The 122,028-nt window shown below is 43.9% G+C and overlaps 1 protein-coding gene across 1 annotated transcript; it reads left to right on the top strand.

The window, feature by feature from the left end:
* The first annotated feature begins 7,672 nt into the window (after positions 1-7,672).
* Positions 7,673-83,587, top strand: SIM1 (SIM bHLH transcription factor 1). The gene is made up of 11 exons (XM_053283514.1): positions 7,673-7,847; positions 32,753-32,835; positions 34,158-34,247; positions 35,921-36,029; positions 36,132-36,217; positions 39,189-39,388; positions 39,491-39,597; positions 43,480-43,627; positions 70,990-71,155; positions 78,285-78,690; positions 82,854-83,587. Exons 1-11 carry the CDS (start codon positions 7,673-7,675, stop codon positions 83,585-83,587), a joined length of 2,304 nt encoding a protein of 767 aa, XP_053139489.1.
* The last annotated feature ends 38,441 nt before the right edge of the window (positions 83,588-122,028 follow it).

The raw sequence follows: 122,028 nt of genomic DNA, 5'->3' as shown, positions 1-122,028 counted from the left end.
GCGGATGGGTTCGAAGAACTGCCCCCCACCCCCGCCAGCTCCTGATGGCCCTTCTGCTCCACCCCTCTCTGTTTTCTTCATTCTCTCTCTCTCACGCCAGGGGGAGAGGCGAATTCGGCCCCCTCTCCCCTAGTTATGCCCCTGGCACTGGGTGGAGTGGGGAAAGAAACATGTGGGATGGGAATATGTTAAATTGCCTGTTGCAAAGTTTCTGCTAATGCATATTTGCAGAAATATACCTGTTTTGTATTCTGACATTCTTGTGATTCAGTTGCTGTTGGTCTCCTCAAGAAGCCACCTGTTAAAAATACTGCGTGTGTCACTGTTTGTTGTGTGGAGTGATGCTTAACTGGGAGCGGGGGCTCCAAAGGCCTTTAGGTCGGGGCTCCAAAATTACCTAGGTGCACCTCTGGCTACAGCAGCCTAGTCCTAGGCTTAAGGAGGAGGGAGGGAGGTATCAGTCTGCTTTATAAGCTGTTCTTCGGTGTCACTTTTGGTTTCAGTCCTTGATGAGGTTGTGATCCAGTTCAAAGGATACGAATTAATCTTGCCTAGGATCGCCGTGCCGTGTGGAGAAAGCCCCTTTCTTAAAACCGGAGGCAGTTCCCGCATTCCTTGTGGATTTCTGGGAGGAAGGCGTGGTCGAGGTGCGTGCCTGATTATGCGGGCGACTGGGGCTCGCGGCGGCACAATGTCTTAGCGCTAGGAAGCCAGGCCAGCGCTAACGCCTTGCTTGTGCGTCACCTTTCCAGGCGCCCGCAAGAAAAGGCTACTGCCAATGGGGAAGCCAGCAAGCAGCCGCCTTTCTTTCTTACCACGTGATCCTGCTTCGCAAACCCAGATCCAAGAGCTGATCCGGAAGCAACTCGCCGGCTGGTTTGGAGCAAGTGGCTCGAAAGCTAGGAAGCACCGACAGCCCGAGCCCCTGCAGACTTTCTCCCAGTGTGTTCACCTGTTCCCAGATAAGTGCAGCCCTTGTTAATTGATATAGATAGGTATGGATTCCCATCACATTTCTGGACAGAAAGATATAAGGACCTAACCAGTCTCTGGCCATTGCTTGGTATCTGGCGGTGCGTTGGGTGGGAGTCCATTTAGAGGCTTTCCAATGCGCTGGTCCTTCTCATTTTCTCCAAACCGTGGCTAACTATTCCTTAACGGATCTCAAGTCGCTCTTTAAAACATTTTGGCTTCCCTCCTTTCCTTGATCTACACGATTACACCGGGTATATGCGTGCGCCACTCCTTAACATTCCAGTTCCGATTCACCTTGGAAACTATTCGGAGTGAAGCCTATGCCAAGGTGCGATCGACCCCCACAGGAGCACGCAGCTGCCCACCGCAAAGAATGGCGTTCCCTTTGTCTGGCGCCCCGCTATACATAACCAGCTGAAGGCAGCAATCCTGTGCACACGCGCGCATGCTTGGAAGTAAGGCACCATTGAATTCAGTGGGACTTACTGCTGACTGGGTGGACTAGGCCTGCCTTGCCGCTCCCAGCAGGCTTGTTCTGGATCAGGCTGCCGGAAGAGGTCCTGAAGGCTGCGTCTCTCGCAAGCGATGGCCGGCTGGTGGTTGGGCTTTCCTTCCTCGGCGGACGAAGCTTCCTTGCTGGCAGCGCCGGGTTCGGGAGTGGGAAAGGGGGACTCCAGCTGCCTCCCCCGTACCGGGTGACCTTAATCCCAAAGACCCCAAGCAGGCCGTTCAGAAGGCAGGAAATGAATGTGGTCCTTCCCTGCCCTTGACGGGAATCATTTCAGGCCTGTCACCGGACCGATTCGCCTGCGTTCTCTGCCCGATCCATATTCTGGATAAGCTCCCCGGTGTGCCCCAGGGTCAGCTTCTCCCTTCAGTGTTGGATTACAGCAGTTTCGCCCCAAGTATTTGGTTTCACGAGGCCGGCATTGCGTGGATCGGCCTACAGTTTGAGAAAGCTGCCTTGTGCCTTTATAGTTTCTTCTCCAGCAACCTCGCCTCTCCTGACACCCATCTCCCCACCCCCACAATCGGACTCCGATTTAAAGCTGTTTCGCTTTAATTAAACCTGTTGCCGCTTAAACTAGGAGCCTAAAGAGGGCCACTGGTTTCTTCCAGCTCGATCCTGTTCGGTTGACTTGAAAGGAAACCATTGTTCAATGGGCCTTACTCACAGGTCAATATGCATATAGGACTGTAGCCTTCCTAATGCAACTTTTCCATCGGGCCAAAGGATATTATATTTATTTTCCATTTAAACTAATCCCAAAGAAGGCAATAAATTAGAGTTTCCCCTCTCTGAATGTTTTTAAGAAGGACCTTAAAACCTACCTGTTTAGTCAGGCTTTTAGTTTATAGTTTTATACCTTCAATTTAAGTGTTTTTATTGTATTTTAAATTGTTTTAATTATGTTAATATGATGGATTTAGATTGTGAACCGCCTAGGGACTTTTTTTTTTATGGGGCGGTATATAAATGTACTAAATAAATAAATGATATATACTTCTCTTCCAGATTGACGGTAAACTGGCATCGTGAAGGGCGATCTTGAGCACGTTTACTTAGAAGTAAAGCCCCACTAAGTTCAATGGGACTTCAAACTGCCCAATAATAAGCATGCCTAGGAGTTCAGCCTAATGGCACACATACAGACCGCGAATAAACGATCCAAGCGCCTCTCTCTTTTCCAGGCCAAATATGAGCGGCCCAACCGAACGTGGGAACAGCTCATCGCCATTCCTGGGGCTTCTGCGAAAGTTGTAGGTGTGATCAAGGCTTGTTACACCCACTTATCGCTGTAAGGAAGGGCTAGCACTAAAGTCTGGTGTATTGGAAAGCTTAACAACGGCACGATTATTGAGTTGTTATGACGGATTTGTTTGGCTTTCAGCCTTCTGTGTCCCTCAAGGCTCAGGGCGGCTGTCCTTTAGAAACAGGAAATCCAAACGTGAAAGGTATTATTTCATAGCAGCCCCTGAAAGAAGGGCTTGCTCGTCTCCAGCTAGTTTGTCGGAGTAAGAACCTCTGGGGGAAATCTGGATGCCTCTCCAGTTCCAAAGGGGGGCGAGCAATGCCGTTGCTTCGGAGGGTCACCGCGAGCGCCTCCATCGAAGGCCATTTTCCAACACGCAGCCCCGCTGGATGACGTCTGGCGGCACTGCAATCTAGTCGGTCGCTATCAAAAACAACACAATCGGTTGTCCAGATTTAAAGCAACAGCACACGAGGCTGAATGAAACAAGTGCTTCCGTGGACAGACCCAGAGCGATGGCCCAGCTCTCGAAACCAGCCTCCTTGTTTTCTGCCCCGGGGCCTCTTAAAAGAACCAGGGCACGTGCGGAGGCCAGGCAGCCAGGTCGCTCAACCAAAAGAAAAAAGAAAAGAGGGGAGAGAAAAGCGTCGCCTCCTCTGCGCCCCCCCCCCCCCCGCGATTTCTAGACCCCTGTGGTAACTTGAAGGAAAGACACATATATCAGCAGTTCCCTTTGCGCCCTTTATGTTTAGGATGGGAATGTTATGAATTACGCTGTAGTTTTTCTTTCAGAAAGCTAAACTGTGGGACAAAGTTCGCAGACTCCCTCCTCCAAAATTCATGTTGCTTCTTCTGTGTCTCCCCACCCACTCACGCAACACACACACACAAACCCCAAAACCACTATCCTTTTTTTCGCCTGATGCCTCCACTCCCCTCAAAAAGCGTGGCGTCTGATCCTTTTAATCCACATCAGTTAACTATGCTTGCAAACACGAAGGTTACACTAGAAGATATTTAATGAAACTAGAGGAAATAACATGATTTAATCTACCCCGGGTAAATTCATACAATCACACCGAGGTGAAGACAACGAAACATTTTCTTCTCTTTAATGTTTTCTTTTCACTTATTTACACACGTTGAGAGAAGTTTGGGCGCATTTGAGAAAAAAGTAATCCCCCTGCACTCGAAAACATACATGTGTGGCCAACATTGGCGACAGGAGATCTTGTTAATCGCCCCCTTCTTTCGAAAAGGAAACTCTGCAGTCCTAACACTGCTGCAATCCTAGGATGCAATCCTAACACTGATTAGCGAGTAAATCCCATTAAACTCAATGGAACTTCTGAGGAAATTGCGTTGTAATGTGCATAGACGTGTTTGGCTGAGCCACCCATTTCTGTTTCAAAACGAAATACAGATTTCCTTTCCTTCCTGGTCTGATCTGGCCTATAGTATTTGCAGTTCTCAGGAGTTTTATGCGTTTCTGTTGAATTAACCCCTCTCTCTCCTCACCGGAAAACCAACAGATAATGTAGAGCTGGTATCCGTTTTTCCTGAATCGTCGGGAATGGCGTATTTCAACTTTGAGCCTCTGTCACTGAAAGCGACAAGAGAGGCTCTCCAGTATGTGGGTTTAGTAAAATCGGATTGTAGAGATCATCTACTGCTTCACTTAGACACTTCGTTCCCAGAGGAAGCCAGCGCCTTCGCCCTAAACTAGCTTTCTGGAAATAAATTCTATAGAAATTCATGGAAATTTATTTCCGAATAATGTGACTCACCCCCAAGTATTTATAATCGGGTTGTACATTATTCGGACGCTCGTACTGGATAGTTTGTACTTCGATCCTGAATGTATTTACTTAGGAAAAAATCCCTTTGAAAACTCTGGAGGATATAATTTCCGGATTCATGTCCAAGTTTTGGACTAGTTTTCTTTTATGTATGTAGTTTGGCACACTGATCCTCCACGATACTTTGGGCATAGATCCGATTATTAAAAGGGAACATACTTTTATCTAATACTTTTAGGGTCTGGCTATTAAACGTTTTCACTTTTCTCCTTTCCACGATGAAAAATTCTGCAAAGTGTTTGATTGAGTCGCGGAAGGAAAGCCGTGGGGTCTGTCGGCGGGTTTTCTTCTTTGTTCTCTCGGTCTCCTCTAAATTCATGCACAAGGAATTCTACACATTTGCTGGGAAAGCTGGAAACTTTACCGCAGCCCTCTCCCCTTCCGTCCCCTCGGATAACTCCTGAGCGCGCTGCAATAGCACAGGAATAGCAGCTCGTCCGTTCCGTTCCTTTCCGTTCCCTTCCTAGGACGACCGAGGTGATCGCCGGCCACGACGAACCCACAGATGCTCTCGTCGAGGTCTCCCCGGCGCCTTGCATGCGGTGAGATCCAGGTGTTTCTCCCCGAGCCCAGGCGAGGAGCCAGGAGGTCAGCAGCCGGACGCGGCGCGCACGGGCACCGGCAGGCGCAAGGGTAAAGGGGGCGTGTCCGGAATGTGGTGACGTCACCGCGGCGCCCAGCCAGTGAGAGGCCGACCTTTCGGAGCCCTGTTCCAATAGGAAGCGAGCTGTCTCTGTGAGTGGCATTAAGGCCGGGCTAGAGTGAAGCAGGGCTGAGAAATGAAGTTGTGCTAAAAAGCCCTTTTGGCTATCAAGAAGTTTCTTAGGCATTTCTCAGCCTGAAATTAAGGATTCTTCATTAACAGCCGCTTCATTCCGATTAGAGCCCAGGACCGGCCTGACACGCACCAGCAGGGGGATGGGAAGGAAACAAGCCCCCTCCCCAGCGGCCAGGAAAGGAAACTTTCCCACCTTTGGCGATTCGTCCTGATTTTCTCTGGAATCCAAGAGTGTCACCTTGGCCGCGCAGGAAGAAGGACCCAGGGTAGGTGGCAGAAGGGCAGGCTGCGGGGCTGATGAGGGTGCGCGGGCGGCTCAGGGTCTTTGGGGGGTGGGCGCTCTTGGGTCTGGCCAGATGCCATCCTGCCTTAGTTTGGGGCCGCTTTCCTGCTGGGTTCTAGATCAGGTGCGCCTTCTCTGATGCGCTCTTGTGCCTTTAAGATCTGCTTCTAGATCGGGCAAATGGAAGGGGGGAAGGCAAAGCCCCTTTCTGAAAGGCTACAGGAGGACTCTGGTGAGCGCTGCGGAAGGGTGGTTTTAGAAATCCCCCTTCGCAAGGGCGACTTGGTCGTCCACAAGGGAGAAAGTGCAGAGCGGAATGTGATCAGGTTGCATATGCATATAGTTCTCCAAGGGCACAGGGACAGAAGTCCTGTTATCGATATCCACATAGAGGGGGGGAAGGACCAGCGCCATGATCCATAGAGGTCGCCATCCTCAATGCATTAAAGCCTGCAGGGGGGAGGGGAAAGGCGACAACTGTCCCGGGACCCCACAAGCTGAGGGTCCCCCAACCTTTTGGTTCCTATTGACAGCGTGCCGCGTTTAATACCTTGAGCATTTCAGCTAAGGTCAAACACCTCTGAAAATGCGTGAAGCAAAGTACTCCGGCCTAACTAGTTTGTGGAAAGCATCGACGAAAAGGTGGCTGGGTTAGTGCTTTTCTACCTTTTCCCCTCCCGCCCCTAAAAGAAGGGGGTGTTAGCAGGATATAAGGGAATTTATACCCCCATCATTCAAATAAAATTAATTGTGTTATTAATTGTGTAATGAGGATTATTCTCTGGGAAATTCTCCTGAGCAAGCACCTTTAAAATGAATGGGAGCAGCTCAAGAGCATCTCCCTCCCTGGCATCTCCAAGATACGGCTGAGAGAGATTCCTGCCTGCAACCTTGGAGAAGCCGCTGCCAGTCTGCTTCGACAATACTGAGCTAGATCGACCTATAGTCTGACTCATCATATGGCAGCTTCCTATGTAACCCTCAGAGCATTTCTTTCAGTGGGTCATGGGCAGGAAACGTCCGGGTGGACTGCGCCCCCACATCCTCATTATTGTTAGTTTAGTTGTTGGAACTCTGAAGTGTGTTGCAGGTTTTAATGAGGTTACACAGAGCTGGGCAAGGAACATACACAGCCCTCCACAGTTCCAATTTTCTAGAGGGATGGGCACCTCTTCAAGGGATGTCCCTTAAAAGCAAGACCATCTGGCATTCTTTCCAGCAGCCTTTTTCCTTTTGTCCAGTCTCGTCTTCCTTTCCAGATGTTGGAAAGGAAGACACCTTTTTCTCTTGCTGCGGGCCAGTTCTATTACCTGTTGACTTGGAAGAATGTCCCACTGTGTCCAATGGGCCTTGCACCCAAGTCAAAACAAAACACAACACAGGGCTGCCCCCGTAGCTCCTACCAGGGAAGGCTCTCCAATGCCCAAGGGGATATTTTCTGGACTTGCCTTGAGAATTAACCTTTCGATCCCTCTCTCTCCTCACCCCACCGCTGTTGTCTTCGCAGCTGCGTGAAGGAAGCGGCCTGCATCGGCTGACTCCCCAAGGCCAGCAGCGGAAAGGTCGCTCGCGTCCTGGCCAAAGGCCGGAGATCCTCCAAAGAAGAAGGATGAGAGGGAAAGGGCTGCCACGACTGCTGCTGCTGCTGCCTTTTTTACAAGGACTTACATGTGCCGCCTCCAGAGAAAGACAACCTCAAGGGTCCCCGGACTGGCCTGCCGAGATCTGAATTTTGGGATCCCGCTTTGAGATTCTTTCTCCGAGTTGGATTCGCGGCAGCAACCCTCACTCGTCCCCAGCTCGTCGAAAGCGAGCAAACACCTCGATGGTTTTCTCCCTGTCCCCCGCTCTGACCTGCTCCTTCCTCTGCGTCCTCGAAGCCATGCCGGAGGCTTCCCAGAGGTGACTTGGAGAGGGAGAGGCCTCCTCCAGAACATGGCTTGTTCCAACTGAGCGGGGCTCCCCTCTTCTTGGATGCATCTGTGGAGCTCGGCTGGCCAGAGAGAAGGGGGAAGAAACCACCATGAAAGAGAAGTCCAAAAATGCTGCCCGGACGAGACGGGAGAAAGAAAACAGCGAATTCTATGAACTGGCCAAGCTGCTGCCTTTGCCCTCGGCCATCACCTCGCAGCTGGACAAGGCCTCCATCATCCGGCTCACCACCAGCTATCTCAAAATGCGCGTGGTTTTCCCAGAAGGTAGGTGGGTTGAGAGGGGTCCGCGCCTTTCCAGCCCGCCTTGCAGGCCAGATGGGCGCCGATCATTCATCTGCATCCTGGAGGCCCAGAGCTGGCCTCGCTGGCCTTCCTCTCGCCTCATCTGGCCCACTCGTTAAGCCGCCGGAAGCCCCTTGTCCCGAGCTGCTCCTCTGCCCCCGCCCGCATACACTTTCCTTTCGCCACAGAGGACTTGTTTGGTTGGGGAGCCGGCGGCGCCTCTGTCAACAACGCGTCAAAGCCCAGAGCTCAGCTGCGCCTTCCGCTAAAACAAACAGCGCGTCTCCCCCGCCCCGCACAATGCCACGTGTATTGCCCAAAAGGGCAATTGGCCCATATTTTTATAATAAATCGGGGAGGGGGGAGGCAGAGGAATTAATACCAGGCTAAATATTTACATAGATGGGGCCGTGGCCCTGGTCTCTCTGTATTGGGCACAGGAGTCGGGGCAGATGCGATGCGTCTCGCGGAAAAATGAGGGTGAGGGGAGAGAAGAAAGCAAATAAAATGCCTATCCTGAATATGTATGAACCTGGCACATCTGGAACTGACGTCCAAGAGCCCGATTTTGATAAGGAATACATTGAAGCCAGTGTGTGAGAGAGAGAGGCGGAAGGGGGTGGGGAGATCATGCTAGACTCAGAGTTTTTTTTTTTTACTTGGAAGTAACTCCCGTTTACTATGAGGGGAGAGATTTCCTCGATCAGGGTGGGGAAACTAGTTGTGCGATTCCTGACCGGAAAAAAAAAGAAATTAAAAAAGGGGTGGGGGACAAAGGGCGATCCTTTAACAATCTGTGGCAAACCACACGCGGAGGAAAGTGAGAGACAGATCCAGGCGCATACGCCTCGACTTTCAGCGCTGACAAGGCGATTAAGGCCGAGCCTTATTGTTTACCTTGTGCGGTTTTAGGAAGAGGGTGAAACATTTTGAAGTTTGGTCTACTGACACAAGACTTTTCCTCCCGAGAGTCCTACGCGGGCTACTCTCCTTTGCACACTTTCTTGGCAGTACATCCTATTGAACTGGTTGGGATTTACTTGCGAGTAACTTAACATCCTTCCACTTGGAATAAAGGCCCCCAAGTATGTCCGCTGAAACCAAACAGGACTTTCTTCCATCCATATAAGTGTACATAGGAATCGGACTGTTAAGATATTTCCAATCGCTCTCCAACAAATAAGAAAGTAAACGAATTGTTTTGTATATTAGAACCCCTGGCTATTATTCCTAGCGGGTGGGGGGGGTGGGAGAAGTACCCGAAGATAATCTGAGTATTTCAAGAATTGCCATACATAGGGAAAGGGCGGAGCGGAAGCCTTTTTGGAGAGGGATGTTTCCCCGGTAGAGTTAACGAGAACTAAATATGAGACCATCTCTAGCTTTCGGGACAGGTACAGTGTTAGAAGCATTAAACCTGGCGGTGGGATTCACGGGACGAGTCAGAGGAGAAAATAGCCGGCGACACATTTCTGCGTATACCTTTTGTGAGTGGAAATGATACTGTAGCAAATGCAGCACTGAGTACGTGACATTTTGGGGGAATCCAACTCCCACCATATTTACTCGGAAGAACATTTAATCAATTTAAGTCGAGCTTACTTCCAAGTAGAACTGCAATAATGAGTAGGCTTATTTAGAAGTAAATGAAGTAAGTTCAGCTGAAATCAGTGGAGCTTCCAAAGCAAATGAGTTTAGGTCAGTATGCTTAGAGTTTGGGTATATATCGTTACGTGATTTTGTAATAAATAAATAAGCCATCTTATTTATTAATTATTTCTCTGTGTAAACAGCCCTGAGCCATTTTTGGAAGGGCGGTTTGAAATCGAATTAATAACAACAACAACAACAATAATAATATGTATCAACAATTGATAATATATACCTTGTACTGGTTAAGTACATAGTTTTGAAGGGGCGGGATCGTTCAACAGAGGCTTACTTCTCTCTTATGGAAAGTAATGGGGCTGGATCGTGTACCCATGCTTCCTAATATGTAATTTAGTTTTATGTTAGTTATATAGAGGCTGGCTATGGATATAGGCAGTTTGGAATAAGTTTAATTCTTGCTTTTCCTCCCACGTTTTCTATCTATCCGCAAACTCTTACTTACAGAGCAAACCTATGCATGTTTACTCGGAAGTAAGTCCCATTGTGTGTGTGGTGTTGTTAAGTCCCACTGTGTTCAATAGGACTCAAGTGCCAGTTCAGTGTGCCTAGGATTGCAGCCTTATTATACTGAAATCCGTGAAATTCACAAGCAACCCATTTACTTTCAAAGAAGTTCCCTTAATTTCAATTGAATTTGCTTCCAAGTAAGTACGGGCAGGATCTAGCCAAAATGAAGCGCTTGCCCGTTATTTTCAGCAAAAAACAGCATGTGCCTTCGTCCTCTGTTTCAGTCAATAGGGGCTGAAAAGTGCTTATCTTTGAATCATACTCTGTGCTTTGGAAAGCAATCAAAGAACGGTGTATACAGGGTTTGAGGTGTTACTCCCAAATATATTGGCTGAGAGTGTTAATAACAGCCAAAAAGTAAAGGTCAGTTTTAGATGAAAGGTGTAAAGGTTCGGAAGTTACTTTGTCGCCCAAATCTTGGATGGTTTTCTGGGCGGCTGCTTGGTCCACGCAGTGGAGCGGGGTAGGTTTTTGTGTTTTTGTTTGGTTCAAGGCGGTTCCCTTCGACTGTCCACGCGGAACTGATCGAAGTGGGCCAGCGAGGCCCGTGGGATTCCTCCAAAGATGATTAGCCATGATTTGCCCGCTTCCGCGGTCTCCGTGGGCTACAGTTGGTGCGTGCTTTGCAGCAGGTCTGGTCAATTACCATCGCCTCCGTCGCGGGCTTGTTCGATCAAAAGAAGCATATGGTGTTACTTGTAGGCTGCGAGCAATCAGGGGCGGCCAAGAAGAGCTGATCCTCCGTCCCAGCAGCCCCGGGCTTGTAACGCAGCTGAATGGCTGGAGCGAGGCTGAGGGGGAAGGAGAGAGAGAGAGAATATGAACCAGGGGGATTGTGTGTGGCCAAGTGCAAAGCGAGCCAGAGCTGCCTCTGGTGTTGGCCGCCGCTTTTACCACTCTGGGAGCCTAATGAGAGGCAGCCGGCGACGTTTTGCGACCCACGGGGCGGCTGGCGTGGGCGAAGGATGGATAAGGTTGGCCTAGGTTGACTGTACTTCAGTCAAAGATTTCTTCGTTTGATACGACGTCCCACCCCAAATATTAATATCGATCGCCAATCACCGGGCAGAATCCAAAACAGAGCTGTGGGCGCTAAAACCCAGTGAAATCCATAAGCTGAACTCTTAGGCACACGAACGGGGCAGTACGTTCCACTGAGCCCACCTTCTCTTCCGACGTGTATAGGATAGGGCTATAAAGTGTGCTGAGTGAGTGTGGCCACTGACCTGAGAGGAAATTGATTTGCAGGTAGTGTGGTTACTTCCAAGTGAGTGGGGAGGATCTTAGCCTTGCAGCCCGCTCCTTAAGCATGTTTATCCAGAAGTATTGATTTCCGTGAGGCTTACGTACCTTCAGGTAGGATCTTAGCCACAGGCGCCTTTCCGATGCATCTAATCCGTCGCTATTTACATGTATGTCAGCAGTTCCGAAATTGTCTGTCTGGGTGGTCTGAGGTCGGCAAATTCTGGATTGCCATCTGCATGTATTTATTTAAAATATTTGTATGTAGCCGCCCTTTCAGTTTACCCGTATATATGTATAAATATCTTGCACGATGGAGAGAATGAGGAAGTGGAAGAGAGAGGATGGGGGTGTGAATGGGGGATGTAAGCCCATAAGGAAGTGATCCACAAATCAGTTAGGCATGTCTAAACATTAATAGAAGATCATCTTTCCCCCCAGCAGCACATTAGTTTAGATCTGAGACAATGAGCTTAACTGTTTGAGGAATCAAAATCGAAGGCCATAAAACTTTATTTCATTTCCTCTTCGTGCACCTTTGGGCTGTGCTGGGCCCCAATCCTAAACCACCTGTAAAACTAGCCTTATGACTGCATTAGGGCTATGGCACAGAGCTGGAGGAGAGGAGACCATGTTTGCCCCTCTCCCCAGTGGCCCCTCTGAGCGAGTGAGATGAGGAAGAAAATAGGGAGGGGTGGAGCTGGGGGGGGCATCAGGAATTGGGGGGGGGGGCAGTGGGTTTTTGAACCCATTTGCTCGATTATAGCTACATAGACTTCCCCTGAGTTTAATGGGGCTTTCCTTACCAAGTGGGCTCTGGGTGGAACTCTTAAACACATTGATTGCCAACATGTTTTATTGTAAGTGAAGGGCCTCTCGTTTCTGGGTTTGAATTGGAGTTGCTTCTTTAGTTCCTGATGGCTGGCAAATATATTGATCTCTTCCCTAATTGGCAGATGGGCCTCAAGCTGCGATCTTATGTTGGTGAACATGCTCAGTTGAAATGGAATGCCTTTGCAAAGAACTGAGGCCTGGGTTTTCATGAGAATGGGTACCCAGTTAGAGACTGTGGTTAAATGTAGCAGTCTGGAGACAGGTGGACCCTGTGTCTCTTTTCTGTGGAGAAGATGAACTTTTCCGGTTTTTCCTTTCCTAATTCACTAGTGCCTCACAAAGGGCCATGCAAGGAAAGGAATATAATGCCAGACCTCTTTAATAATCCACATCTCTTCCAATCTGCATGGATCTTAAACTGAATTTGAATCCATACCAATTTGCAATCAAGGGAGCTCAGTTTCAGGATTAAATTTCTCTGTTTTTTCAATAGATGAGATAGGAACCAGTGTCAGGAAAACTAAAGCTCAGAACAAGCGGAGGCTGGTAAGGGATGCTAAAAACAACCCCCAAAGTGGGGCTTTTCTGGTATGTAGGCCCACTGTTCTGTAAGGAGGGTGAAATGTTAATGGATAATAAAGGGAAAGCAGAACTGTTCAATTCCATTTCCCCTCCATCTTCTCGCAGAAAGCTGAACTGCAGGCAACTACACAAAACTGGAGTGAATTATGAAGGTGAGGATTACAGTTCAAGAACAATGGATTTGGGTTTTTTTTTTAATAAAAAACCCCCAAATCCACTAATTCTTTTAAATGAGTTCAGGGCCAGATGAATTCTATCCAAGAAGTGCTTGCTGACATACTATCAGAACCACTGTCATATTTGAGGAATTCTGGAGAATGGGTGAGGTGCTGCAGCAAGACTGGAGATGGGCTAATGTTGCCCCAGTCTTCAAGGGGGGGCGGGCGGGAAGAAGGATCTGGAAAACTACAGACTGGTTGGTTTGACCTCAGCTACTAGGCAAGATACTAGAACAACTTATAAAGCAGTCAATATGTACAGATCTCGATAACAACATACTGATTAGTAGAAGCCAGTATGGATTTATCAAGAAAAAAGTCCTGTCAGACTAACATTTCTTTTTTTAATTACTACCTTAAATGATCATGGGAATGTTGCAGGTGTAATTTATCTTGATTTCAGCAATTAGTTTTGCATGCTTTTTTGTGTTAGCAAAACTGATAAAATGCAGGCTAGATGATTTACAGTTATTTGGAAAACCATTCTCATCAATGTCTCTTCATCAGGGAGCTTTTGAACAGAGTGCTGCTGAGCAATGTCCTTGATCTAGTACTCTTCAAAATATTTGTCCATGACTAAGATTGAGGGGTAGAAGGAATCCTCATCAAATGTGTAAATGACATAAAACTGAAAGATACAGTTAACGTTTCAGAAGACAGGGATAAAATGACCTTGACAGAGTGGAAAACTGAACTGAAACTAACAATACGAAACTCAACAGAACCAAATAAAGTTCTGCACTGAGATTTTAAAAAATAATATGCACAGGTATGGGAACTGGGGGTACCTGGTTTGGCAGTAGTATATGTAAAAGGATCTTACAATTGCAATGAACCACAAGCTGATCAGGAGCATACAATGGGACACAGCTGGGAAAAGGTGAGTGTAACTTTGGATTGCATAAATAAAACCATAGTTTCCAAGTCCCGAGAAGGAATAGTTCCACATTATTCATCACTAGCCAGACCTCATCAGTATCCAGTTTTGGGTGCCTTGCTTTAAGAAAAACGTGGACAAATCTGAATGGGTTCAGAAGAGGTCAATAAAGATGATCAGTGAGCTGGGAAACAAGCCCTATGAGGAAAACTGAAGAAACTAGGAGGTCATTCACACAATCAAAATCTGTATTCTACCCAGGTTTGAGAGTTGTATGTGCTCTCAATTTTTGATTGTCTACAACCAAGATTGGGGGGAAACTTGGGTAGAAGTGATTGTGTGGAAGCAAAGTAGGAGGAGAAGTTACCTAGGTTTTCCTCCCACCTTGCTTCCACACAATCACAGTTTTTAATTGTGTGAATGACCTCACAGTGTGTCTAGGATGGAGAAGAGAAGGTCGAGAGGGGTCATAATAGCTCTCTCCAAATTCCTGAAGGGTTTTTACTTAGATGCAAATGTCTTGCTTTCTGCTGCCTCAGAGGGCAAGACTAAGTTCAATAGGCTGAAAGTATATAGGAGGATAGATTCTGGTTCAACTTTAGGATAAACTTCATAATAGTAAGAACAGTTTGTTTCCATTAATCACCTTGGGAATGATGAGCTCTCCTTTGCTGGAGGGTTTCAAGCAGAGGCTGGACAGTCTGCTGAGAATGCTGTAGCTCATTCAGCAGGAGGTTGATGGCCTCTCAGACCCCTTCCCCCTCTAATTCTATGGAATCGCAATCTTCCTCTGCCCACCCTCACAAGGCAGGAAGCCTTGAAGAAGATGTTACATGCACTTAAAGGTGAGAAGCTTTGACTTATTCCTGCCCTCCCCCACCAGCACTGACAGATAGTGTGGGTGAAGGTGACAGGCATGATGATGCAGTGGCAGCCTAGCTTGATCTCCTGCGTCAGCACTCTTAGGCGCGCCTGCCTGCCTGCCTTACTGGGGACACGCTAGGAAGCGAAGGGCTCTGGAGCAAGCCAGAGGAGGATCTGAGGAAGGAAAAGGACAGTTTTAAATCAACTCCTGTGTAAGTAATTGACGTAAGGGCGTGTTCAGAATGAAGTTGACCAAAAGGTAATCAAGTTCCAGTTAATGTTTGCTATTTTGAATAGCATTAACAAACCATAAATAAGCATATAGACTTTGTGAATTCAGATAGGGGGTGCCTAACCGTATGGGAGCAAAAACGGGTCCATCCAACAACAATAAGGTGGTAATTTGTTGCTACATACTCAGATGACTCCCTGGATACAGGGAAGCATATATGTCTGTAAATCTTTATTGCTTGCTAGCTAGCTAACTAGTTAGTTAGTTTCTTATATGATGTTATCCAACCCATCCAAAAAAGAGTCTAGTGAACTGCCAGGATCTTTTGAGGATTAGGACCAATAAATAACCAGAATGAATCTCATTATCTGTAGAAGGCAGACTGTTGTAGTTGCTCTTACCTCTTGTTTAGAGGGTGGGAAGGGGACATGCTGGTGTGTCCAGACCTAAAATCCTAGATTTCTCCATTGTTTTCTATGTGCCGATCCCACCCATGCAAGGGAGTCAGGAAAGGGTCGGACTTCCAGGCCTGCGTGTGTTCACTCAGCGGACGCACCTAATGAAGTCAAACAGGGCTTCCTTGCTCCTAAGTAAGTGTGCACAGGATTGCATCATAGTGCCAGCCGGCAACTGAGACAGAATGCTGAAGAGGTCAATTGAAGGGGAGGGGGGATAAAATAAAGAAACGTTATTTTATTTACCTTAAATAAGAACTAAAAAACGACCCTTAACAAATTATGGGGAAGGAAAACAGAGGGCAGGGGCTAGATGGAATTGGCTTGCTCAGGCCACTTACAGTAAGTATCCTGGGATGGGGCTAGATTGGGGCAGTGCAAGTAGTGAGGTTAACCCCCCCCTTCCCTACATGATACGCAAGGAGGTTTCAGGAAGAAGAAGAAAAGAAAAAGGCACACACCCCCATCACTCTTCAGAGTTCCCCTCCCCTACACGCAATAACATGCAGCTTGGAGGATGCCCCAGACCTGAGCGGACTCTCTTGCACTATGTAGCACAGTTTGTGAAGGCCTTAAAGGAGTGGGGAGAGGGGGGGAAGATCTTCCCCCCTTCTCCTCCTGGAATCCCCCCCCCCAAAAAAACACCCATAACTGTCCCGAATACCACGATGAAGCTCCTGTTCCATGTTGCCCCTGGACCCTGAGCAGGAGCATTTCTCTTACAGACTGGAGCAACATTTACCAGCATATCCCACTTGCAGTAGTAGTACTACTAGTAGTAGTACTAGTTCTAGTAGTAGTAGTAGTAGTAATCAATAATAATAATAAAAAATAGAACAATCCAGGGATACAAGCGCTCCCATCAAAAAGAAGCCACATTAGTTCCTCCCAGCCTGGTGACTTAGTTCTATGTCGGGACACACACGCAGAGATTGGGGAGACTGTAGATATATGCCCAAGATGTCTAGCCAAAGCAATGTTCACATCCACGCAACGATTTTCTCGGGACCAGAGATTCCTGTGAACGTGTAGAGGCGCGCACACACACGTTAGCTTCCACCTGTATGTCACCAGACAGAGGCGGCGGGACAGTCTCTTGGTAGCTAAGCGCGGGCACGCCGGAGAGCTTATGAGATGCTAGCAATTTGGTAGTCCAAGGGAGTGAATTCCTTTTTGAGAGGTGCAGCGCGACCCCAAGAGGGTCTTGAGTGAGCTCGATCCACCGTCGAGTTGCCTCCCAAGAAAGTTCCTCTAGGATTGCATCCTTCCCTCCCTTCACTTCAGTCGAGACGGCAAGCCAAGAGTTCACTGGGTGGTTCATAGTTTGTGGGCCGCATTCACCGAGTATAGCATTGCAGAGATTATCAAGGGACCGTTTTGACAGACGAGTCCGAGGAACAGGTAGGTGGAGGGGGCGGGAGGGCGGAAGGACCAGGCTGGCAATGCCCAGCTTTCAGGGAATTGGATCTAACCAATGAAGCCGATGTGGTCATATTGCTAACAGGAGATGCTGGTTTGCAGGTCTGTTTAACGTGGTGATTTTCTTTTTAAATTATTATTTGGACTGTGTGCCGGCCTGTGTGTGTGATTTTGCTTCCTCCCTACATAATAACTTCATATTCTACAGTGCAGTAAAAGACTCACTAAAAAAGAAAAAAAGAAAAATCTATCCGGGTCTGATTCCCCGCATGGTTTGGGGGGAAATCGTTGCATCGTTTTTGCTGCCTCTGTGTTTAAGAGGCACCCAGGCGAGAAGCCAAAATAAAAGGCGAACGGGGCCTTTCTTCTGTCCGTGGTGCTGGCGTGCGAGCCCTCCAGGCCAAACTGGGCGCGGTGGGGGTGGGCACAGCTTTCTAAAGAAACGATCTCCCAATTGGAGGGGAGAGCCTGCGAGGTTTGGCTGAGGAAGCCTGTTGGAAACAAAAACAACGGCCATCAAGCCAAGGACTCTTGCTCTCACGAAGTCTTTCTTCTCCTTTGCTACGGTTGCCGGTTACGAGAAGAAAAACTGGGCAGATGATCTGCCAGACGGACCTTAGGGCGCTTGTTTGTTGCTCTGTTGTCTTCCTTCCGGCGAGCTATTTCAAAAACAAATGTCCGTTTAAAGACAACAGCTCGCACGGACGGGTTTTCGGTGTAATCTGCATCCTGTGACACGAATAACCAAACCCCGACTGATTTCAACGGATCAGATTTGTTGTTGACGTTCTGTGACCGGAGAGAGAAAATATTTCCTGCTTAAATCAACACACATTCACTGAAAAACATTTAAATTGGCGGTTGTCATTATTTTTAGTTTAAATAAAGAAAAGAGAGAACTTGGGGTGGGGGGAGGAGGAGAAATGTGTATTTAAAGGCTGATCCCGGTCATTAAAAGGAGGCTTTTATTGGTCTACATAGGTTGAGTTAAAATCGTTTAGCAGTTCGGTATCAGCAGCTCTTATTTTATTTTCCGAGGGAGAAAAGTAAAAGATGAGATGGAAACCAGCCCTTGTTTCCCACGTGGATCGGTGATTTAATGCTGTTTTTCTTGCTGCTGAGGGAAATGATTGAGCTTTGAGTTTCAATGTTTATTTTCTTACAGACGTTTTTCTCATTTAAAAGCCTTTAAACTGCCTCCCTTTGTTTAATTCCAGTTTTGATGTGGACTTGAAATGTGAAGTGCAGAACGAAAGCTCTCGCATAACTGTTGCAGAAGCAGATTTATGGATGATAAAAACAGAGATCAGACTGATTGGGAAAAACTATAATTTCTTGGGGAAACGCCGTCTCTATAGCTATATAAAATTATCATCATCATCATCATCATCATCATCATCATCATCATCATCATCAATTTAGAAAAACTAAAACAATTGTCGATGTTCTTATCGGTAGTGTAATTAGATGTGGTGGAATAATTCATTTGCTCCGCCTCCTTTTTGATGGATCTGGGTGAAATGTGAAAATTCCTTCTGTTTTGTTGGTAATATGAAAAACCAGGGAGCCATAACATTTTATAGCCCGATTAAATCGGCTTGCGTGTTTTCTTGGTAAAATACGATGCTGTTCTCTAATGATGAATCCATATCTGTTCCCCAGTGATTCTCCTAATGGCAGTGTTTATTTGGATAAAACTGATTTTACAGAAACATAAACACTATTTTAAAAAAATGTCACGGCACATTAACCATAGTGTTTGACTGGTTTCTACACAGGAAAAACTGAACAGCATTGTGTGTTTGTGTTTAAATGTTAGTTTAAATGTAAAACTCAATTTACATTTATATCCTTTTTTACAAAACCCTCCTGATTTTTTTTATTCTAGTCACAATGCTATGTTCTGTAAAATGTGGCACTGTCAGATCTACGGTAACGATCCGACACGTGCTGATCTCCATAGCGTTCTCCCTGGAGAACAGGAGCAGCTCAGTGGAGCTGGATACTTTGAATACTAGAAACTGCCAGAACATCTCCTTGATTAGTGTGGTTTTGTTTTTGTTTTTGTTCCCCATGCGCGTGTCTCCGCACTAGCCCGGGTACCAATGGTCCTGGTGGGTCGGGCCTTAAAGAACCCGTATTTGCATCCAGATCCTAAAACCACGGACAGGCGGAGGTCTCAGGTCGCCTGAAATCTGCGTGCTACACTTTAGAAGACAAGAAGCACAGTTAATGAGCTCCTTGGTGAAAAGGTGAGGGCATAGCAGGAGTGTTCCGCATTGCCGGTGGCAGGGCGCAGGATCGGGTCGGCCGGTTGTGGATGAGACTACCTCGCGCATGCCCGCCTTTGACAAGCTCCCTCGATCCCCAAGCTGAAGACAAAACACCAATACTTAGCTGTGACTTCAGGTCAGCTTAGACTGAAGTGCTTTGCCTTTCCTCGTTGGGGTGCGGCTTTTGGTGCGTCCAATTAGATCTGCGCCTGAGGCACGCAACAGAAAGCGATCAAGGGCCTACAGAGAGACTTAAGCGGTGCTCTTTTGTGAGCTGAAATGGCGGCGGCTGCCACTCTACGGAAAGCCCGATGACCGACTCCGTCGGGCAGCTGGCAGAAGGGAAGGGGCATGGCCACGTGGTGGGAGGGGGCTGGTTCGGGAGTCTCTCAAGTCCGGCGCGGGGCTACTCTCCGTTCTGTACCTTCTTGCGCTGGCGCCTGTCCAAGTCCTCAGCAGCCGCCCTCTTCTAATTTGAGAATTCAGCCTGAGAGACACAGAGCGGGATAACTGTATGCCAGAAGGTGATCATAACCATGCAAAACAGCAAACTTTTGAGTTTTACAGAACACTGCTTGAGCAAAACAGGAGCGCTCCCTGCAACTAACTCTTCAGAGCCTGACGCTTTAGGGTGGCAGCCTTGTTTACGCCATTTAAAATAAATAAATCTGAGTCTCTCTCTCGCCATCTTTCTTTTGAACCCTGTCAGGTTGGTGTAATCTCTTTTATTATCACACCAACTTTTGGATAGGCCAGAGAAGCTAAGTCAGTCTGTCTTCCTCTTCGACCCAAAATCGCCCAAAATGCACTGGTGGACTGTTATCTCCAGACCTCTGAGGCAAAGGAAACGCTTCAGCAAGATGGAGCAAATTCAACCATTCGACTTAGGATGAAAAGGTCTTCGGAGCTTTTCAAAATCTAGTTAGGGAGCTGAGACTGAAAGGGATACAGGGCCTCTGGATGTCTTAGTCAGATCTACGCATATTTACTCAGAAGTAAGTTCTGAGTCTCCTGGGGCTTGTTCCCAAACACACACTCCTTGCTCTGCGATCGGCTGGTTTCAAAGCAGTATTTACAGTGAAATCCAGACCAGAAGTTCACTGTTCAGCCAGCTGCCGCTGCTCGGCCTACAAGGAGTTAGGGAGACTCCTCGGAAAGCGTGAAGCGCATTTCGAACCCTGCACCAAGGCGGATGGCAACAATGTAAGAAGTTCCCTTTCTTCCTTAGCAACAATGGCAGATCTCGGTTTCGGCTGCTGGCTGCAGACGGCGGCCTGAGAATCCTCCCTGCTTTTTGGCCCTCGGAGCCTGGCGAATCACAAAGAGGAGCAACCAAGAGAAAGGAGCAGCTTTGGGCCCTCGGCGAGAAGAAGCATTTGGCCTGGCGTTTGCTGCAGCCAAGGACTGCATTAATTTGCTTGTGGCTGAGGAGCTTCTGATGACACGGTTACAACCAAGGAGAGTCCGAGGCCCCGATCCGCAGCCCACTTAAGCCGAAAACGATCCCGATGAGGCGGTCTTTCCACAGTCAGCGCCATACAAAAAGGGTTAACTGTAGATTCTTCAGTAACTGGGAGAAGAAACCGATCATAATCTCCTTATTCCGATTGTGATCGAACTGCTGTTTCCCCCCTCTTAGCCTCACCCCTGTTTAGTCAGCTTGACTGCTCGAATTTATAACCAGGTTAAATCGAAAGACAAGGGCCTAGTTCTCACTGAGGAGGAGAAACAGTGTCTGGACTATCCCGCTTCAGACTGCCGGTGGGGCTCACATAGGGGCTGCTCCAGTAACGCTCCCTGCATAGAGAAGTGGACATGTAAGGGAGAAGGCTAAGCTGGTCTCTTTCCCTGGCTTTCTACATGCAGGGCATTTATTTATTTTTTTAATGTGGAGGAGCATCCATTGAGGTGAGGCCCCACCTGCAGTCATATAGACAAGGGATTCTCAAAGTTGGGTCCCCCAGATGTTATTAGACTTCAACTCCCATAATCCCCAGCCCCAGTGGCCTTTGGTTGGGGATTATGGGAGTTGAAGGCAAATAACATCTGGGACCCAACGTTGAGAATCCCTGATATAGACCATATAGACCACACACACATACACAACCCACCGCATGATATTCAGATTTAAGGATTAATCAGCCCCAAGAACTTCAGTGCTAGCAAGTTGCAGCCACCCCGCTGAAGCCCAGGAAATTTAGATCTGGTCAGTGCCTGGGTGGGGGACTGCCTCGGGACCCCTTGAGTTCTCTGAAAGAAGAATGCTGGGATATCAATAAAACAAATACAAATTAAATAACTAAGCAAGGGCTCAAGTTTAACTGGTGAGCTGCATTTTTCAAAGAATATGTTTGGAGCTTTGCATTAGAGCTGCCTGTACGGGTGGGGTGAAGGGCCCTAAAGTCTGGCTCTGCCGCTTCCCCTATTGGCCGAATTCACAACACATAAACCTCGATTTCACGATTCTGTGGCCGTCTCAAAAAGAGCCCTCCTCTCCCCATACGGCACCGCTGTCTACTTTTGAATGTAAGATCCTTGGGGGCTGGGCCTGTCAGTTTATGGAGGTCTGGAGTACAGGCATGGCGCTGTATACCCAATTAATCAAATACCTATAATTCCAGAGGGCGGCCAGATCACCGAGAGAATGAGGGTGCAGATCCCCAGCGGTGATTTCTTGCCTCTTCTAGAGTATCCGGCACTAAAGAAGCTCAAAGCACTGCCTGTGGTTTTGATGTTCACCTCTGCACAAATACACAAATGGTGGAACAGATTCTGGCGACATGTAGTGCAGAAGACAAACCACCTTTAGTGAAATGTGTGCTTTTAAAGATGTTTAGACCGTCTTTCTGCTATCAAGGTGGAGAGCAGCAGTGAAGTAAGAGAGAAAATCAAAATAAATCATCACCATCCAATTTCCAAGTAAAACAACTTCAAATAAAAATTATGCTTGGCACTCAAAATGACTTCGTGTGTTTTAACGCCTGGAAAAGATGGTGGCTTGCTTTCCAGTCCCAGTTGTGTATCCCTAGGCGTGTTTGTTCGGAAATGAATCTCACTGGATTCAGTGGGAGTTACTCGCAAGTAAGTCTGTGAGGGTTCGCTGCCTTATTATCCTCCAGTCCCATTAGCAAAGTCCCTTCGGGAAAATCTAGTGATAAGTAAGGACGGAGCTCTCCATCCCGAATTCTCACAGCTGGTGTTGGCCTGACCTTGTTTAGCCTCCTCCTTTCTGCACGCACTGTCTGGTCAGCTAAAGGACAGTGAAAGGGAGACTTTCCCCCGAGGCAGTTCCTCAAATGAGGATCTTTCAGAAGGAGTCCCACCTCCCTCCCTAAGTACACCACGTGGGTGTTCTGCTGAGATCAAGGGCTGGTTCTTGTCATTCCAACCAATGTGCCCAGAATACGAACTTAGACAAGCCCTATTCACACATGTTCAATACATCTTCAATTTGTGTTCAGTGTAGGCATGTACTGATCGGTATGCAGGGACAGCTATTCACCCCTACATTGTGCATTGCCTGTCTGTAGCCTGCATTTGAGGGGCTCTGTGCCCAGGTTCACTTTTAAAATGACTGAAGATACAACCATTCACACAAATACAAGAACATGTGTACAGATATCTATCGACCGCTCCTCATAATGTCTGAGTAGGGCTATAATTTTGAAAATAGGTACTTAGAATATAAGAATGTAAGAACAGCCTTGCTGGATCAGGCCCAAGGCCCATCTAGTCCAGCATCCTGTTTCGCACAGTGGCCCACCAAATGCTGCTGGAAGCCACAGGCAGGAGGTGAGGGCATCCTCTCTCTCCTGCCATTACTCCCCTGCAACTGGTACTCAGAGGCATCCTGCCTCTGAGGCTGGAGGTGGCCTTGAGGCCTCCAACTAGTAGCCGTTGATAGACCTCTCCTCCATGAAGTTATCCAGACCCCTCATAAAGCCATCCAGGTTGTTGGCTGTCACCACATCTTGTGGCAGAGAATTCCGCAAGTGGATTATGCCGTTGTGTGAAAAAGTACTTCCGCTTGCTGGTCCTAGATTTCCTGGCAATCAATTTCATGGATGTCCCCTGGTTCTAGTGTTATTGGAGAGGGAGAAGAATTTCTCTCTATCCACTTTCTCCACACCATGCACAATTTTATAGACCTCTATCATGTCTCCCTGCAGTCCTCTTTTTTCTAAACTAAAAAGCCCCAGGTGTTGTAGCCTTGCCTCATAAGTAAGGTGCTCTTGGCCCTTGATCATCTTGGTTGCCCTCTTCTGCACCTTTCCCAGTTCTACAATGTCCTTTTTTAGATGTGGTGACCAGAATTGTACGCAGTACTCCAGGTGTGGCTTCACCATAGTTTTGTATAAGGGCATTATACAAAAACTTGTGCTGGATTGAGCTGTACCGCTGAAATCCTATGCCTATTTTCTGGGAAGTAAGCCCCATTAAACCCTGCAGGGCTCACTCCTGTGCTAAGAGTGGGTAGATTGCCCTGTGTGAAACGTGCATCAGTGTTAGATCAGGGGACTGCAGGTCTAGGGATCTTCGGCTTTGGCTTAATTACCCCAATACAGAAATAAATGTAGTAGTTAAAGTGTCACTTTATTTATTTTATCAAATTTATATACTGTCCAAACTTTCTTTATGGCCAGCTGTATCAACCCTCTACTTTTCTGAATCTGAGATAGGAAGGCTTGTGTTTCTCTGGCATCTGGCATCACTAGCCAATAAAGTAAGCTAAATAAACTAATAAATAAATAAATAAAGAGGGAGGAAGGGATAGAGGGAGGGTAAGTCTAGGCAAGGTCCAAAACTGTCACCTGGCTGTTCTTCAAGGCAAAGCAGGAGAGATCAAGTGGTTAAGGTAGGAAGTGTGTGGAACTGACATTTGTGGATCAAAACATTATGTAAGGCTATCATTTCGGACAGATAAATGATCAGCCTGCAGCTCTTTAAAAAAAAAAAAATCCTATCTGGTGTGACAATTCATTTATGAGCCAGGAGTAGAACGTTCTTTTGCTCCTGCTGTTGTTATTGTCACTGTAGGGCAGTTAGCATTCGTGGTGGTGGTAGTAGTAGTTTTGGTAGTAATGGTGGTAGTATAAACCATTTCCTATATTCTAATATTAACTTCTCCTACCTTTACAGTTACTACTACTAGGAAACATTGTACTGGACCTTACAATACAGAACATGTGTCTAGTAGATTACTACTAAAGAGTAATTAATTTAGTAGTAAATTAAGTAATAGAGCAGTATAATAGTAGTGTGCACCTGTTCCCATAAGCACTCCCCCAGATCATAATTCTACTAATACGATCTACTGATTATTTTCCCCCAGACATTCACCTGCTGCTTGGTTGTATTTGCATTAAGTCACAAAACAGGAGGGGGAAAATCCCTGTAGTGTGATATTTACTATAACTTGAAATTATTTTATTGTAGTAACAGTAAACGGCACACTACAGGGAAATATTTTATCTTCTGTTTGTGCCTCGTGGACATTGCGAATGCAACCAAACAGCAGGCGAAGGTCAAGGGGGGAACCTCCAAAAAATAGTAATGTCCGGTATTATATATCTGTTTTACAACACCTTTCTGTTAAAGTAGGCCGTGTGTTTATTTGAGGCCGGATGATGGACCGCCGTAGGGAGAGAAGATGAGAGAGAAGAAGCCCAACCCCTGGCCCTCCACGCTTTCTGTAATTCGACTGCAACGGACTTCTTTGGATCCGCCGCAGTCCAACAGCCTGAAGGATTGCAGGTTTTCCTGTGCAGCCTCTGTCCGAGGAGATGCGAACCAATATTTGCCAGGGAGAGAAGGAGTCGGTCTAGGGAAGACCCATTCCTTGGTGGGCCCTTTCAGCTCTAGGATCCTGCCTGATCTGTCCACTAGCCTGTTAAGCTGGCTTCGGCAAAGACATTCTCTTTCTCGCGCGCTCTCGCTCTCTCTCGCTTTCTGTTCCACTGGAGCTTATTCCCAAATGTAGGTTTACTGGCTTCGGTCTAACTGCTCGGGACTAAGTTGTAGGAGGACCGGAACGCGCGTAGTGACTGCCCCAGTTCAGAGTCTTAAAAATGACTGCTGGTCAAGCCAAGCCAAGTTCATTTACTGAGTGTGGCAAGAGGCAAAAGAAGGCAGGAGCTGGCCTCGCCTGCGACCCACAAACCGGTATTTAAACTGGGGGCTGCCCACTGACTTCAGGGCTGCAAGCCTACGCACCCTTTCCCGCACAGTGGGGCAAAGGCTTCTTGGACTGCAAATGTAAACGGGTCATTCAAGATCCTCCCAGTCTAGTCCAAGCATCCTTCCTGGGAAGTCAGTCTCCGCTGGTTTCAACGGGACAAGCTTCCTAGAGAGCGAGGCTATAGCAGTGTGGCCTTTGAAGTGTTACCGGAGAGAGAAATCCACCGGCTCCGTTGTAGGCTAGGGCCGAAGGAGATCGGGTTTAGAAGAACCCCCCCCACCCGGGAAAGCGGCGGAGCCAGCAGCGCACTCTCCTTTGCCCGGAATCGGCGTGAGCAAATGCGCGCTGGGGGCTCCCGGGCAGGAGCGGACAGCAGCAGCTGCATAGCCGCCGCGGGGCTGCTTGTCATCCCGCCGGCCTGGTAGTAAACGGTGCCTGTGGGATTAGGTAGATTGGAGTGGATCTCCTCCGCCTCATTTGGTTACTAATTGGTTTCTTGTTTTAGAAATCGAAATCTCATTTTCAGGAAATTACAAAGACTCGCCAGGCAGGCCGTGAAGGTAATAGGCGGGTGGTGGTGGTGTGGGGTCTGGGGAGCCAGTCTTTCAATGGAAATGGTGTGTGTGTGTGTGTGTGTGCGTGTTGCGGGGAGCCACCGTGGAACTGCGCCCGGCTTTTTCAAGGGAAATGTGAGCTGGCGCCTTAGATCCATAATAGACACATCCCCTCTAAGGCTACTTATGTAAATATGATAAACCAGGCTCAGCTCGGAGGAAGAGGAGGCGAGGCGCGGAAAGGTTAGTTTTGATCTAGGAAGGTTAATGTAGCGTAGCTTGGAAATCTTCCAAAATAGATTATGTTTTCCTTTTTGTCTTCGAGCGCTTTAGCCGGGAAAATCCCCCTTCAGCCTACCGGCGCTTGAGTTCCTCCTCCTCCTCCTCCTCCGGCTTTCCATTCTGCCGCAGCCGCTGCTCCTTCTCTCAGCCTCTCCAGATTACAAGAGAAGGTTTCGCGTCCCCCGGCTGGCCTAATCCCAAAGCAAAAGGGAGATCTGCTTTTCTCGCTTGGGAGGGGGGGAAAGGCAATTAGAGGATTTGCAAGAATTTGGCTGCGGTAGGTCAAGTGCAAAAGGGGGAAAAATGAGTCACTTTGCCTCATTGGTTAAATCACATGTTTAAAAACGAAGAAACAGACGCAGAGATTTAAAAAAGAAAGAAAGAAATGCAGCCACATAATTACATACTGCGCGGGGGGGGGGGGAATCCAGTGGAACGCCGCGCAATTTCATTTATTTATACACGTATGAACCGCCTTTCTATTAAAAAAAGAAAAGAATGAAAGGCGATTCACAAGCTATGTTGCCTTTGTGATGTAGTTGTTGCTCGGAACTTGCTTCCAAGGAAATCTGCATAAGGTCGGACAACCGTACAGGAAACAGAATTCAGCCGATCTCACTCTCAGTTAAGGTGGTGGTAGGCACTGCTTTCAGGGTTTAGGATCGGGTTTACAAACCCCATTCATTGCAGCTGGACTTAAAGGGCATAATGTTCGAACATCCACCCCCCGAAATACCTTGAATGCTTACTTAAGTAAGCGTTAGCTCCGTTTTGACATAGAAAGCCTTATTTCTGATCAACGTGCATAGGCTCGACTGTAAGGGCCATAATCGAAGTACGTCTATTGCGGAGTCAGTACTTCTTGAATTTCGAGCCGTTTCCTTTGGATACCGCTTAGTGTAGGGCTATGAGTGGTTTGCGGAGCAGGTAGATAGATACTGCACTAGCGGAAGAACAGTCAGTGTAGGACTGATTTGAATTTGGTCTCCTATGCATGTTTACTCGGAAGTACGTACCAGTTAGACTTACTCCCCCTGGTAAATGCACATAAGACTCCAGCCTGAGTGTTAGCTGGAATGAATATGCCCTGCCTTCATTGTATGTTGGATTCCACGGAAAGCCCTGTGGTTGGCAAGGTTTTCTTCTTTTCGCTTCAAAGCAAGATGTGAAGGACTTCCTGAGAGCGAAGGAGGCTGGTCAGATGGTTGTCAGTGACTCAGAAGGGTTTGCCGTAGGAAAAGCGGGGGGGGGGACATCTGGCATGTGCGGCTCCCCGCCCCTTCATCTCACATGACAGAACTGCCTTTTAGGAAGGCGAGCAAAACATTCGTTTAGGAAATATTAACTAGGCCCAAGCGGCTGGTTCCCTGAGCAGAAAAGAATTTTTTTTTAAAAAGCCTTTTGGCAAAAAATTAACCTGTGATGCCGACGAGCTGTTCATTAACCCTCAAGGGCGAGGGCTGGCTGTCCCCTTTTAGCATTCTAGGAATTGGGAACTTCCCTTCTAAATTCGGCCTAATCAGTAACTTTCCAGCCCCTATGGGGACAACGCAGAGCTAGGCATGCATCTCTGGCTGCCCAGCGGGAAAAAGACGGCTTGAGTGGATTTCTGGATCGAATGAGAAACCGATGCCCGGCGACTTTGCCTCTTGGGGCCGTCCTTTCTTAGCTCCCTTCTGCCGTGCCTGCTCCAGTAATCATCTCAGCGTCTCCATTTTCCTAATAAACCCATCCAAACGCTCGTGTCGTCTTTAGAGGCAAATGTGGCAGCACTGTAAAGCGATCTGACAAAGGCAGCTGCCACCAGGGGAAGCGAAGACAAGCCCACCCTATCAAATAGTCGTGGGGCACATTGTTTCAAACTCTGTCTGCCACCTAACCGCGTGTTAGTCAAAGATCCACAAGCCCTTGAAGCCGCCATCTGAGCTGACTTGTTACTGCTCAATCAACAATTAAGCAGAATATAGTGGGACACCACGCCCATCGCCCTCCCTCTTAATTGAGTTGGGGCAATTGCTACTACTACCTCCAGTCAATTAATGACTGGCGTTGCAAAGCTCTGCGTGCTTATTTGGACAGTTGAGCCAAGTGGGACCTACTTCTGAGTAAGAGATTGGGTTGAGGGGCTCTTGTCCTCTGCACATCGCTTCCTTGGGAGTAAGCCCAAATTACTCAGCAGGACTCAGGGACTAGGCTGTGCAATCCTATGCACACTTACTGGAAGAAAGTCCCATTGATCAACATGGAGATGCTTTTCGACTAAGAACCGCCCTGTGACGTTAATATACCTATCTCGCCCAGTGCCCTTCACTCGGCAGCGATGTTTGTTGATACCCCTGAGGTTGATTTTGAAGCAAGGGCGTGAGTTGTAAACGTGGCAGGAAAACCCATCGAAAGCGGTAGAGCTTCCTGCCAAAGTAAAACCGAATCCCTTCACGAGATGAGATCATCAAAGAACCGGCGCTGCTGCAGAAGCGGGAGAAGCGATCTACCTGGATGTGTCGTCGGGGGACTTCACAAGGACGGAAGTCACGGAGGAACTGGCCAGAACCAGAGCGATTTCTGCGTGGAGAGTCATGGCACTCTTGAGCTTGTAGCTAAACAGTCCTCCTGCACCGAAGAATGGAAGCTGAGCGTTCTTCTTCTTTTCAGCTCGGCCGAACTTTTCTGAGCCGGAGGAGGCTGGGCCGGGCTGGGGCTGGTAACCCTTATTCAGTTGGACGGAAAGGGGGGTTTATTCTGTGTGGCTGGCACAGAATAACCTCTTTGGTGCTTGTGTTGGGACTCCAGATACTGAATCCGGGGATTTGGACCCGGCAGGGGGAAAGGCAAGTGTGCTAGAGACCACCAAGGCCAAACACACGACCTCACTTCAGGGTCTTAGCTGGTTCCCACCCTGACTCGGAACATCTGAAATGGCGATGTAAGCCTTCCGCAGGCAAACCACGGCTGCACTCAGCTCGGGCGTAAAACCTTTACTTGGGAATAAGCTTTACTGAACATAATGAGGCTTACTTTCCAAGTAAAAATCGTAGGTAGCCGCTGGTCCATTTTCCCTACTAAATCCAAACGCCGCTATAGGATAGTTATCTTTAATTATGAGAACCGGAGTAGCGAGTAGGTTTTCCAATTCTCCAGAACTGTTCCTCAGGCTGCAAGTTCAGCAAAACAAAAAGAGCAGGCAGAGAAAGTAGGGCGGGCTGAAAAAGCCCCAAAGTTTGCGGTTCCTTTCTAACAGTCTTACAATGGAGGGCCGGAAGTGGCGGATTTTGGCAGTGATGATGATCCTACTACAATTGCCGCTACTACTAATATTTCTATACTACATTTAAACAAAAGTTTCCAAGGGGTTTGCATTTACAAATACATGAATAAGGAGGGGAAAAGATGGATCCCTGTCTGCAAAGGGCTCACAACCTTAAAAAAAGAAAAGAAAAGAAACATAAGGTAAACACCAGTAACAGCCAGCTGAGAACTGCTGCTCTGGGTTCGATAGGGCCAATTGCACCCTCGCTATATCCACTTACTAGGCCCATGGAATACCCTGCCACTTGCTTCTGAGTACACATAAATAGGATTGTTGTTCTCATTAGAGCCAAGGAAGGGTCTCAAACCTGAGCTGGGTCTCAAGATCCATTAGATCAGGGGTTCTCAAACTTTGGTTCCCAGATATTGTTGGAATACAACTCCCACTATCCCTGGCCATAATGGCCAAAGGCCATTGCGGATAGGAATGATGCCCACAAGATGACCAACAAGGTGTCTAGTTGTTGTTGGACTACAGCTCCCATCACTCCCAGTCCCAATGGCCCGTAGTTGGGAATGATGGAATTTGTAGGCCAACTTCTGCAGGAAGGCCACAGTTTGAGGCCCCTGGAGTAGTCTGGCAAGTGCACAAGAGAGTGCAGATTGCACCAAGAGCGACCAAGATCAAGAGACGCCACTGTGTCTTCTACTTTCATACAGGCAATCTTAATACTGAAACAATTAGTCCATCTAAGTCTGCCCTACTTAGCCGTGGCTCTTCAGGTTTTGAGATGGAGATGCCAAGAAGCGACCCCGGAATCTTCTTGCATGCAGATCGTGTGCTCTACCACTGAGTTAGTTACAGCCCCATCCTTAAGTAAGTTTGCGTAGGATCGGGCTGAAAATCACTTTATATCCAAGGGCTCTCTGCTTATCCGCTCTTATCCTTCGCTTATCCGAACCAGCTGTTCCTTGGCTGAGGGACAACTCACACCCCAGATGGAATGTGTAGGGAAAAGAGGGTGGAGGAGAAACAAAGGTTCCGCTGGCAATCTGAGGTATCTAGGCACGGTGACTTTCACCCTGCCGTGTTTTATGTACACTTTAGTAATAGGTATCTCCCCTTCCGATGGCCTGCTCTCACGTGCATTGGAGAGAGACGGAGACCGCGCCAGGAGTGGGGGTGGGGGCTGGTAGGGATGCTGCGGAGGAGGAGGAGGAGGAGGAAGAGGAGGAGGAGGAAGAAGAAGAAGGGGAAGGGGAAGGACTTACTCGATTTCCCTGTGTTTGTGTACTGCGGGCATAATCGTTAGCTGGATTTAGCTGCATCAGTAGTGGAGGAAGCTCTTGTGGCTCTTGTTTTCTCTTCTAAACCCACTTACCTGGATGTAATGGGATGAAAGAACATCAAAGGGACTCTGCTTTCAAGGGGGTGGGTGGGGAGAGTGTTTTAAATCCAGACCTAAGAGAGCTGCGGGGGGACATAAAGAGATGCGCGTGGCTGCGTGACAAGCATTTGTCACTTCCTTTGTCCGGCCACTTGGCAGCCCGATCCACAGCCCAGTTAAGCCCACGGCCTTGGCTTCCCACCCGTCTTTGACATTCCGATCCGTGGGAGGAAATCGCGCCTATTTCCAGCGTGCGGTTTGTAGGTGTTAGCTCCATCGTAGTCGTAGATTCGGACCAAGCCCCTGGTCCCCAAGTATGCAGTTTTACTTTGGAAACTGTTCTGAGGATTTTAGTGGAAGTTTCTTCCGGGTCAATTGAACTTAGGATCGCAGGAGCTGTTCGCTTTAATCGAATTGTTCATTTTTCAGTGGCGGGGGGAAAAGCCTGCACGATTTTTACGGATTTTTACTGGGGGGTTGGAAATGTCAGTTAAAAAGGCACATAATCAAATCTCCAAGCAACAGATTCCCATCCCACCCTTTGCGGAGGAGAAAAAACCCTAGGCGAGATTTCGAAGGGCCGTTGATGCGCTGTGCCTGGCCGGGGGCCGTTGTTGGCGGCTCGGGCTTCTCCCGCTTGGTGAAAACGCCCCCTTGAGAGAGACCCATGCCTTTCATGGAGACGCGAGAAGCGGGAGACTGTTGGGGCAGAGGCCGGCCGAAGTGCCTGCGGGGTCTCCTTGCTGCTATGAAACCGTTTCTGTGAAAGACAGACATGGCCTGCGGGGCCACTTTCTCCTCGGAGCCGGGGAGCGCTTTCCTTTCTAGGAAAAAGAGGGGAGGCGGTTGTCTGCGGGCGCTTTTAGGGTCCCAGTCCTGCAGGGTAGCTAGGCTCTCTCAGCCCATTTGGGGGAAAGTGTCCGCACTGAATCCTAAGAGAGCGCTCATTAGGGCTTAGAAGTGCGGGAGATCGTCGAATAAGTGACGCTGGATGCCGGCAGTCAGTCACCAGCCCTGGGTGCTCTCTGCGGCCAGCCAAGGGCGCCGCCAGCCTCTCTGGATCGTATATCCGTCCCCAGGGAGCTGTGACGCGCCGCCGCTCCAGACCTCAGTCCCGCCTGTTCTTCGGGATTTGCAAGCCGACTCGGAGAGGAGTTCCTTCGCGTTCAAAGGGACGTACTCCCAAGGAAGGGAGCGTGCGACTGTAGCCCCCCTGCCAAAGTTTGCCGTTATAGGGAGGGCGACATAATACACCCCGCAAGCACAACACATTCCTTGAAGATACAGTTCGGGGGCGGCAACAACAACAACAACAACCCCGATCTAACAATGCACTAGAATCACTTGCCCATTTTGTTTCCGATGATTCGATTCGATTCTGAGACCTGAATGGCCATCCTGCAACGCGTGTAGGAGCCCATGCAGCTCAGCCGGCCTCGGGATTGGTGGTACTTCTTCCTAGCGTAGGGTTCTCAAACTTGGGTCCCCAGATACTGCTGGACTACCGCTCCCATTATCCGCAGCCGCAATGGCTGCCCTAGCTGCTGGGAATGGGGCAGCTGTTTGGAGAAGCAAGTTTGAGGACCCCTGGCCTAGGGTTTTCCAGACAGTGGTTTTATTTGGTGATTAATTTTAAATGGATATTTTCCGGTTCATTAGTGGCAGAGGAACTAAGTTCCCGGAAAACAGGATTTGACTTGGAGTGTTTGTGAGGCGGTGGGAGGTAAATGTTTAATAATCGAGTTGGTAGCATTTCGACTATTTTAAATTTTTAAAAATCCCGTTCTAAATATTGAATGCAAACCGTGATTTTTACTTATGATGCCTGCCGCTCCCAAACACTTCAGAGCATTTCCCTGCATGTACACCCAGACAAATACATTCGTACACGGAAATGACAGGCAATCGTGCTCCACCCCTCAGCATTCTTCACCGCGAAATGCTCCCTGCCCAGCCTTCAAGGCTTCCCTTGTCTTGCCAAATGCAGCCCTCCCCCTTCAGGAAACCCCATCGGACTCTCACGCCGGGTGTGTCGCTTTAACTCGTTGTGTCTCCTCCTCCACAGGACTTGGAGAAGCCTGGGGCCATTCCAGTCGCACCAGCCCTTTGGACAACGTTGGGCGGGAGCTGGGATCCCATCTCTTGCAGGTATTACTTTGAAAAGCAGCTCTGTCCGATGGGATTGTACTTGGCGAACGGGATCGACAATGCGGTTGAGACAAAAGGAGAGTGGGGTTCTCGGTCCAAGCGCCTGCACGGGCGTAAACATCTTATTTATTTATTTATTTATTTATTTATTTATTTATTTATTTATTTATATCCCGCTCTTCCTCCAAGGAGCCCAGAGCGGTGTACTACATACTTGAGTTTCTCCTCATAACAACCCTGTGAAGTAGGTTAGGCTGAGAGAGAAGTTACTGGCCCAGAGTCACCCAGCTAGTATCATGGCTGAATGGCGATTTGAACTCGGGTCTCCCCCTCCTAGTCCAGCACTCTAACCACTACACCAAACTGCGCGTCTGCTGGAACTCGCCCATTTTCTCTCCTATGTCCATCAAAATAAAGGGAAATGCTGCCATGGGCTTTCTGGGTAGGGCCGTTGCAGAATTTGTGGAGGATTCTGTATCATTATTCCCAAGAACTGTGGAACCCTGGTATTGACTGATTGATTGATTGATTGATCAAACACGTATGGTAGTCATGATTTATTTACGGAGCTCAGGGCGGGTTTCATGGTTCTCTCTCCGCCTGGGTTATCCTCACAGCAACCTTCTGAGGTAGGTTATTGGTGACTGACCCACCAAGGCCACTGATCCGAAGAAGAAATCCACACGGCTGAGTGGGGATTTGAATCCGGGTGGCTTCCTTAAAGGTTGCAGTTCAAACAGTAACATCAGTTCACAAGCATTGTGATTAGGCTGCGACTCAAAAGGCAGGCGATCGGTGTATGGAGCCATGCACCATGTTGTAGCCAAACACTGATCATTGATTTCTTCCAGTTAAAATCAAACTGATGATTCCACACACCCCAGATGTTGGACCCGAATAAGACTGTAGGCGGTATATTTTATATGCTATTTGTTGCTGTTTTCTCCAAAGGGTCCTGTGAATTGCTCAGGTTGCTGCTATGGTCGGAATGGTTAGAGATTCCTAGCTCCTGCTCTAGGATCTACAGTTCCCAGCGCTCCCTGGGACAGGAAATGATCCTTAAAAACTAGTGCACATCTGAAGTACAGGGATGGGGATTTAATTTGTGGTGGCAGCTGGATGCTGTTTAAACGGGAAAGTGTCACTGTCTCTCTTTACCATTTTCAGTCTCAGTCCGCGGTCTCCTCTCTTTCCCCGCCATGTCTCAGTTGCCTCTCCGCCGCCAACATTTGTCTGAGAGTAACCTGGGAATGGGGTTGAGGAGGGGTCGCAGAGGGGCATCGACTGGGAGGCTTTACACTCTCTGTATCCTTTCCTTGCAGACCTTGGACGGTTTCATCTTTGTGGTGGCTCCAGATGGCAAGATAATGTACATCTCCGAGACCGCCTCCGTTCATTTGGGCTTGTCGCAGGTATCTGATAGGTGATGGGCCGCTGCACCGCCCCGACTAACCCCGGGCAAAACTCTCCTACCTTCGTGCCCTCCGCTTTGGGGCTTCCTTTTCTGCAGTGCCTTGGACGCCTTCGGCCTTGTGGGCCTCCGGGAGCAGTTTGCCCCCGCCCCCCCATGCAGGCAGGGCCAAGGCGAAGGGTCAGTTAGATGCGCTATGAAAGCCTCCGCCGAACGCCCCATCCTGGACATTCTGGGGAGCAAGGCGGGCGAAGTTAAGGGTATCTCTTAGCGGAAACCCCACTCCCATTTATAGGTTAGTAAATCCCACTCATTTGAATGGTTTCCGGGTAAAAAGGACTCTTACTGCCTGCCCATGTCTGAGAATATCTCCCGTAGAACTCGGTAAGATTTACTTTTGCGTGAAAGTGCGTGGGATTGTGCTGCTGAAAACAGGGGACGACGCCAATGGATTGTAACAGGTAGATCCTAAACAGAGGTGCGCTTAGAAATTTTGGAGCCTGGACTTATAGGGTCTTTGGAACCCCCTCCTTCTGGAGGCTCCCACAAGTTAAGCATCATGCCCCTACACATCAGACAAACACAGTATCTTTAAACAGGTAGGTTCTTGAGGGCACAAACAGCAAATGAATTCACAAGAATGTAAGAATACAAAACAGGTATATTTATGCAAAGAAACATCTCAACCCATAACTTAACACATTTCCACCTCACAGATTTCTTTCCCCACTGCCCCCTCTGTCTCTAAAGCACCCGACACAGGTTATAATTGCGATAGGGCCGCCTGGTGTAGAGTGGGCCAGCTGCACCACACCACCCAGGACAGACTAAATAGGATTAGGGGCCCCCAGATGGTCACATGACTGAATACTCCTCCATACATAAACAAAAGACTCTCCGCCCCCACACATAGAAAACTAGATGCGAAAGAGAAGAGTTGTAGCCTAGCCGTCTTCCCGAAATGCTAGTTTTCTACGTGCAGGATGGAGTGTATGCACCATAGAGGAGCTTTTAGCCATGTGAGCCCCCACCTGCACTCTAAAGAGGAACAGTTCAGGCACAAGATTGCCACCTCAGTGAGAACTTTATTCTTCTGAATTAATCTGCCTAGGATCGGACTGCAGGCCAGTTAATACAGAAATCAGGTTCGAGGAAATCCTTGGGCCTTACAGCCAAGGACGGATAAAGTGATTGTCCTCTCACTCTCGCCTGCACCACCTTATGCTGTGTGGCTGGGCTCCTTGACAATTGTCTTGGGGCAAAAGTTGAAGACATTTAACTTTTCCCATCATGTGAAGAACCCCACGTATTCGCGTTCACCCCACGTTCTATTTGGCACTCGCTGATAAAATCATAGGAACAAGCTTTCTTTCTGTCTGCACCGCAGCCTCTTCCTGCATTTCTTTCAAGTGGTGTCAGGACAGGGCCCTCAGCCTTGCGGGGCACTGGAGCAGTTTGCCCCCTTTGCATGCATCAGGCTGGAACTGAACTGGAGGTGCGCAGGAAAGTGTCCCTGGCGAGTCTGAAGTGTCCTGTTTGCCTGCGTGTGTGTGATAATGGTGTGAGTCGTCGAAGTCCTCTATTGGGTCGCGGGTGGCTGAGGTCATTTGGGCACGCTGCCTGATGAAAAATAAAGACGCAGAGGTTTTACCTGCCCGGATTCCTCTCTTGCAGGTAGAGCTGACCGGCAACAGTATCTACGAGTACATCCACCCAGCCGACCACGACGAGATGACGGCTGTCCTCACCGCCCACCAGCCCTACCATTCCCACTTCGTTCAGGGTAAAGTTAACCGGGTAAAGCAGCGGGTGGGAAGAAAGGAAGCGGCCAGCGGCAAAGAGAAGCCTCTTCCCTGACATGCGCATTGTGCCCCTTGTCTCCTAGAGTACGAGATTGAGCGCTCCTTTTTCCTAAGGATGAAATGCGTCTTGGCCAAGAGGAACGCGGGCCTCACCTGCGGAGGATACAAGGTGGGTGGGCTCAAGAGAGCCAACCAGCGGCGAATCGAGGGAACTGCTGGAACCGCTAGCGCTTTAGACAAGGTTGAATCTTCCTTGTAACTGATCAGTGGGACTAGTGATCATTCATTCGATTTCTTTACCGCCCTTCCAAAAATGGCTCAGGGCGGTTGACACAGAGAAATAACAAACAAATAATGCATGAGCTTTACCACGTTTGCGCCTCGATTTGAAGGGCATTCACTTGAAGGAAGCCCATTCTTTTCAATGGGACGATTCCAAGTAAGACTGAGGTTTTGTGCACGGTTATTTGGGATAAAACTCCACGCATAGTGAAGCTGAAGTCAGGGCTGTAAGGCATTTGGGCGTAAGTCCCACTGAAATCTGTTGAAGTCCTGGTGCAAATGGATTCCATTCCTTTTGAATGGAATCGGAATTGCCACATTCCAAATGGAACTGGAAGTTTTAGAATGGAATCTGAAAGTGTTGTCCAGTACATCGGAACAGGTTGTACTGGACAATACCAGTCTAGCCGATCCAATGTAATAATATGTGTGTGTGTGTGTGAGAGAGAGAGAGAGAGAGAGAAAGAGAGATAGATAGATAGATAGATATGATTTTCTTAACTCAGCTCTGTGCTTCCCTTTTGCATTCCGTATTTTGGAGTAAGTCATCTTGATCTCCGTGGGAGTTTCGAACATGTTTAGGACTGCGCTGCCCTTCTGTCTATCGGGGGCTTTCCTTGGAGTTAGAAACCCTCTTTCTGGTCAGCCCTTCCGGCCGTCCTTGTCCTGGCTGTATTGGGCACAGGCAGAGACGGTCGTCCTGCCGTTTGTTGTCTCGTGTGAACGCCTGCCAAAACCACTAGATGGGCTAATTCTTACAAGACTAGTATCCATCCAGGCAGGAGTCCCACTCCCAGTTCAAAGGCGTTCGTGTCCGAAAACTTGGAAGGCATGCATCGTCGTCGTCATTTACATATCTTTTTAACACAGAAGTCCTCAGTGGGTCCCCCCCCCCACATAGCAAAGGATCCTAAGATTTAACCCCACCCACTTCCATAGACTCCGAACGGACTAATTGCCTTTAAAACACAAATCATTTGTGTTATCACTCCCCCCCCCCACACACACCTAGGATAAATAAGGTCCATTGAAGTCAATGGTCCTTTCGCCCAATTAATATGTTTTCTTGGGTGTGAAACTAGCAGTTAGATTTTAATGGAGATTGTGATCCTAAATATGTTTCCTTAGAGTAGAAGTACCACTGAGTTCGAAGGCACTTCCTGCTGTCTTAAGCAAGTATGCAGCGGTGTCGTTTTCCATCCTACACTAGATGCTGTGCTGCTGATCTTTTCTCCCCAGGACCTAATAGCAACTTGCGGGAGAGGAGGCGGTTAAATTAAACGCCTTTCCCAGCGCAAAACTTCCCAGCTCTTCCAAACAGTCCCGTGGGGCTGCAAATTAGTGAAACAAAAGCCACAGGCGACCTAATGACAGCTCTCCCGGCCGCGGCCCTCTCGCCACGTTGCTGGGGGAGAAGAAGCTTCACTCACATCAGTGGAGCACATCAGAGTAAACAAATAGGTCTGTCAGATCCCCTAGGGAAAATCTCTGTTGGGACTTCCAACCCGAGATACTTTCTCGGCCGGTAAAGTCTTTATTCTTGAGATGTTCCAGTGATTTCAGTGGCTCTTCACTTCAAGGAACTTACGAGCTGTAGAATCCAGAGGAAAGAGCGGTGGTATGCAAGGACAGGGCAGTGGAGTTGAATCAGGAATATTGGCGGTTTAATGAGGCAGAAATAATGTATATAGAGTCAAGTGCCTTCAGTGCTCTTCCTGCAGGCTGTTCGTTAGCCCCGCCCCCGCCTCTACGCCTGGACGGGAATAAAAGTAACTAAAGCACCATTCAAAAGCTGGCCTGGATCAAGGAATGGGTTAAAACCCGCCCGCCCCCCCTCAATCTTTTTACCACTGTTCGTTTGGGAGCTTTGTAATGTTGAACTGTAGAATGAACCACTTCCCTTTCACCAAAGGGCCGGTTTGCACACACATTCTCATTACGCATATACTGCAGAAGTGATGACTTAAATATTTGACCGAGTCATCATCACAGATCAGTCACCTGAGGCAGCATTTCCATCTCTTCCCGGTCCCGGATCATTTTCAGCCCAGTACTTTGCACTGCAGGCTGAGAGTCATTAGGTATCGATTAATCTCGGCTCAGACATGCATGTACATTCCTTGATTTCTGTATGCCATTACTGCGCAGTGGATGGCTGGCAGCTGGGTCATTTGCATTTCCAAGGTCCCTTCCAACTCTAATATTCTGTGATCTGATCGTACTGAAAACGTTGGTGTATGTGAATGTGTGACCGGAGGCGAAAGGTCTCTGTGGTGTCATATGTGGCGATGATGATGATGACGACTTATATACCGCTTTTCAACAAAACAAGTTCCCCAGCGGTTTACAAAGCATAAGGAATGGTTTGCTGCCCCAAAGTGGCAGACAATCTTTTCTTTCTTTTTTTTTTAAGACAAAAAGGGAGATCCCCAGCAACAGCCATTGGGAAAATGCTGTGCTGGGATGAATGGGAACAGCTCCTCTTCTCCTGCTCCATGTGAGAGCCAGCACTTTGTGTCTCTTTGCCCCATTAGCATCGATGGCCTGTTCACAAATGCAAGTCATCACGTGAAGAGCATTGCTTTACTTAGCATTAAATGGATACATTCATTTAAAAACGTGTTGCGAATCATTATATGTTGTTAGAGACCTTCAGAGTCTTTTTATTGAGAGGCGGGATATGAGTATACGAGCCCGCCTCCGGCTCTCAGTAACAAACTAGCACAGGAAAATGTGAACCAGAAATCCAGATGATTTCTAATGTCGTGGTGTGTTTGCTACATTTGTATGCACGTGTGAATCTGCCCAGAGCCAGGCGACGTTCCCATGGACAGGACTGGATCTCTGTCTCCTGACAGGTCATTCATTGTAGTGGTTACCTCAAGATCCGTCAGTACAGCCTCGACATGTCGCCCTTCGATGGCTGCTACCAGAACGTCGGCTTGGTGGCCGTGGGCCACTCGCTGCCCCCCAGCGCCGTGACGGAGATCAAGCTGCACAGCAATATGTTCATGTTCCGCGCCAGCCTGGACATGAAGCTCATCTTCCTCGATTCCAGGTAGGCTGCCACCGCGGCTGGCTTCTGCCTCCAGCAGCACCAGCATGCCAAGCCCCAAGCAGCTGAGCTGACAGCCTCTTCTGCTCTCTCTCACCCTGGCAGGGTAGCTGAGCTGACCGGCTACGAGCCTCAGGACCTGATCGAGAAGACCCTCTACCACCACGTCCACGGCTGCGACACCTTCCACTTGCGCTGCGCTCATCATCTGCGTAAGGAGCCTTTTCCCGTTGCGCGCTTGCCGCCCGAGCCTAGGCGCGTTTACTCGGAAGTAAGTCACATTGATTTCAGTGGGACTTTCTCCCAAGTCCAGGGGGTTTGCTGAAGTGGGCTTGGAGGCTTTCCAGGTAGCTGTGAGCTCCTAGCCACGCGTGCTCGGAAGAAAGTCCCACTGAGTTCAATAGGACTAGGAGGTGTGTGCATAGGTTTGCGGCAGCTTTCGTGCCGAGAGCGAGAGAGTGCAGACAGAATCAAATATTCAGATTCAGGCTTTAAAAGGACGGTAAGGGCTGCAATAAGTGAGCCGAGGGGGAAAGAGAGGGAAGCAGTCTCTAAAACAAGGGGAGCTGCTTACCACGGATCCGGGCCCTCTTAGCACCCCTCAGCCAGCCACCCGTTCCTACTGCCGGTCCTCTCCTCTTCGCACTCTTCGGGTGGGTGATATAACTGGCGCCACAGATTATAAAGCGTCCAAGGCGAGATCTAGTATATGCAGGCAGTAACAATCCTCCTGAGTTTACCACTAGAATAAACCAATCTTCAGGACTGCTTACTACTAGTTCTAAACGTGGTGGAGAGGGTCGGGTTTGTTTGTTTTTTAAGTATTGTTTTATCTGCTACTGAAGCTGCTGTGATTGCCATCAGCACTCACTACTCACTAGTTCCAGTACTCACTACTACTGCTACCAACAGATTTTCTACTGCAGAGTACTATTACTATGAGTAGGACGATTTCGCCCGCACTTCCATTTGGTTTTGGTATTCAAAGTCCAAGCAAGTGCTAACTAGTTTATTATTCCTTCGCTCAAGGAACTCTGGGAATTGTAGAAACCAGCTTGCCTGGATTCCAGCTCCCCTCCTCTGGTCTGGGAGCCTTTCCTTAATCCCAGATGGAGAGGAGGAGACACATCCATTTAGTGGCTGAGGCGCTCTCTGGCCGAAGTCCAAGGCCTTCACAGCCCCGGCTCCCCATCCTCCTTAGTCTGTCTCGGGTGGTCTGTTCCCCCAGCCCAGCATGATGATGCTTAATTTTGCAAGGGAGGGAAGGGCTCCAAAGGGTTTTAGGTCCAGACTCCAAAATTCCCTGGGTGCACTTCTGTTTCGTGGTAGGGCACTTGCTTTGCATAGGTCTTCGGTAAACCTATGGCATTTCCGAACCCACCCACCCCCAGATCTTGAATAACAAGGCCAAAGGCTCCTCTGAGATCCGTCAGCCAGAGTGGACAACGTTGGCTTAGCTGGACCAGTGGTTTGACTCGGGAAAGGCAGTCTCTCTTGTGTGTAGCTGACCCTAGGGCTGATGGGACTTCCAGACTCCGCATGTCCACGAAGGAACAAGGCCCACGGATTTAAAAGGGAACTTATTCCCAAGTCTTACCCCGAAGCACAGTGCTTAGGATAGGGACGGGAGGGGGGCGCACTCAGAGATATCCTTTGTGGATAATCGGCATGATTTTTGTCCCTGAGGAAAGCGGTCTGGTCGTGTTTGTTTCCAATTTTTTCCCGTACACCCCCCACGCCTACTTAACATATTTTCCAAAAGAAGCTCAAACCTATTACGGTATAAAAGATCGGGGGAAACGGCGAACTCCGCCCCCAAAAGGATTTATTTTTAGAAAACTCCGAGTGGCGTGCGGTCCCCCACCGATGTTTTTACGATGTGTTAATGGAATAGATTTGGCCTGAATCCACAACATTGTTTGGAAATGGGCTGATACCAGGCTTGAGAGACGATTCCCTATCGGTGGGAATGGGAAAGGTCCCAATCATTGCAGTCTAGAGTTATTAAAATCAATAGGGACGTTGCATGTGACTTTGGTGGGCTATGTATGACTCCCCTCTTCTCGGAAAAACCTTGATTCTGACATTGTTGCTCTTCATTCTAATTAAGAGCATAGGAAGCTGCCTTGTACTGAGTCAGACCATTGGTCCATGTTGCTCAGTACTGTCTACTCTGACCGGCAGCAGCAGTCAAGAGTTTCAGTCAAGGAGTCTTTCTCCCATTCCTTCCTGGAGATGTCAGGAATTGAACCTGAGACCTTCTACAAGCAAAGCAGATACGCTACCACTGAGCTAGCGCGCCATACCCAGTTTTCTCAGGTTCTGTCTTTAATACCTTGCTTCCCGATCCTAATTATATCCACACGGGTGTAAATTCTATGGATGTCAGGTAAATTTCCCAGTAAATGTATGTAGGGTGGGGTCACGTTTCCTATATATTCTAAGTAGCGTGAAAAACATTTTCCCGGGGCAAGTTAACTTTTTATACGGCTTCTTGCCACATTGCGCCCCTTAGCTCTGTGCCTTAAGTTGCCTGGCAGGTAAAATGTGCAGTCGGGGAAGCTTTTTTGCGCCACTACATTTCCACGCTGGGAAAACCTGCACGGAAGCTCGGTCAGGGAAAGAAGAAGGCAGTCGTAGCTGCTGTGGTCGACTTCAAAACAAGCAAAAGTTATCCCATAATTGATTATAAGCTCAAGACAGCACACGGAGTTAACAAGGAGTGCTTGGCTTTGAAACCACTTTTTAAAGTCTTAAATCCATTTAATCCAGGATGTCTGGTTTGCGGTCCACAGGCTTTTCAGACCCAACCCATTAAATCAAAGTACATCGATTTAGAGCTGTATTGTGTTTTTAATTGTTGCAATCTTGCACACGCTGCCTTGAAAGTAAGCTCCACCGAAATCGATGATACTTCTAAGTAAACAAAGGTTAGGATTGGGTTGTAAAAGATTTGGTTTTAATCTGAACCCCTTTGGGTCCCATGCAACAAGATCAGTTTAAATCCTAGTGCTTCAATTTAACTAGCTTTGGGACCAGGTTCTGTGGCTCATATCTGTATCACAGATGCAAGGCAATTTCAGATTAGGCTAATCTATTTATACGTTCACCCAAGGAACCCTGGGAACTGTAGTTTGAGATAGTAAAGCTGGTTGGTAATTTCATGTTGGCTATCTTTAGCCTGAAGTGTTTACAGAACGACTATGTAAATACTGGATGCGGGGGAGGAAGTCGTGGCCATTGAGCTTCTTGGTAGTGCAGCCGCGATGAAGCTTAGCCCCTTAATTGTCGCTATGAAAGGGTGTTTTCACATGTGTGACCTGAAGAGGTGACTTTCAGTTCTTACTGCTGCCACTTGGTGCACTCCAGGTAAAGAATATATCCATTTTCAGAGACTCATTGTCAGCGACTCATTTTCAGCTTGATTGACAGCCTGGCTGGATATACTACATTTACATGTAGTGCTCAGGTATGTCTTTCTGAAGAGTATTTCTCTTCCCACCATCTGCCATTGCTTTGGTAAGAGTCACAATAGTTGACTGAATGTCTGCCATTGATTGGTGTCTTATTGACTTAGGAACACAATGTTCTTCATATGTTAATGCAAGGGTGGACTAATAAAACTCTCTCCCTCTCTCACTCACTCACTTACACATCCACCCACACCCACACCCCGGAAATCAACATTCCAATTACTGAGAACACTGGAAGTGTTGCCTTGAGAAGCTTCCTGCCCCTTGATCCACTGGGGCCAGTGAATAGTCTAGGACAGGACTGCAGAACCTTGGCCCTCCTGCAGATATTGGACTGTAATTCCCACCATCCCTCATTATCTCCGGTTGGGGATGATGGGAGCTGTAGTTCAGCAATTGCTGGAGGGCCAAAAGTGTGCAGCCCTGGTCTAGGAGCAACAACCAATCCTAGAGTTTTGTCGAAGAGCTGTTTAACGTTTGTATGTCCTCAGCTTCTAAATTGACTTGCTGAAATAAAGCGGAGTCATAGCAGTGATTTACTGGTATTCCTTCTTGACGTTACGAGGCTACTGGGATCAACCAGCCCCTGGCATTAATTCTGTGGTTTGCTTTCTCTTGCAGTGCTAGTGAAGGGGCAAGTCACCACTAAATACTACCGCTTCCTGGCCAAGCAAGGTGGCTGGGTCTGGGTGCAGAGTTACGCCACCATCGTTCACAATAGCCGATCTTCGAGGCCTCACTGCATCGTTAGCGTCAACTATGTGCTCACGTAAGTGCAAATCCTGGAGGGCTGCATCCAAACTGAGTGTGCAGGTTAGCATATGTACTGGGGCACATCATGCACCAAAGATCTGCTAATACATTGGCATCCACAGGGGGAAAAAAATGCTTGATGGATTGCATCAAAGGTGCTCTCCTCCTCCTCCTCCTCCTCCTCCTCCTCCTCCTCCTCCTCCTCCTCCTCCTCCTCCTCTTCTTTTAGGGGCCTGTCATGAAAGTGCTTTAAGTGGGGTCATTAAAAAAAAAAAAGACCACTATTTCAGACCTAAAAGAAAAGAAAACCTCATAGGGCCAGGGCTTCAGTTGACAAGGCCCATCCCTCTCTGAGAGTTTGGTAGGAATCAGATGGAGCTCTTTCATCTGCCTGAAAGCTTTTCCCTCCTGTCTTCTTCTGTTTCCCCAGAGGGAAAAGAACAAGATTTAGGGCTTTGTCACCCCTCAAGTTTGCTCCCTCTCCACCTTTTTACAGTTGAAGGGGCACCCTGCATTAAATAAAGTTTAATGCAGCGTAAAAGAAAGGTTTCAACGTACGGAGTTATTTATACTTACACAGGACATCTGTTTTTCTTTTTCGCTCAAAAAGCGGGGGTGGGGGGACCTGGGAGTTTGAAGTTCTTAATTTTATCCAGAGTCTCTATCAAAGCCCCATGGTTTTTTCTTTTCTTGTTCAAAGGGATGGAGCCATAGGGAGGGAGAGCAAAGAGAAGGCTGGAGTGACCAAAAGGTGGTTCAGTTAGCAAAAGAATAAAATATAGAAAATGGGGGGAAAGGGTAATGGAAATGTTGACTTTTGCTCCTCATTCCTCATACCTTCACCATTAAAAGTTAGGCACTGCCAAAAGCTGTGGTCTGTAAAAGCTATAATAAGGCTGTTCACATGAGCAGCCCTACGAGGCTTGGGCAGCCCTGCTTGTGTGAAGCATCAGGATCAAAGCTGATGCTGTACTGCCTCCCTGGGTAGACATAATTTTTTACTTGGGCTTTTACCCAGGTCCAGGTCCTGTGTCTGCCTGGGCCGCAGGCAGCCCAAGCAGACATAGAGCCAGCTGCCTAGAGTGCCCAGTTTCAGGGGAAATCTCTCAATGTACCATGCTCCTTATGTGATGCATTAAGGGATATCTGGAGGCTGGGCTTCATTTTTCCGGCCTCTAGAGATCTATGCTGCCCAGAGCAGTGGGGATTCTGTGGCAGAATCTCTGCGATTGTCCGGGGTGGGTGGAAAGTAGTGTCCTGCCTTTCCCCTCCTGCCAGAAATGGTATTGTGAATGACCTCAATGTTAGGCTACATGCTCAAGGGAATTTAATGTGGATTAACTGGCGTTACGCACAGTTATCTGCTCTTCTAAGATCAGGAACAGGGTTGCTAATGGTAGATACCATTAATTGCTTACTTAACTAAATCAATGCAATTAATTGCTTAAATGCATGTTTATTGGCAGCCTCTGATTTGAAAGCATGTTGGTGATCGTAAGACTGTAAAATATTACGGAAGTTCAGTTTACATGTGAGCTTTGTGAGATGGCTGTTGCCAAAAACACTCTTCCCCATGGCTGACTCTCAGCTGCATTGGTAATGTATTAATGCAGCTATCATATAGGCCATCTGGATCATGAGTACTGCCCACCACTTCAGCTTCAGCAGCCCCAGTGGATCTTTGGCATTGGTGTAGAGAGTATCTGTATGACGCAAGTACTCCATGTGATGAATACAAATATTACAAAATAATTCTATACCACTTTTCAACATAAGTACCCAAAGCGGTTTACATAGATATAAATAAATAAAATGGCTCCTTGTCCCCAAAGGGCTGACAGCCACACCCCATATATACTGTGTATGGCCCTATTGATCCCCAGCACAACAGCAACAGCCATTGGAGGGGTGCTGTGCTGGGGATGGATAGGGCCAGTTGCTCTCCCCCTGCTAAATAAAGAGAATCAGCACTTTAAAAAGTGCCTCTTTGCTCCGCTAGCCGGGGAAATAGAGATGCTGACAAAGGAGAAGTGGATTTGTGGTGAGAACCATGCTGCATTCATCAAGGGTTTTGTGTTTTGCTGTGTCATCCCTGCACCACATATACAAGATCACACCATTTTAGTCTGGTTTATGGGTGTATCTTCACGATTGATCCCTCCATACAGATGTCCTCTTGACTTTCTTTTTAGTATTCTGTTGAACTCACCAGGGGGGCATAGCGATATCTGAACAAAGGGTGGCACTTGTACCCTTTAGGGCAGGGCTGCACAACTCAAATGCCCTGGCGGGCCGGAACCATCCACAGCTTGGCGTGCAGGGGCCGAGGGCAATTTTTAGCACATTATTATGTAAAAATTAAAAACATTGTTAGTTCCTTGTGGATGTTTTCCCCCTATCAATGGACTCATAGTTTTAACCAAGGATAGTGGCCAGAAAATAGGCCCTGTCCCTGCTCAGTCAGTGGGGCCGCGGGAGTGCACACCAGCCCCAAACAAATGCCAAGTCCTCTCCTCTCCCTAAATTGTTGTTGCTTTCAGGCTGCAATCCTAGGCATGCTTACATGGGAGTAAGCCTCACTGGTACACCATGGAACATATTTCTGAGAAAACATGCACAGGATGGTGCTATAAGGCAGTTTCCAGCTCCTGTGTTGCTGCAGGATACCTGGGGGCCAGTAAAATAGTCTCTGTGGGCTGGATCCGGCCCCCGGGCCTTATGTTGTGCAGGCCTGCTTTAGGGAGAGGGGTCCAGCCAGCTTAGCCAAAGCTTGCTCTTTGCTTCCCCTCCCACCTCTCCAAAGAAGGAGGCGGGGAGGGGGACAGGCAGGGGCTCATCTTGACTTTTTGTCCCAGGGCCCCCTCCAACCTTGTTAAGCCCCTGCTACTCAGAACTGGTAAATGCTGGGGCAGAGATTTCTCAGCTTTTCAATGTGTGCTTCTGGGTAAAGTAGGTATTCTAATCTACTTCTGTGTAGTGGTGGTCATTGTTTTCTGTACTAATTGACAAGGTTATAGCTTTGCATATGTGGTGCATTGCACATTCCAGCCATAAATCATTCTCATGTTCTGGTTCATGCTCACAATAACAAACTCTGACTAGAATCTGTCCTGCAACCATGAATAGGCATGAAAAGTTGGGGGGAAATCCCATCTTATTTCTCTCTAACTGCACTGAATGTGAATAACTAGAAAGCGTGTTAAGAGATAACCGAGTCATGAGTGTATGCTTTGAAAGATGTGTAAGTTGCTTCAAGCTGTGCCCGTCAGATAAGAACACTCATATGTATTTAAAAAGAGGCAAAAGATCTGGATTAACAAGTAGACCAGGAAATGTGGACATACATGTGGAAAGTGTATAGAATGATGGGTTTTGGAAAGAGGTTCTTGAGATCATTACAGTAACTTGGGACTGCAATCCACTTTGATTCAATAGTAGTCTTAGTGTGCTTTCTGAAGAAACTTGGCATTTAGCTTTGAGATGACATTTTATTTTACTTACATTTCAATAGTCAGAATTTTGAATACAAACTTTTGAAGATGATGCCTACATTTCCTTGTAACATGAACATGCCCTACTCTGTGTAACAAGGTGTGTGTGTGTGTAGGGGGGGCATTGTTGTCATGCCTTTCTAGGGACCCAAGGTGTGGTTATGAAGCAGGCAGTTTCCCAAAAGAATTGACATACATAAACTTAAAATCCAAGTAAAAATATATTTTATTGAATATAGAGGGAGTTTTGAACATGATAAACTATGTGGATCATTCCCACATGTCACAGGACACAAAAGATGGGCCCAGGCACTAATATGTAACCTTGGCTATGTGGATTCTTTGATCTGTATGCTACCCTATCTAGTTATAAGTTTGCCATACTATCTAGTTACTATGTGAAGAGTAAGAAAAGGGAAGCAGGTGAAGGTTAAAAGGGGATGGGGAGAGAAAGAATATGGACAAACTAGATGCAGAACATAACCGGGCTGGGGGCATGTTGGTGAGAGATCCATCCAGGGAGCGGGAAGCAGGCAGAGATAGATTTGAACAGCTTTGGAGAAAAGACACAGATATGGGTTGGTTGACAAAATGTGAGGCAGGAAATGCCAGAAATGTGAGGCAGGAAGACAGGAACAGACACAACTGGATATAATCAGAGAGAAGGGACAAGTGGAGAACTGGAGAAGAGGGAGAGGAAGGGAATGAGTAAGGTCTGTCTGACTGAGATTGGGGAGAAGAAGTAGATTGATCCCACCCAGATCTCCAGAGAAGCCAGCAGGACCAATCTGAAAAGGAGCTTGGACAGATTTGGGCAAATGACCTAGGAAAGGGCAGTAAGAACCAACTTCATCCTAAGGGGAAGGCCACAGCATGGCTTCCCCATTAGTGAATAATTCTTAATAGATTGTTCTGTACCCGAAATGTTTAGCACATCCCTAGTCAGTACTTCCATCTTATTTGGATTCAACCTCAGTTTGTTATCCTTCATCCAGCCCATTACCACCCCCAGGCAGGCATTTAGGGAAGTTATGCCATTTCCTGGTGAAGTTGGTATGGAGAAATAGATCTGGGTGCCATCAGCATATTGATGATGATCTCTCCCTGATGATCTTTCCCAGAAGTTTCATATAGATGTTAAAGAGCATTGTAGACAGTATGGAGACTTGTGGAACTCCACACTTTAGTTCTCGCTTTGCAGAGTGACAGTCTTCAAGCTACACCATCTAGAATCTGCAAGAGAGGTAGGAACGGAACCACTGCAAAACAGTTCCACCCAATCTCATTTCCCTCAAGAGACCCAGAAGGATACCATGGTTGATGGTACTGAAAGCCACTGAGAGATCCAAAAGGATCAGCAGAGTCACGCTACCCCTGTCGATAGCCAACTGGAGATCATCCATCAGGCCGACCAAAGCAGTCTCAACCCCACTGATTAAGTGCCGTCAAGTCGGTGTCGACTCTTAGTGACCACATAGATAGATTCTCTCCAAGTTTTCAGCTGGGCCTTTAAGGTCTCTCAGTGGTGCTTTCATTGCTGTCACAATTGAGTCCATCCACCTTGCTGCTGGTCATCTTCTTCTTCTCTTTCCTTCTACTTTCCCCAGCATTATGGACTTCTCAAGGGAGCTGGGTATTCACATAATGTGTCCAAAGTATGATAGTTTGATCCTGGTCATTTATGCCTCAAATGAAAATTCCGGATTGATTTGTTCTATGATCCATTTGTTTGTTTTCCTAGCTGTCCATAGTATCGTGGTGTCCATGGTATACCCCATAGCCCACCCCAAAGCCAGTTTGAAATGAATCTAGATAATCTGCATCATCCAAAACTGTCCGGAGCTGAGAGGCCATCACCTTGCCCAACCATGGAAGATTAGAAACTGGTCTGTATGGCCAACTCCAAGGGATCCAATGAAGGTTTCTTCAAATAAGGTCTAATAAAGCCTCCTTGCCCTCCCTCAGATAAGCATTTATGATACTTACCAGACATTCTCTGATAATACAACTACCAGATGCAACAAGTGAAGTTGGATAAGGATCAAGAGAACTGGTAGTAGGATGCACAATCTGAAGCTCATAGCGGAAATATCATAGCTCCGTGGAAGCAGAACATCTGCTTTGCATGCAGAAGGTCCCACATTCAATCCCCATATCTCCAGGTAGGACTGGGAAATACTGGTGTGAAATCCTAGATAATTGCTACCATTTGATGCAGACAGACAATACTGAGCTAGAAGGACCAATTGTTTGATTGTGTATGGCAGCTTTCTGTGTAGCGATGTAATTGTATCCAGGGGTGCACTGGGACACTCTTTCTGTCATGTGGCACTGGCTACACGCCCAGGATAAGGGAGAAGAGGTTTTTTAAAAAAATATTGGAGGTTCTTGAAGGTCAGTTCACATGTGTGTACATTATACTAGCAGCTGAATGTTTGAGCTGCCTCCATGGAAGAAGAGCATTGCCCGCCTGAGTATCAGTGGAAGGGTAATAATAGGCAGGCATGGCAGAAGCACAGAGTTGCAGCTTTGTCCTCCCTCAGTCCCTTCCTGGCTTCTGTCATTTTGGCATCTTTCGTCACAGAGCTGGAAATCAAAGAACTGGCTTTTATGTACTAATGAGAATGGATTGGGAGGAGGGTGTGTGGAGGAAAGTTCATTGGCCTGTATAGTGCATTGGCCTTAGAAGAAGCATTGCATCCTCTATTAGAATGCCTGTTGGTGGAGGCTGGATCATGCTACAGGGTGACAGAGTTCAAGAGATGGTGTGTGTGTTCGTTCATGCGCACACATGTGTGCGCGCGCACACACAAACACTCTTAGCTAAATGCCCATTTGCACTGATGAGTGAGGTTAGGGTAGAGGGCAGGCCTGTATATTTTACTGGGTGGGTAGTGGGAGGGATGTCTGTCTCCAGTGGCAAAGCTGTTATTTTTCCCTGTGTGACTGAAGGGCTGTCACTCACTTCTAAGTGAAAAATAAAGAATGCACTTGCACCAGGTGGCAAATTCAGTATTTGCCCTCTTTCAGTTCTGTCTCAGATTGCAGCATATTGACTGTGCTCTATAGAACCCAATAAGAGCTGGTGAGTACTCAGTTAACCCCTATCTGCATAGCTCCACCCCCAGTTCTGTTTTTTGGTCTGATATGTTAGCGTGTGATGTTAGAGTACAACGGAATCTTGGAAATCTCCTCGTCCTCCTCCTTGTCCTCCTCCTCTTCTGCCGCTGCCATACTAATGGCATGACATGCAATATAAAATGAGGTTTATTTGGCTCAAGTAGCAGCATAAAGCAAGCACTTTTCTCTGGAGGACACCTGCAGAGATTTCACTGCATACATTTATTTATTTTCTCTTTTACTTACTCACAGTATCTTCACTAACGCCTACCATTAAATGGGATGACGTTCTTAGTTATGTGCTTACAATATATAAAAGTCCTAATTGTTCTCCTCAAATTATGTCATGGAACTTGCTGAGAAGAGTCATAATCTGAGATACTTAATTTGTGTAACAGGCACTTAATGGTCGACGCCTTTGTTTTGCAAAGGAAAAACAATGGTTGTACTGCTCATCATAGTTCACTAGATGGTCACTGGGGTGTGGATGGAGAAGAAGCAGGACAAAAAAAGATCTGAAAACCCATCTGTTTAGAGAGGCTTTTAAAAGTCTTTTAACTAGAGTCCGATGGGTTTTTAATTGGGTTTTAATTTTTAATTGGGTTTGTTTTAATCAATTTTATTCTATGCTCTGTTTTATTTGTTTTATTGTTCAAATTTGTAATATTACTTTTACTGTTGTGAGCCACTCTGAGCAGTTTTGTACTGGAGGGGTGGGATGTGAATATTTTAAACAAACAAACAAACAAACAAACAAACAAAGCCACGCCATTGGTCCATCTCACTCAGCATTGTCTACAGAATGGTAGCAGTTCTCCAAGTTTTCAGGCGGGAGTCTTTCCCCAGCCCTCCTTGGAGATGCCAGGGATTGAACCTGGGACCTTCTGCATGCAAAGCAGATGCTCCGCCACTGAACTATGGCTCTATTCCCCCAAATAACATTGGTTATTGTATGTTGATGAGGGACATATGTATTGTCTTACAACTTGAAGCTTAAAAGGATTCTGTTTTGAAATCCTTACCTTTAAACTCTTGGACCCTCATTTCTAAATCTCTTAACAGAAGCACACCAATAGCTATCTGTAAACTTATTTCTACCTCCCCTCGTCCCTCCGCACTGTTAGGTACATAATAACAATAGCATGACATGTATTTATATTCAAAGAGTGAATCTCAAATTTTGTTTTACCATTTTAAATAAGGGTGTTGAATGTATATTTAGTCAAGCACTACCGCATCAAGGGTTTAAGCAGATTAGAAATGAATGAATCCAATTAAAGGCCACATCTGTGAAATTTCATAGGTCATCAGCATGAATGAACTGTTTGCACAGTAGCAGTAAAGAACCCATAAATGATTAGCAAGCTACACAAAGTTTAACTAAGAGTTAAATATAAAAGATGGAATAAAAATATTTAGCTTAAATGGAGATTTTTCAAATACATATATCAATAAATATATTTGTTAATGACTGCTGTTTTTCTGAGACTGGTCAAAATGCTCTTAGTTATCATATACTAGACTAAAACGAACCTCTGAGGTTCTCTGTCCAAAATCCTTAACTAAATTGGACCTGATGGATGTTTATCCAATCTTGTCTTAAAACCTCCCAGGAGGGAGGTCTTTTAACCGCTGCTATCATTCAGAGGTTTTTCTTTTCCTAGAACGTAAACCAAACATATTTCTTGAACCATTGCTGCCTGTCTTTGCTATCAGTACAAAGGAAGCACAATTGTTCTCTCTTTTTATTAAGGACGACTTCTCAATGTGTTCCCTGTGCTCTGCCTTTCTTTCTTTCTTTCTTTCTTTCTTTCTTTCTTTCTTTCTTTCTTTCTTTCTTTCTTTCTTCCTTCTTCTTCTTCTATTCATTCATTCATTCATTCATTCAGTCAGTCAGTCATTCAATTTCTATACCGCCCTTCCAAAAATGGCTCAGGGCAGTTTACACAGATAAATAATAAATAAATAAGATGGATCCCTGTCCCCAAAGGGCTCACAATCTACTGTAAAAGAAACATAAGATAGACACCAGCAACAGTCACTGGAGGTACTGTGCTGGGGGTGGATAGGGCCAGTTACTCTCCCCCTGCTAAATAAATAGAATCACCACGGTAAAAGGTGCCTTATCTATCTGGATAAGGGCTGAAGTTCTAATACTTATTTGGAACTAACCCAAGTTGTTCTTCCTTCCAAGTGATAAGCACTTGGGATCAGATTAGAAGCACACCAGTTCCTTTCATATTTTTGTGTTTTAAACCACAAGGAGCACTCCTGCTCCCTTATCATTGGAACTGCCTCCACCACAAGGCAGAGTGAAGCTGCTGCCTCCTTCAGGATTTGAGCACCACTGTAAGCTATTTAATTTCATTATCAGGTTTTTTTTTACTTAGGGTGTGTGTGGGGGGGATTGTTTTAGATTTCTGTCACATAGGTGGTCTGAAATGTGTTCTTTTCCTATATAAACTTGAATGGTTGCCCAGCCCTTGCTTCTCAGGTTTTGGGGGTGGGTGGTGGGTGGGGAAGATCCTTTTACTTTGGAAACTCATGCTTCCTGCTTCTGGGATGCTTCTTCTTCAGTCAGCAATGGCATGCGTTGCTGTCTTGAATGGAGAAGCTGCAGCAGAATCTTAGGCCCAGGGGTGGGGGATGAAACTTCAAACCAGGTTGAGGTGGTATGGAAGGAAGAGGGTATGGAAGGAAGAGGGTATGGAAGGAAGAGGATTGATCTGGGGCAGTATTCCAAGCTATTATAATTATTTTCCAGATGTGTCTTGGACTAGTTTAGTGCATCTAGTTCCAGAGATGCAGCTAGGTAATTTTGGACTCTCGACCTAATGAGCTTATGCCCCTGCCCCACTGCAAAATAAACATGCTCTCTCTGTATATATATTTCACCACAAACCCACTGATCTGGGCCAGAATGCATTTGGGGTTGGGGGAAAATGACACAAGCCCCAAAGAATCCATACATCTTCTTGGTCATTCACCACAAATCCACAAATCTGGGCCAGAGTGCATTTGCTGCCCCCCACCCAAATGAAAAAAGGCCAACAAAGTCCCAATGGATTCACACAGCTTCTTGACCATTCACAAACTAATTGGGACACAACATATGCCCCTTGATACACAATTCAAACACAAAACCAACTTGGACAGACAGTCCATTCATAAGGAAAATAAATTAAAACCACAACACATGCCCCTTGCTTCACAGTTTTCATGCATAACTTTTAGATCACAAACCACCGAGCATAGTGCATTTGTTTTAAAAAGTTGTTTGTTTATTCAGATGTAACAGTTAGTTCTACTTTCACTAGTTGTGAAGTACTCTATGGATAGAGAGAACTCATTCTGGTAGCTTTATTGCAGTAGGGAAAAATTCATTTAAATCACAGGGTTGACTGATTCCCTTGATATAAAAATAAACAGACTCTTGGGCTGCATGTGTGTCCATTTTCAGAACTCGAAGCTCAGCTATTCTGGAAATATAAAGGGTTGGACAAAAATGAGGGTCATGCTACACATTTTTATGAAGGAAAAGGGCAGAATCATTCACATGGGGATAGAATTATGGTTCAAGGTGGTGGTGGTGGTAGCCCTTCATTTCCAGTTGTCTTTTTAATTTTCTACCATGAAACAAGCCACTTATAGGACTTTTTGGGGAAGTTTTTTAAATTAAAAAAAAAAAAACATTAAAAATCAGCTCATTGCCCAATCTGCTTCAAAATCAACACACAGAGTCCTGATAACCTGACCTACATATGTGCCAAATTTCAGAACTCTAGGTGAAGACTTTCTTGAAATATAAAAGGGGCCCTCTTTTCCCTTGGGGAACATCATGGGCCCTCTAGGAGAGTTGGCACATGGACCTAGGCCCCCAGGTACCTGCCTAATGGTGCCCCTGTCTGGTCCTCACAAGACAGCTGGAGCTGATCTTGCACTGATCCTCCATCAGTCCAAACAGCAGATAATGTAGTGACAGTCAAACTATTCCTGATCCATATGATATAAGATTAACAAAAATCATCGAGAAGTTCTAAAAATGATTACTAACAGTTTGGGTATGCACAGGGCCGGATTAAGCTAGTGTGGGGCCTGTAGCATATGTTATGAGGGGGCCCCAAATTAAAAAAAAAATGCCCATAAATATTGAAACATAAATTATTTACTTGCATAGTAAAGTAAATTTTTTCATTTGCCTAGTGTCCCCCCACCAACCATCCCATGCCTCCACTCAGCTGAGCCAGCCAGTCAACAAACTTTGCAGAACACCGCCCCCCCCCTTTTGTGACTCCTGACCATGGGTTCTCCTTTGGAGTTATTTTCACAAAGAGAAAGGGGGTGGGGAACAAAACTCTGAATGTTTAAATTAAAAGGTTCTCAGGAATTCTGTACTTTGAGAAATCTGAACCTATTAGCAATTTTGGCACACAACAGTGGATGTTTGATTCCAATGTGTGCAGAACATATTGGATCCCAGCAGCCATCACATTAAAAGGGCCATTTGACAATATTAAGAATATATGTTTAACCTCTTGTGCAAGCCTGACAGGAAAGCAGATGTATATTTAAAATAGTTGATGCATTGCAAATGAATGTGATTATGATGAGGTGCATTAGCAACTTCCATGAAAACAGAAGTATCCAAAAGACAATCTTTTGGCAGGAGGCACAGCCTCTTTCAATCTAAATTACACTAACATGCTTAATATTAAAAGGAGGAAATGCACAAATCATTCAGTGCAACCCTAAGCATGTTTACTCAGAAGTAAGCCCCACTAAACTCAATGAGCCTTACTCTCTAGTAAGTGTGTTTAGGTTTGCAGCCTCCGTTTATCTTTGGACAATTTCAACGGGCATCCCAATGTAAAGCTAATGAAGTTGGCAACGCAGCAGTAGTTGTTTCAGTTCTAGAGGAGAGGAAAGGAGCTCACCTTAAATTTGGCAGTTCCTTGAAAAGCAATGATCACAAATTCCCTCCCAACAGCACTAGATACTAAAGGAAGATATAAGTGACCTTACCCAACAAGACCATAACATAATCTCCCTCCAAGCTCCCCTCAATGGATCCAGTAAACTTTGAGACTCCTCTTGCCGTGCATCTTACTTCCGGCTTTCTTTTTCCTCTTAAAGGTACACGTTCTCATTGTTTACCTTTACCCTCTACCAGACAGTCCGCTGGCAACATTCAACTAGCATCTTCTTTAGCTTCCTTTCTTCCGCCCAGCATTAATAGTTAGTTGTTTTTTAATCTAAACTGCTTTTATTTCTTTTACTCTCTTTGTGTATGTTTTTAAAAACTTTTACAGTTTAAACAAATAAGGACCAACTCCCTGGTGATTAAGTTATCTTTGAGACCCCTTTGCAAGCTATCTGTTCCTATTGTTGTTCTTACTACTCCCTCCCGCGCTGCTTAACATAATAGATGACCCAATCAACACCATGGTGCCAGGAAGACCTTGCTTAAATGCCCTCGAGCGAGGCGAGCGGTGCGGGAGATGAGAATGGACAGCAGCAGGCAATGAGGAGAGTCAGCAGAGAGCACCAAATAGAGTGCAAAAGAAGGGGCAGACGTTCAAGCCAGGCATGCGGGGCCCTAGAAAATGCAAGCCTGTAGCAAATGCTACATTTGCTACTATGTTAATCCGGCCCTGGGTATGCATTCATTTGAAACGAATGGAAGAACAAGTGGAATCAGGCCGTTATTATTATTGTTGTTATTATTATTATTATTATTTTGATTTCTATACTGCCCTTCCAAAATGGCTCAGGGCGGTTTACACAGAGAAATAACAAACAAATTACAATTCATTTTAAAAAATTTGTTCTGAAACAAATGCCTATAGTTACATATGGATGTCTAAATGGCACAACCGGTAAATTTCATTCATGCTGTTTATAACTGCATTTATTTTTCTTTAGCAGGGACTTGCTTTGTAATGCATCTGACTTCTATTTCTGTTTTCTTTCTACACTTTACATGTTCCACTGTAGCTCAGTTTTCAATGGCTGCCCTTTTAAAAACGTATACCCCAGCTTTCTTTGAAATGAAACTCAAGGTGTCTTTAAAAAGAAAAAGAAAGCAACATGACAAAAAAAAAGTGTGGCTGTCCCTTGCACCAACCTTGGGCTTTCTCCCAAAGGCCCTTGCATCATTAACCCAACCAAGTGAGTCCTCTAATGGGTGTGAGCCCTCAGCTTCTGCCTTGCCTGGCCAACCCCTGATGCCACACCTGCTTAAGAGGATTGTGCACAAGACTGTCAAATTCAGCCCTCCTTCTAGAGATCAGTGATGGTCATATTTGTTGCTCCTTATCAGCACCAGGTAATCCGAGAGAGAACCCGCTTCTCAATATGGAATCTCTGTTCTTAACTCTTATGGTTGTTACAAGTATTCAGGAATTTGTTTTGTTTTGTTACTCAACTCCTTATTAATTTTGTTATTATCTCATTCATTTTCATTAGAGGGGAATCTTTCTTTACAACAGAATATCAGTGGTGGACTTAATTTTTTCTTTAAAAATTTTAGACATACCACCATTGCAAGGCATTGTGACAAGGAAAAAATGGCAGCCATCAATGGGGAATGCCATTTTTTCATGGCTGCCATTTGTTTTCACCACAAAGCCCCAGAACAACACATCTATGCTTCTGTCCCACCCCTCCATTTCCCTCACCTACTATTAGGTGAGGATGCAGGACTTTTGAGAGAAAACCCATTGGCTAGTGTGAAGAGCAGGTTGGTGGTGGTTGGCTTCTGCCTTTGTTAAGAGACTTGGCAACTGTGGCAGCTCCCTTTCTCTCTGTCTTCCATCCCTGCTGGTAAATGGGGGGCAGGACATAGCGGCAGCTCTATTACAGGTATATGGGAGAGCAGCAGTTCTCCCACCTTCAAAAGATGGGGAGGATTCGTTGTCAGTGGGGAGGGTGGGAAGATTCCCTTCTCTGTGCATAAGCAGGGGAACTGGGGCACCATATGACAGCTTCTTTTGCAGTGGAGGGCTTTCCCTCAAGGCCCCCAGAACTTGGAGCTGTCAATGTGCTTAAGTATTTGGATCAAAGCTAATGGAGTTCTGGTCAGGAGCGACTTATCCTAACGAGTTGGTGGAGCGGATGCTGAACAAGATGCAACTGCCTCCAGTTCCCAGAAGCTTTGTTGCTTCTTTCTCATCCCACCCCACCCTAGTGTTAACATGAGCTGAGCTGATTGCAGACTGGCCATTCTACAGGTAGATCTGTATGGGATTTACCTCATGAATGGCCAGCCTGCAAAGTGGGGTGCAATGAGAGATAGAGGAGCAATGGAACTGGAACCGGAGACAGCTTTATCTTGTTCACTGCCCCCTGCCAGCTTGTTAGGACAGGCTGCTTCTGGTCCTGGTGAAGCCAATGAGGTTGTGTTACCTTAAACCTAAACATTCTGAGTCAACTTGAGCTGTGGAACAAGAGTCCTGTGAAACAGGAGTCCACACAATTCAGATTTAATCTGGTTAAATGCAGATTTAATCTGGTTAAATGCAATGGAATCGAACCATCTTAAACCTTAGGAACATAGGAAGCTGCTATATACTGATTCAGATCATTGGCCCATCTAGGTCAGAATTGTCTTCACAGACTGGCAGCGGCTTGTCCAAGGTTGCAGGCAGGAATCTTTCTCAGCCCTATCTTGGAGATGCCAGGGAGGGAACTTGGAACCTTCTGCTCTTCCCAGAGCAGCTCCATCCCCTGAGGGGAATATCTTACAGTGCTCACATGAAGTCTCCCAGTCATATGCAACCAGAGTGGACCCTGCTTAGCAAAGGGGACAAGCCATGCTTGCTACCACAAGACCAGCTCTCCTCCTATTTCATCTTAACTTTAAAAGTTATGCTTTTAATAGTGTTAATTAGACTTCTGTCCTGCTTCTTAGCTGAAGCTTCCAAAGCAGCTCACCATTTAAAAAGCAAAGTAGCAACTCAGCCTTCATCAAGGCCCATGTTAGCCATTCCTCTTGGTAGGTTTAACCATCAGCTGTGATAGGAACTAAGTTAGCTCCATGTCAAGTACATCTGGAAATCTCATGCAAAATGGCTAGGCCAAGATCATCTAAGAATCTTATTCTGGTAGAATGAGAAATTGAACTCGGATCTTTTGATGCTCAGTCAAGCGTCATTGGTATTAATGGTTTTATTCTCCTCACCCAACATGTTTTTAAAAAAGAGACTGCATTGAAGATTGAGGTGAACATTTCTAGTCTGGGAATCAATAGGGGGTCTCTATTAACTTTGCATATAATGGGGGATGCTTTCTTACTGGTGTGTGAGGATTTACATGTCTGTGCCATTAATATAAATAAGAGAGACTGTTTATGCATAAATCTTCAGATATTAAAGTAGAAATGTAGCACAAAGATTGGCTTCCAGGAAATGCATTTCTAAAGTGGGGAGGGGGGGGGAGAAACAGGCTTCGCTCACCTCTTCAGCACATTCTGCATGCTGCTAAAAAGCATCTATGAATGTTAAGTAGTAGGAAACACTGCTATCAAAACTAAACCATCACACTAATATGCCCAGTGTTGATATTGCAGGATTGTGTCATGGGGGTCAGAATTGTTAAAGATGCATTATTTCAAAGGAAACATTGAATCATTTGAAATACCTCTTTATATCTTTGGTGCCTATCCAGTGTGATGTGGAGAGTTCTGGTACTTTTCAGGAAACTTTTCTCTCCGCCAACCTGCTTGTTATTAAATGAATTCTAACATTTAGATGCCTTTGCTGGATATGGTCTATATCTGTTTACACACTTGCTATATTTATAGCAGGCATGGATTTGGCCCACTGTCTTGGAAGTTTGTACTACATAATGGCATACATGCTAGTACGAAATTAGAGCTGATTTTTCATTACAGTTTAGGCTTGCTCACACGACTGATTCACAGCTCCTGAATTTCAGATATTAAAGTAGAAGTAAAGCTTTACTTTAAAGTAAAGCTCCTGAATTGAGAGCTCTGAGCATGCTCCCCTTTGCCGGTCACCTGCGACTTAAAACCAAGGTGGGAAGGGGAGAAAGTGATCATGTGGGAAGCAGCAGCTGGGTAGGAGAAATTTGTCCTACCCAGCAGATCTACCCAATAGCTGGTTGAGGTAAGATGAACCAAAATTGCCTAAGGTTTTAAGTTGCCGATGACTGGCAAACGAGAGCATGTCAGCTCCTGATTTAATCCTCCTAATCCTGGTTGTGTGAACAAACAATTTATTTTTGGCATCCAGTCCAACTTGCCACTCAATAACTTTGAAAGGACTGGAAACTAGTTGGTTGGCACCCAGTTTCCATGCAGCTGGTGCCATGATTATTAACTGGGATGGGAGATATGAGGCAACTGCCAAAAATGGTTGCTCTTCCATCACATGTAACAATACTTGACCTGTGTTGTGATGGAATAATGTGCATGTGCTTGCCTCTGCTCCACATCATTGAATGCTGCTGGTGGGGGCAGGGAAATGCATAACGTCATGAAATTGGATAAAGAGAATACAGTGGCTGACATCCTGATTAATGGAGCAGCAATGCAGTAGGCAAAGCACCAGTGTAGCACCAGTGCTTCTGAAGAGTTCCAGACTAATATTGCACAAGTGCTGGTATGTGTGTGAGGGAGATTTTCGTGATCTCCCCTTCCCTTAGAAGCCCTCTGTTTTACCCCAAAATATGCCCCTGAAGGCTGAATGACCCTCAAGGACATATTTTTGGTGGCAAGAGTGCTTCCTGGGGAAGGGGAGGTGAAGAAATTTGCCCCTACCACTGACCCAGCAATGGAGCTGACTTAGCTGAACTTTTCAGAAGCAGCTGTGCTTCTCGTGTGGCACTGGTGCTTTGTTAGGATGTTGACCAATGTACAGATGACGTTTTCAGAAGCAGCCCTGTGCCCTTTATAATGTAGATCTATCATCAGGTGGCACATCACTGGCATAATGTCAATATTATCTCATTTGTTTCTGACATTGTGTTAGTCTGACTGTTCAGAATGCTCTTGTGTGCTAACCCTAAACACTTTAACCCTAATCTGTTAAGGGCATTGTGCACATAGAAGCAGGTTCCCGTATATACACTCCCTGTTGCATTCAAAACCAAATGTGCCCTGAGCACACTGTATGCCAACTAGACTAATGTTGTGGTTGTCATACTTACATAATGTAGAATAACATTTTCCTAGTGCAACAGGATTTCAGTTTTCAAAGTGTTGGAAGACGATGAGGTTATTCACATGTGTGTGCAAAACTGGGCTAAGGGAGCCCAGCCCGGTTTTGCACATGTGTGTGAACTGCCAGGATCGGCCTGATCCTGGCAGCACCATGGCAGCAAAATCACCTTAGCCACCCATTAAAACTAGGTTGAGGGAGCGAGTGCCCCTTAACCCCGTTTTTCTGATTATTTGGCAGCCGCGGCTGCTTGGAGCCACAGCTGCCAGACTGCGGGGAGCCCGAGGAGGAGAGGGGAGATCCCCATGATGCACTGCACACTTGTGTGATGCACCATGGTATTTCTTGGGCCGGGATGACACATCCTGGCCCTGACCCTGACCCTCCCCGCTACCTGGGTGTGCGGGGAATCATCTAGGCAGGTGTGGAACACGACCAGCAACACTGGATTGATTGTCTGCGGGAAGGTGGGCCTTCCCGCTCTGGAGCCCTTCTCACTGCTCATGAGAAGAGGTTCTATGAGGGACATATTTTTGGGAGGCACAGGTGGCTGTAGAGTGAAGATAGGATTGGAAAAAAAAATCCCATCCATCATTGATATTGGAAACACTGGCTGACATACAGCACAGTGGAATGCGGAAGCGCCCATCTACCCTGTGGGATTGCAATGAAGCACTGGTGGACTTGCACTTTTCTGTACGAGCCCAAATACTTTGAGTAGCACGCCCACACTCTGGAAGCTCTAATTAGATCAGAAACATGGTGTTGATGGTTAAGCATCACGTTTCCAGTCTAATTGGCACTTCAGGAGTGCGGGCATACTACTCGAAGTATTTGCACAAAAGCATAAGACCACAGGTGCTTCACTGCAAGTGTGAAGAATCACAGCTGGATTGGCACCACCTGCACCACCTTATGCTGTGCTGGATGTTGGGTCACCTGTTACATTTTCCTAGCAGGGCAACGATCCTCCAGTAATTATGGGTTTTTTTGAAGAGAGGAGCAGAAATGCCTTTTGGCAACATTGACAGGCCGGGTCAAGTAATAGCCTGCCGCTTCTAGACAAGGTCCAAACTAGACATGACAGCCTACCCATTTCTTCAAACCAAGTTCTGCTCAAATAATGTCCAAACCAGGGATGCACCCCTACATTTTAGAATAAAAGGTGTGTACAGGTGTGTTTGTGTGGGTGCTAAGCTTTCCCTGTCCATGGTTTATCACCTCACAGTGTGTTTCCCATCCCAGGAGCTTTTCTCTTCAGCCAAGCTCTGACAGGTAGCAGAAGTTAACTGCAGGGAGGTAAGAGGTAGGCACAGGGGGCATTCAACTCCCCTACTGGCATGTTAATGTTGCTCTGAAAATTGGACCCCCACCCCTTTCTTATGTATGATGAACCTAGACTGGATTTAAACAAATGGGTCTGCCACTGTTCTGTCTAATTCACCCTTACATAGAAATGGCTGGTAGGTTTTTCAGAAGGATGAAGTGGTATTATAGAGGCATTGGTGCTTGTATGTTTATGAACATACATATTATGCTTTAGATGTTTTAATGGCTTTTCAGAAACTAGCAAAGGAAATGAAGGGCAGCATGCAGACGAGCTGTGACAGGAAAGAGGAGGCAAACTCCCAATTCATATGTATTTAAATTTAATATGAACATGTATCTCTCTTGGTCCAAAACATTTCGTCAAGTTGCTTTCTTTTGGGGCACAAAAACAGTTTCTTCCAAAAGAAGACAACTCACTAAAATATATTGGGCCTATAGAGATACACTTTCATCTTAAATTCTCTCTCTCTCTCTCTACTTTTGCGTCTTCGTAATGTTCCCCACCTCTTTCCCTTTTTTGCTTCAAAATCCAGCAAAACCTATTTATTTTATTATTTATTTTTATTTATCATATTTTTATACCGCCTGATATGTACATCTCTAGGTTGTGTGAAGATTGAAAATATTTAAAAGTCAACATAGATTAAAATACACAACACAATAAAAATAGCATATAACAGTTATTAAAACAAATTCTTAAAGTTATTAAAATAATTTTGACAGGTGCAACACTGAGACAAAATAAATGTTCGTGTGCCAAAGGAAATAATTGACTAACATGACATACAGTTTGAATGGAGATGGTACGGTTTGCAGCACTGCTGCTGCAGACGCTGAAGCAGTGGCACTGCCATAGAAAAACCTTGGTAGCACTCCAGCATTACCATATTTATTCCCATTATGATAAATGACAAAAACTTTAGAAATGCTGGTAGAGAACCACCAGTTCTCTACAGCAATGCTGCTGCTTCAGGGATTGCAGCAGCACACTACAAGTCATTCCAATCAATCAATCAATCAATCAATCATTTTTATTACGGTCAAAGACCAGCAGAGGATATAGTACAGCTACAATGAAATAAAAAAAAATAATTAAAATTATTATAAACCAGATAGATACACCTAAAATGCTGCAAACCCATAGCTATAAATAACCTTAATAATAATAATAATAATAATAATGAATAATGACTTATGTCTGGATAAAACAAACCAGCCAATAACACCTGTCTGACTGTGCAAACAAGAAATAATAATTAATAATATGATTATGATTAGTGAAATACAACTCTAAATACAACTGTGGGGTGATTAATAAAATAAGATACAGCAGGATAATTCTAGAAGCTTTAGGGAGATTAATAGAATAGAGATGAAACAAGGGTAAGTATAAAACTATCTTTAAAAGTAGGGCATCTAAAAATTTAAAATTGTTAAGATAACATATAAAAGCTAACAAGTGACGTAGAGGAGCAAATTAAAATTATACAATTAAGCAAATTAAAATTATACAATAAAATTATACAACCAGGTAAAATGATCAGTAGTTAAAAATCTGCTGCTAGGGGTATTGACTGGCGATCAGGACCCGGCGGATCTTGCATGCTGCCCCGCAGAACCTGGCAGCATTGTACGTGAAAGTCCGGTTGTCATCTGAGAGCAGCATCTTAGTGTAGGCTTGACTGGAGTGCCCAGGGTATTTGAGAAGCAGGGGAGATATGAGCTTGTCACAGCTGTCTTTATAAAAGAGACATGAGAGGAGCACATGCTCTATGGTTTCCACCTCCCCAGAGTCACAAGGACAAAGCCTTTCCATGAGTGGGATCTTCCTGTATTTGCCTTCCAGAATGGCGGAGGGAAAGGCATAACACCGGGCAAGGGTGAACGCCCTTCTATGGCTTGATATTTCCAATTGCGCCAGATATGGAGAGGGGGAGTCTGTAAATCTACAATTATCTGGGGTCATAAAGCTTGGCACCTTACTTAAATCAGCCTGGCATTCTGTGTCCAGAATCCTCTGTTTGATGGCCATTTTTGCCTTGTCCCAGCCCATAGCCAGCAGAAGGGACGGGGAGAAGCACAGATGCACCACTTTGTTGTAGACTGCCCATTTCCAAGAGGATTGAAAGTTGCCCTACAGGGTTAGCAGGGCCAGGCCCCGTGGACAAAGGGCTAGTTTGAGTTAGTGGTTGAGAACTGTCATCCAAACGTTGGCCTCCACTTTTATCATGCCAGTTTCCAGCCGTAGGGTGGCATTGGAGACACAGCAAGGCACTTGTAAGGTCCCTCTCAAGAATTTAGATTGAACACATTCCAGTATAGCAAGATTGGATGGCGATCCTGGGTGGGCACCATATAATAATTGTGCCAGAAGCTTGGTTTTGTATAGTTTGAGCGCTGCAGGTACGTAATGGCTGCCTCTAGAATGAAGGAACTTCAAGATGACAGTGGAGCTCCTCTGTGCCACTAGGGCAACATGATCAAATTGGGCCGTTCTTGAGCCAGAGGCATGGATGACCACCCCCAGGTAAGTAAAGCAGGCGACCTGCTCAATTCTGTGTCCATCAATATTCCAATGGTAGGTCTTCAGTCTTCTAGCGAAGGCCATGATCTTGGTTTAACAAGTCATACCAATTCCATTGGAACTATGTATCAAGTTGGCCAATGATTCCATCATGCCACCATCTTAAAACAATAGTCTTTTTCCAGCCTTGTTTAAAACATCTAGATCTACATCCCAAGTGAGCTAAATTGTTTGGATTTAAACTGATTAGTTCCCAGTTAAGTCAATGTGGCTTTTAGTTAACAGTCTTCTTTAAGTTTATTGGCCTAACTGGATTGTGTGTTATGTTCTAAATGCCTTATAATGAGTGTTCCATATTTGATCCAAAACCGCAGAGGCCTAAAAGGGATGTGACATTATGCTTGTTGTTAGGGCGGATGGGCTTGTCTTTAAAGGATCACAGTGTGGTGCAGAGTGGCTTTAAATCCTCACCTCAGATTGTTCCAGCCTGGATTGGTCCATCTATGTGCTATTTAGTGAAGGGAAAAAGTTCTCATTGGTGCCAATGGGTGCTTATACTTGTTAAACAGCAGTGGCAGGTCCCTGAGAAGGACTGTAGTGGAGGGAATGTTAACATCCTTAAATTGGCAAAAGGGCCTGAGCAGAGCCATTTTGACTCAGGATTTAAAAAAAAACACAAAAAAACCACAGCCCTGTTTTTGCTGAGAACAGCAAGACAGCAGAAACACCTGTCATTATGCACTCTGCGCATGGCCTTCATCCCTAGTCAAAACAAGGCTGAACTTGGAGCATGAGAATGAGATCACTGGCTTCTGGCTTGTTTTGAATTGGGAGTGGGGAAAGCGCTCATGCAATTGTTTATCAGAGGCCTGGATGGTGCAGAAGGGAAAAAGATGAGTGGTTACTAATGTGGATTAGAAATGCTTAGGATGGAGAAGTCAACTTTGAAAGCTGTTTTAGCAGGCCCCAGGGACGGGGGGAGCATTTTATTCTGAGGCTTTTACATTTGGTCTTTTTGCTTTACTTTGTACTTGCTGCTGTCTTTTTGCAATTGAAGACTTCAGTAAAAGTGTGTGCCTTGACTGTATTCTGCTTCTGTTATTCTTTGTTATGAGCAATAAAAGAGATATTAGAATCCTTCATCTTCTTTATCTTTACTTGTCGGAACAATGCTTGGCCTAGCAACAGCCTAGGACTATAAGGTTCCCTTGGTTGGGGGAAAGGCCCAGCTGGGATAAAGTACACATTCTCAACCGGCATACTCCTCTCCCCCCTCCAGTGATTATACACATGCCAAGTTGGCAATCATGAAGGGACCCCCTTCACTCTTTTTATTGCTTATTAAACACATGATAGAGGTCCCATCTGACAGCTGTTTATTCAGTTAAAAACAAGATTGACAGGCCTAATAATGTGCTTAACATGATGTGTAGTTTGGTCCTCAGTATAGTCTCATTTTTCAGGGGAAATAAAGATAAAACAAGGTTTCAGTTTAACTATGCATTGGTTTGTGAGTTAACGAACTATCTCTTAGCATATATTGGATTTGCCTCTTTCACGTGCACATTGCCAAAGTTCTTAGGAGAAACTGGATGAAAGTCATTATCTCCTAATGGCCACTCAGGGTGAACAAGAAGAGTGAGAAAAAATTGTTAAGTAGTAATAAAGGATAGGACTGAGATGATCAGAGTGCTTCATGTATGTAATTTCCCTCTCTCTTGGTTGCTGATAATTGGTACGTGTGACTTTGTAGAAATTCCATTTTGTAGTGAATGATAGGGGGTAGAGGTTTAGGATATTATTCTGTACTGGGAATTGTTGGTGGTTCCAAGAGGTACTTTCAAAATATGAGAAGGGTCAACTATCCAGGTGCCATTAAAAATAGGTGGAAGTCTGCCTTTTGGTGTACCTTCCTTCTAATGTGTGGACTGTCATTTGGCCTCCTGAAAAAGCCAAGACTGAGCTTGCAACATGTCACCTACTTGCCTCTCTCTTTAGGAGAAAATGTCATTTTGTGAGTCTGGTTTTTGCATGGTTTGTGTCTTTTTCCACACGTAGGTAACTTTCTAATTGGCCTTTATGAAGTTGACTTTTCAATTTGTCACTCTTGGCTTTCATTACCATTTCTTCCTGCCAGAATTTCTCATAGCTAACTACTCTGCTCTCCAGTAAAATAGTCTTTTTCTTTTGACTATTGCTTTGGTGTAAATCTAGCCTCCAGTCTGCCCATAATAGTATTTCTGGAAGTACAATAAAATGCACAAAATGACAGAAACAAATCTGTAAACTGTACCTGGGTGCCTAGTGTCATAACTCAGCTACCCAGTCCTGTCTCTCCTGAGATCAGCCTTTGCCTTAACTTTGGCAATGTGTTCCCCTCAATGATTCCATATCTCTAATTTCATAATCTCAGGAAGACAGTGGGCTAGGGAGACATGACGCTAAGCATCTGGTTGTGATGGAGAAGAATTATTCCTGGACTGGGTGAACAAGGTTTCTAGAATGTTGCACCAAATAGGTTGTGAAAGACAAAAGAACTATCCTTTCACCCTAATGAAAATGGTGGAAAATACTAAACATTGCATTGTCAGATGAATATTACATTTAAAACTGTCTTATATGAAGCCAATTGCAACACACATTCTCTCCCACTTTGGTTCATAACATATGAATAACATGGTGCTTCTAAAAGACTTTGACACCTAACCAGGAGATTTCTGAATGTCACCTGGCATAATTAACCAAATCTTATGACTCTTTAAAACTGCAACTTTTCATAGTCAACCAAATTGAACTTAATGGGGTTTAGTTGGGAGCAAACATGCCTAGGATTGAGCCCAGAGTGGAGGTATAGCAATGTGTCCTTCCTGGTAACATTTAGCATTATGCATGATGTAACATCACCACATTCTGCATTTTCTTGCTCTTGACATTCTAGAACTACAATGAAGCTAACTTTGTCAAGCTAACATCATACCTTAGTTGATGATCTTAGCTTCATTGCAGTTTTCTGTAGCATCAAATCAGAGATTCTCAGTAACTTCCAGGTTCTTACGTCATGCTCCTCAGCAGCATGCATGCCTTGGGAATGTCAGATTCCCATTAAACTAACATTGTGCAGATCAAGAGAACCCACCCACTGTATCATCCTAGACACCAGGAAGAGGGGTGTGAGACAAACAGCAGTGAAAGCTCCAATGCTTTTTTTCATCCTCTGATTGGCTTAGTGAATCTTTGTGAGTGGGCGGAGGTGTAGGTAACTGTAAAATACCTAATCTATGCATGAAGCAGAATAAGGTGGAAACCAGGCAAACTGAGTTCAGACTGGATCACTTGCTTGCAAAATACAACCTTACAAGCAAAAGCCTAGCACCGCAGAAGGAAGATTCTAGTCAAAACTCTCCATGTTTTTCTGGTTATAGGGTATTTTTCACATTGGGGGACATTCAGAATTGTTGTCGTTCACCTGAAGTCTGAAAGAGCACAGCCTGTTGTGTCACCTTGGAACGCAACCCATCATTCTGCTGAATGTGTAGTGCAGGCCTTCCTGGTGGTTACAGATATAAATCAGGCCATTTTATGAAACGTTCACTGTGCCCTGTCACCTACTGCAGTGAAACAAACACCAGTGGCCATAAGGGACAAACCTGACAAATGATCCTAAATTTTTATATATTCAGATTAATTGTAACTCGTCGATGAACAACTATACAAACAAACTTCTTGAACAGGCACATTAATTTATAGCATTTCATGAATTTCCAGTTATAAACATTTTGCTACATTGATACCGTACTGAAAGGTTGGCTTTGAACAATCCTCTATAATGAGCCACTGTTTCTGGCTCATTATAGTTTTCCTGTTATAATGTCTCTGTTTTATAGTGGCCAAAGATTTTCCTGCTAGGCTTGATTAAAGTTTTGTAATGAATAACTCCTTTGTTAAGCTTTCATTAATCTTATGCATTTAATATACAAATGCCTCAGATACAGTATATTCAAGTAAATCTAAGTTTAATTTACTGAGTAAATTTTAATCTAATTTACTCAAGTAAATTTGGGTCCAAAATTTGGATCAAAGTGCAACATTTCTAGTAATTTCTGAAATGTTTGTTTTCAGGGCTTGTGTCTAAATTATAATCATGTAACCATCTTGTTTGTTCTTGTCAGAAGCCTCAGGGCTCTGAACACATTCTTGGGGATCAAGTACTTTTATTCACGTTATTCTACCCATTGGATGGTTCAGCAAAGCCTAACTTGTGCCTCTTCATTGTCCTAATTCTTTTCAATGGCTGCTTTTATTGACTTAGGGCAGGATCCCAAGCTCTTGATTAATATTTGGAGCTCTGGACATGAAGAGCTCACCCTAATCATCACTGCTTTGAAGTATGCCCTGATTGTTCAAGAGAAACAGAATCATTTGGTGATGGTGATGATATCTTATGACTATATAAACATATTTGGAATTTTTTTTTTAAATGCCGTGTGTGAATGGGCATTCTCTGTTGCATACATGGAGAGTTCCCTTCCTCATAGAAGACAATAGCACAGATGGTCTGCACTTTGATGTGAAGACCCGATGTGCTCTCTAGATCAGTGTTCTTCATTGCAAGGCCCGGGAGGCAGTGGTCGCTCCCACTGACTGTAAGTGCAGCTCCTTGACGAATTGTTTATCAGGCCTGTGCTGTGCGAATCTTAAGCCGAATACTCCGCACAGCCCACAGCATCATGTGGAGGTGTCCATTCCCAGTGCTGCACCTTGTCCAGAGCTGGTGGGGCTCCTTTAAGGGAAATAGAGCTCTTTGAAGCTTGGTGCTGTTTTGGAAGGCACTCACAGAGTGTTGGAAAGTGTAGACTTTTGTGCTGGTCTGGGACTGAAATAAAGATTGATTGATTGAAGTGTAGACTTTCCCAGTGCTTTCCCCATAGAGCTCTGTACACTTCCTTGTGTTCAATGCATACTTTCCAAGATGGCACTAGGGCTCAACAGGGCTCCATTTGGCTTAAAGGCCCTGCAAGTGCTGGGGAAAGTGCAGAGCTGTGTGGGGTCAGCATGGTGGGGAATGGCTCTCACACTGAAGGTTTTTGGCCATAGCTCCTGCTTGAAAAATAGTGAAGATAACTGCTCTACAACATCAGTGGAATCATGGTGCAATATAAGAATAATCTACCTTGAGAATTTTTGAATGTGATACATGATTTATTTATTAAATATTAGATTTTTAATTAAATATTTATTAAATACACATGCTTTTATTTGTGCAGTGCTGGATAGATACATCATGCCCTCTGGAAGCTAGTCTTCACAAAATGGAGGATGTTACCATAAGGACCGAAGTCTGAACCAGACCATGGTATACGTGGTTACTGTACCAGTACTCATGGTACAGGGGGGAAGGCAGGGTTCAATCTACCTTCTCCCAGACAATCGATGTTAGTTGCTTTGGTGTGCAAGCTGCATGTCCACATTGCTAGGAGCTGTGTGGATCACTATGCACATTGCTGCTGGCAGTGAGGATCAACAGAGCAGGGACTTGTTTCCCTGGCCTCTGGATATCCCACAAGGCACTGCATGATGAGTGTGGTGCCTTGGGGGAGTCTGTCTTTATGTCTCTTCGGGCTCTGTGGAGCCTGAGGAGACACACAGTCCCAGCATCTGGGTTAAAGGAGCTCATGCTCCCTTGACCTCAGGGAAGAGTTGGACTTGGAAGTGGGGTTAGGCTGGGCAGGAGTGCCTGGATCTGTGCGGATCCCAGTGCTCCACATGAGCAGCCTAGTCCAGACTAGGCTGCCCCAGCCTGGGCTAGGCTGCTTGTGAGAACAGCCTCATAGTTTGTTAGAAACTCCTGTTGCATACAATTGCCAGTGTTTGTTTCTTCATGTGTGTAAAGCTTACAGATGATGAACTCCTGCCAACAAACCCAAATCTCAAAAGACATGCAGCTATAATTTTAAGAACCGCCTTTATGTTGGAAGCAGATATGTACTTAATTTAAAAAAAATCCTACATATTTTACTAGGTGGTTTGTGATTTTGAAAAATTCATCTACAGATGTTGAAAAATATCTTTAGAGAGCTTTCATGTGGCTGAAATAGGTTATGTGCCATCTCATCATTCAAGCTCCAGCTTGCCATGTTTTCTGAATGTACATGGGTTAAATTTTGTCCTACATAGGTACTATATTTGATCAAATGTGGGTATGTAACCCAAGATCAACACACATTGTAATGGTATAAAATTATCGTATGCTGGTGGATCTCAGCTCATCAGGTAACATTTACATTTGGTTGCAGAATGGAAAGGAATGAATGGAACAGAAGATGAAACTTCAAAGTTGTATTTGAAACAGTTTCAGGTTTCAAACAGGTGTACTTGAAAAGGTGTACTTGAAACAGGCCCAATGTGTTTCAAGTTGGACGACTCTTCTTCAGAGGCAACCAAACCAGAAGATTCCACCCTTGATGTGTTGGACCTCAATAAACTGAGGCCCAAACTTCCTTGAGGTCTGAGGTTCCTTCCTCTCTTCATTCCTGTGCTCCCACTTGCTTCTTTCCTCTTTCAGTTTGGAAAGAGACACACATTTATTACAGGTTTATATGTTTTATAAGAAGTTTATTTTAAAAGATTTTAAGAGGTTGCATAAAATGAAAGCTTGGTGAGTTAAACATGAGTTGTCTGAGATGGTATAACAATAAATATATATTATTTATGCCTTCCACTTATGCCTTTTATCCAGGGATACAGAATACAAAGGCCTACAGCTCTCATTGGATCAAGTTTCAGCAACAAAGCCTTCATTCCCATATGCCAGCTCCACTCCAACTATAACTGACAATAGAAAAGGAAGCAAATCACGTCTCTCAAGTACTAAGTCAAAGCCTAGGACATCACCATACCCACAGGTATGAGTAATACAATCCCCACCCTCTTGTATTTAATTTCTTTATAAAATTGTACAATCCCCACCCTCTTGTATTTAATTTCTTTATAAAATTGTATTTAATTTCTTTATAAAATATTCAAAATGGCTGTATGTTTCTATGAGCGCTAGATGTTTCTCTTAATTAGAGCAAAATAATACATTACTCAAAGGGTGGCACTGTCAGGTCATTTAGGGGAGCCTAAGATGCATTGATTGAGAATATGCAAGTGACGCATGCACTCTATGTTTGCATTTTCTGTGTCATGTCTAAAGGAGGCTTTTGCACATATTTCCCTTTGGTAAGATACACAAGTTCGAGATGCTTATGAAGTTCATCTAGGTCCCAGAGAGAGAGAGAGGCATGAGTTCCAATAAGCAGCCACTTGAAAAGGCATTGTGTTGGGATACATAGGGAAAACTGCTCCCCACTTGCTAAATATAAGAGAACCATTGCCTGGGGTGCCTCCATGCCCAGTTAATAGGAGTAATTTTATATGTTCATGTAATAAATGAATTCCCTAATTCTGGGACTACAGCTAAGAATGTTCTTCCTTGCACCTTCGTCCACAAATAAAGGGGACAGTAATTACGTCATCCTCATAAATTTTGAAAAGATGGAGAGCTCTTAAAGAGAGTGATGCTTCTTGAGATATGACCATAAAGCAAGGCTGCACAACTTCAGTCCTCCAGCTATTGTTGGACTACAACTTCGATCATCCCAGAAACCGTAGCTAATAGTCAGGTATGACAGGATTTGTAGCCCAACATCTGTAGGAAGGCTGAAATTGGGCAGCCCTCCCATAAAGGATTCTAATGATCAAAATCAACACTTTGAATTGGGGCCAGAAACTAACTGGGAGCTAGTGCAAAAGCCATTGTTTTGACTGAATAGATTGCCACTTACTCTGTACCTTTGGGTTGTCATGTCAGGCATCTGCTGCAGCTTTGCAACCATCTTTAAGGGCAGCTCCATGTACGGCTCATGACAGTAGTCCATCTGTGAGGTTATAAAAGTATGGACTGACCTCCAGAAAAGCACTGCAAAACAAAAATGGCTGATTCTGATGAAGCTGGGGAAAAATATCTCTAGCTATAGCTGCTATCTGGATATCCAACGGCAGGCCTTGATGACTTCTAGCAAGTGCAAGTGTTCACCCCATCTCTCAGCATTAAATCTCCTACCTTCAGAAGACATGCACTTCAGCCATGATTTATATATTAAATTTTTTAAATGATCTAGAACGATGTTCAAGAAAACTGAAACAGAAATGCAACAATAGTATCATAGAAGTCAAAACAGCAAATAGTAGTGATAAAACCAGTAACCCGCCTCCACTGAAATGCCTGCTGAAACAATGAATTATATTTAGACTATAGCTCTATTTCCACATTGTATTCAACACTTGTCCAAGTGTAGAGTGTACACAAGTACCAATCTGTACACAGGTACAGTTATTAACCCTTTATGTTGAACACAGGTATCTCAATATACTTCCTCTGTAGGAATATACTTCCTATCATGCATTTTAGGAACCCGTACCTTTACTTTTTAAATGAACACAGGTACATTCGTTCACACAAACACAGGTACAAGTGTACAGAACTCTGCACACTGTACATCATAATGTCTGAATAGCACTTAGGCCTGAGTTGAAATAGAGGGTACTTTTCACTAACACTTTAACCCCCCTGTGAAAAATGCCCCCACTTTCAGTAAATGAGCAGGGGTGTTGAAAGGCACGAAACTGTTAATGAATCCGGTTAGATAAATTTGATAAAAGAAACATTGCCCTCACTCTGAAGTGGCATTTTTGCCCTCAGTGATGTCATCATGTATTTCATTCTAGTTGGCTAAGCGGCATAGTGATAGCATCGTGCTCAGTGTGTGATCCCTATTTAGCTCAGAGTGAGGACAATGTGATCTAGAAAGCTTTGCGCTTACTCTGAATTGGCTCTTTTTGCCCTCAGTGACATCATCACATAGCCAAATCTGGCTACATGATGACATCACTGGTCCCAGGAAGAAGACCAAGTTAAGGAAAAAATGGTGCTGAAGCAGCAGCTGATCAGGATACAAACAGGCTGTGAACAGAGCATGAACAAGGTCAGCAAAGGGGTGTGTGTGTTTCAGGGAATAAAAGCAAAATGTGAGCACCCTGAAATTATTGACAGATGAACATTTGGGGCAGCCCTAATTCATGCACGTTAGAGTTCCACTGCCTTAGGGCTACCAAGCAGAGAACCTGCGTTGCCTATATCAGCTATATCCTCAATTTCAGGGAAATGTTCCTAAGTTAAAAATCTTTCTGCTTTTGGTCCCATAAATTGTTTATTGCAGATGCTTATTGCTGTGTTGCAAGTTTCAGTACTGATGCTCATGTTTAATGTTAAACTTCTACATAGTCCTTGAAGCAAAGCTACAATTGCCATCAAACATAACAAAGTATCCATGCTGGCTGCTAGTCTATCATCAAAGATGCATACTGTACAGCAGAATGTTTCTTCACAGCCAACCTTTTTGTTTTTACTACCTCCTTATTTGTCACAACTGAACATTCTGCTAAAATAATACAATACAGAACCTGTAAATGACTTCTAGTGGGTGGATTTATTTTGCATTTAGCATCAATTTGCATGTCATGTGACTTGCCATTTCATTCTGGAAAACTGGTTATACACAGTACAGGTTGTCAACGGATGCTAGCAGTTCTACCTGCAATGTGGAGTGCATTTTAAACCTCACCTTTAAAATTGGCACAAAGTGGTGTGCATTATGGATTTGAAATGGAAGTAAAGGGATAAAAATGGAGATATGAACTCTTAAGGGGTGACTTGAACCATGTTGGCAAAAAAAGTCAACCCAATCCAGGACAAGTTAAACAGGAGATAAAGCAGAGTTCAGTGCCATTGAATTCAATGGGTAATATTGGCTTGAATCCAAGGGGTCTGATTTATCTAGGCTGTGTATTGTCTTTCGCACTTCCTTGGTCTTTACATTGTAATTAAATTGTAATTTAATGAATACTTAGATCCTGCTTCTTTTGCTTTTAAAAGGAAAGCATCTATAGTAATTCTATTGCCAGTTCCCTTAAAGCAGGCAGATCTCCCATTGATGAAAAGGGCTGTATAAATAGATTTCATATACCAGATTTCACATAGGTATAGAGCCCTTATCAAGCTTTAGTAACATTCAGACCAAAGCAACAATATCCTTTTTATTGAAAAAAGTGAATCCCAAACTGGTGGAGACACACTAGCAGCAGAGGTTGTTTTAATGGTCATGCTGTCTTTAATCTAAGCCTTTCACCATCTGTTCTGCCTACAACAGTGAATGCAAAAAGAACATATTTTACATTTCAGGGTTACATTAGTAAAAAGCAAGATAAAAGTGATTTAAAAGCATGCATATGTTCTCAGTACAATGCAGACTGCATTTGTGATTTCCCCCTCATGTTTAAGACACAAATCACGGGGAGAGTTGCTAATGCCCAGTGCAGCAGACGTTTTTGATGGCAAGAGGGACTTTACGGAGAAAAAGGCCTCTTCCCTTTGCATGCTCTGACATGTTGACAGGAACATATTGCCAGGCCACATATACTGGTTTTTAAATATCTGGCAACAAATGTGAAGCCAGTCCCTGAAGTCCACAGTAGGATGGGTGTTAAGATCAACAAGATAAGGAGGGACACAGAAGGTTTGTGTGCTATTGCTGAAAGTTATCTGGAAGAATGTGGTGGTGTTTAGCAGCTTAATAAAGCTACAGCTCCGTTTATACAGGCTTAAGTGCCATTGAAATCTACTGCATGCTGGATTGTGGCTAAGCTTTCTCAGCCTCCTTTCTGAACATAAGTGTTATATAGCTTTGTAACTGGTAAGTTGATATGTTTCTACTGAATCGATTCTTGTTGTTAAGAGACTGAGAGTGTAAGCCTTGGAGCTCTTTCAGCCCCCACTCTCAAAGAGCTATACTCATAAAATGTATCAATTTTCCTTCTTTCCCCCACCCCCGCCCGTCTTGATATGTATATAAAGCTTAGGTAAAGAGAGATCATGAAAGGCTGCCCCATTTTGGCTGCAGTCCAGAGACTACTTAGGGGAGAGTCACATGACCTGTTCATTTTAAGAGGACTTTTGTAGTTGCCTTGCCAGGGTGATCTACAAAGAATCTCTCTCTGTGCGTGTGTGCGCGCGCTTTAATGAGCTAAAGTGCAGAGTTTTATCTGAGACAGCGCTCAGCCCCAGAACCTGTTTATAATGCTGGTGGGGCTCAGCCTTGAATTCTTTTAGTGAGACACGCAGGGGCAACTCAATGCTAAATATCAGTGAGTGGAGGCAAAACTTTCAAGCCAGAGGGATGTGACTTCCACACAGATATGAATCCTGACATCTCTCCTTTTAGAAATGACTGTTAGGAGCTCTGACACTTGAGCCAGGAACATCATGGTTGGAGGCCTAGAAAATGTATGGTCTGAGGCTTAGCTTGTTGAGCTACTGTGGAGCGTGACTGCTTGGGCATCAGAGCCCCCTAGAGTCACAGAATAGACCAGACAGTCTGCAACATTGGAACCTGAACATAGGAACATAAGAAGCTGCCGTATACTGAGTCAGACCATTGGTCCATCTAGCTCAGTATTGTCTTCACAGACTGGCAGCACCTTCTCCAAGGTTGCAGGCAGGAATCTCTCTCAGCTCTATCTTGGAGCAGCCAGGGAGGGAACTTGGAACCTAGATGCTCTTCCCAGAGCGGCTCCATCCCCTGAGGGGAATATCTTACAGTGCTCATATGTGGTCTCCCATTCAAATGCAACCAGGGCAGACCCTGCTTAGCTAGGGGGACAAGACTCATGCTTGCTACCACAAGACCAGCTCTCATTGAAACCAGGCAGTATGAAGTCTCTGAATTGACCAGGTCTGGTACTACTATTGCTATGAATTTTTACATACTGCTTTTCAACCCAAGTTCACAAAATGGTTTACACAGCAAAATAATAAATAAATAAAATTAAATAAAGATGGCTTCCTGTTCCAGAATTGCTCACAGTCTAAAAAGAAAATCAGGTAGACACCAGCAACAACCACTGAAGGGATTCTGTGCTAGGGTTGGTGAGGGACAGTTCTCTCCCTGCTAAATACAAGACAATCACGACTTTAAAAGGAACTTCTTTGCTCAGGATATTCATATGAAGAGGCCACACTCTTGCTCTTGCCATGTTAACTGACCAGCACCTTCCGCCTTTTGCACTAAAATGTGTTGCCAGATTTGGCTTATTTTAAGCCAAATCCTGGGTTATGGTCCATTTGACCCACGAGCATACCCCTTAGGTTCTACACACACACACACACACACACACACACACACACACACACACACACACACACACACACACCCACCACCACCACCACCACCACCAGCTGCAGCAACTGTCTTCAGGGATCCTTGACTGAATAACAAAGCCTTCAGGTCTAGATTTAGGTACAGTGGCCCCAACCTGGTCCTGATATGAGTCATTATATTTAGTAATGCTGGTAATCTCATCATATGGGGTTTCTTTTTTATTTTTCTGTAAAAAAAAAATCAGAATTGCTGAGTGATTAACTTAGCAATGAAGTAAGTTGCATAGAAGTTTGGGTTTTGCATCACCTCTAGTACATGTAAACAATTGTGTGAATCTATGTTTATCTTGGAGTGGTCTCATTAAAAGCCCTCCTGTGGTTTATGAAATGAATTGGACTGAATATGTGCTTGGCTGGCTGGGGTTTGTGGCTAGTGAATTGCACCTTCCGTATACTGAATTAGTTTTATTGACTCCAGCAGCACCACTCTTGAATAAATTCAGTCTTGAATGGTTGAACTTTTGCATTTGTATGCATGACCAACAGGGAAAAGCACAGTCTAAGCTGTTTCTTCATCCTACCCCTAAAATAAACTTCTCTTGAAGTTTTTCTTGGGATAAAAGGAACACCAGTGACTCTAGTGATGCCTTCCTTAGCCAATGCTAACTCCCATATCACTTATCGTTTTGCTGGCACATGGAATTAGCACACTGGATGTCAGCCCTTGCTTCAGGAAGTGCCAGTCCATCTTTGTCAGGATTTAGCAGTCCAACAGGAAGCACTTGAATGATGAGAAATAGTCAGAAATAGCTCATGCGAATGCCCTAGTGCTTCTTTGGTGCCAGTAGTCCTTTTAGTTGGGAAGGTGATGATTGATTTCAGGCACAGCTCCAGGCCAAAGCAGCTCTTAGTTTTTGTCCCAGTTGTTATCTTGTAATTTGACTGGGCAAGCAACATAAAAGCTCTAGGAGAGTTGATATGTGGAAAATGAGCAGAGCAGAAACAACTTCCAAATATGGCTGGAATAGCTTCCCCATCTCCTCCCATTCCTAACTGCCAAAAGGCAACTTAAGCTCAGTTTGGCAGTTTATGTGTGGTTATTCCTTGACCAGATGAGTATATTTCTTCTTCAAGAGAACAATCTGATTCCTCCCTTCCAAAATATTTCCACCTTCTTCTTGGAGGAAAAGGCATATTTATCTTAAGACTGGCTAAATATCACAAAACCACATGTCATGCCATGTTATCGCATCCATTCATTTTAGCCAGCCTGCTGAAGGAGAGGATCATCTTCTGCAGATTCAGTTATTTTAAAACAGGTTACAAGAAGCCAAGATTTTTGCATTTGGATATCATGGTGATCCTGGCTTATTTTAAACCACCATGCATTAAAGGGAGTAGCGAGTGCATGGGCCCAAAGCTCAGGGCATCATACAAAACCATGGTGTAATTATCATTCTCCATGACATCTGAGCTGGGCCAGGACCTCAATGCAGAAAGCTCCATAGCATTGTGTGTGCAATGAGTTACCAGTTAGAAAGTAGATATCTTCATTCACCAACCACTTATACAAGAATATGTGGCAGTAGCTTGACTGTCCTTTTGAGTTAAGGCACTGATTTGTGTACAGAACTGGAATATGTGGCACTAGCTTGCCTTAGTCCGTTTGAGTTTGTGCATTAGTTTGTGTACTGAAATCAAACACTCAGTAAATCAAACTGCTGATGAGACTTTCCCTTATGCCTGATTTCTTCTGTTTTCTTTTTGTGCTACAGTATTCTGGATTTCATACAGAAAGATCTGAATCTGACCATGAAAGCCAATGGGGTGGAAGTCCACTGACTGACACTGCTTCTCCACAATTAATGGATCCTGCTGAAAGGCCAAACTCCCAGCATCATGATGTCTCCTGTGCCTATAGACAATACTCAGACCGTGGTTCTCTCTGCTATGGCTTTGCACTTGACCACTCTAGGGTGGCTGATGAGAGACACTTCCATACGCAGGCCTGTGAAGGTGGCAGGTGTGAGGCTGGCCGATACTTCCTTGGCACACCACAGTCTGGAAGGGAAACATGGTGGGGTTCTCGATCTGGCCTTCCCCTGACCAAATCTTCTCCTGAGAGCAGAGAAACCTATGAGAACAGCATGCCTCATATAACTTCCATTCACCGGATTCATGGTAAGTGGATTAAAAAAAAAGCATATATAAAAATACTTACTGGGAGACCGGTTGTGTTAGCAACACTGAATTTCATTTTTAAAGGCATGTCTAGGGTGATTGCAGCTTGCTTATTTGTGAATCCTACAGCCAAGTCAGGGGGCATGTTTCCTGATTAGTCCCTTGTAGGTCCCATGTTGGAATGAATCCAGTGCCGGGCCAATGGAACTGGATCGAACACCTGCCCCAAGTATGATGCTAAAAGAGTGTCAGATGGCCCTCCTCTTAGTCACAATATCTTTTATGCCACTATTTTCATAGCCACACTATGTGCTGCAGAATATACCCATCTTCCCTGTTGCCACCAAGATGGCTGACTAGTGATTGCTCTGAGTCCTCCCACCCACCACCATATGAGTGGCAGCACATTTCCTATATCCCCTCCATGCACTGCCACGATGTGACTTGTGGGTTAGGAGAAATTGGCTGGCTAGACACTCCAAGCCCAGATGTCTTGTGAATGTGGTTCCTCAAAAATTACTCTTGTGTGCCTATGTTGGGCAGAATGAGGCCAAGCATGGCAGTTTGCAGCTCAAAGAGTCTGCAGGTGAGAGGAGTTTCTTGTTGAGAGGATGGAGACTGCAGTTTAGACAAGGGTCAGAAGGGCTCTGCCATTTCTTTACAATGTCTCCCCTGAAAAAGGCTAATTGTTGGCAAATCACAGTTTGTAAGGCAGCAACTTAGGCTTCTGGGGTTCTGTTCTCTCCTTGGGATGCTTTGGCTGCAATTCTGCTACCACCATGAATATTATTATGTGAGATCAGTAGATTAGATGTTGATATTCTACAGAGTTATGTGTGAATTCACATTTTAGCCATGAAGCAAATTGGGTGGGCACTGGCAGAGTAAAAAAAAGTTATTCCATATATCTTGCAGTGCTACTCATCCCTTTCTGTAGATGTGCCTTTGTACATGTTGTCCATTGGAGTTCATTGGGATGCTGAGCTTACATTCTGAGCACTGGAATATATGTGGCAACAAAACAAGATAAATTTTCTTGTAATCTTTAATTTTGTCACAACTCAATTTAACTTCTCTCTTCCTTTTAAAGGAATAACGTAAGGTTCTGTTATTTAGCTCTGTCACATGGGTGACAGTTACTTGTATGGCAGTGACAGACCTGGGGCAGCATCCAGACTAGTATGAGTGGAATTCTTTTGCTCTTAAGAGAGGGACAGGGACAGTCTTTGCTGGTTCTCCCTTTGCATTGCAGCCGCCCTATGCATAACCTTGCTGGTTAAATAACACATAACACATTTTGTGTTATAACAAATAACACATTTTGCAGTGTAGGGGACTGCAATGGGAAGCAGTGTATAGGTGAAAATCACCTCTTTCCATTTGTGTGAGTGGAAGAGATTTGCTTATGCAAGTACTAGTCTTGAGGCTTTCCATACAGTTTGGGTATAATGCAGTTGTTTAAGGTTAGGTTGCTCTTCCTTTTAATTTTTATTTATACATGTACATTCCACCTTTTTTCAATCCTAGAAATCAGGACAGCATCACCTAGCATCAGGCAGTTATACATCCAAGCACTGACGAGTCTAATATAGGACCGGGGAGACCTGAGTTCAAATCCCCATTCAGCCATGATACTTGGCTGGGTGACTCTGGGACAGTCACTCCTCTCTCAGCCTAACCTACTTCACAGGGTTGTTGTAAGGAGAAATTTAATTATGTTGTACACCACTCTGGGCTCCTTGAAGGAAGAGTGGAATATAAATGTAAAATAAAAAAATAAAATAAAATATGTATCACATACCCTCAAATCATACCCTAGAATGCAAGAGATCTCTTATTCTGTTTTTTGCCTAGAATACTACTACTACTACTGATATTTATATACCACTCTTCAACAAAATTCTCAAAGTGGTTTACAAAATACAAAAAATAAGATGGATCCCTGTCCCTAAAGGGTTCACAATCTAAAAAGAAACATAAGGCAGACAAAAGAAACATAAGGCAGACGGGAGGGATGCTGTGCTGGGACTGGATAGGGCCAGTTGCTCTCCCCTGGCTAAATTTTAGAGAATCGCCACTTTAAAAGGTGCCTCTTTGCTCAATTAGCAGAATAATTAATGGGGTCTATTTCATTTGCTTAAGAATAACCCCTTCTTTATCATGGCAATCTGATTTTGCCCATCGATTGCATGGAAAGAGAATATTTAGGTTTGGGGTGCGGCTTTTTATTGATTTCAGAAAGGCACCTGTAATGTGAACCATTCCAACTGCCTAGTCCTATAATGTTTGTTTGGAAACTAGTTCTGCTGGGTTCAATGGGAAGTTTGCAGCAGGAAGAGCAATGCTGTAATGTCACTAGCACTGGTACCCAGAACTGCCAACTTTGCTACAAATAGTCCATGGATTTAGATGGGTAGCACTGCATCCTAATGTCCATTGAGTTTTGCTGTCAAAATTTTTGAATATCAAGTGAAAGAGAAGAGGTCCAAATTCAAAATGGACTTGACTAGTGCCAAGGCTTATTGGAAAAGCGAAATGCTCATATTTTTTCAACTATCATTGACTGTGGAACTATTTCAACTTGAATGTTAATGCAAATATCAATAAATACTGGGGGTAAACAGGTCAACTGATCATTCTGTGTTGCAATATAATGTAACAGCTGAATGACACAGAAATCCTTGCAGATGGAACATGATTGGAGTGTTGTTGGAGATGGAGCATGGGAGGTTCAGCAACCCAAATATTCTCCAGCCATCATGATATTGTGGTACAAACCAATAGAAAATAAAAAATCCAGAAATCTGGCTATACAGAATATATAGATTATGTTGATCTCTGCCAGCTGCATGGATCAACTGAGAATCAGCATTGGTTGCATCACCATGCCTCTTTATTGATACATTGTAGTTGATCTTCTAAATTAGAGCACCCTAATATAAATATAAGATTGACAAATATCTATCTATCTATCTATCATCTACGTGATATATATATCTCTAGGTGGTGTACACGATTTAAAATACAACTAATATAAAACAGAGTAAAAGTAGTTAAAACAATTTCACAGAATAAAAACAGTTGAAATAATTTCATGGAATAAAAACAATATAACAATTACATTATTTGGCATTGTGATTTATGGTGGTAAAACCCTGTCACTGATTGCCTGAGCTGGGGTGGTGACATGCAGTGTTCAGTTTCTCAAGGAAGTAAACAGTTTGCAAACCAATTTATTTGAGGGAAGGGAAAGTTGTAAAATTGACTGACTATGACTAAGAAGAGATCCTAGGGCACTGGCACAGGGAATCTAAGGGACAAGGGAGCCTGTTGGCAAGGATGCTAAAGGAAGGGTGCAGAGCAGGCAATGGACTGAAGAACAGAAATCAATTGAAATGAGTCTTGAGGACAGGGTCCAAAGAAATTAAGGCAAAAAGTGACTAATTGGTGAGGGGGTTCTGAAGCAACTCCACATTTAGAATCAGGAGCGGCGTGCCCAATGGGAGAAGGAGAAAGGAGTGCTAGGAAGATTTGTCATGTGACAGGATAGCTAAGGAAAATAGGAGGAAAGTGGGGAGTGGCCTGAAAAGCAGGAACCCGAGGAGGTAATGGCAATGGAGACATGGAGTTGAAGAAAGGAAAGACCAAGGAGAAAAAAGGACTTGAGCAAGACTATAAATAGGCCCTAGAGCAGGACTGCACAACTTCAGCCACCTTGCCAATGTTGGACTACAACTCTCATGCCTGACTATTGCCACTGTAACTGGGATGATGGGAGTTGTAATCTGACAACAGCTGAAAGACCAAACTTGTGGAGCCTTGCCCTAGAGATAGGAAGGGGCGGCATGCAGGAAGAAAGGGGATAGGAAAGGGAGGAACCAAAGGGCCATGTTGTTGCTAGGTCTATAGTCCTTGCTAGGATTTCTCTCAGTTGTGCCTTCTGCTGACACTGCAGCATTATGACCTGGCAATCCCAAATGGACTGCAAGTGCCAAGAAGCACTGGGTGGGCAGGGCTTGATTTTACAGTTCTTTGGCCGCAGGCTTCTCATTCTGGGAAGCATTATGTTCCAACTAGAAATGCATAAAGTTCTGAATGTTCTGCTCTCCTCTGCGTATGGCCCAATGCTGAATGCTGATCTCCTTTCTCTATCCACTTTCCAGGAAGAGGGCATTGGGATGAAGACAGTGTTGTTAGCTCCCCAGACCCTGGTTCTGCTAGTGAATCAGGTGACCGATACCACTCTGAGCAGTATCAGGGCAGCCCACATGAGCCTAGCAAAATCGAAACTTTAATAAGAGCGACTCAGCAAATGATTAAAGAAGAAGAAAACAGGCTACAATTACGGAAATCGACCCCCAATCAGCTGGTTTCAATTAACGGAGCAGGAAAAAAACACTCTGTTTGTTTTGCAAACTACCACCAGCAGCAGCAGCTGAGAGGAGACGTCTGCCGGGTCCCTAGCATTACCAACACGTCTCCCTGTGAACACACGCAGCAACGAGATGGGAAGATGATGAGCCCTCATGAAAATGACTATGACAACAGCCCCACAACGCTGTCTAGAATAAGCAGCCCTAATTCTGACCGGATTTCCAAATCAAGTTTGATACTAGCTAAAGACTACCTGCACCCAGACATGTCCCCTCATCAAACTCCAGGGGATAACCCAGCAGGTTCCCCAAACTATTTTAGTTCTCATAGGCAGTACTTTGATAAGCATGCATACACATTAACGGGATATGCCCTGGAGCACCTTTATGATAGTGAAACTATTAGAAACTATTCTTTGGGTTGCAATGGATCACATTTTGATGTGACTTCTCACCTACGGATGCAGCAAGATCCAGCCCAGGGACACAAGGGGACATCCGTTATAATAACAAATGGAAGCTGATGGGTGTTCTTTTCCCCCTTTTCTTTTTTAAACAATGTGTGTTAGGAATGTCTCTTTGCAGTAATAACAGCTGACTGGCAGAATGTTTCCATACCCTTGTTGTTACCAGCGTTTGGCAAACTACAATGCACTAGAGAGAATACTTGTAAGGTCCTGAGGCGCTGTTGGTTTACCCTCTTTTAAAAATGCACTGGTATCAAGGTTACAGTAAACAGAGCTAAGTTTAAATCATGATGGATGCACCACATTGTGGAGGAGATCTAGCTGGGAGCATTTGTGATATGTTGAGTGATCCATTGTGTCCATTATGTAGGAAATGTGTGATGAAGTGGTTGAGGGCAGAATTTGTAAGCTGCTTGTGCCCCTCAGGCCCTATCGAAACAAAACCACTATGCACCCTGTACATACAAAAAAGAGAGAGAGTGTGTGAAATGTATACTTTAAAATGCAAAGCAACATGTGTTTATTCAATGTTTGTACTCTTTCTATTCCCCATTGGCTTTACAGAACCCATGCTTGGCCAGAAATGAGAACTTCAGTACAGTGGGTGGAATACTGGCAAATCTAGATATCTAGGCGCCTTACTTGGGCATAAATGCTACACAGCAAATATAGTCAGATGGAGAACTGTTTGCTCAGGCAAGCAGGAGGAACTGAAAGGCAGGGGCACGTTCTTAGCCTGGTCTGAGTAATGGAAGATGTGTAAATGATCGGGCACTGTGAATTGTGATCATGTTTGTAAAAGAATGCTACATTTTGGCAGTCTTGGGTAACATTGTTTTTACTGCCATAATCCCTGGCCACAATGGACAAAGGCCAAGGATGATGGGAGCTGTAGTCCAAAAATAAGAAGTTATCCATGACTGTATTTTGGGGAAGAAAAGAGTGAAAGGGAAGTACCCAAGCATAATTTGGTCCATAGCTCGGCATGCAAGGAACCCCTGTCCTCTTTCTAACTGTGAGTATGTTTTGGGAAAGAAGACCTTCCTGTTTGCTAAATAAATAATTGGGCAAGTCCAACCAAGAATGAGTTTGACAGAAAAGAAAGCCAGACTTCAAGATAGAAAATCTATTATTTGCGAAGAAAGTCATGGAACATTGAGACTGTTCTCATGGCATGAGTTGCCTGGGTTATTCTAGGCAGCTCATGTCATCTTGAGCCAGAGGCGTAACTATAGGGGGGGCAGGGGGGCACGTGCCCCGGGCACCATCTTTTCTGGTCACATGGGGGGCGCCGCCATGACCAAAATTTTTTTTAATTTTTTTAAAAAAATTTGTTAATATGTTTCCTGCTCAGTGCAGCAGCGCTGCAGCAGTCAAGGGAGCGTGTCAGCGCCCCCTCCCCCACGAGCGGTCCCTTCCGCACCGCCCGCGCCCCCCCATTGCTTTGCTGGCGCCTGGCGGCCAGTCAGTGGCCTGGCTTGGCAGCGGCGGCAGGCGCTTGTGTGGAAAAACCTAAGTATAATGTAGTATGTTGGGGAGGCACGGGGGGCGCCATTTCAGTGCTTGCCCCGGGCGCCATTTTCCCTAGTTACGCCTCTGTCTTGAGCACTGGGAGCCGTGGGCTTCCAGCTGCTTCAGAAGATGGGAGCCTGACTTTTTAACTGGCATTTTACTGAGGTAAAATGGACCTGTGGTTCGTTTTACCTCTGTAGGTGATCGCGTGAATCTTTTCTCGTAAAAAGGCTTCTGTCTGGCCCGCCGCCATTTCTAGCAGTGAGCTGGGGGTGGGGAAGAGTGGCTGGGCTTGTGGGAGGGGGAAGTCCTTTTGCCTTTGCTGCGCCGCTGCTCAGTTGGATGCGTGGAATGGCGAAGGCAAAGACGCCACCGCTTGTCCGCCAGTGAAAGCAGGCAAGCTCCTGCCTTCCCCGTAGACCACCCCATCGGTGGTGTGAGGTCATGAGAACAACCTCATTGTGTGAGGAATTAAAGGAGGAAAAAAGTACAGAAAAAAATCCAATAAAATGACACCATATGGTTGGTTTGCTCAGTTTAAAAATAATCTGAACATGGACCAAAGAGGTTATAAAGAATCAATCCTACTGCCTCCAGAGTCAGTGGAGGCAGTAGGATTGATTTTGATGAAAGCCGAAGGCTTGACTCATAGGCCCCGTTCCTAGCCATGTTTCTTGGAAGTCAACCTCCTTTCATTTCAATGATGTGTTTAGGATCAGGGTTTTCATCTGTGGACATTTCAGAAGGGCCTATTCAGTTCATTTTTGCTTCTGTAGTCTCCAGGAGTTGACACCGACTTGACAGCACACTTTACCTTTTAGTTCATAGGAGAAAATAGAATAATGTCGCTTCTACACTAGTATTGCTGAGGTACTGCTTTGAGCTGGAACTGGAGCAGATATTCCACACAGCACTTTAATATATCATTGTATTACCCAGCAATGCCCTACCCCATGGTCTCCTCTATGGCCTTCTTTACAGTCTACTCACAGATACATTTGATTCACCAGAGGTCCCTACCTCAGTTTATTGCTTGCAGTTGATTTGCTTCTTGTTATGCCTGGCTAAAATATTGGTGATGAATTGTCCCTTGAGCAGCAATTCAGAGAAACCATTCAAAGGATAATGTATCACTAATTTCCCAGGGGTCAACAGGGAGCAGTAAAACGAGCTGAAAATGAAAATGGGAGTGTTTAAATTAAAGACACAGGAGTCCCAAGAAGCCTAAACACACTTGGCCTGTCCACACTGAAAAGACAGGCGCTAAATCTGCAATTTATTACAAATAATCACCACAGATCAGATCTGAAAAAGCATGCAATAATTCAATAATATCAGTAAAAGGAGACTTCATGAAAAGTGAACGAGCAAAGAAAGTTAATTCTCGAATAAAGGACTAATGTGAAAGTAACCTAAGGATAGCCTATAAGAAAGAGAAATCATAAATTAATATGAAATCTATTGGAATCATCCAGTCTTCTGAAGGCCTTGCAGATGAAAGTTCAGCAAATGCACTGTTGCCACTTATTTGTTTCAGAGGATCCAGCCCTTAGCATAGTGCTTCTGCTTCATGGATATCATGTGTTCCCATCATTCAAATGGCATTGTTTTGTTTTTGGAGATTCACACGCAGATCCACCCCCTCCCTTTCGCTAGCACACTAATAAAGACAATAGTAAGTGTGGCATAGAATCTGGTTGTTTGTGTGTCAAAGGAGGAAGGGCTATCCTCTCCCCAGTTTGTGGAGATGGGATATTGCACTACTAGCATTGAATTTTGGCTAGTTTTAAATATAGCTTCAAAGGTGGGAGGGCAGTCTTTAAAAATGTGTTTTGTTTTAATCTGAAAAGGCCCTAAAACAAAGCCAGGTTTGCTCAGAGATTTGGAGAGAGATACCAAAGAAAGCCAAAGAACTCTCAACTGTTCTAAATGTGGTTAATGGAGAGCTATAGTGGGCAATTAATATAACACCTACCAGAGGAAATGGGGGGAGATCATTGTGATGATTAGTAGCCCCATTCTGTTTCACCCAAACTTGATGAAAGTTCTCCTGTTGAAGTCTTTTGTGTGAACTACCCAAACCCCTCTGTTCTGTTTACACAAACTTCAGTTGCCTTTGTGTGTTACAATGAAAATTACAATGAGGTGGCTTCACACGTTGTGAAAAGCAAATGCACAAGTATATCTTGTGAAACCACTCTTGGAAAGCTAGCACTATAGCTGTAGTCCTAAGTCATTAACTTGGAAGCATGTCTCATTGAGATTTGCTTCAAGGAAATGTGTTTACAATGTAGTTATTAGTCAATTACTAAAATGAAATAAGCACTATGATCTGACAAACATGTACAATTTAATATAGAAGAGCATAAAACTAAACTACTAGAAAAGGTATCATTTACCTTCAAGTAAATATGTGGAAGCAATTTAATGCATAAATCAATAATAAATGCCATCCAGTCAAAGGATATGCACATTTAAGTCCTATGTGCTTAAATACAATCAGCAGGGCTTTAAAATATTTGCTTTTGGCTTGATCATGCCCAAGGAATAATAATTTAAAAAAAGATTCATATACAATACAAAGACAAGTGACCACTTAGATAAAGACAAGCAACATTTTAGGGTGTTTCACTGTTATGGATTTGAAATCTCTACAATATTATTTTTTTGATTCTGAATTTTAACAAAATGTCCCCCCCCCACTACTCCTTGTGTCAGTGGTTTCAAAGGTATACACCTTTCTTACCTCTCTAAGATTGCAATTCTAAGCATACTTTCTTAGGAGTCAGTCCCATTAGACAGAGTGGCTGACATCCAGACTAATGCAGTGCTGGTGCTAGTGTGGAGAGGTGATATTCATCTCCTTCTCCCTTGCTTTGAAGCCTGCTGAAAATATGTCCCTGAATATGCAGTCCTCAAATGTCTTCAACAGGTACAGTAGTAGTCTGCAAAATGAAGGGGAAACTAATTAAAATTGCTGCTCCCTCAGAGTACCAGTACAGTGTTAGCAGCACAAGCACAGTGTTAGTCTAGATGTCAGCCAGTGAGATTTACTTTTGAGTAATGTGCACACGATCAACAATTTTTTATCCGGAGTTGGTGGCTCACATTCTGTGCAGTGTTAAAAGTGTGGAACAAGAGCTCTATCCCTGGAAAGGACTTCATTGGAGCTCATCCCAGAGCATTACCAAGCAGCCAAACATGCACAGAGGAGAGGGGGATGGGGTAGTGATTTGCACCACTCTCTTGTCCCTACAAAAGTACTTTTGGACTTTAGGGCCATTCAGCCTTCAGGGACATATTTCTGAAGCAAATAGGTACTTTTGGAGGGAGCAGAGAGCTGTGAAAATAGCTGCTCTTCCCCTTTCCATCTGTTTGGCTGCTTGGCAATGCTCTGGGTCGAGCTCTGATGCAGCCTCTTCTGCAGATGCGGCTCCTGTCCAACACTTCTAACACTGCACAGAACGTGAGGCAGTGAAAAAACATGCAATACCTCATAATTTAATATTGAATGGATAACTATTGGTTCTACTATATTCCAAGATTAAGTCCATTCTCTCAAATTCAGGATTCCAAACTACAGATACAATTTGTGCATTAACAGAGGGAGGGCAGATTGATTGATAAAACATTGATTCCATGTTTTAGGAATTAAGATAATTATTGACCCAATTCAGATATAGTAGCAAGCTAAAGTTTGTACCTAAGAGTACAAGCTGATATGATACCCCCTCCCTTTATATATGAGGGAAAGAGATATAAAGTTTCCATTTGTACAGTTGCCTGTTTCATTCAAGTACAAAAAACTCTGTTTTGCTTAAACTACAGTTAGATCAGATTCTGGTCTGATACCTAGCTTGTTAACTAACAGTGGATTCAACAAAAAACACAGTTTCCTGTATTTGGAATATGTGGTAAACTGCAATTTGTTATCCACCTCAAATAGAAGCTTTAAATTTTCTCCCTTTTGTGCATGAATCTTGTGCTCATGGTAGGAACAGTAAATTATTGTTTGTTATGTATGAACTGCAATAATCTTTAAACATATTTGGCCTGCTTGACCATAAATGAGAATCAAGAAGGCATTTTTTGTATGTTTCCATGTAGATGTGCTTGCCTCTTAGAGCCTACCTATTAGGCAAAACAGTTTGTTTGCATTACAGTAAAACTTTAAATTCAGTCCTGAAATTTCCCTTTAATGTTTTATATCTCAAATTATTTGCAACTTAACCCTAGCTGGTTTATTGTTTCATTTGAACTTTGATCATCTCTGCTGCTATGGATGTTAAAACTTATTTGAAATCTTGTTGATAGAAATCAACAAGAAAAGAAAAATAAAGTTTAGCATAGGCAATCAATCCATCCTTATTGCATGTATCCAACCCACATAGAGGTGATTCACATGCACAGCAGAAACCGGGCTAAGGAAGCCCAGTCCAGTTTCTGCTGCACGTGTGGACCACTGGGCTTGTGCCTGAGCCCAGTGGCTACAAGGTGGCAAACCCACTTATGTAGCCTCCCAGTTAAACAAGGTTAGGAAAGCAAGCACTCTCCTAACCCTGTTTTTCTGGTTGTGTGTTGGCTGCAGTTGCTTGCAGCCATGGTGGGCACACTCGGTGGGGAGGGGGGATCCCAATAATACACTGCACACTTGCAGTGGGGCTCGGTTCCTTGCACTCGACCCCTGGAGTAATTGGGCGAGGCACAGCGATGCACGGGTGGCCCACAGGAGAGTCACTACTCATCTGGGAGGGAGATCCGCCCAAGCAGGGAACTGCCACTGATAATCTGTGGGGAAGGTAAGCAAAACCCTCCTTCCTCACAGACCCACCCGAAGACTTCACATAGACCATGAGAAGAGCTTCATAATGTCCTAAAACTCATTAGAATCTAATATTTTTGTCTGTGTTTTGAGTAGTTGAATTATTATTTTTCTAAAGGATCAGCCTGCAAGTAATAGACTTAACTCCCTCTAATCAGCATGTTTTCCCAGGACAATGTACAGATATGACACAATGCATACTTCATGGCTTGTAAACGATTGCATCCAAAGATTTCTGTTTTATAAGGATTAACTTTCTAACCAGGAAGGCTTCCAAAACTAGATATAATTTTGCTCCTCTAATAGGGAGAGTTGGATTTGAGATGAGTTCAGAGGGACTTCCTGGTATGTCTATCTAGGACTGCAGTCCTAGATCTTCTATAAATATTGGTCAGGATCCAAACAAAATTAAACCCTTTTAAGTCCAATTGATTTCAGGGGGAGACTAAAGCATGTGCTTAAAGCCCTCCCACTAATACTCCAGACACAGGAAATGTGGTAGCTGGGGCCTCTTAATAAAACACGTGGGAAAGCCACGTGTTTTATTAAGATAAAAACAAAAACTGAAGATAAGAAAAACTGTTTCCAAGCGACTATAGATACAAACACTTTTTCAAGGTTATAATTTGCACCAATGCAATTCTAATGCAACAATGAATCATTACAGAGAGGTTTATTAAAATGTGTGTGCACCGTTTCCCCATTACAGTGAGTGCAATCCACAAGAGGTCACAAAGCTGCTGCTGTGAGGGATAAAACCCTGCTTCCTGAACCCACAGTGTGTGCAGTGGAGGGAGGGGATTCGGGAAGCAGTTAAGTCTTGCTCCACAGCCTCCTCTACCCAGCTGCAGATCAGGGTAGAGTATATTCCAGGCAAGTAGCAGTTGATGTGCTGCTCCAAACTCTTTGGGCACATGCTCATCCTTTCATCTTTCTTAATTGTGTTACTTGTAAGTCCTGTTGATTTCAAAAATACTTGCTTCAAAATAGGTGTATTCAGGATGGCAGTCTTGGAATGTGCCAGATGTGCACAACAGTGTTAATTGTCGAGATCATTTATTTTCTTCCCTGTCTGGCTTTTTCAACTTTTTTATTTCTGTGATTTATTTGATCTCTCAAAGACTACAACTAAGTTCTTTTGTTCTGACAAACTGGATAAGTGTTTTGGAATACTTGAAATTATTTCTTTTGATAGTTATAAAAGTGTATTAGCGTAAAGTTCTCAGCAGAGGCTTTTATCATTCAGTGGGAAGGCATTTATCATTCAGGATTAATGGATGCAGCAAATATTACAGTTTTTGTACTTCAGTGCAATGTGTCAAACCCAGTGGGATTGGGCCCAATCGCTTTTCTGTACTTGGATCACATTCACATGATGATACACTTAGTCCCATTGAGATGTTACAAAAGCGAAGACACAGGCTGACAGACTACTGGTACTACAGCAAGATATGTGTTTCACAGAGAGAGGTTGCTCTTCACATGGCCAGTGGCTTCCTGAGCAGCAGAGCATGTGGGCAAGGAAGCAGAGGAGTGATTTTCATTGATCTCCCATGCATCCAGAGGTGCTCTCTGCTTTTCAGAAATATGTCTCTGAGCATCATACATCCCTCAGGGACATATTTCTGAAAGGCTAGGAACACTTCTGAAGGCAGAGATGATCAGTGAAAATCACTCCCACCTTCTCCTTCCATGTACATGCTCAGTTACTTGGGAACTCTCGGGCTGTTAGAATGCAGCCTCTCTCTGTGAGGGTGCAGTTCCTGCTGTGTCCTTGGACCACTACTCTGGATGTCTGTTACTGTGCACAGCTTTTAAGTCCCACCCGCACACTAAAAACCTGCCACCTCCACAATTATGGCATCTGAAGAGAAAAATGCTATACTCACAGTGAGTTTCTCCCCACAGTTAGAATGCTGGGCAATCCCACTGTGCTGCATCATGAGAAGGATCTCTCCACAAGTACAGCATTTCTCTCTACAAATAAATTCTGTAAACAGGGAGAGTGGGTGAAGGGTTTTTTGGTTTGTTTGTTTGTGGCCATCCTTGGGTCTTCACTTCCATAATGCCTGAAACTAAAGTGAAACTAAAGTGCTAATGTGAATATTTGAAAAATATATATTGAAAATGTACATATCTGAATGTGACCATGGAGAACCAGTGAAACTTCCACATGTGCACAAATTATATTTGAATGCCGTCAGCTGAGTGCTGGACTTGTACAGATCCCATTGAAACAAAGCTCTGCAGGAGCAGTTTGTAAGGGATTGTGCCGTTAATGAGTATAGTTTACAGGTCTAAGACCTGAATATCCCCCTAATGTTCACATAAAGCAATGATGTTAAACCTGCTCAGATCTCCACAAGCCTTTGACTTCAATGAACGTCAAATCAGGCTCAAGTGGCATTTCTTTTCATCAGCAAGCTCACTGTTGTTGCTGGAAATATATGCAGGAAACATAAAGTGGCGTAAAGCGTGGAGGTGGATTGCATCTCCTAGTGAGCCAACCGCTCTTCACCAGTCTCTCAGAGTTACCTGTAATAATTGTTCTGGATGCATAGATAGATACTAGGCACTAGTGACAGATCTTTTTTGCTTCTGACATGAAGTATGCCTTTGATAGACTTAGAAACAAGGTCATCACTAAGCTTCACAAAATATAAAGAGCCCAAGCTATTCTAAGGGCCACTTCATCCTTTCCAGTGAGCCACATTCATCCTCACCGTGAGCGACAGTGAGTCCCATGCACTCACTTGCATGGGAGTGAATGGGACTCAAGTGGAGAGCCCTCCAGTTTTGTGAAAGATGGAAGGACTATGCATGAGCCATTTGGTGAATGCTTTATGGGCATTTTATATCGCTTCTGGAATGAATATACTTTTCTAAGTTAAGACTAAATTTGGGAATTACTATTGGTTTTCTGTTGAGATGTTAAAGTGCACTGTAACTTCCTTGTTTCCTGGTGGATTTGTCATGATATGAACTTTCCCACAACAGCGTGTGTGTGCACACACATTCATAAACATATACATTTAAAGAGGATTCATGTGGCACAGAATAACCTATATCCCTGAACCAGTGTAGCTTATAAACACAGGCTGGCATCCCCATTAACCGTGCAGCTGCACACCGGGAAGAAGCATCCCCACAGCAAACAATGTTCTTCGTTCCACAGACCTGATAGTGCAAGGGGTATGTCGATCTCTCTTCCCCCCTAAGTGTCCTTCACCCTGTGAAAATATGTCCCTGGTGGTTATGCAGCCCTCAAGGACATATTTTTGGGCGACTCAGGGCACTTCTAGGAGAGGAAGAGCTCAGCAAAAGTCACCTCTCCCCTTGTGCAATCAGCTCTGCAGTGCTAAAGAAGTGGTATGCTGTGAGGACATTTCTTTGTAACGCACAGCCACACAGTTAGTGGGGTGTTGGCAACTGTGATCACACTAGCAACTGCAACCCTTTAGTGCAAGAGACTATACTGACTATACATCATATTTAAGTCAAATAAGAATTGGTGATTGGGAGGGGAAAGATTATCTATCTTTGCTATCAAACATTTGAATTTAATTCAGATTTCTTTCAATATTCCCCATTATATGTAAGTTGGATTCAGAGATTTTAGGAAGTAATAGAGATGTAAAATTATTGAATTTAGCAGCTGATGCTTAATATTATTGAAAGTTAATTCACCAAAATTTAAAACTAATTCATCAAAATTTAAAATTAAACTGCATCAGTGAGTTAACATTTAAGTTAAAAAAAAACCCACAACAGATTTCAGAATCAACATTTGAAAATGGGTACAGTTAAAACTAAATCCTGACATTTTGCCAAATCTTACATTTGTGAATTTTTTTGTGTTTCTGTTTTAGTCCTGGTCTAATGTAACTGAAACAAATTTGTTGCTAGTATGCACTTAGAGTTGTTATATTAGACCCATCATGAATTTCTTACATGTAGAACCTTCCTATTTGGGGGAAAAAGCTTGCAAACCATATGTAGATTGTTATGAGTGACTGTTACACACCTCTTCTCAGTGTCTACACATGCAGCAATATACAGGTGTGAAACTGTCACTATGTTGATCTACACATCCTTTAAAAAAAAATTGAAGCATGTGCTATAGTGACAACGTTTACTGTCAAAGGCATATATTAACACAGAGAGAAATGTGTTTTCAGGAAATCATTTGCTGAGTTGTCACCAGCTGAGTTAGTCACGGAAGTAGAATAATTAACAGTCCTGGTGTTGACTTGGTTACTCCAAATATTTTAAGTCAGGAAGAACTCACAAACATGCAACACCATGAGACTGAGAAGCTCTATAGCTTATTGTCATGTCATCTTGGGGTTTTAGCCAATGATACCACATATGAGCAAGTCTCTTTCCATAGGCCAAAGGGTAGAAAACCCAAATTTACCTCTATTGTAATGAAATTACTGATGGTCTAAAGTGGCCTGAGACCATTGTTTTGCCTATTATGTGGTGGCCTTTCTGATATGACTGGGCTGTCTAAAGGGATTCATCCAGGGATGAACTCCAGTGCCACCATGCTATTGACTAGCTTTGAAATTGCACCGTGGCAAGGACCCAGTTCAGACCCTCTAAAAGCCTCCATGTACTGCCTATCTATGGACATAGCCTCATGAAAGAAGCCATGTTTCAGCTCATGTGGCTACACTGACAAGCTATCCTTTCCAAATGGCAATATGAATTCTTTCCCCACCCCCAGCCCTTTCCCACCATTTAACTTGCCACACTTCACTTGCATTAATCAAAGACAAGAAGTGGCACTTGTCAATATGGTGGTGCTGGTTCACAGGTTACTACTTCCACACAGGTAAGTTCTTGGGACATGTTTTAGTATGTCTAAATATACTACCTAAATGTCTGAACAAGAAAACATTTTAATCCAACTCTACTGGGTTTTCAAAGCAGCTGTATTTAGGCTTGTAGGACTAATACACTACTAATAATGTACTTTATACACATGGAAATTTGAATTTTAAGGTTCCTAATAATAATCAAGCCTAGATAATATGCTCTAGGATATGCATATGAGCTAATTCATTTTGTGCAGCTCTTTAAGCTGGTAAGCCTGTATTCTTAAAGTTCAGCTAGATCTCTTCACAATGAAGTGTTCATGTAATGTTCCCCCCCCCCCGATTTTGACAACTACCAACATTTATCCTAAATAGTTTTGCTGTTCTATCAAATTACAAATACCAAATATTTGTGCTTGGATAGCAGTTTTGCAAATGAAAGGGAAGCACTGAACAGATGCAAACTGGAAAAAAAAGGTCTTGTCCTTATAGTTCTTTAAAATTATATTTTTACATCTGATATGAAATTTTACATACATTCAGAATATGAGGATTGTGTTCCCCAAATTTGTTTTATCACTGATCACAATATTAGAGTGTTAAGAAATCTTACAAAACAAGGAACGTGTATCTGGAAGAAGATATCATAATATTATTCTACAAATATCCTTCCTGGACAGCTTTAAGAGCAGTAATAATTTGATATTGATTTCAATTACTTGCTTTCTTTTTCCTGAAACTCATTGTTTTTCATCACAGTCTGAACATACGTATTTACTGAAAACTAAGAAATGCACTTACGACTTGAAATTAAAATATGAAATTCAGAACTCAAACTTTGAGATTTGTGGATTTTTCAGATAGATTTTCATTTTGCTGTATAGGTTTCCTTGCATAGTGCCATCTTTGCCTTCAGTGGGTCTATCTGCTGCCAGGAATATTCCAGGTGGGGTCCAGCTCTGATCTGGTTCATTTCTTGTAGGAAATAAAATAGTCTTCTAACTGGGGAAAAAATTACATGCTCTTGTTCCGAATGAGGCTTTCCTCTTATTTCTCAAAGACATTTGGAGACAATGCAGTTGATTTTGGTGAAAACAACCAACCTATGATTTCTTATGAAAATTACATGACCTGCTATCTGGTTTTGGTTGCTTTTGTCATTAACATTAAATATTACCTTTAGAGTGTGCACCAATACAAATTTAAGTGATTGGTCAGAGAAAACCAATGGGTTTCCCACCCACCCCCACCCCAGAAAAGGTATTTTGTAATGCAATGCACTGCAATTTTGTATAATAAAACTCCTTCATGAATCAACAATGAAGAATATCACAGGGCAAGCTTGGGATAATTTAAGTTCATTTCAAGTGTGCACAAGTCTTGAAGATGTCTTATATGTTAATCATGGCTTCATATGGGAATAATGCACACCTCCATTCTTTTATTCCTCTCGTTGTGGTACCCTTCATGGAAGGACTGAGCAAAACTGGCATGATAGACTATGGGTTGGATCCTAAGAATGTGCTTTGAGAAATCTGTTTCTGAGAGTCCCTAAACCCTCAGGAGCAGACTTTGTGGAGCCTGAAGAAGGAAGTGGATATTGGGGGAAATCACCTCTCCTTTCTTTGCACAACAGAACATCTTCCACTTCCAAAATCCAGCCCAAGAGCCCAGTCCTAAGCAAAGTTAGTTGCACTGAAGTATATTGATTTTCATGGTCTTCAGTATACCTAATTCAGCACAAGGTTGGGAGGAAAATCAAAGATTCAAGTTATATTCTCTGCTATTAACCTCTCTTTTTACAAAGCAAACAAACCTGTCCAATTATTATTTTAGTGATTTAACATATTGTGTGTGTGTTTAAAAAAAATCATTTTAATGCATGTGGTTTAGTTTTCAGGTGGAAAAAGGTTTTTCTAAAACAAATACATAAGCTTGTTATAGATGAACAGTGTTTTAAAAAACTTTTTTAAATGCACAGATTTCTGTTAAATATTGACCTGCTCTTATTTCCCCTCAAAAGTTTCTTTTTAAGGTTACAAATGCATTACTTTAGATAAAAGTACTCCTGAAATAATGTTGTTTGTTCATGCTTTGCTTTATGACTGACATGCAGCAGCCTGTTCTTCAACTATTTATTTAAAAAATAGGTCTGGCAAGGAAATTATTTCCAACTAAACATGCTTAGCATAAGAGTTTAGGACAATGACTGTAAGCACATTTAATTGGAAATAAGTTGCATATAAATTAATAGTTATTTCTTCCACATAATGGCTTTGAACTAGAGCTCTGTGTAGCCAAGACCATGGGATTGGATGTCCCTTCCAATGAAGTGAAGCCCTTTTGTGAACAGCAACTGTGATCGCATCAATGTTTCTGGGCAGAAAGGAACTTGTGGAACTATGGCAATTGGCAAAGAAGCTTAGGATTGAGGAGGCAAAGGGTTTGTATGTGTGTATGGCAGAAATGGCAAGATTGACAGCATTACAAAAAACCATGCCTTGCAATGTTCCAGATCTAGTGACATTGTAGCACAACATCTGTAATTTGAAGTTTTCCTTTGGAATGTAATGTACGAAACTCAACTTAGCTATATCTACAATATCTTGACAATTGTTCCCATTTATAATTATTTATATTGTAAATAGCTTTCTGAAGTAAATTTGAAGTCAATGTGTATAAGATGTATTTATTATGTGAAGATTTTTTTTCTTTAAAAAATACAGCTACCAAAATGTAGTCTCTGTCTGATTTCTTGACTCTAGATGCATTTTCATCATGTATGACTCTTTCTTAGAAGCCACAGTGTGGGCAGCTGGTGAAGTGTGGAAACCTCTGAGAATCTGAAAATGCATTGAAACAGTTATATTTCTGTTTTAAGTAGCCTGCCTTTGGGGTTCCCCACTGCGCAATTAGGTGGCTTGGGGATTTGAACTGGCAACTGGTTCAAATCCCCACTGGTACTATATCGGGCAGCAGCAATATAGGAAGATGCTGAAAGGCATAATCTCATACTGCGTGGGAGGAGGCAATGGTAAACCCCTTCTGTATTCTACCAAAAGAAAACCATAGGGCTCTGTAGGTGCCAGGAGTCAAAATTGACTTGATGGCACACTTTACTTTACTTTACTTTAGGGTTAGACACTTCACAAAAAGTGTTTTCCCCCAACCTCCTCCCTCCCTCCCTCCTCCCTTCCGAATTCCTCAGATGTTTAGCACAAGCAGGAGCCTGCAACTTTCTCTGTCTTCAGTTGGCACCCATCTTACTCCTGCAGGTGGTAGCACGAGGGGTGGCTCAAGGTCTTGTGCCTGAGGCAAGGTGTCAAATGCTGCCTTATCCATGCTGCTGGTGAGGGCCCGCCCCCTTTCAGAACTGACCCTTCAATGCTTTCAAAGTAGTGCAGAAGGGAAGGTGGAGAGCAGCTTCTTCTCATGCTTCTTGCAAGCCTGGTAGGAGTGCACTCACTTTTTGCCATGTGCTCCTTCCAAAGGCAGAACGGCCCTGAACTGCTCTTCTAATGGTGGTGAGGAGGGGCATCTTGCTGCCCTGTTGGCACCGCAAAAATCTGCTGCCTGAGATGACTGCCTCATGTTGCCTCCTGAAAGGACCATCCCCGAGTGGGGAAGTGCACAAACTGAGGTCCGTGCATTGGTTTGGTGCCGAACCAGTTTGGACAGGTCAGAACTAGTTCGGCACTGTGAGGAGGAGAGAGGGATCTTTAAAAAAGAGGAGACTAGGTTACCTGTTCTCTGCCACCCCATGCAGCTTCCTGCTGCAGTGGCACTTGTCCCAAGAACCCGCACACAGCAGTTTACACAAAAATAAAAAATACATGATAATTAAAATCAAAACCCAATTAAAAGCAGATTAAAATTACAATTAAAACTAGATATTGTTAAAAGCCAGGCTAAAAAGATGAGTCTTTAAGGCTTACCTGAAGATAATCCTCCAAGGAAGATAATCCTCTAATATCCAGGAAGAGCATGTTCCACAACCTAGTAGTGACAACTGAGAAGGCCCAATCCCAGGTTGCCACTGGTGGCACTTGAAGACAGACCCCCTCCTGATGATCTTAATGAGCAGTGGGGATCTCATAGAGAAAGTCTCAGGTAACCTGGACCAAAGCCATTTAGGGCTTTAAAGGGAATAACCAGCACTTTGTCCTTGCCCGGAAACATATTGGCAGCCAGTGCAACTATGCCTGTGCAACAGGCATAAAGTAGGTATCTCCAGGATACCCCAGAGACCAATCTGATTGCCACATTTCGAACTAACTGAAGTTTCTGAACTACGTACAAAGCCAGACCTATGTAGAGCGCATTGCAGTAGTCCAACCTGGAGGTTACCAGCTGATGTACTGCTGTGTTCAAGTCATTCTTCTTAAAGAAATGGGTGGAGTTGTCAAATCAAACACAGCTGGTAAAAAGTGCTCCTGGCCACAGCCTCAACTTGAGGCACCAGGGTGAGACCTGAGTCCAAGAGCATACCCAAGCTACAAACCTGTTCTTTCTGGGGAAGTACAACCTCACTCAGAAGAGGAAGTTCTACCCAGTCTTGCAGATTACGGCCCCCAACAATGAGCAGCTCCGTCTTGCTTAGAGTCAGCTTCAGTTTATAATCTCTCATCCAGCCCCTTACTGCCTGTAGGCAAGCATTTAAGGGGCTAATGCCATTTCCTGATGTTGATGACAAGGAGAAATAGATTTGGGTATTAGCAGCATATTGATAACACCCAGCACTAAATCCTCTGATCACCAAACTCAGAGGTTTCATGTAGATGTTAAAATTGGTCTGACTCCTGACCTTTTGTTTTTTGATAGGACATACTTCAGCCCTCTCCTTAATTAAGCAAAGAATTTGGGATATAACTTATCAAGACTTGGTTGGTAAAGTTAGTCTGTCCTGCTCTTTAGTCCATTTGGGTATTAATTACCAGAATAATTGGTGTACGGCTTCATACTTAATTAATCTTAATAATAGTTCTCATCAGATTGCTTTTGCAAAGGTCTGTTTAAATGCTTTTTCTTCGCAAGTTTTGTTGGGGAGATCCCAGGGTATACCACTCACACAAAGATTCTGTCCATGCATTAATTTAGAAATAGAGACTATGGAGCATCTACTTTTGGTCTGTGGATTTTATGCTGATTTAAGACAAAATCTTATCTGTCCATTGTAAAGATCACAACCTGGTCGTTCGATCCAGGTGTATGTGAAATTCCTCTAATTTGATTCCAGGTCTGAGGTGACCCTTGTTGTAGCTAAATGTTTAGCAGATGTGATTAAACGCAGGAGGAAATTAATAGCTTAAATGGTTGTTTTGTTGATATCTAATGGTACATCAAATTGTTTCTTGTGTTGTTTGTCATTTTTAATGCTGTATTTCGGGTCTTTTGACTGTGATAAACTGACTGACTGACTGGTGACAGAATGGAGCCCTGAATATAGTAGCTCCCATTTTGAAGAGCAACTGTCACCAAGCACCACCATTTGAAATCTACTCGAGACATAGGAGCAGAACCACTGTAAAACATTGCCTTCTACCCCCAAATCCCTCAGGCGATCCAGAAGGATAACATGGTCAATGGTATTGTAAGCCATTGAGAGATCCAAAAGAACCAGCAGAATCATACTCTCTCTGTCAATTCCCTGGCAAAGGCCATCTATCAGGCTGACCAAAGCCATCTCAACTGCACAGCCCACCCGAAAGCCAGTTTGAAATGGGTCCAGATAATCAATTTCCTCCAAGACCGTACCACTCGCCGCTCTCCTCCCTGCGGTGCCAAACTGGTTTGACTCCAAACCAGTGCATGAGCCTCAGTTCGGGCACATCCCTACCCCCTGAGTAGGGCCTCTGCTGCAGATCTTCATGAATGGGAATATTTATATGAGTACAGTTGGTCCTTCATATTGTAATGTTCAATGCTCCGGTGAAGTGAACTAGTTTAGAGATGACACCACATTTTATTTTATTTTTTGACATGTCTGGTATGATGTTTAAATTAGGCCTGAGAATGTTATGGAAACCACTTGTGAGGAAAAACATTTAGTAACTAGCAGTGATTAGTAAACCTTCCAATTCAAATAAGCCTCCTCAGTTATGATAGTACAGTGCACACTGTTTGCTTCATCGTAAAGCAGCATCACAATCTGTTTCCCAGATTGTTTATTACTAATAAAGCTGAAAGTAGAATTGCATCATCATAGTGGCAAACTGGGGCTACTAGGATGTCATATTGCACAGCAGTGTATACATTCATTTAGCATAAAAGAAATGCCTAGGTTATCCTTAGGACAATTATCAGACAGACTACTCCAAGAAAAACAGCTGATTCTGATTTTTTTTATTTAAAGAAACAGAATAGCCTTGGCTTCCTGTGATCAATCTTCCCAAGTACAGCAGTAAATATGCTAAACTGCAGGTGCCAGAAAGCTTTGAGGGAGACAGAGTCCAAACAACATAATATGGTTCTGCTTTGTAGCGTTGTCAAAAAAGTCAACCACAAGTACAACTGCTTAGTTATTTCATGGGACTCCTCTTATAAATGAATATGGATGATGTTTACTGTTGCAATCCAATACTGTGTGGAAGAGGCACACACATATCAGTGGCTCATGACTTTAATACATAATTTATGTTTTATTCAAGTTTTGTTCCTGAGCCAAGTGTTGCATGGAGTAATTCCATATGGCAGCTTGATGTGAACTTACTCCAAAGTTAACTTTAAAATGGATCTGGCAAAATGCAGCAACACATCAGGAAACCATTCTAAATTTCTGTTGAGGATTTCCAGTAGCTTTCTTTAGTGTACTATTCTGCTTCTAAATCCTTTAAAAACATATAAAGGTTCATCAAAGGATCCAGCTTCATTTGGAAATATGCAAAGAAATCTAAGTCTGCTCTCCTATTTATTTGGGGAATTGTGTGTGTTCTGGAAGAACCAAAATCTGAAAGTTCTGTTGTATCCCAAGGCCAGTCAGGATCACATAAATGTGCTCCATGTACACTTAGACATGTACCAATGTGGTATGCTCACCAGACGTTATGGTTACCTGCAGCTCCTTGTTGAGTGTACACTTCATGGAAAGCCATGGTTTGTGTAAAGTGTGAAATGGATCTTACAGTCCCTGGAACTGTCAGGAAGCAAATGACTCCAAAATCACTTAGTACAGCCCTCTCCACCAAGTCCGGACTCCACTTATTCAACATTCCTTAAGGATTAATTTCTATAATCCAGAGTTTAATGCTCTAAAGGCAGAGCATAAAAGCAACCCAAATACAAGACAGTGACGGGTGTGGGCATCAGTGGGGAGGTGGCGGGAGGTAGCTCTAAATTACGAGGTGCTTACCTCTCCTCCTGAACCTGAAAGCTGTTCTGAGCAGCGGCATGCTGCCCAGCACCTGCTACAGCAGTGGATCAGCTCTGCCATTCAGCTGGCGGAGGCCATTTGCATGGTCAGCAAATGGCCTCCATGAATGTGTGGAGGCAAGCTGAGTGGGTGCCATGGCGACACCTGCACCAGCCACCACTGATACAAGATGATAGAGATGTTCTATAGAAAAAGTTTGCTAATACATGGTCACATAGTAGGCCCAAGAAACTAATGGAAAACAGAAATGGTAACTAGCTATTCTGTTTTGGAATTTTATTTTATTTTATTTACAATGAAAATCCTGAAAGGCATTTAGAGGGGAAAACACCACATTGCCACTCAGGCTTGTTGGAATTTACTGTGTAGCAGTTCTTGTCCTAGACATGCTTGTCCATGTATATATATCTATGCTCAGGCTTGGGGGTGGAGTCAAAGTTTCAGTTAAGCGTCTTACTTGTTGCCTTGAATTCAAACAGAGAGGTTCTCCCTCTCTTTGCATAAGAGATTGTTAGTCTGTTTCTTGTTTTCTTAGCTTACGTTTAGTTATTAATGAAGATCAGACTCTTGTTTCACAGTTAAAGTTGGCTTCTTGTTCCATTGTTTATAGAGGCTTGGTAATTGCTCTGCAACAGTGGGTTATGGGCCCAGTTGTGAAGCAATACATTTTGAGATAAGGATTATCTTTATGTTCTGGAGCAACAAAGACTAACAGAGAATGAAGAGAAGCAGCGAGAATGGGATTCTGCAAAAAAGCAAACCACATATCTCTAACTGTGATCAGTTAATCTATCATATAGAAGACAAAATGCAAGAGACATGTGGGAACAATTGAAGGAGATCTTTCAAGAATTAATCATGAATAGTCAAGTATATCTTATGCAGCAGTTGTGTAATAAAATATTCAAAGAGGGAGACAGTTTGCAAGAGCAAATATGCTCATTTTTGGGAATACTGAAAGAGTTGGAACTGCAGAAAATTAATATGCCTGAAACAGCAACCATTGGACTTTTGCTTAATATCTTGCCTAAAGAATATGAAAATATTGTCAATTTCCTGCAAATGTGCAGGAATCAGACTACAAAAATCAAGACTACAGGAATGCAGGTCCTAATAAAAAGCAAGGGAATTATTCTCAACAGAGAAAAGTGTAAATAAGACCAAATTCCAGAAAAATGGACTTTCTAACAAACATGCCTATGCAAAAGTGAAAGCAATGAAAGTAATGCTGAGAATGCTGAAAAATTGTGTGCAAAGGAAATCATCTGCAGAGTTGATACAAGTCAAAACAGAAACAAAAATATATTTGGATAGTGGTGCTACTTCAAATTTCCTCAATAATTTGCAAGATTTCTCAAAAATAAGCATGGAACATAAAAGTCCTATATATCTTGCTAATGGGCAGCAAATTTTTGTAGAAGGAAAAGGGACAGTTTATCTGAAGTATAATCTTGGTGCAAATAGAGTGAATGAAGTCTGTGTTCCAGAGGCATATTATGTTCCAAATTTGCAAAACAGTGTAATAAGTGTAAAAACAGCTACAAGCATGAATGTAGAGTTCTTTTCATACTGGACCATTGCTTTATTTTCAAAGGAGAAAAACTTCTGATGAAAGACACCTTGAAAGATGATTAACTGTATGAAATAGATTGCAAAAGAGAGCAGTGTTGCAAGTGAGTGTGCACACAAAGTTTGCATGTTTGTATAGCATCACTGATTTGAGCATCCAAGCAAGGAATGCATTTCAAAATTAGTAAAAGAACAATTGGCAAGCAACCTACAAATTAAGCCATGCAAATCTGAAGTCAAATGTACTGAAAGTAAAGCAAGAAGGGGCACATATCAATCACAGATATGCTGGCAGATTAAAAGAACATAACTTTGATTGAAATGTCTAGAATTATGATTCTTGACTCAGGTCTGGAAAACAAATACTGGGGAGAAGTTGTAATGACTGCAATTTGTTTGCAGAACAGACTTGCAACTAAAACTAAAGGAGTAACACCCTGTGAAATGGGACAAAGTCTAACTTAAAGCACATTAGAGTATTTGGATGCAAAGCATATACATATATTCCTAGAGAACTAAGAAGAAAATTCGATTGCAGAAGTGAAGAAGGAATATTCATAGGTTATGCACTGAAAAACAAAAGCCACAGAATACTTGATCCTCTCACAGAGATTGTTAAACTGCACAGTGCTACATATTTTGATGAGTGGCAAAAGTCAAATGCCAATGTGATGACTGACTGTTACCTGGATTTTCCAATGAGAAGAGACTAAACAGCAACCACAGCAGCAAAATAAAGTAATATAGACTTTGATATAATATAGAGGTCCAATGGAGAAGGGGAGATTGAGATAGAACCAGAGAGATCCAAGGGGGAGATTGATATGGAACAAGAAGTGAGACGCACAGGCAGAAGCAATAAAGGGATTGCGCCAAAAAAATTGTCTCTGGCAGCCAGAGAAGAGAAAATGCCAGAACCTACAGATTGGCAAAAAATTGAAGGCATGTCTGATTCAGAAACATATAAATGGCTGCAGGCAGCAAAGGAAGAGTTCTTATCACTCCATAAGAACAAAAAATGGACTAATGGGCTGAAGAACAAGACCATGAGAAGGGGAATCTTGGAATTTATTGTGTAACATTATCTCAGTTCTTGTCCAAGACATGCTTGTCTATGTGTATATATATCTATGTTCAGGCTTCGGGGTGGAGTCAAAGTTTCAGTTAAGCTTCTTACCTGTTGCCTTAAATTCAAACAGAGAGATTCTCCCTCTCTCTGCAGTGTCTGCATCAGACACTGTTAGTCTGATTCTTGTTTTCTTAGCCTATGTTTAGTTAGTAATGATTATCAGACTCTTGTTTCTTAGTTAAAGCTGGCTTCTTGTTCAATTACTTATAGAGGATAAGTAATAACTCTGCAACAAAGCTGTCAAATAAAAATCCCCTTGAATCCAGTATATTATATTATTATTTATTATTTATTTATTCAATTTTTATACTGCCCTTCCGAGCTGGCTCAGGATGGTTTACAGTTAAAAAACAGAAATCATTAAAAACAATTAAAACAGAAATACAAATATAAACAGCAATTTAAAAACATCTTAAAAAACAATTAAACAATCAAAACAATTAAAACCTTGAAAACCAGGTTAACATTAAAACAATTAAAACTAATTAAAAACCCTGAAAGGCCAGGCCAAACAGATGAGTTTTAAGGGCTCTCTTGAAGGTCAGTAAAGAATTAAGATTACGAATTTCTCCTGGGAGTGTATTCCACAGTCCAGGAGCAGCTACAGAGAAGGCCCGCCTCTGAGTTGCCACCAAACGAACCGGTGGTAACTGGAGACGGACCTCCCCAGATGACCTTAATGTGCAAACTTTCACCCAACGTGATGCTCTTTTTTACCAGACATTTGGCACAGCCAGTCCCAGATTTAGGTACATTATGAGGGGCTTCTGAATTTTAAAAAGATTAAATGTAAATACATAATGTATTTTAATTTAAAGATATTTCTAATGCAAATTGACTTATTGCAAGATAACTGTTCTTGTTAGTTCATTCGTTTTTCATTGCATCTTTGCCAAGTAAAAATAAAAGCTTTATTATTTCTCATTGTCCTTTTTGTTAGAATAATAAATGTTTTTGTAATGCTTTGGGGCCATTTAAGGGCCTTTTTAAGGCCCTTTTTAGGGCCTAAGCATGTCATATTCCAGCCCCTTCTGCTTCTGCAAGGACCCCATATGGGAACAAAATTCTTTTTCTTCATGGAAGGAGCTTCTGCTGATCCTGCAGCCCTGTGCCAAATGTCTGGGTGCCACACAATATAAATAAATTTATCAGTGTCACTATACTAACATTCCTTAACATTTGTAACTGAATCAATCAATACATACAAAAACAAGGCTTCACTTTGCTTTCCTGAATATTAACAAATAGTAGCAGGGCTTTGGTTGTTTGTGCCAGCCTTCCCACTTGAAGTCTGTTTTTATTATTGCACACCACAGCTGCATTTTTGGAGATGTATAGTAATAAAATAACCTCTGAACATGTGCAGAGTGCCTTTTGTAGCCTATCTGTGGCCTGTTCTCACACCTAGGATGCAAGAACAGGACTCTCAGGGCAGATTATTATTATTATTATTTATACTGCTTTTGAACAAAGAAGTTCTCAAAGCAATTTACATACAGGCAGATTACATCTGCTGGGTTGAAAAAGTAGCTTGTGCCCCAGTACCTCATTTTAGAACGTAAGCACGGAACAGATATTTTATTTATTTATTTATTCATTTATTTGATTTATATACTGCCTTTCCAAAATGGCTCAGGGCGGTTATGACATACAGATATGACAGACAGATCATTATGATGCAGCCCTTTTCCACTGAGTTCAGAGGTGTTAAATGAAAGCAGGCAGTAAATTGACTCTTGCATCTACACAGAATGGTTCTCAAAGAAGAATCACATTGAAAAAATGGCATAGGTTTTTCCTAACATATCAGAGCACTCAAAAGAACAAACAGATGTGGAAACCTTCAGCAGACATACAAATGAAGAGCAAAAAGGGCTGGTTTTTTTTTAAAAAAAGAAGAGATAAACGCATATTCAAATTCCTCTTCTGTTGTTCAACGAATGGTCAAATAAGAAGGAAAAAATCTGTTCTAAAACTGTGGATAAATGATAGGTGATAGCCCTGTTCTTGTGTTATATTCAACACTCAAACAAGTGTACAGTGCACACAGGTACAGATCTGTACACAGGAAAGGTTATTCTTACGTTATGTTAAACACCAATGCAGCAATATACTTCATATCTGTACCATGTATTTGAGGGACCAAATACTATTGCTGTTTCTGTTGCCTCTACCCAACATGACAGGAATCTGGATGTGAGGAAAAACTCAGGTATGTAGTACACCGCTCTGGGCTCCTTGGAGGAAGAGCGGGATATAAATATAAAAATAATAAAAATAATAAAATAATTTTGACATGTTGCGATTTTCACTGCAGATTCAGGTCGTTTTGAAATCCTGTCATTATCAATGGCTAACATCTATTAATGTGGGCACACTCTACAGAGAGGGATAATTTTCACTGATCTCCATTTCCCATTTTGAAGGCCCATTGTGCCACCAAAAATTATGCACCCAAGAGTCACATGGCCTTCAGGAACATATTTTTGGGAGGCATGTGGTTTTCAGAGGGAAAGGAAGATGGGAGAAAATCACTTCCGATTTGTAGTGCATATGCAGCTCTAATCTGGATGTCATCTAGTCTTTTCTTTATGAAGATACTGCAAAAACTCTTGTTTATTCTCTTTTCAAAAATCTAGATCTGATTATCATTTTGGGGAGCTTCATTTATACTCTTTAGAACACTGGCTTAAATGCTGGCCAGTTTAATGAGAGTGATTCAGAACTCATGCTGCAGTGAGAATTTAAGGAACACTCAGGACTCTGCAACAGGGCTCTTCCAAGGCAATTTACAGTTGCACAATCACATGTCACAATGCTGCCTTCATTATTTTCATTATTTATGAGGCCGGTTCTGAAACACCAGCATAAATCCACCCAGCATGCAACCAATGATATCTATTTTTCATTCTGCTGAGTGTGTCATTTTTCCAGCCAATATATATAACCTCTTATTTGCACTGGCTCTCTTTCTCTTATCATGTCCACTTTAAAATAATACTGCTAACTTATAAATGCATGCACTCCATTACTTAAAGGCTCTGTATTCTTGTATTATAATAAGACCAATAATTACATCAGTTGTCTCATGCCTATTTTCTTTGACAGCAGTTTATATAAAGTTTTTATTGTCTCCATACATTAATATGATTCAATCCCTCCCACTCTAAGCCACACCTCTGGCTTTATTATAAGGTGTAATCTGCTTGAACTGTTGCCAGTTTATTTAATTACAGGCAGAAGAAATCACACTGTGGTTTGTACTTTAAATAGAACATATATAACTATTCCTGGGTATATGAAGTATTTGTTAGAAATTAGAATTCCAAACAAACCATAGTCAAGAATATGAATGGTGGGTGGGGAAGAGAAATGTTTATACTGGTGGAGCATGATTAATTTCCTGAAACTTCAGCTCATGCAAGAATCTGCTTTTGTTGCTTATTTGGATTATTTGCTCATATTTGTTTATCACATTTTTTTTTCAAATTAATTAACTCTTTGGAGGTAATTAATCATAAAAATGTGTCATCGTCCCCCCACCTTCAGCATGTTGTATTGGCTCTTTTCTTTCATGATAGTACAATTCAGACCCAAACAATTTTACATGAAATGGGTTTGTAGTGATAAGTACAGATTTACCTCAGTACAGATGTCAATGCAGGGTTTTCTGGTGCAAATGCTCATTCCTCCTGCTTTCATTTCCCTGCTGACATGCATATATGACTCCATACCATGGCTCAATCAGGTTCTTGCTTCCCACCCACCCACCCCAAAAAAAGAAAAGAAAGGAAAAAGGCTCTGGACATACTCTTAAATGTTTGCTTGGTGTAGCTGAATAATAATTTTTTAAAATTCTGTCAGGGAAGTGCTTCATAATTACCACAAGGGTCAGCCAATTGGCATTCTGAATACCAGCTGAGGAGCAGGAGCAGGGAGGAAGGGGGCTTCATGGTTGTCACAAAGGCCAGTCAATTAGTGCTCTGCGCAGCCACCTTCAGCTCAGAACAGGAAGAACCAGTTGCTCTTGAGCTCAGCTCTCTTAGGAGGGTTGCAGGTCTTGAGAAACAAAAAGAGCTTACTGTGGATCTGCAGCAGGCCCGCTGCTCAAGATACATCATACTCAGCCTTGGTTTCAATGGGACTTTATCTCTAGTACAGGTGCTAGTGCTCCTAAGCATATGTACTAAGGATAGCAGTTTTTCCTCAGTTCTTTCTCTTTTGCTTTAATGCCCATTTAAGGGCCAATTACAACAGAGAAGCTTTGGAGGAGGTTACTTAAAACCTTTCCCAGGCTATTGGTTTTCTTGAAACTTCATTGTACCACCTGCTTCCCACTTCGACTAGGGCCTGGTCCAATGTATGCAAAACTTCCTGCACTCCAAATGGTCCGTGAATCAGCATGAGAGAGGGGGCCATTCTGGAGGCAAAAAAAATGTTCTGTGTGTTCAGTAATCCCCACACATCAGCTGTTGTCAAGATCGTAGTTAGAGCTTATCTTTCTAATGAAATCAAATTAGAATATTTGGTTAGCACAGGCCTGCTCAACTTTGACCCCCAGCTGTTTCTGGACTACAGCTCCCATAATCCCCAGACACAGTGGCCAATAGCTAGGGATTATGGGAGTTGTAGGCCAACAACTGCTAAACTGCTAACTTATACATACATGCTAACTCAACACCCTCTGTGAACCACTGGGTGGAATGCAGAGGCAGAACTGCTGGCATTGGCACCACTGCCAGTGCAAGCATGTTGCTGGACCTAGAGGCAATGGTGACGGTGCTGCTGGGGATGGACTGAGCACTTCGAGGTGCTCCAGCCCCCTCCTCCTGGTTGCAACCCAACTTCTTTCCCTCAGCTTGCTTAGTGTATTCAGCCTGGCGGCCCCTCCACCTGGGCAGTTGGTCAGGAGTGACAGCTTTGCCCTTCATCCTTGGATCACATAGGCATGAGAGAACATGCCATGCAGATGTACGCAAGGGGTTGCTGTCAATCCAGCACTCCAGTCATCAACCGACCTGTCAGGGAGATTGCTTTCCCAGTGGTCAGCGTGGACTGGAGCTTGCCCATAGTCGTCTTGAGGAGAAGAGCAGAGGGCAAAGCCTGGCTCAGCATCACTGTCTCAGCACACAAGCTATTCGCAGCAAAAAAGAATGGCTTGAGTGTTGAGACAACTTCAGAAATGAATTTCCAGTCCTGGTTGGACATGTTAAATGCATCCAAGCCAGCTTGCCAGGCTGTGGATGACCACCTCTTGCTCTTGCCGGCACTGGAGCAAGAGAAAGGTGGATTTCCACCAGGTAGGAACATCCTGAGGGATCAAGTGTTCAGGTAGGCCCAGCTCAAGCTGCCTCTCGTTGAGCATGTGCCTAGCCTTTTCACTCCAGTGGAAATGTCTGGTTATCTTGTGGCACTTCTCCACAAAAGCAACCATGGTAGAAGCAGGGCCTGTGTGTGCCCCCCCACCCCACCTGGCCTTCGCCTCCTTCAGGTCAAGCGCATCCTGCACAAACAGTTTCAAAGTGTGTGCAACACAGTGGATGTACACAAATTGACTCTGATTGGCAGCCCTGACTATGTTAGCCACATGGTCAGTTACCATGAAGCTTCGCTGGAGGGTTGACTCCCCAGAAAGCCAAGCATCCACCTGTCTGTCCATGGCAACTGACAACTCATCTGCGGTGTGGTCTATGTCCATAGCCTCCACATGCAGCACTGCCCAATGGGGCTTCACTCCATGGGAAGCGGTGTCCACATCAGCACCACCAGATGTCCTCTCTCTCCCTCTCTAGGTCACCCTCCCAACTCTCCTGATAGCCCTAGTACCTACCTAAGATTCACTCCCCCCCAAATGGTGGCAGCAGGGTGTGGGATCACTTTGAGCTCTGCCTCGGTGACCCAGTCCATGCTGTCCGCACCCACTGCAGGGCATGGGTCTGCAGGAGAAAAGACCCCAAGTGTCTTGGGATGACAGTGATGTTGTTGCACCTGGACGGTGTCACCTGGAGGTGCTCGCTCCTGCTGACAGCAATAGGCCTAGTGTGCCCTCGACTAGCTTGCCCAACGAATGGGGCAGCAAGGCAGCAACTCCTGCTCCCAAGCAGGAAAAGCTGACGGTGCAGTGGGCGCAGTCATTGAGCAAGCAATCTGATCTCCCGAAACTACACCTGATAGCCTGGGCCATGGAGGGGAATGATAGTTTTGGACAATCAGCTGTTTCAGATAGTGGAGAGTGCCCCCCCAACTAAATTCCATTTAAAATACTCTCTAAACTAATGTGTGTGTGTGTGTGTGTGTGTGTGTGTGTGTATGAGAAGAAAGGGGCTTATCTGTCCAAAGTTGTCATCTTTCGGCTTCTTCAGCTGGAGTCTGACCAGGAGCTGCAGGCAATGAGGCCAAGCAGCACACACTGGCACTCAACACCAGGGGTTGGGGGGGGGGCAGCATTTGGGTAGATGAGCACCACGGGGCAGGCACCCAGCCACCTGAAACAATGAGAAAATTAAAAGCTGGTGGCAGAACACCAACAGATATGGGGGGAAAACACACCTAGTTAAATCATTAGGTGCTGGTACTATGTAAAATAAACAGCAGCTGTTACTGCAAAAGGAAAAAAAATTGGGAGCGACAGATAGGCATAGGGCATAGGCTCTGTTTCATCAGCAGGCCACAAAAAAAGATCTGCCTGCTGCTGGCAGGCAGCTGGCCAGGTGCCTGCCTCCCTCAGCTGCTCAGAGAGTAAGTGATTCAGGAGCTAGTGATTTCAGCAAAAATAAAAATAAAAAAGCTTCCTGCACAGGCCAGGCAGGCAGGTGGGTGCCCGCAGCAGCAGCAGCAGCCTGAGAATCCAGCATGCAGCAATCAGCAGTCCAGTTCAAGGAAGAAAAGCCAATGCCAGGTTGCCTCAGAGAGTCACCTTGTATACTTTTTGAAATTCCAACCCTCTGCCTCCCCATCCCCAGCCAATGTGGAAATATTTGCCCATGCCAGCCATAGGTCTGAATGATATCAAGCCAACCAAAAAGCAAGAGCCAGCGTGGTGTAGTGGTTAGAGTGCTGGACTAGGACCAGGGAGACCCGAGTTCAAATCCCCATTCAGCCATAAAACTAGCTGGGTGACTCTGGGCCAGTCACTTCTCTCCCAGCCTAACCTACTTCACAGGGAAAGAGAAACTCAAGTATGTAGTACACCACTCTGGGCTCCTTGGAGGAAGAGTGGGATATAAAAGTAATAATAATAATAATAAATAATAAGAGGATCACCAGACAATAGCTATTCATTCATTCATTCATTCATTCGATTTCTATACTGCCCTTCCAAAAATGGCTCAGGGCAGTTTACACAGAGAAATAATAAATAAATAAGATAGATCTCTGTCCCCAAAGGGCTCACAATCTAAAATTCAGTGCCAGAAAACCAATCAGAGGCATTAGAATGGGCAAAATGAGTACTCAAATTTATGAATCGATTCAATAAGGAACAGAGTTACTTTAATTTGCCCTCTAGAATCATAATTGAATCCAATAGTGACTCAATTCAAGGTTGAATTGACCCAGTTCTGATCAAATAGATTCACCAGCGAATCTCTATGCACATCCCTATATAAGAATGGCAGTTCTTTGAATTGTCTGTTAGGACTTTTCAGTGTTGCACTCTCAGTATTTTTCACTGGTTGACATGGAATTAGTAGTAATGCAATTCATTGTTTTTCTTCAAACTGGAAAAACAATGCAGGAAATTATACTGCACTGACCTCTTACATAATGCATATGGTGTGTGTGTTCCACAGTGTAGTTTGCACAGACTTAATGCACAGTACATGTACATCAGATGCCATATCTGTGCAAGTGATGGCATGACCTTAGAGATCGCTGGCCTTCACATAAAAGCAAAATTTCTCGGATTCTAAATGAATATCATGACCATTAACCTCCATTAGGTTGTAAAATATAGACATCCAATGGTCCCAATCCAATTTTAGTTATGCTTTGCTGCTTGGGGGAATTTTAAAACAGTTTGCAATGTGGCACAGAGGATGGCTAAAGGATGGCTAATTCAGAACTTTTTGAATTAAAAAGTTCAAAAGTTCTGCTGGACACATAGATATGTCTTAGAAACTCCCCGGATAATGGCCTTACCCAATGTCAAGATATTATGCAGAGAGTGTTGATTCTCAATTTCTTTTTATTGGGTTTATGCTTGAATTTACGACAGCTTTGTCTTTAGATTGTTTTTGTTTGTTTATTTGTTTTTTCTCTCGATTGATTTTCTTAACATTTATTGCTATCAGACTCAGAATATGGAAGAGACTGTGGGAAGGAAGGTGAGAAAATTTTATGTATGTTGTTGTGATAGCTTTTGCTTAATTCTAACGCTTTAGTTTGTTTTTACTATCATTCACCAGACTCTGCACTTAAAGTATTTATTTTACTGTTGTAATCAAGGGTGCCATAATGTTGTCTTCATAAACAGCCCCAGCTCCAGAATCCAAATGTAATTAGCACAGAGATATTCATAGTGTACATCAGACATTATTGCAACAGCAATATAAATTCTGCGGAGTGATGCATAACCTGGAAAATGGCTGCAAATTCATCATGGTGTGATGCCTTTGCAATATGGATTGCACTTATCTTTTTATTTTCCACAGACAGTGTAAGTTATGTGTAACAGAATGGTGATCCATATACTTTAGCATCTGCACAATGCTATAAATTATGGAGTTCTCAGTACACTAGAGGAAATGAGAATTTACCAGCATCCAGCTCAATGACCTGACGTAAAAAAGAAGGCTCCACAAATAGCTTTAAACGAATGATGAATTGTATTCAGGAGGCTGAGATGCTCCTTTTGGGTCTGACAAACTCAGAGATGAGGCTTTATCAAAAACAGTCAGGTTGGTATTGGCCGAGCTCAGTTTCCATTAAAATAAAAGAAAGTTTTCTCACTTCATTGGGAGTGGAAGTATAACAGCGCCATCAAATACACGTAAATTCTTCCCTCACATTATTGAAAGAAAGCAAATGAAATATTGAAATATTTTAGAAGCCTCTAGCTGTGGGCAGAACTGGACTTTAACATCTGGAGTGACGAACTTGACAGTATCTATCCTGAGCAACAGCAATGCACACAGGAAGTCACATGGCAGCCTCTAGCCTAGGCACAGAGAGAGACAACACATTTGTGCTCTTTCTTGTGCAACTGCGTAACGGCTAGGGTTGCAAACATTTCTCAGTCAGGGCTCCTGTGCCTTTAATGGTTGCGTGATAAGCAGAAGTTCAGCAAGTGAACCATGTTAGGAAAAGTTTCACCTCCTAAATTTTCTTTTGTCACATGGATACAAACCACAAAGAAGACCTACCGAGTGAAAAAGGTGGCAATCCTATGTTGTGTTGAGGGAGTTGGATATATAGCTCCCTCAGCACATCATAGGATAGCCACCTTTCCCCAGTTCTTATGTTGACTAACAGCCAATCAGAATCTCCTCTCATCAGAGACCTTTCACTCAGAAATCCATTTTTGTTTATTTTCCACTTTTCAACTAAGATTGGCTGCCAAAACATCTTAAAATTACAATTTACACAAAAGACACTATAACTAGGGATATGGCTCTGTGGTAGCTGATACAGATGCTCAGGTTCCAGGTTCTTCTCTCCAGAGTGAAGCAGGAGAACCTGATAATGGACCCAGGACTGAATGATGGTAACCATGCCAAACAACAGTAACAGCTCTTCCACTGATCTGCAGTGCTGACTGATTCCACTGATTTGTTATGCGATGGGTGCTGAGATTCATTTCCCCCACCCCGACAACTACAGCTACAGACCTTTTGCTAGAAGCAGGCTTTTCCACTAAGGCAGCAGATAAGTCATACATGACAACCTAGATCAGGGTGAAGGTAATTATTGTATTGAAGGTACTATAATTACTAGTGAGAATTTGTGAAAAGCCAATACAGATCAATTAGGTAGTCAAATTTATATCTTTCCCTCTCTCGACAGCTGTGCATAGCTTATATATCTGACAACAATTTAAAACTTTCTTTGAGGGAAACAAAAAAACCCAAGCACATGACCTTTGCCTTACTGGCATTCCTGGTGGAAGGCAGATGGGCAGAGGCGTATCTAGGGAAAATAGCGCCTAGGGCAAGCACTGAAATTGTGCCCCCTGTCCAAACACCTGACACCTATCTTTCAGATAACTTTACCATAATATCAGCTGAAAAATACAAGTCAAGCTTGTTAATCTTTTAATATTTCAAAAAATATTTAGCAGTGGATGTAGCCAGACCAAAAAATGCTGGGAAACTACAAATTTCAGTATGCTGTAGCTCATGAAATAATAATAATAATAATAATAATAATAATAATAATAATAATAATAATTATTATTATTATTATTATTATTATTATTATTATTATTATTATTATTATTATTATTTCAATTTCTATACCGCCCTTCCAAATACTATGTGAAATACCCAAATACTATGTGGAGGTGTATTTGGAAAACTAAACAGAAGTGCCTGTCTAATTCTGTACTATGCATTGTAGCATCACTATTACATACGTTTTAAAAACAAATGGAGAATTTGACTTTTCCCAGATACTCTGAAAATAATTAAAGGATATGCAGAATAAACTGTGTCACTGTTTGGAATATATTCTAGTATTTCAGAAAGACAGTTAAAATGAGAAAAAGAGAGCAAAAAACTCCAGGGCCTTAATACTAAGGATTTCACACTGATTCAAAGACAAACTCATCATTCAGCTCAGTATTCACAAGCCTTGATTCTCTGTACATAGTGCCAAACTGAATATGTGTACAGTGACTTATATTATATTTGTTTTAAACATTTTTTACCTGTAGCCCCTTTGGGGAGCTTCCTAAAGACCATGGGGGGGGGTCTGCAAGGTTCCCCCTCCTCCCGCCGGCCTCTTAATTCACCGCCACAGCCCATCCTGAGCTGATTTTCGGGCCTGTTCAGGCCTGCAAAGATTGGTGTAGTGGCCATTTTGGAGGCCGCCACACATGTTCAAATGGCCTCTGTGAGCCCTGGCATGGCCTAGGGCCTCACAGAGGCCATTTGAGCATGTGCAGTGGCCATTTTGTTTTTGACTACCATTTTTACTTTTTTTTTAATTTTAGAAAGTGGCGCCCCCTTCAAGTGGTGCGCGGGGCATGTGCCCTGCCTGCCCTACCCTAGATACGCCCCTGCAGATGGGATGTGATAATCTCGGGTCCTTTTTATTCTGGCCAGTGAGTTGCAGCCAGGTTATCCTTTCCCTCACATCTAAAGCTACAAAACAAGCTCTTAGTGCAAAAGTTCAGATTCCTGTTGAAAATTTGGCCTGCATTTTCTTCTTTGTAACCTGGGTAATTCCAGTGGCTCCCATACTGCATAGCTGCCAGTCCGAAAGAGAGAGAGGAGAGCAGAGCTGGTCTTGTGGTAGCAAGCATGAATTGTCCCCTTAGCTAAGCAGGGTCCAACCTGGTTGCATATGAATGGGAGACTTGATGTGTAAGCACTGTAAGAGATTCCCCTTAGGGGATGGAGCTGCTGTGGGATGAGCAGAAGGTCCCAAGTTCCCTCCCTGGCATCTCCAAGATAGGGCTGAGAGCGATTCCTGCCTGCAACCTTGGAGAAGCCGCTGCCAGTCTGTGTAGACAATACTGAGCTAGCTGGACCAATGGTCTGACTCAGTATATGGCAGCTTCCTATGTTCCTATGATGCACTCTCACTGATTCCGAGCCACTCTGCTGCTGCCGGCACTGCTTACGATGGCTCCAAAGAGGCTGCTCCATGGCTACAAAGCAGTGGGTCGTAGTACTTCCAATGCTACTCCCATTGGGAATGATAGCCATTCACACACTCATTAGTAGCCATTGAAAAGCAGTGCCAACAACCTGCAGAGTAATTTGGAAGCAGCAAGCTTGCTGCTTAGTATGTGGACCAGTGATTTCAGAATGTGCCCTTCCTTGGATCTTTGTTTTGAATGGCTTTGGCATTTTCTCCATATTCAGGTCTTTGACAGCCACTCCCCAAGTGTACACTAAGCCTGAGAGATGGCACAGCAGTTGTAAATCAACCCACACATGGTTCTAATGGATCACATTAGCCTTGCTAATTTTAACATTGTCATTGGCAGTTCTGAGGAAAGTGAGATAGATGGCTTCAAGAAGAAAAAAGAAGAAGAAATGTTCAAGGCATCTGACCTTACGCTCCAAAAGTGAAACCATGACTTTTTCCTGGCCTGGAACTGACACTTCACAACTCTCATTTTAAAGATATCTCTACCTATCTCAGAGTTAAGGAAATGGGGCTATCTTATTATTTTGTTTTGTACCTTCTATATTGTCTTCTGATTTCTGTATCAAAACATATTGTTTTGACTTTGATCTTCTGAAATAGTTGAGTGAGCACACACACGACAACAAATAAAGTTTTATCATACATTAGCCTGACTAATACTGAGTGTATACAGCCAAAAAAAGCATGTATGCAGCATATATGTGTTCCTGCTTCTGAAGCATGGGCACTCATGCACAGGCGGGCTTATTTTTGCTGACCTTCCCTTCACCTTGAAAACCTTTGCACAATGTGCAAATATGTCTCTGAGTGATTCCACCAGCTCTCCACATGTCACACAGATCCATTAGAAATACAGCAGACTGGAAATGGACCCCTAAGCAGGAGCAGATCCTTGGTGATGAATGTCAGAAGTCTGGAAAATGAACCCAGTGAGGAAAGGCTGAATGAGAACAACCTTGTTCTAAGATCCAAAGTCTTAGGAGGGATGTGATAGCACTGTTCAAAGAACTCCTGGAGAAGGGGATTTCCACCCCTACTGCCCTAGAGGACAGGAGTAGAGCTGAAGGGCTTAAACTGCAGGAAAGTAGCCTTTGCTCAAACATTAGAATAAACCTCTTGATGGTAAGAGCAGTTTGACAATTGAACCAATTGCCTAGGGGAGTGGTAGACTCAGCTGAGTTCTTTATGCAAAGTCTGGTGAGCCAGCTGTTGAGAATGCTCTGGATTTCAGATTTCTAGATTTCTAGCTCTGGATTTCCAGCACTGGTTAGGACTAGATGGTCTACAAAGACCTCTTCAACTTTGTGATTCTGTTACCTTGTAATTTGAGCAATGTATTGCAGCATGCTGTTTTGTGCAGGTGACCCAGTGAAGATGAGTGGCTGCTGTTTTTACACACAGATTACCTTTGTACAAAGTCCAGGATAAAGCAGACAGTATACTGGAAGATGCATCTAGATGCAAAGACAATATGGATCTTGTGATGGTGTCTGAACCCGAAATTAAACACCCAGTTTGGGTCAGACTTCTCTGACCCATTTCAGGAAAAATTGTAGCGGCAAGAGGTGTTTGGGTTTTTTTGCTGGGTGGTGGTGGTTGGTGATTGTGGCTGAAGGGGGGGGGAACCCCAGCTTCTGCCCTCTCTGCCTGCCCACCCACCCTTATCTTATTTTTAGAATTTATTTTTCAAGGTTTTTTTGGCCAGCTTTTCCCTTTCATTTGCAGCTGCCAGCCAATTACTGGGTTTCTTCTGATATTCTCTGGTGTGAGGTAACTTCTCTTTAGACTATCTGATGCTACCTCACTTCCCCTGCAACTCTCTGGTGTTATGTTAGTTTTCTTCTGGGTTCACAGTGAGTATTGCAGTTACTTAAAATATTTTAAAAATATTTTTGTCCAACTTCGACCCTGTTCCTGACCCCGATCCTTCCCCAAATCTTGACCCAAGATTTTGAAGGGGTCCAATGGGCCCTGAACTGACACTTTTAGGGCTGGATGAAATCAGGACCAACTCAATTCAGAATTGCCATGGGAATGGTGGGAAAGGAATGGGGAGAAGAAGCAGAATCCGACAGACCTTTCAACATGGCCTCCTCAAGCTCAGAATCATCCATCTCTTAACTAGCTGTGTGGATGATTCCTGTTCTATAGGTTTCATAGATATCCACATTAAAATATAAATAATAGTGATTTTTTTTTCACTCTTGCTAATCACCAATTTTTGGCAAGTTAACAAATCTGTGGCTTAACTAGTAGTAGTCTGCCATTTAGTATATTTCCAGATCTGGCAGTAAATATTCTTTGTTCCATGATTACATAAATAGGATGATGAAACATTCTCTTTCTCCAACATGAGTGGTGAGACTTATGATTGTGATGAGTTTTGGTTCTCACCAACACAAACAAAAGCAAGTCTTGAATATCCCCGATCAAAGGCATTAGGTGCACATTTCTGCTGTTAAATGGAGGTCCATTGGAAGCATTTTTCAGCATTTTGTACACTATTGGATTTCAGGCTGTGCTATAGTATGAATTTCTTTTCACTTATATAAATGTCCTTTAATCTTGAAATCTAAAAACAAAACTGCAAGTGTTCAGACAGAAACTTCTAAAAAACAGATTAATTGTATGGCAGCCCAGCAGAACTGACATTTAAAATAGCTATTGCTCAATTATGTTTTGTTTTTTAAAAAACAACTTAAATAGAGAACATATGAAGTACAAATATCAATCCAGATGATTGTTCAAATAATTTAGTACAGCATAATAGTTTAAAACGCTGCCTAAAACTTTGAAGCATAATTTAGGAATCAACGAGAATTCATAAAATATGTATCATATCTCAAAAGGCTTTTTTGGGGTCATTTATTGAAATTTGAATATCAAAAAACCAGCTTTTATTAGCTACAGAAAAGTCCAGTGATATATGAGTTTCAGTGTCAGTCCATGTGAAGTGATGCACACTGAGGAAAAATGGCTAACTTCATATGTAGACTGATGAGTCTTATCTGAGGTGACTACCATGATGGACATCTTGGGATCGCAGTGAATAACTTAATGCAAGGCTGCACCACTTCATCCCTCCAGCTGTTATTGGATTATAGCTCCTATCATCCCCGAGTATTGGCTATGGTGGCTGGGGGTTATGGGAGTTGTAGTCCAACAATAGCTGGAGAGATGAAGTGGTTTTGCAGTCCTGGTTTAATGAAAACTTCAACAGTGTGTGGCAGTTGCGAAAAAGTAAATTTTGTACTAGGAATCAATCATTAGAAATGAGATGAAAAATAAAGCTGTCCTGTTAGCTGTGGACGATGTTCTCCTGTCCTTGGTTGGTGATGTTAGAGTTGCCCTGGATGGGTTGCCCTTCTCTTGAAAGACCAAGCATGCTTGGAGCTATTGCTCCAACTCACAGCTGTAGCCAGGAGTGGTTTCCCCCCCGTTCTGGCTGGTGGATTAGCTGTGGCCCTATCTGAGATGGATGGACCTGGCTTTTGTGACTCATGCTCTAATTTCATCCAGACTAAACAACTGCAGTGCTCTCTATGCAAGGCTGCCTTTGAAAAGAGTCTAGAAGTTTCAGCTGGTGCAGAAATGAGGCAGATGGTCTATATAACACAGATCCTGTATCAGTTGCCCTGCCTGACAATTACTTCTGTAGTTAATTTTAAACTTCTGGTTTGAGGCTTTAAATCAAACCCCTAAATAGCCTGGGTTATTTCAAGGTTATCTCAAGGACTGACTCCCGTATTAACCTTGCCAAGGTCTTGGGATAGATCTCAGAGGCTCTGCTCACAGGCCATCCTCTGGGTAAGAACCAGTTGGCATGTACCACTGAGAAGATAGGGCCTTCTCAGTGGTGGTGCTGTGATTTTGGAAGAGGTTCACCTGAGGTTAAGTGGGGACTGAAAACCATGGTATTCTGCTTGGCCTTTTAAAGTGTGATTTTTATAAGCTAAGTGATGAATGCTTTTAAAAAACCAGCTGCTTCCAGTACTTTCTGGACTGTACTTAATCATGCTTATTTGATTGCCTAGTTAATCACTTCCATGCATCAGGAAAGGTGGGACATACATCTGTATAATGAATGAAGTAGCAATAGGACATGGATCAGGCATTGAGCAGTGAGCAGTGGTTGCTAGGGGGCACAAGTCCAAAGCTGGGATTGGGAGATCCAGAAACCGGCCAGGGGTCAGGCAGGTTGACTGCCAGAAGCCAAAGAGTCAAGGCAGGAGCTGAGAGTCAAGAACAAGCCAAGGATCAGACCAAACAGATCTCAAGAGAAGCAGCAAGACAAATGCACCAGCACGAGTTAATTGTGCTGATACCTTGATACTGAAGCAAGGCTGGATGTAAGGCAGGAAGTTCTTATACTCTTCCTGCTTGTGAGGAGGAAAGCCAATGGCTGGTCTCAAAGAGTAGGGCTAGGCTAGGGTTTCTACAGTGCAGCAAATTGCCACAAGGGGCAGCAGTATATGGAGCTCAGCCTTGACAATACAATATGACATTGTTTACTAGACAGTTCACGGTGTAGTGCTGTGGAAGGAAAGTGGGTGATAGTTGATTTGTTTAGGATCCATCCCTACCCCATTGAAGTTCCAAACTGGTTACAAGGAAGTAATCCAGTAAATCTATGGATAGTGCATGGCTGCAGGCACACAAAGGATTGTTAAAAAATGTTGCTTCTCAGTCATGATATATAATTCTAGGTGAAACTGATTCATTAGACAACGAAAAGCACAAATGTCTCACATTGGTGTTTTTGTCTTAGGCATCAGTTTCCCAGACATTCCTCCCCAAGGAATACTTGCTTTTTCTATCAGCTTACTGGTCCAGGTGGCTACCATTTGTAGAGCTATCAATTTCTCTGCCTATTTAAAAGCACCTATTATTTATGCCAACCTCTGCTTATCCTCCTTTTTATTCATTTGGACAGGAGGCGCTACAAAACATTTCAAATAGCCTGAGATAAAGGTTAAGCTTAAAGATCACATGTTATCATGCACAGACTCAAAATAAATGGGTTAAGTCTGTTCCGACACAATGTTCAAAAATGGTGTCTTTAATGTGCATTTAATTTGTGCCACTCTTTCAGATGGAAGAGATGTGAAAACGTAAGCCAAGCTAAAAAAGCTATGGCCCATAAAAAGAATCATCTGCAGCAGTTTAAAAAGTGTACTCTGTCCTTTTTTGCTGGTCCTCTTACTGAGGATCATACAGATCTTTATAATCTTTTTTTTTTTGAAAGTTTATGGTTATATATATTTTTTCTTACAGGATGTGCTTGTGGTGTGCCTCTCACTAGAGAAGTGTGATTATTGAGAGTTGCATATTTATCTAGTATATAATTTTTTAGAGGGTTTCATATTAGAATTAATGGCTGGTTCACAGCCCTTGTTACAAACTATAAATTATCACTCCACGTCTTGCCATAGAAAGAGATTACTTAGCCATTCACCATTTGCC

Source organism: Hemicordylus capensis, chromosome 1 (genome assembly GCF_027244095.1).
Source record: "Hemicordylus capensis ecotype Gifberg chromosome 1, rHemCap1.1.pri, whole genome shotgun sequence".
Taxonomy (NCBI): domain Eukaryota; kingdom Metazoa; phylum Chordata; class Lepidosauria; order Squamata; family Cordylidae; genus Hemicordylus; species Hemicordylus capensis.
The sequence above is the reverse complement of the archived record's forward strand: the minus strand, read 5'-3'. Positions and strand labels throughout refer to the sequence as shown.

Excerpts from the sequence above, each read along its gene's own strand:
- SIM1 (XM_053283514.1), top strand. The coding sequence starts at position 7,673 with ATGAAAGAGAAGTCCAAAAATGCTGCCCGGACGAGACGGGAGAAAGAA. Across the intron at positions 39,598-43,479 it reads GCGCTGCGCTCATCATCTGC|TGCTAGTGAAGGGGCAAGTC; the intron begins GTAAGGAGCCTT and ends TTTCTCTTGCAG. Across the intron at positions 43,628-70,989 it reads AGCGTCAACTATGTGCTCAC|GGATACAGAATACAAAGGCC; the intron begins GTAAGTGCAAAT and ends CCTTTTATCCAG.